At 39.2% G+C, this 127,560-nt stretch overlaps 7 protein-coding genes across 8 annotated transcripts; 2 read left to right on the top strand and 5 right to left on the bottom strand.

The window, feature by feature from the left end:
• The first annotated feature begins 11,064 nt into the window (after nucleotides 1-11,064).
• Nucleotides 11,065-47,686, top strand: lrp2b (low density lipoprotein receptor-related protein 2b). The gene is made up of 78 exons (XM_062443232.1): nucleotides 11,065-11,139; nucleotides 12,090-12,200; nucleotides 12,418-12,540; nucleotides 12,931-13,047; nucleotides 13,216-13,326; nucleotides 13,927-14,043; nucleotides 14,331-14,447; nucleotides 14,813-14,956; nucleotides 15,401-15,517; nucleotides 15,773-15,901; nucleotides 16,227-16,396; nucleotides 16,643-16,866; nucleotides 17,216-17,422; nucleotides 17,565-17,767; nucleotides 17,885-18,025; nucleotides 18,347-18,556; nucleotides 18,759-18,951; nucleotides 19,126-19,251; nucleotides 19,409-19,539; nucleotides 19,975-20,112; nucleotides 20,356-20,634; nucleotides 20,735-20,974; nucleotides 21,080-21,202; nucleotides 21,387-21,503; nucleotides 21,798-22,175; nucleotides 22,454-22,702; nucleotides 22,851-23,059; nucleotides 23,217-23,401; nucleotides 23,557-23,785; nucleotides 24,226-24,403; nucleotides 24,822-24,950; nucleotides 25,056-25,222; nucleotides 25,409-25,552; nucleotides 25,881-25,990; nucleotides 26,488-26,665; nucleotides 26,855-27,068; nucleotides 27,697-27,933; nucleotides 28,063-28,254; nucleotides 28,504-28,976; nucleotides 29,642-30,089; nucleotides 30,245-30,410; nucleotides 30,561-30,719; nucleotides 30,814-31,103; nucleotides 31,186-31,389; nucleotides 31,582-31,824; nucleotides 32,075-32,200; nucleotides 32,327-32,446; nucleotides 33,080-33,211; nucleotides 33,498-33,699; nucleotides 33,781-34,076; nucleotides 34,661-35,177; nucleotides 35,410-35,565; nucleotides 35,860-36,030; nucleotides 36,161-36,384; nucleotides 36,467-36,644; nucleotides 37,011-37,207; nucleotides 37,591-37,836; nucleotides 38,371-38,499; nucleotides 38,854-38,973; nucleotides 39,263-39,379; nucleotides 39,486-39,602; nucleotides 40,052-40,189; nucleotides 40,570-40,692; nucleotides 41,563-41,691; nucleotides 42,535-42,666; nucleotides 43,135-43,260; nucleotides 43,447-43,590; nucleotides 43,695-43,860; nucleotides 44,095-44,223; nucleotides 44,556-44,776; nucleotides 44,958-45,140; nucleotides 45,558-45,677; nucleotides 45,974-46,061; nucleotides 46,251-46,315; nucleotides 46,431-46,648; nucleotides 46,994-47,125; nucleotides 47,350-47,439; nucleotides 47,576-47,686. The coding sequence occupies exons 1-78, from the start codon at nucleotides 11,079-11,081 to the stop codon at nucleotides 47,684-47,686; spliced, it is 13,794 nt and encodes a 4,597-aa protein (XP_062299216.1). The 5' UTR covers nucleotides 11,065-11,078.
• Nucleotides 47,687-50,394: 2,708 nt separating this feature from the next.
• LOC134003255 (MAGUK p55 subfamily member 3-like) lies at nucleotides 50,395-68,863 on the top strand. The gene is made up of 19 exons (XM_062442393.1): nucleotides 50,395-50,563; nucleotides 58,059-58,243; nucleotides 58,772-58,890; nucleotides 59,289-59,366; nucleotides 59,519-59,599; nucleotides 60,131-60,268; nucleotides 61,001-61,082; nucleotides 61,551-61,636; nucleotides 61,733-61,807; nucleotides 62,221-62,417; nucleotides 62,734-62,798; nucleotides 63,489-63,506; nucleotides 63,772-63,813; nucleotides 65,555-65,707; nucleotides 65,836-65,916; nucleotides 66,356-66,449; nucleotides 66,642-66,750; nucleotides 67,956-68,075; nucleotides 68,239-68,863. The coding sequence occupies exons 2-19, from the start codon at nucleotides 58,207-58,209 to the stop codon at nucleotides 68,416-68,418; spliced, it is 1,755 nt and encodes a 584-aa protein (XP_062298377.1). The 5' UTR covers nucleotides 50,395-50,563; nucleotides 58,059-58,206; the 3' UTR covers nucleotides 68,419-68,863.
• Nucleotides 68,864-68,987: 124 nt separating this feature from the next.
• On the bottom strand, nucleotides 68,988-73,575 carry psmc5 (proteasome 26S subunit, ATPase 5). Its single transcript, XM_062442112.1, has 12 exons — nucleotides 73,533-73,575; nucleotides 71,934-72,005; nucleotides 71,786-71,855; nucleotides 71,598-71,695; nucleotides 71,457-71,513; nucleotides 70,956-71,186; nucleotides 70,451-70,577; nucleotides 70,166-70,356; nucleotides 69,754-69,852; nucleotides 69,540-69,650; nucleotides 69,356-69,442; nucleotides 68,988-69,161 (listed from the first exon to the last, which is right to left on the bottom strand). The coding sequence occupies exons 1-12, from the start codon at nucleotides 73,554-73,556 to the stop codon at nucleotides 69,108-69,110; spliced, it is 1,221 nt and encodes a 406-aa protein (XP_062298096.1). The 5' UTR covers nucleotides 73,557-73,575; the 3' UTR covers nucleotides 68,988-69,107.
• Nucleotides 73,576-74,217: 642 nt separating this feature from the next.
• smarcd2 (SWI/SNF related, matrix associated, actin dependent regulator of chromatin, subfamily d, member 2) lies at nucleotides 74,218-83,622 on the bottom strand. The gene is made up of 13 exons (XM_062442111.1): nucleotides 83,104-83,622; nucleotides 81,833-82,035; nucleotides 80,034-80,076; nucleotides 79,825-79,947; nucleotides 79,440-79,559; nucleotides 78,667-78,762; nucleotides 77,948-78,049; nucleotides 77,681-77,842; nucleotides 77,411-77,508; nucleotides 76,770-76,905; nucleotides 76,539-76,661; nucleotides 75,711-75,812; nucleotides 74,218-75,589 (listed from the first exon to the last, which is right to left on the bottom strand). The coding sequence occupies exons 1-13, from the start codon at nucleotides 83,257-83,259 to the stop codon at nucleotides 75,536-75,538; spliced, it is 1,518 nt and encodes a 505-aa protein (XP_062298095.1). The 5' UTR covers nucleotides 83,260-83,622; the 3' UTR covers nucleotides 74,218-75,535.
• Nucleotides 83,623-85,038: 1,416 nt separating this feature from the next.
• Nucleotides 85,039-90,616, bottom strand: atxn7l3b (ataxin 7 like 3b). 2 transcript variants are annotated; one of them, XM_062442110.1, is made up of 9 exons: nucleotides 90,600-90,616; nucleotides 89,341-89,387; nucleotides 89,118-89,233; nucleotides 88,246-88,378; nucleotides 87,776-87,947; nucleotides 87,464-87,564; nucleotides 87,307-87,329; nucleotides 87,058-87,103; nucleotides 85,039-86,156 (listed from the first exon to the last, which is right to left on the bottom strand). In XM_062442110.1, exons 3-9 carry the CDS (start codon nucleotides 89,166-89,168, stop codon nucleotides 86,077-86,079), a joined length of 606 nt encoding a protein of 201 aa, XP_062298094.1. In that variant the 5' UTR covers nucleotides 89,169-89,233; nucleotides 89,341-89,387; nucleotides 90,600-90,616; the 3' UTR covers nucleotides 85,039-86,076. The 2 variants fall into 2 exon arrangements, with proteins under 2 accessions (XP_062298094.1, XP_062298093.1); XM_062442109.1 differs by lacking the exon at nucleotides 90,600-90,616 and adding an exon at nucleotides 90,414-90,554.
• Nucleotides 90,617-90,871: 255 nt separating this feature from the next.
• On the bottom strand, nucleotides 90,872-98,239 carry LOC134003564 (upstream-binding factor 1-like protein 1). The gene is made up of 12 exons (XM_062442801.1): nucleotides 97,970-98,239; nucleotides 97,695-97,870; nucleotides 95,967-96,044; nucleotides 95,679-95,834; nucleotides 95,508-95,572; nucleotides 95,361-95,427; nucleotides 92,810-92,871; nucleotides 92,498-92,687; nucleotides 92,219-92,266; nucleotides 92,062-92,124; nucleotides 91,689-91,745; nucleotides 90,872-91,566 (listed from the first exon to the last, which is right to left on the bottom strand). Exons 1-12 carry the CDS (start codon nucleotides 97,986-97,988, stop codon nucleotides 91,498-91,500), a joined length of 1,050 nt encoding a protein of 349 aa, XP_062298785.1. The 5' UTR covers nucleotides 97,989-98,239; the 3' UTR covers nucleotides 90,872-91,497.
• Nucleotides 98,240-102,176: 3,937 nt separating this feature from the next.
• slc4a1b (solute carrier family 4 member 1b (Diego blood group)) lies at nucleotides 102,177-108,956 on the bottom strand. Its single transcript, XM_062442150.1, has 16 exons — nucleotides 108,782-108,956; nucleotides 108,331-108,466; nucleotides 107,235-107,307; nucleotides 106,682-106,724; nucleotides 106,365-106,549; nucleotides 105,788-105,998; nucleotides 105,452-105,655; nucleotides 105,228-105,376; nucleotides 104,846-105,040; nucleotides 104,461-104,709; nucleotides 104,265-104,354; nucleotides 103,518-103,684; nucleotides 103,183-103,424; nucleotides 102,867-103,036; nucleotides 102,394-102,567; nucleotides 102,177-102,257 (listed from the first exon to the last, which is right to left on the bottom strand). The coding sequence occupies exons 1-16, from the start codon at nucleotides 108,936-108,938 to the stop codon at nucleotides 102,177-102,179; spliced, it is 2,526 nt and encodes an 841-aa protein (XP_062298134.1). The 5' UTR covers nucleotides 108,939-108,956.
• Between the last annotated feature and the right edge of the window lie 18,604 nt (nucleotides 108,957-127,560).

Genomic DNA, 127,560 nt, shown 5'->3' with positions numbered 1-127,560 from the left:
TGTTGAGATGATTCTTATATTTCATTTGTTTTACATCAGTTCTGTTTCTAAAACCACCTTTTATCCAACTACTGAGAAACCAACAGACCTTCAAGATTGTTCTTACAAGCACTTTTTTTTAACCTCAGACCTGGTTTGGTGAACACACAAGCAATAGTAAATGTTTGACTAGTGCGTTGATGCAGACAATCTGACCTTACCTTATGGCCCTGTTGTTTCCCTACCTTCTTTTGGAGGGCTGTAATGGTCTGTTTGTTGCCCTCAGATCATCTTGACTGGTTAATGCTTTACATGCTTGAAACTTAAACAACCTAATTAAGAGAAGGACACAATTGGACACTTTTTTCAATGAAACATCATGCTCAATAGTCCTTTATCGTTAGTTTGGATGTGATTAAACAACATGATTTGTCACAGGATTGTTTCATAACAGAATTCACAGAATTAATTCTGAGAGCCTTAATTTCTTCTGAATCCCCATTCATACTGCAGCACAGATGTGTCTAGGATACTTTTTCCAGACTGTAATGTACTTGCTTTAAATAATGTAGCCGCCCTGTTTAATATTAAGATTGTTCTTTAATCCATCATCGCAGCTAATGAAAGCTGTGTTTACTTGAAAAAGCCATGCTTAAATTAATGCCATCTTTAACTAAAAAAGCCATTCCACTACCACGGTTTAGTCGTCTCTGGTCGCTGACTGGAATAAGCTTGGACTGTATGTGTGTATGGAGTACATAAGCAGCCCAGAAGAGTCATTGGTCAAAAAAGATGGTACTATGTGGCAAAAAGAAGGGAATACTAGAGCAGTGTTCTTCTCAGCAGCAGAAAAAAACCATGCTGATGAGATATTTAAAGGAGTCGTCACCAAAAAGGGCAAAACTGTTGCAATTAACAAGTTCCTTCTTTTCCCTTGCAACAGAACAGGCGACGACATCCAGTAATCATTTCATCATTATTATTATTATTATTCAGTTCTTTCATTGTAACATCATAACAAAAGTGTTACAAGCAAGAAAGGACACTTGGTGGAACCGTCTATTAGGAGTCTGTTTCCGCCTGTCGGACATTCTTTGACTCACAGCTGAATTAAGCTTTACAGTTAGCCTGCCATTGAGCATTTCTGCGGTAAAAGTTGCCATGGTTACTGAGCTGGGAATCATATAGCCTGAGCCACAGTAATGAAACAGAGCTCTCACTTAAATTAACAAGGCTTATCAAAATTAATCAAGTTAATAATTTATCCAGTCTGATAGAATACCCTCCTGGTAATTCTGGTGTAATTTTGATAATTGTTTTGAATCTAGTCTAATATAATAATTATTTAGTTTAATTAATTATTAATTATAATAATAATGATAATTAAAGCCGCAAGCGGCGATGGCGGGCCCTCGCTCACCCATGCCACCGCGGGGCCTGAGGCATGGCGGGGCTGTGGCGTGATGCAGAAAGTGAGAAAAAACCTGGAAGGAGGCCAAAAATGCAATGTTTCGTTCATCCAGTAGGGGGCAGTCACAGGTAGTTACACATATGGTCTGGTGTGGTCTGGTGTGTTCAGGGCGGCCACTCATCAGTCATGTGAAGTTTGGAGTGAATTGGACAAAGCATGAAGGAGTTATGAGAGGTTGATGGTTCATCCACCAGGGGGCAGTAGAGTGTAACAAAACACAAGCGGTTGCGTACAGGGTGAGACAGTGACATTTTCATGGCGAGGAATTGATGGTTGCCGCGTCGCCACACGGACGCCATTACTCGTAGCTTCACAGTCTTCATAATGTAGCTTCACCAACTGGTTCTGAATGAAGTTGATGGGGCAAAGTATGTAATTTTAATGAATCTTAGTTAACTTCCTGTTACCATCGGGGGGCGCTATGAGTTACGTGGGAAGTTAATATATCGGGACGTTCAGGGCGGAGCCATCATCATGTCCAGCAAGTTTGAAGCCGATTGGACGAAGTATGTGGGCGTGAGAGCCACTCGTATGTACATGGCGAGCACGCCAAAGTTAGTTGAGCCCTGGCAGACACGCCCTTTGACCTACGGATGCGCAGAGCACAACTTAAGCTCAGCTAGGTCTGGAGATGTTGCGTACCTAATTTGAACTTGATCGGGCGAACGCTGTGGGAGGAGTTAATTTTAGGCAGGAAAAATCAAAACCAAAATGGCCGACTTCCTGTTGGGTTGAGGTCATGAGGTCAAGAGGCTTTTTTGCATATGTGGGTATAATACAAATGTCTACCGAATTTTGTGAGCATAGGACAAAGTTAGCAAAATTCCCTATGGGCATTTTTGGACTTTGTAGGGGGCGCTATTCCGCCATTCTGCGTCGACCATGTGCGACCACTCAAAAATATCGAATTTCGGATGAGGCCGGACGTCCGTGCAAAAGTATAAGCATTTTCGCAAAGGGGCGAAATTGGGGCACGAAATGTCGGAAGAATAATAATAATAATAATAAACATTACAATTTCAATAGGGCTTTCGCCAGGCGACTTGCAGTCGCCGCTCGGGCCCTAATTACAACAGATAAACCAGTGGGGTAGTTGTTCTTTTGTTTTGGGCTGCTACAAAATTGAGTATCCAATATGATAACCACAACACTCTGCCTTTTATACCTTTAAACAGCTGGACTTTTCTCACGTTATCAGTATAAGATATGATATGACCTTGCCTACTTCACCACCTACCCTGTACATTGATCTTCTCATTGCTACATAGCTTCTTTTTTTTTTTTTTTTTTTTTTTAATCTTCAGTTAAATAAACTTCTGTTAATAATTTGATAAAGTGTGTTATGAGGCTAGAGCTTTATTATCAGGCCATGTGAATAAATATGTCATATGTCATATGATCATATACTATCTTGCCAGATCTAGAGTAATTTTTTTAATAGATTGTTATGGTAGAGTTAATTTTCTTTGTTGTATAATTTGTTGTTATGATCAAGTTGTAGCTGAACACTGTGGCTATCACTAGGTTGTTATTTACTAACTACAATATTGGGCTGCTTAAACCACAACAGCTACAGCTACTCCAACAGCAACAGAACCTACAACTATTACATCTCCAACATCCACTGCATCATCAGCAACAACAGATGTGACAAAGACATCTGCTGCAACAACAACAGGAGCAGCCACATCTATTACATCTCCTCCAACATCCACTGCATCATCAGCAACAACAGATGTGACGAAGACATCTGCTGCAACAACAACAGGAGCAGCCACATTTATTACATCTCCTCCAACATCCACTGCATCATCAGCAACAACAGATGTGACAAAGACATCTGCTGCAACAACAACAGGAGCAGCCACATCTATTACATCTCCTCCAACATCCACTGCATCATCAGCAACAACAGATGTGACAAAGACATCTGCTGCAACAACAACAGGAGCAGCCACAGCTACTACATCTCCTCCAACATCCACTGCACCAGCAACAACAGCAGGTCCAGGTACTTCTATCAGTATTCAGAAACTGTAATACCCTCTGTACCCAAGAGTTCATTGGATTTGGGTGCTCACATAATGCTTGAAATGCCCATATTGATATTGTGTGTGTGTGTGTGTGTGTGTATTATTCCTTTTCCTTTAAAGATCCTTGTATTTCAAACCCATGTGGACGTGGGAGCACCTGTGAGGGTCGTGCTAATGGGACCTATGTATGCTTGTGTTTGCCTGGTGATTCCTACAATTCAGGCAGTTGTGAGAGAGGTAAGAATTTTTTTTGTGCGCTACCACTACGAAGCTGTTACTCACTGAATAAGCATTTTAATGAACATGAATTATGAGTAAACCTGTCTGTTTCTTTAGTCTTCTGTGGCATATTGCAAGACCAAATTACACAGGAGTAGTATTACCTAAAGATACTGTAGTTGATTTTTTTGGTAATTAAATGAGTTCAGTTTCAAGTCTTAATTGAGTCAAATCTATAGGCAACTTTAGAGGACCAGTGTGACATTATTTATTACATTAAATGTTTAAAGTTACAGATTTTTAACATTTTGGAAAGAGATAGATGAAAAAGTTAACACTTCTCCCATGTCTGTCAAGTTAATATGAAACTACAGGCAGGAGACATATAGCATGATCTCATCTCAGCATCTTAGCATACAGATTGGAAAAGGGGAAACAGCTAGCCTGGCTCTGTCCAAAGATAAAAAAAAATAATTTAAAAAATATCAGTGAAAAATAGCAAAATAAAGCAAAAGGTTTCGACTGTTGTTGGTATCACAGTCACGTAGCCAGGTACCCAGCCGAGACTTTCTGGTTAATGTTAGTTGTTTTCCACTGTTTCTAGTCTTTATGCTAAGTTATACTAACTAACTGCTGGCTGTGCTGCCTTAGATTTAAGGGGAAAACACAAGTGAATATGAGTGATGTTCATCTTTGAATCACAGCAAGAAAGCAAATAAACTTATTTCCCAAAATGTTGATCAACTCTTACAAATAAATTGTATGGCAGGAGTGCATATAAGACTTTCTTAAAATGAGATTTTCCTGTTTTAGCCAAAGTATTCCCTGGAACACTAAAGCTGACAGAAAAATATGTTCCCGAGATGGCTGACAAGACATCTCTAAAGTTCCAAAGTACCTCAAAAGAAATTTTTGATGCGGTAAGAAATCTATGTTCTCTTCTTTTGCAATGTGACCTTTTTAGCATATTTGTGAATGCTAGGCTTAGATTTAAGACCACTCAAGTAATTCACATAATTGCTTTCATGTTTTTTTTTTAAACATCCCTCATCTACTTGTCTATTTATCCACAATTTGCACGCATTCATTTTTCCAGTAAATATTCAGACCAACAGCTAGCCTACTGTGGCTTTTGTGAATATTTGGTGCAACCAGATGCCAGCTCTTTCACAATTACCAAACCTGCGCTATAGCCTTCTTGAGTATTAAACTTGATGCATGTGTTGATTAATGGTCTATGTAACAAGACAATATCTATCAAAGCAAAATGATTTTAACAACTGAAGTTTATCTGAAGGTGCAGTTCATACCCACTGAGTTGATGTCCTAAACAAAATGGCATTTTTCTTCCAAAACACAGCTGAATGAAATATTCCACACTGAAGGTGGTATTCCCACAGTGGTGAAACTCTGGTAAGTTGTAGTGATGGTGGTGGTCTTTCTAGAACCATACTTCCTATAGTAAACTTACAGCTCATTGCGATTAATAATGATATAATTGTCATTAAGTGTGATTTTTGTCCATACAGGCCCATACCGGGCAAAGTGAGGTCAAGGTCAAACTCAGTTGTAGGTGCAACTGTAGAGATATTCTTCCAAGCAAATTCTGCCATCAAAAAAAAAGAAGTTACAAAGCTGATTGAGCAGGCCAACGGGTGTGTGAACTGTATCCTGGCAGGTGCAGGTTATACAGGTACGTTTATTACACCTATATGTATTTTAGATTTTTGTCTGGTTCGATATATGGATTTTTTTGAACAGAAAATAGTTTAAAAGTCATGTCTGAAATTCATTAATAGCTTTCAAATATAGCAGAATTATTTGCAGTACATACTCGTTTTATTTTGTGCTATCAAACATTTGTCGATAGCTGTCATTAGACATTTTTTTAGGGGCTGTTAGATGCAGGACCTTCTATTGCCATTAAGGATGTATGTATACAATTTAAATAAATTACTAGTGGTCAGTTTTGCTAAAATGAAGCTGTGCCTGTACTCATAATATCTAATGTATTCATTTTTTACTATGTAGACAGTCTGATCCATGATGCCTACAGTGTGCAAAGTGTTTGTGTTAATCTAAATGACTTCTGATAATAGGAAATTATCTATTAAACTCTCCCTCTGCACAAGTATTTACATGGATTTTTTTCAGTAGTTTTTCTTATATCCAATCTTGTCTTTTGTTTTTAAAGATGCTACACAGTATGGGATTTTCCATCCCATCGAGATAATCATTGTGGCTATTATTACTTTAAACTTTGATTAGCATGCAGACTATAGCTGTATACAGAGACCAAAGGGGCCAAAGAGACTAGTGCAGTGTTTTATGATACTTCTGCCCTGATGGTCAAATTTGATTACTCATTTATTTCTAGGCCCCTTATCATTGCAGTAATAGTGATCTTTGTACAGTGAAATGTATCAGTCAGCTGAGGAGGAATGGAATTTTTCAACTACTAAGAGCATATTGTACATTTCACTATTTGTATCACGTTGTTATTTTAGCATTTTGACATGATTTAGTGTTTATATGTTATCTTACTCATCTGAGATTGATGTGCTGATACTATATTGTTTTTTTTCTTCATTTAAAGCATCAGATCTGTGTGCCCAACATCCCGATCTCTGTGATAAGGAAACTGCAAACTGTACAGCAGAAGATGGAACGTTTTACTGTACCTGTCTCGATGGCTACATTCACAGTAACTTCAGTGACAGAATGTGCCAAGGTAAGTGCAATAAATGAGTTGGAGAGGGAAAATATATATGTGTGTGTGTGTGTGTGTGTGTGTGTGTGTGTGTGTGCGTGCGTGTGTGTGTGTGTGTGTGTGTGTGTGTGTGTGTGTGTGTGTGTGTGTGTGTGTGTGTGTGTGTGTGTGTGTGTGTGTGTGTGCAAAAATATAATTATCTTTAACTAAACTGCCTCAACTTTTCCTGCTTCTGCAGCTTGTCTCAGTGGTCAGCAAGCAAATGGAAATGACTCTTGTATCGAGTATGTGCTTAAATGTAGATAATAATAATAATCTAATAATTAGAATCTAAAGACAAGTAATTTGTCTAAGGTGAGGAGGCAAAAGCTGAAAACCATGCAATTCTTCTTCTCTTTCAGTTGTTCATATGGTTATTCGGGTTTCAACTGCAATGAATGTGAGTAAACAGTTTGTGAGTTTTGTTTTTTTAACAATAGTGATACACAATTTCTGAAAACATAAAAAGTCATCTCTATGTGTCAGGTATCTGTGTGAAACATAATGCTGCCAGAATTAAAAAATAAATAAATCAATAAATCAATACATTAGTCAGTAAGATAATATTCCCTCAATATCAGTGCAAGTAAAATGTGGTAGAACTAGAGGCTCCTGGGTTGCAGTGGTCTTTGATACCTGCCTAATTAAAAATGTCTATCCATGTATATACACAGTCTTGTGTGCATTTCATGTGTTGTTCTTTACTTCGTATGTAGGTTACATGATATCAGTGTTAGAATACCTAAATAGAGGGCAGTAAATTTGTTTGCACGTTTTCTTTGATACTTTAAAATGCAATTAAATATCCTAGAATGCTAGGACTTTGGTTTGCCGGTACTATGAATTGTATTCTAAACTGTTTCTTAAACTTTCTGTTTCAGAAAATAGTGTCACAGGGAAGTTGTTATTAAATCCATTCACTAGCTTTCTTATTCACGTCACTATCTGTGTTTTGTTAGCATGGCAGCTGGTGCTGGTAATAGTTGGCTCTGTGCTCGGGGGGCTCCTGCTCATCACAATCATCCTTCTGCCTATAATTGCAACCAAGTGAGTTTGTCAGCCATTTTTTTTTCTCCATTTGTAATCATTCATTATTGCCTCTGCCATATCTCTGCCATCTCTCACACAAGGTACAAATTAAACTTTATGTAACCAGGCATGTTAATTATGAACCTTTTTTACTGTCACAAGGTAGCCTGGTAGTTTTAATCTGTATTCTTATTTTAGGCACAAATGCTACAAATACATACAGACAGTAATATAGGTATTATATTTTGTTTTGTCTTGTTAGAGGCTCAAAGAAGATCTCCAAGAAGAAGAAAAATAAAGACACTGGGAATGACTATGTCAACACCTCTCCTGCCAAGGCACCCCTGGTTAACAGTTTAGCCATTAGTCATGCACCTTCAGTTAATGGTGGTTCAGGTAATGGCCTGACAAACTTTGCAAATGCTGGGGTGCCCAGGATCCCACGTGCTACCTCCAACAACAGCTGGGACAACAGGACCAACCTGGAGATGACTCCAAGCAACAGTCGGCAGAACCTGGTGCCTGTGGGGAGGAACCAGGTGAGCATTCCTCTGTGTGTGTTAGATGTACAGAGAGGAGCAATGTGGTAGGGTGGAATTGGTTAATTGAAGAAATATAAAACCCTGAAAAGGTTTTAGTTTATGGAACAGAAAGTGCTTACATATGCAGAGTGGAAAAGAAATGAAAATATTCAGAAGGGTCAAAAGAGACAATATGAGGAATACACATGCTTTGTTTTGCAATTTAATCATGAAAAAACGTTTTTTTCTTTGTAGCATCTCTACGAGAACCGGGATGACACGAACAGCAGCCCATATGCTCAGCGTCGACCCCAGGACAACCCATATGCTCAAAGTCGAACCCAGGACAGCCCATATGCTCAGAGTCGACCCCAGAGCAACTTGTATGCTCAGAATCGACCCCAGAACAACCCGTATGCTCCGAATCGACCACAGAGCAACCCATATGCTCAGAATCGACCACAGAGCAACCCATACGCTTCAAGCCAAGGGATGACCAACTCTTACTATGTGCATGATGATGGAAAACGATTCAATTAACGTGGAACCACAAAGGTTTATCCTAGGCAAGGCAAGGCAAGGCAGTTTTATTTATATAGCGCATTTCATACACAATGGCAACTCAATGTGCTTTATCCTACAGTGACATTTACCCTAAAATTTTATGAGGTGCGCCACTGACCTCAGAATTCAGTTTTCTTACTTTCTTTTTTTTTTTTCAAATAACGTATAACATTAATATCCCATTTTGATAAGAGAAGGATAAACAGGAGCACTATGGGGCTGTTGTGTAATTTCATTACATTGACACATATACTGTGAACTCCATTCTGACCAATTATAAGCCTTTCATTAATGATTCCTGCCTCTCCTTGGCTACTTCATGTGAAAGTTTGTGATTTGAAAAACTTTGTGGTTCCATTCAAAGGTGTTGTCACACTCCATTTCAAAATAGTATTTACTTAAGAATGTCTGATTGTTTAATGGCAATGAGTATATAAATATAGATATTGAAGCTCTAAGATCTGGCTGAGACCCAGAAATGTTGTTTGTCTTGCTCATCTATGAATTTACATATTTTCAAAGTGTATGATTTGTGAATTTACAATCCTTTTACTTGTTAAATGTTTGATGTTTATGATGAGGCATAATTTTATGTTGAAGTTAGTTGTTTGTAAATAAGATGAGTTTTTTTTGTTGGAATAAAACTTAATGAGTTCTCCTTCAAATCATGTTGATTCCCTCTATATATTCCAGGGTTATTTGTGTAAAATATCACCACATTGAAATTGTTCAGTGTTCTTTTTTGTATAACAAGTATATTTTGTTTATTTCTAACCACTTTCATGACTGATTGATACCAAACTATTATTCATCATGAATTAAATAAAATAACATCTGCAACTATCTTAATACTTACACGCACTTTGTATTCATTTTCTTTCACATAAAATGTCAAACAAGTGACCAATTTGAGGACATTGGACTTCACCACAGTGAGTGAGATCACTTTCACACAGCAGGAAAAAAAGGTTCATTCACTGGTTCCGTTTTTCATTTTACATGTTTAACTGGATAACATTAAAGATCAAACTATTTTATTAGCCTGGATATATTTAATTTACACATATGGCATACATTAAAGCAAATGCAATTATTAGAGCTTTTACTGTTTAAGCAACAGCCTAGAACTGAGTTTCAGCTGTTTAAATTCAGCATGGACATACTTCTAAAGGTGCAATTTTGTTTTATTAGTATTATTATTAACTGTCTCAAGTCACACTTAGTGACTACTATTTAGTGCAACAATTCAAATAATAAAGTCTTATATAGAGTTTGTATGTTTTGGGGCGGTTTGTTGCTGTCGATACACCACAGTGTCATTTGTGATACTACCACTGGAGGGCGCCAAACGTTAATGTATTGTGGTTTGTGTTTGATAACTTTCAAATTAACATCTTGTCTAAAATATGTGGAAATGCTTTAAAGAAATGCACATTCCGTGTGTCCCACTTGACTCCAAATACATTTTGATTTACAAAATACTTTGATTATTCACAAAAACCCAATAATAGACTTTGGGTTTTGGTGAATAATCTCCTGTGGGTTACTATTCTTTCAAGGACAAATATATTCTTGAATTTTTTCATCCTTTCATATAGATGTAAACTTTTATGACACAAAAAGTATTTACGGTACTTACACTTTAACGAACTGCATCAAGGGTGAGTCATATAAAGCTGAGAGCAAATAAAAATAATTAGTTTTAAAATAGCCGTAACAAATTTCCTCACTAACAGTGACTCCATGCAAAGCAATTTGAAGCCTTGGTGACACATGGTTTAAAGGGAACAGAGAATCTGTTTAGCAGGAAGTTAACATTTCATTTCCATAGCCAGAGCAGGGTTGGTAAAAAGATTATTTAGCTCTTAGCTTCACTCCAGCATTTTTGCCACTACACAACATTATATTTACTAACTTACTTACTACTAACTACTACTACTAACTTACTATTCACTATCACACTTAGTACTATGAAACATTCTGATTTAAAAATCTTTTGTGATCACATTGGAATCACAGCTGAAATGAATTTTTAGCCACAGACATGTTTTTCTTCAGTTTGTCAGGTAAATAACACATGTCAATTGCACTGTAGTGTGTAGGTACTTTTCATGTGAATGTAAAAAAAAAAAAAAAGCATGTTCAGGCATCATGTAGTCTATACTGATGCTGGTTTCAGCTGCAGACAGTGTTAAATTCTGGCTGCAGTGTTACACAAAAATGACTAGTTACTTTTTTATGCTGATGTAGACAACATACCAACAGGTAAAAGTTAATCTTAGATGAAGTTTTATGTAAAGGAGTGAGCCATAAAAAGCTGTATCACTCCATGTCACATTGTTGGTCAGCTGGTTGCTGAGTTATACGTCTCAATCCCAAAGGTGTTGTCTTCTCCATGCTCATTTGGGGAAAAAAACGGGTTTGGGTGCAGTTCTAGCATGACTGCACACTTGCACTAAAAACCTGAGCAGTGAAACAAAAGAGCATCAAGGGGCAAGTGTGAGGACTACATTATGGGCCTTAGAGGTCTTCTATCTCTTCTACTGCTGTCCCAAGGAATTCAGCTTGCTCAGGGTATGTTTATACTTTTTAAAAATTGTTTTAATTTTTACAACAATACATTTTCTTGTAACCAATATGCTGAAGTTAATGCTATAAATTAGGAAATAGTGAAAGTACTAGGTAATGGTCAATAATAACTAGCTGGAGTTTTACATACTGATGCAATTGCATCATCACAGTGAGATGTTTTAGAGATATTGGGGTTTTTTTTCCATTACTGTAGGAACCTTTTTTTTTTTTAAAGAAAGCGAGAGATTCATTGAGATTAAATGAGTAGTCTGACACCCTTTCTGACAACAACAAAAAACATTTAAATGAGTGAAAACCATGCAAGTATTAGTAGTTTGGAAATTAATAAAACTTGATGATTTAACTTTTAAAGGATGCAGGTGATTTTAAACTACTGTGCAATAAATTAACAAATAAACATTTACCTCTAAAGAGCATTAGCATTTTGATGGAAATGCTACATCCATGCCCTTGTCATTTAATGCTGTTTGATAGTGCGTGCAAGATTTTTTTCTTGTCATAAATTTACGTACAAAATGAAATTTCTTTTGACATACTGGATGGTTACTTCACCCATCAAAATATGAAAGCTTAAGTGATACAAAATACACATATTGAGTTATGTCTCTGCTGATTCAGACATGGATTATCTTACATACTCCAAGGTCATAAGATGGGCAGTTAATTCATGGTGAAGAATTAACTATACTTTAAATGCTGAATCACATGTTTAGAGGTTGAAATGCTGCACATAGAGGAAGTAACGGTAACTACTGCTGTCATAAACATGGTAACTCATTTGTGAAGGAAACCATATCTTTTCACTTAAGTGTTATTGATATCAAACATTAAAGTTAGTATTGAATGCACAAGTGACCTGTGTCCACACAATGATAAATGATGATGATAAATGTTTTAAACCTATCATTCTGTCTCTGTGTGTTTTCTTGCAGGAAGTTGTGGCAGTGGGGAGTTTCAGTGCACCAGTGGACAATGTATTAACATCGCCTGGAGGTGTGATGGAACTAAAGACTGCACAGATGATTCAGATGAGCAAAACTGCCGTGAGTAGAACAAACAAATCACTGGAAACGCAGTCAGTACTGAGCAAAACCATTTTAAAAATCCAGTGTTTCCACACCCTTTAATCGTGTAAATTCTGTAATCTATTAAATAGGAAGGTGAAATTTGGCAGTAAAAAAGAGAAAAACTGTACAGGAAACAGAAAACCTTAATATTATTTATGTGAAAACTCTTCTATTGTGTTATTCTTTGTGGCAGCGCCTCCTTCATGCAGCTCACAGGAATTTAAGTGTGTAACAAGTGGTGAATGCATCTCGCTGGGATTTGTCTGCGATGGGGAGGAAGATTGCATCGATGGCTCAGATGAACAAAGATCATGTGGTATGCATAGTCCTCGTTTGTGTGCCGTTGTTAAGGAAGAGTGACTGAAATGCTGTGGCTATTTTCTGTGGGAAGGTTTTGATTATTATTACACCTTGAACAAAAAATGTTTTGGCCTGAAGATTGGATCAGATGAAATCATGTAAGAGAACATTGTCAAAGATCAAAAAGTTGCGTTTTCATGCACAGTCATAAGGAGTTAAACCACCAGGTGGCCACATCACATCACATCACCAACAACACAAAGTTGATTTTCAGTAACATCGACTAACAACACAATAAAATGACCTGCATTTCTTAACGGAAGCTGACAATTTTCTTTTTAAGGAAGTGCAAGTTTAATTCCTGTACAGCACATTTTGCATTTTGAAATAAAATTCCTTGGTTCAGGTGGACGGACCTGCAGCCCAGATCAGTTCACCTGCCGAGAGGGCCAGTGTATCCCCAAAAAATACAGATGTGACCATGTGAAGGATTGCGTGGACAACTCTGATGAGAACAATTGCGGTAAGAACTTAAGATGAACCATGAACTTTGATATAATATAATACTGATCAGTAGTAGGCTGAGAGGTATTTGTGTTCAATGTTATAAACTCGAAGAGGTTTTTGTTTTATAGGCATTACACATAATATGAAAAGTCCCTGTCATAGAGTAAGTTTGTGTTTTTTGCAGACTTTCCACGATGCACTGAGAAGACGTGCGCTAATGGGGCCTGTTACAACCACTCTCAGCATTGCAATGGGCTACAGGACTGCAGAGACGGCTCTGATGAATTCAACTGCAGTGAGTAGACACGACTCAACACATCTTCACAAATGTTCTTCAGCTCAGGCTTACAGACCAATTTAAATCAATCAATGTTGTGAAAACTGAAATAATCTTTTCACACAGGAGGAGTGTGTAAACAACAAATTTAACATTTTCACCCTCTTATACTTGCAGTGTAGTCATGGCTTGTTCGTACAGATGAATATGCTAGTATAATATGCTAAACTATCCTGTTTTAGACATCTCCAGATACCCCAGAGACTGTTGTATCCAGCTGCGATGAATTATGTCAGATGCACTATACAGATGTTAATGTAAATTTTCATTCCAGTGGGATAGAACAATGTTTCAGGAATCTGTGAATGTCTCAAAAACAGTAAAATGTTGTGCAATGATTTATATTTGGCTTGTATATTTGAAATTGCCATACTGTATGCTTAATGATGCACCTTTGGTTCTTTATACATTTTGTTTCCCTGTAATTTTTGTGAAGTGTTGAAACTTACCCTGTCATTGCGCAAGTTTAACTAATTAAGGTTGTTTTATTACCACTGGGTTTCAATAATTAACACATTGTTTGACCTATTGTAAATTCAATCTTTCTTTTTATTCTAGCGACTCAGCACTGTCCAATCCACCAGTATCAGTGTACCAATGGCTACTGCATTCCACATTCATTTGTGTGCGACCACTGGGATGACTGTGGGGACAACAGTGATGAGCAAGGCTGTGGTGAGGACTGAATAGAGTTTAATAAGAGGTTCAACTCACATTCAATTGTGACACAAAAGGCATGTAAAAGTAGTTGAGCTGATAAAATAACCCTAAAAGAAGGCCATCGTAGCATCCAAACTGTGAAAATACTACATGTTTGTGCCTGAAGCTTGAAAGGGATATTCAAAAAGAGTGATAATTGTGACACTGATGTAAAATAAGTCCATATTTTTTGTTGCACTGTATAGAAAGATGGGCAACACTTCAACCTGAATTAATGTGAGCTCTCCTTATTTATTCTTCAGTGTACCAGAGCTGTAATGGCAATGAGTTTACATGCTCAAGTGGCCGTTGCATTCCTCAGCGCTGGGTCTGTGACAAGTTCAACGACTGTGGGGACTACAGTGATGAGAGAGGATGTGGTGAGAAAATGTGCTTTTAGAAGTGGATTATTTGGAAAAAAATCCAAAATAAAATGGAAATCCAGGGTAGACCTGAAGACTACACTGTAATATTAAATATGTGCCATTGGCACAGTTGAAGATACATGGCTATGATTAGTAGGAGAATGAAATTAATTTAAAAGTAAAAGAGTTTAATTCCAAAAAAATTCTATTAGAAACTTTGTAAAATGATTGTTTAAAGTGAGGTAATAACTCATTTTGGAAAATAATCTAGCTAAAGACTTGTAAGAGTTATCATAAATGTAAAGACTTTAGTCTAAAAAATGCCTTTATAAAATCTCTCTAATTCATAATATACACTGGTGTGTTCATGTGGTTTTTAGATAGCAACTCTCGAGACTGTTACCCTGGTGAATGGGGATGCCCGGGCTCGGTAGTATGTATACCAGTGGGAAAAGTGTGTGATGACAAACCTGACTGTCCTGGAGGAACAGATGAGACCAACTCCACAGCTCAGAAAACCTGTGGTAAGGCTGACAGATATCTACATGAGTCCCCAACTAAACCAGATAAACCTTGTAATAGTACTGCTAGAGCTTTTTTTTTTTTTTTAGAAGAAACAAAGAGAATCACGTTAGCAAGATTGTCAGTCGTAAAATGTCCCTCATTTGCAGCATAGGGCTGTAAATTTAGGTGCAACGGTTTTAAACATCATACTGTGGTGTACTCATAAATGTTTCTCAGAAGTCAGCTGTTCAGGATGTAATAGGATCACAGCTTTCAACTTTATTGCTGCCTTTGCACTTGCTTGGTTTTAAGATTAACTTTTTTCAGGTAATTTTCCCATGGAAAGCCTCCAAATTCAGTTGATGATGGCTTTAATGGCCACAATAATGATTACAGTTGTGATGATGCAATGGTTAAACCTAAGATTTGTCAATGATCTTGATCTTTATGTCTTATACTCATAGGCCTGGACCAGTGCTCAACCTTGAGCTGCGAGTATCTCTGCCATCCGTCTCCTGAAGGTGGTGCTTGCTACTGCCCTGATGGTTTCATTGTAGCCAATGACAGCCGTTCCTGTGTGGGTGGGTGCCAAATATATTTGTTTTTGTGAATGCAGCTATATTTGTGGCTTCATTGATAGAAGTGGGTTCTGAGCTACCAACTGCATATGTTTTGATTAAGCTTCTTTAACATTTATTCTTGTTTTAGCCTGTAACCTGAGCATTCTCCAAAAGATACAATTACCAGGTTAATGTCACAGCACTGTGGTTAAAACACTGGTATAAATTCTCACCTTTATACCTACATAAAAAAAGGTTATTTGTATTATTCCACAGACTATAATGACTGTCAAATCTGGGGAATCTGTGACCAGGTGTGTGAAGATCGGCCTGGGACGCATCACTGTAGCTGTGCTGATGGATACTTCTTGGAGCAGGGTCACATCTGCAAAGCAAATGTGTCAGGTACAGGGGGTGACGCATTACAGAGTCGCTTTAGATGATCTGCTGCTACAAGATCTGTGGGGCGTTTGAAAGCTCAACATGACACAGTTAGGCAGACAAGACTTTAAAGATGGGTTCTCATAAGAGACCATGAGTCAAAACATGCACACATGCACACATGAATGCAAATAGTATTGATTTTGGAAACTAGAGTATCTGACCCTTAAAGACCTTTCTTTCAACACATTTTCTAAAAGTTTGTTTTTCTAATGTTTGAGGGTTTTAAATGTATCTCAAATGCCCAAGATAAATACAACAAAATGAAATACTGGCATTTGTTTTCCAGGTGGAATTCCACAGCTAATTTTCACCAACGGCGGCGATGTGATGATGGCTGATATACACGGACGCTTTGCCAGAACTCTGGTGCCTTCCCAGGGTAAAGGTTATGCTGTAGGCGTTGCATACCACCAGAATAGTGAAACAGTCTTCTGGAGTGACACATACACCAAAAAGGTCAGTCTGGATTATTTTGATGTCAGATCTGTTTTCTATCTACCTTCTTCATTGCTTCTTTACATGGTTGCCAAACAGAAGGTGTATTTGCTTTTAATAGATCGTTCAGCAGTAATCATTTCTTTTGGCAACTGCACAACTCTACTGGAACAGTTGTGCATTAAATACCTTGCTCAAGGGTGATAGGCAGTAGTTGAGTTTGGAATGGAAATGCATTCATCCCAAACCCTTTCATTCTGTTGCCAGGTATATTCTGCTAACTATAATGGCGGTGACATTAAGGAGATTATGACTGCTGCAGTCCGCAATGTCCAGAACCTCGCCGTGGACTGGATCAACTTCAAACTCTATGTATTAGAGGCCACTGTGGAGCGCATCGACATGTGCGACTTTGATGGAGGGAATCGGGTCACCCTGGTGGCTGAAAATCTGGAATCTCCTCATGGCCTCGCCCTGGACCCGACAGTTGGGTGTGTTTAAATGCTTTAGTCTTTCAAAGCTTCCAAACTTATGTCACATATTACACATGACATGTCACATAATTATTCCATGTCATCACTATTGGTATTAAAATGATCATTGGTAGAAGTGATTTTTTTTTAAGAATCTTTACTAGCATTGTTTTTTTTCTGCACAAAGACACTTTTTTTTTTTAAATGAAACTTGAGAGAATGATATGTTGTGGTCAAGTCCATATCATTTGTGGGAGATTACATGTTTACGTGTTGTCACTATCATTAAGCTTATCAGCAATTTGTGCATCATATAACCAACTTACTGTAGGATACCTTTAAGTCTTTATTTTTTATTTGTTTGCAGCTACATGTTCTTCACAGACATGGGTTATTCTGGTGAGAAGATGAAGCTGGAACGCGCCTATATGGATGGCAGTAACCGTCTAGAGTTGGTGAAGATCAGGCTCGGCACTCCAACAGGAATTACCGTAGATATTGTTAACCAGAGGGTCTACTGGTCTGACAGCCACTTTGACACGGTGGAAACCGTCACGTACAGTGGTTTGGACAGGTAAAAGTTGTACTGAAAATGCTGTTGTATACTCATTAAAAAAGATGTTTCTGTATGTAGAGACTAACTTTGCGTTTAAATGTAATGATGTAGCTGCAGTATATTGAGCTGCACTTGAATCTAAGGTGTTGCTGTTCCCCAGGAAAATAGTCCTCAATGGTGTAACCCAGGCCCCACATCCTTTTGGAATTGCTGTGTTTGAGAACCACGTGTTCTTCACTGATTGGACCAAGATGGGTGTGGTGAGAGCTAACAGGTTCAACGGCAGCAATCCAACACTCCTTTATCGTACAACAATGCGACCGGGCCATGTTGTTGTCTCACACCCTGTTCTGCAACCTTTTGGTAAGGAGGTGCAAGAAAAGTGAAACCCAGACTTCTAATACACCAAGTCTAATCTGTTATATTTGAAAACTAATAATACACCATTGCCATCATCAAATGATCCGTCTTGTCTCACAGTGATGAACCCTTGTGGCAGACACAATGGTGGCTGTCAGCAAATCTGTGTCTTGAGCCACCGCTCTGACAATGATGGTCTGGGCTTCCGCTGCAAGTGTCGCCATGGTTACGACCTGCAGCCTGACCGGCGGACATGCTTCAGTAAGTTTCTTTGACATAGAGGGCTAAATGACCTGATATTTAGAGTTAGTCTCTTACTCAGTTCACATTATTTTTCATGCTTTCTGCTAGATTTACATGTTATTGTATTAGTCATAATAAAACTTCAAATGTTTCTAAATTGGAATAATTTTATTACTATTATTATTGATCAAAGGCAGGTACAAATAAATGTATTCATATCTAGTAATTACTATTTAAAAAACTACTTTTCAAATCTTTACTTGCAAGAACATACAATTAAACATGTCAGGGATTTAGGATTTAAGTGACAGTAACCACCGTCACTGACTCTTTAAACAGAGGTGAAGGACTTCTTGTTGTTGGCCACCTCTCTGGCGGTGCGGGGAATCCCACTGAACGTATCCCTCCAGGAGGACATCACCCTTCCCCTCACAGGGCCCGGGACTTCTTTCTCTGGCTCTGCTGTGGAGTTTGACAGCAAAGAGGAATACATTTTTTACAACGACAGGTCCAGAGGTCTTGTCTATAAGTCAAACCTCAATGGCACCAGTGAGTTTTTACAACATTTGTGTAATAAGCACTGTTACAACTGCACTGTATTAGAAAACATAATGCTATGTAAAATAAATGTAAGTTGATTTGTTACTGATACTGTAGGGACCCATAATGATGTTAGATTTTGTGTTTCGTAGCTCCATTCCCAACCCTGTGTGTCACATTGATGACTATAATTTTCTGTTTGCATCGTTAGTTCATCAGATTTTGACAGGCTACAGAGTGGGAATTGTAGATGCCATGGCCTACGACTGGACCTCCCAGGTTTTGTTTTGGACCACAAGCACCTATAGGTCAGTGGTGGCCTTCAGAGTCACAGACAAGTCCAGACGAGACATTGTGATTGGACTGAGGAACCCTAAAGGAATTGCAGTGCATCCCAGTGCTGGGTGAGTGTTAAAATGTATCAGTTTCAGTGTCATTTGGACTTAGATATCACATAAAGTCTAGTACTGCCACCACAGAGACTCTTCAACAGTTATACTCATTAACATGTTCTATATGCATTTACTGGAAACATTGATGATGAATCTGGACATATGTGTCTTATTGTTTTTCCGCAGCTACTTATTTTGGTCTGACTGGTATCGTCCAGCAGTCATCATGAGAGGCTTCACTGATGGCAGCAATGCTGTTCCTCTGGTCAACACAACACTGGGATGGCCGTATGGACTCGCTGTTGACTATGTGTAAGCACAGTGATGATTACAGTGATGACAGTGAGGATTATGGTGTGATCTCAGTGAAAAATTCCAAGAATCAAGGAATAAATGATTGTATGTGATGTGGATTACAGTGGATTCCTATATATTCACTGATTAATTCCCTGTGCTCTGCCTTCAACAGGATGGACCGGCTGTACTGGGTGGATTCCCTCTTGGACCAGATTGGTCACATCAGCATTGAAGGATTTAACAGGCAGACGTTCAGCAATATCGGCCAGATCACTCAACCATATTCTCTAACAGTTTATTCAGGTGGATTTCTTGGTCTCACCGCATAACTCTCCTTGATTCCAGTTCACCTATTGCATATTACACATGCTGAGTAATATTAAAATTGTGCAGTGTATTATGTTATTCAGGTTTATCTACAGCCTCGACTCAATAAAGCCCAAACTTTATTTGTTACTTAATTTAAGAAAATTATTTTGATTGAGACCAAAACAGTTACATTTTAAATGATTGTTAGGATTTTCTGTACATTATTCTGTGCCTTCAACAGTTACACATATTCAAATTTAATGAGCCACTTTGAGCTTCTTTCTAACTGGGCAACTTCTTGTGTCCCTTCTGAAATCATTGCAATACAGATGCTCATTAATCATTATACTGTATTTAGTAAATGTGCATTTGTTTTTTTATGTCTTCTGCCTATATTACAACACTGAACCATGTGTTTTTATCTTCTAGACTACTTGTATGTGTCTGATACAAGGACCAGAGCAATATTTGAGATGAGGAAGCGGGATGGAGGAGGAAACAAAATGATCAGACAAGGAGTTACTGGAATTATGAATGTCAAGGCCTACACAACTGACCTCCAAAACAGTAAGTTCACACACAGGGAGGCATTGGAGTCTGTAAATAGTTTAGCACTCCAGTCCTGCAGTAACTGATTCAGAATGGTGAGTAAGCTTCGATACTGTGTACAAGACGGGGATTGAATTTCATCGCAAGAAGCAGAGACAAAATGGAGCGAAAAAAAGAGATTAACATAGCCCTTTCTCAAACTAATTCAGGTATAATAATCCAGAAATCCACTGACTACTTCTAACACCATCCTACCCGCAGCATTCACCAGCCGGTGCAATATGGTGCTAAACGGGCGCTGCAGCCACTTCTGTTTCCCGACCCCCTCCTTCAGTCGAGTGTGCGGCTGTCCATACAGCATGAAACTTCAACCCAATCAGAGGGACTGCATCAAGGATGATTCGGTTCCCCCACCTGACAACAACTGTGGTGACTACGCCTTTGAGTGTGATGAAGGACGCTGTAGGCCCAATTCCTACCGCTGTGATGGGGTTTTTGATTGTGTAGATAAAACAGATGAAGCCAACTGCACTGATACAGGTAAATGTGTGAAAAAAATGTGTGAAGTAAATTATAGAGCGATCAATTATACTAATCCAACTGCCTGCCTCATATATTTTTACCACTACCTAATTGCCAGGAGCGACCTGCTCTCCGTATGCGTTCACCTGCAACAACAAACGCTGCATCCTGTCCAGTTGGCGCTGCGATGGCATGGACGACTGTGGTGACGGCTCTGATGAAATGAACTGTCCCACTCGTCTCCCTACCACCTGTGCTGCTCAGTACTTTACCTGCAATAACAACAGATGTATCTCTAAAGCATGGGTGTGTGACGGTGATAATGACTGTGGTGATGGCTCTGATGAACACAACTGCAGTAAGTATAAAGGGACCGTCCCTTTTTATCTCTGTTGACACTTAATGAAATAGGTGCATGCAAATATATCTTGCAAATGTACTGAAACTAAAGTGTGATTGGCAGATTCAACCATCACTACATGCCCTCCTAACTACTTCCTGTGTCCTGACCACCGCTGCATATCCAACTCCTATGTATGTGATGGGGACCAGGACTGCTTGGATGGCTCTGATGAGAAAAACTGTGGTAGGAACAACTATATTTTTTGTTGATTAATATTTTAGGCATGTTGGTTAAGTTTTTAAGACAGAGTGCCTTCCTATAAGCAAAATCCTTGCATTAAGTGCATTCATTTAGTTGCACTGTGATAAGTTTCACATATCTTCTTTTCACTTTTCTTTCTGTTCTTATGTGTTTTTTTTATTTGAAGAGTTTACCTGTTCCTCTTATGAGTTTGCCTGTGCCAGTGGGGACCAGTGCATCAGTCTAAGTTATCGCTGTGATGGAGTGTTTGACTGCAGGGACCATTCTGATGAGCGAAACTGCCGTAAGTAAAGTACACAGACTAATGCTGTATAGAAAAAACATATAAATTAATTAATTATGTAATGAAAACCAATTGCAGCACTCAAAAAATGTGCCACCTTTATTGTTCATACAATTTATTCACTATCTTTGACATGAAACAATTTACAGTACCAGTCTAAAATTCGGACACACCTTCCCATTCACTTGAATGAGTGTGTCCAATTAAAAACAGGACAATACATAGTACACCTCTTGATGTTCAGTTTTCTGCTGTTGACTTACCGACATTTTTAAATATCTGTGGTGCCTCCAGCCACTCGAGGTCCAGGCCTGTGCCACGACGATGAGTTCCAGTGCCAGACAGACGGCTTCTGTATTCCAGATGAGTGGGAATGTGACGGGCATCCAGACTGTGAGGATGGATCTGATGAACACAACACCTGCCCAGAGATCACCTGCAGACCCAACTACTTCCAGTGTTCCAACAAGGTGTGCATTCCACCAAGCTGGTTGTGTGACGGTGACAACGACTGCCGGGACATGAGCGATGAACAGAACTGCCCCACCCCTCCATTTACTTGTCCCTCCAGTCAATGGCAGTGCCCCACTGACCAGGTGTGCATCGACCTAGACAAGGTGTGCAATGGCCAGAGGGACTGCCCTAATGGAGCAGATGAGTCACCTATTTGCAGTGAGTTTAAAATAAATCACATTATTTACTGTATTATACATTATATTTAACCTTTAGCCAAGATTATAATAATTTCACAGAAATGGTTCTCTTTTATATGATTTAAAACATATTCGGGGTCTAATTCTGGGTATAAATAATCAAAATGTAACAGTATAAGCCAAATTTAGAAAAAAATTCTTAAAACCTTACAGAATTATGTGAAGATTGATGTTAGAAAAACAAATACAGCAAGATGCTTAATAAATACTTATTCAATGTCATATCATTTCATGAAGACCAAGATGACTGTGCACTGAACAACGGGGGCTGCAGTTACCGTTGTGTCCAAGGACCATTTGGGGCTCAGTGCATCTGTTCAGAAGGATTTCAGCTGCTCAATGACTCAAAGACCTGTGAGGACATCAACGAGTGTCTGATCCCAGGTTTCTGCAGCCAGCAGTGCTACAATGAAAGAGGAAGCTTCAGGTGCTACTGCTCAGATGGTTACCTCCTGGAGCCTGATGGACGCACCTGTAAAGCTACAAGTGAGAAAAAAAACCATGATATTACTCACTTAATTATGATATGGTAGATGGAAATGATCATTTTAACATGTGCAGTTCCCTTCTCTGCGGGGAATGGCACTTGAAATAATTAGTTGGTATGAATCATAATGTTTTTTTCTGCTTTTAGACCCTATAGCAGCTGTACTTCTGGTTGCCAAGCGCAGTCAGATCATTGCAAACCGGATCAACATGAGACCACCCCAGTTGCATCCAGTGATAAGCGGTTCAGGCATTGTGACTGTAGACTTTGATCTTGCTACCTCCAAAATCTACTGGGCTGATGCCACACAGAAAAAGATATGGAGCGCCTTCCAGAACGGCACCAACAGACGGGAAGTAAGAGACATGATTACACACCTGCATTAAAGCATGATTTCACAATAGACAGTTTATTCTTCTTCTTCTTCTTCTTCTTCTTCTCCTTCTTCTGCTGAACTGTGCAAGATTCTCATTGCTCACATTGTTCAATGTGTTGTGGTGTCTGTTATTGTAGGTTTTCTCCACTGGTCTGATGGTACCCGAGAGTATAGCTGTGGACTGGGTGGCAAGGAACCTTTATTGGACCGACTCCGTCATGGAGAACATTGAGGTGTCCACTCTGGATGGTCGCTTCCGGAAAGTCCTCCTGACCAAAAATGTTACCAGCCCCCGAGGATTGGTTATAGACCCCCGTAATTAGTAAGTAAAGACTCTTTGGTTGAAATACACATTTAGTTAGTCTTCAGATTTGATCTTATATTGTTTTCTTTCAAAAGCTTTGAGCCTTTGAACAACTTGTTCCAAGACATAATAAGCATTTTATCAAAGTTCCTTATCACATTGCTTTTCTCCAGTACCAACCTGATGTTCTGGTCCGATTGGGGTCAGAACCCCAGGATCGAGCGAGCTGACATGGATGGAGCCATGAGAAGAGTCATCGTCAGCACAAAGCTTTATTGGCCCAACGGCCTAACCCTGGACTACACCACACGCAGGGTCTACTTTGCTGACGCCTACCTCAAATATATTGATTACTGTGACTATAACGGGAACAACCGCTATCAAGTCATAGCAAGTGACATGGTATGTTAAGTTTAATACTTCATAGAAAACACTTCATAGAAACGTTTGTTACCAAATGTTGTTTCACTTCTATTTGTGAAAAGATTTCTGACTTGATATCATTACAGCACGCAATTTAAATATCACTTTAAATATCCAAAATAGTATTGTAATTGTATATGTAGTATTGTAATGTATCAGTTTGGCCAAGAATCATAAACATTTTTACCTTGAATAACAAAAAATCCTTTTTTTAAGTGGCTGAAATGACATTAAAAATGTACAAATGACCAAAAACGTTACTATAACAGTAAAATATATTTAGTTAAACACCTTATATGAATGGGTGTAATTGAATCAGTATATATCAGGATGGTGCTGATGGTGCATCTAAGCTAAAACAGAAAACAAGGATGAATTTGAAAAGTTATCAACCCTGTACATGCCCACTTAACATCCAGGTTCTCCAGCACCCACATGGTATGACAATCTTTGAGGACCACGTCTACTGGTCGGAACGCTACACCAGCAAAGTGATGAGGACTAACAAGTTCCACGGTGGCAACATCACCACTCTAATGAGCAGCGTGTACCAGCCCATGGGTATCGTTATGGACCACCCTGTCAAACAGCCCACAGGTAATTTCTAATAAAACAGAAAATGTGACTTGAATCCCTGTAGTTTCCTTACAATGTAGCTGAATATATGTGTGTTGATGCAGTGTAGAGTTAGAATTGGTAAAAGCATCTTATGTGTCATTACAGAGTATAAATTAAGCCTTCTGGAGTTTTTATGGTCCTAAAAACGTATATAATGATAATTATGTGAATATATCAAAAATTTAACTGCTTAAGTCAATCTAACATATGATATTTGTGGTTAAAAAAAACAGGCTACTGAAATTATCATTGTTACAAATTTAGTCACAAAAATGTTCAAGTTCACAGAAAACAATACATTTTTTACCATATCAGAGGCTGCAACCAGCATTCAGAGCAAACCATACAAAAGTGGATAGATGTCTGTTTGAAGGTGACACTGTGGTTCTTTATTTAGCCATCAACCCATGCAGAGAGCACTTGTGCAGTCAGCTGTGCCTGCTGTCAGGCCTGAGACCTAGGTACTATACCTGCCACTGTCAGTCTGGCTGGAAACTGGACACTGACAAACGCACCTGTATCAAAGGTAAGCTTTTTTTCCCCAGTAGCTTTCATTTAAATTCATTTTGTAGCGTGCCTGCTCCAGTAGTGTTTGACTCCACTTATCATGTGCACTCCTATTTTATTATAGACAGCTCTCCCTTCTTGATGGTGGTGAGAGATTCGGTTATTTTTGGCATTCCTCTGGACCCTGCTGACTCCTCCAACAATGCAATGGCCCCTGTGTCTGGCATCAGCCAGGGGCGGGACATCGACTTTGATGACCTGGAGGAGCTTGTCTATTGGGTGCAGAGCACTGTGAGTGGAGATTTTTAAGTTGAGCCCTGGAGGAATGTTTAATGTTATGTAATGATAACTGTGTGTTAAGTTTATAATTTAAACAACATGTAATGGAAAATGATTATCAATATTATTACCTGAGAATCTTCAGTTTCAAAAAGGCTTCTTTTGAAACAATTTCTCTAATTTTTCTCCACCTGTCAGGGTTCTATATGGCAAGTGAAAACCAGCGGTGCTAACAGGTCAGAGTTTGCTCCATCAGCTTTCATGGGATCACCCTCTGGTCTGGCTTTTGATTGGATAAGTCGAATCATGTATTACACCAATCCCACTGTTAAATCCATAGAGGTGAGTGCCATCTGAGACAACATGTATGCTGCTTACTGTTAATTATTACTTGCAAGACAATGAGAAATGAGCCCAACTTTGCCAAAATTAGTCTTAGGTTCTGGGCTTATATAAGAACAAAAAGTAACACCTAGGAAGATTAAAGAGACGTGTTTAACCATTTAACAACACATGTACTAGTTTCCTGTTTACTATCTCAGCAAGTCAATCCTATTTAGACTCATTACTGCTGTATCTCAGATTTCCTTCTTTGTTACTTATTTATTTACCCTTTTCTCACTTCATTTCTGTTTTTGCCAAAATAAACTAAACATAACATTTCACTTAGGTTATCCGTGTAGATGGAAACGAACACTATAGGAAGACCCTCATCACCTCCACTGGCAAACCGGAGGGGGCAGGAGAGCCTGTTGGAATAGCCTTGGATCCAGTCCGAGGGTAAAGCTTCTGTTTACTGATTAATGGAAGGAGCAAATCATCAAGTTTCAGCTTCACATTTAGCTTGTCTTCTCCTCCATAATCCTCAACAATACTTATTATTTTGTACACATGTACAAGCACAGGAAAGATAGAACCAATAGACCAGGATCTCATCAGAATTAATAGAGACAATAGCTCCTTAATTTTAAATTTAAGAAGATAATTTATTCCTCGAACAGCTAGGACAGCATGTCCTTCACAATCATATTTCTTGTGATGCAAGACAAAACACCCCAAACAATGAACAGGAATACTGTAGTTAAAACATTCAAACCTGTCAAATGTGCACAGGAAATATGTATCTGTGTTTTAGCATGTCTTTACAGTGGATGAAATAATCCAGCAAAAACTATTAGAAGTTCTCTTCTTTTTAACCAAGAATATATTTTTTCACATAGATAGATTTAACATTCTGGAGATTTTATACTTTTCTTCTTTTTTTTTTACCTCCACAGGAAATTGTTTTGGACAGACAAGGGTTCAGACAATGGAGTTCCTCCGAAGGTTGGCAGTGCTGACATGGACGGAGGCAATCTCAGGAACCTCTACACAGGCAACATGGCCAACATAGGATTCATCACCGCTGACATTTCTACCAGGAAACTGTACTGGGGTTTGGCAGGCTCAGGGGTGGTACGTACAGTGTACATGATTAATCTGACTAAGAACAAAACTACTCAGTTATTGTACATATGATTTCAAGCTGCAGTTTAGGGATTAACTCAGTTAATTACCTAAATAAAAAAAACCCAACAACAACAGAAAAAAAGAAAAAGGAAAAAAAAAATGGATTCATTTAGTTTACCTTCTGTGTTTACCCAGATCGAGAGTGGTACCATGGATGGTGTAACCCGGGTGACAGTGGTCAGTGGCCTATCCCACCCATGGGGGTTGACAATTTACCAGAACCACCTCTACTACACCGATCTGGACTATGAGGTCATCGAGAGGGTGGACAAGGACACCGGTGCCAATATGGTGATGATGAGGAGCGGCATGTCTGGCCTGCGTGCCCTCAAAGTACATGCCAGAGACAGTACGTGGTTTTATATTTAATCCAAGATATCTGTCCTTGAGCTATTTGGTGTTTTCATCCATTATGCAACAGGTAATTACTACAGGTGAGTGAGCGAGTTTAGTGTCTTCCTCAAGGACAGGACACTGCAGGATTGAACACTACTTATAATTCTTCTGTTAAATGTAGCTTTTGTGTTGAAAAGGCTCTTTACCAATACAGCTGCCATAGTAGCTCAGTAAATAATCACTTCTTTATGTGCCGGATTTCTCAAATGTAAGGAAAAGTCCTTAGGGTAATTAAATTTCAATTCTGCACAATTGAAAGTGTGGCATATATTTTCAGGAGCTAAATACATAAATGTGTCTATATATACACACATACACACACACACACACACACACACACACACACACACACATCTGTATATATATATATGTATGTATTCAACATTTTGTATAAAACATAACATGTTTAAGCAAATGGAAAAGAAAAAGAAAACCAGATTTTCTAAAAAATAAAAGATTTTCTTTGATATGCCTTTGACGTTTTTGGTCAGAGAGTTAGCACAGCACAATAAACAGTGGTATGGGCTCATAAGATCCAATAATGCTCACCACCACCACTGTCTTTGTCTCTCCAATCTCAGACTCAGCAGGGACATCTAATGCCTGCAGCTCCAACAATGGGGGCTGTGCTCACCTCTGTCTGCCCAAACCAGACAATCAGAAGACCTGTGCCTGTACCACAGGCTTTTACCCATCTCAGGATGGGTCCCGCTGTGAACATTATGAATCTTTTGCCATTGTCTCCACTCCCAAGTACATCCGTGGTTTCCACATAAACAGCTCAGACCACTCTGAGGCTATGGTGCCTGTTGGTGGACGTACGTTGGCTTATATTTTATAGTTTTATGTTGTTTGAGCCTGTTGTGCATATTCTGCAGCATTATCTGTGAATTGTTTTTGAATCAGTCACTACAGGCAGGATCCAAACATTGTTGTCTCTTTTGCAGCTTCCTACTCCAGTAAGGGGAAGTTGGACCTCCATATCGAATCTGGCTTTGTATACTGGACTGATAACAGCACCTCCACCTCCTACAGGGGGATCTTTAGGGCCAAAATAGATGGAGGGCATCAAAGCAGTGTCCTCAACTCAGGCGTTGGAAGAGGAGGCATCCAGGGATTTGCTGTAGACTGGATTGCTGGTATGAAGCCAGTTCTGTTTACCAAAATTTCCTTTTTTGTATTACAGGGAGCTCTATTATTCATCTTTAAAAATGGTCATAAAACAATAACGGTACAAATAAATTAACCATATATTTAAAAATTGATGAATCAACAATTTTCTGTTAATTTCATGTCACTGTTGTACCCTTACAAAAAATTATGGCTGCGCATCTTTGTGCTGACAAATTATACTCTCTTCCTTCCCATCTCTTCATTCACCTCTTCAGGTAACTTGTACTTTAGCAATGCCTTTGAGAGCGAGACCTTCCTGGAGGTGCTGGCCATCAACACCACCTACAGAAAGATTCTCCTCAAGTCCTCCCAGGACCAGCCCCGTGACCTGGCTGTCAGCCCCAAGCTTCGCTACCTCTTCTGGACTGACGGTGGCCAAACGCCTAAGATTGAACGGTCCCTGCTGGACGGCACCAACCGCACAGTGTTGGCATCAGAGAGCCTGGCGTCCCCTCGTGGCCTAACTGTCGATTTTTTCAGTGGCTTTCTTTACTGGACGGATGATGTTCTTGATATGATCTCGCGCATGGCTTCAGACGGCTCACAGAGGCAGATTATCCGGTATGGGAGCAGGTATCCATCTCCGACAGGGATGGCTATATTTGGACACAACATGCTGTGGGTGGATAAAAAGCTTGGCAAGCTCTTCCAGGCCAGTATAGACCCAGCCAACACCACCCAGCCAGAGGTGAGAGTGAAACCAGCTTAATTTACCATAGTTTTAGCTTTCAAAATAATCCTGTTTTGTGGTCTTTCATTAAAACAACTAAATCATTTGTACAGTTTATGAAGAATCACAACATATGGGCCCAAATTTTGCAAGTCCTTTTATATCCAGAATTTCTTGTGGTCAACCAGATGCAAAAAACATTTTCTCAGGCAATTAGACACAATATTTTTCATAATATTATTGCCACCTACACTTGGTATAGTGGCGCTATTCAAAGCAGTTGTTTTGTCCAATTAGAACATTGTCTTACTTTGGGCTGGACTATGAGGAAAACATCCCATTGAGTATAGGGAACAACATGGCTAATCTTGTACTAAACAGGAATGAGCTACTGAAATAAAGTAAAATGTACCAGCTGCAATAAGTTAGTACTTAACATTAATAATAGTTTAGTAGTACCATCATTTTTACGTTTTAAATTAGTACTTAGCATGAATAATAGTTTAGTAGTACCATCATTTTTACTCTGTCCAGAGAATGATTTCCTATGAGAAAATCTAAGAGATTAACTCTCAATTAGCTCTTTTTATATTAGTTAGAAATGAGGATGTTTAATTATCCCTCTGTGAATGTGCTATGCCCATGCCACTAAATAACATCATATTTTTTTCCTATGTTATCAGGTAATTCGAGACAATCTTGATGGACTGATGGATGTCACCATCTTTGACGTTCATGTCCAACCAACATCTGCCAACCAGGTGGACTTTAACCCATGTCAGGAAGACAATGGACGCTGCCAGCAGCTGTGCTTTGCCATACCAGACCAGCAGAAGCCAAAATGTGGTTGTGCACATGGGTCACTCCTTAATAATGGTGTAACATGTGGTTATGGACTAGACGAGTATCTAGTTTTCACCACAGACTACACACTGAATAGCTTGAGGTTAGATCCCACGGATCACAGCAGCCCTTATCCAACAGTGAACCTTGGCTACAATTTAATGGCACTGGATTATGACTTCAAGGAAAGGCGAATTTTCTTCACTCAGTACATGGGGATAGGCCGGAGCAGGATTGGCTACATCACCACAACATCTGTCACCAGTCCACCCATCATTATAGCTTCAAGTAAGTTTAGCATCAATTGTGACTTGTAATATGTTCTCCTACTGTTCTGTTGTTGCTTTTTATTGTCTTTGCCATTGTCTTCTTTGACCCTCTCTGTCTCACTTCCTTAATGATCTCTTTATTCAATATCCTTTCCTCTATTTGATACTGTTCAGATTTGGATGACCCAGAAGGCTTGGCGTATGATTGGGTCAACAAACGTCTCTACTTCACCGACTACTACAGCCGCAATGTACAGTCCATAGGGCTGGACGGGATGAACCGCTCAATCATTGCCCATGCCAACCGCCCCAGAGGCATTGTTGTCGACCCCTGCTATGGGTAAAAGCAAATGACTATTACTTCACTTCACATCCTTCTCTACAGATAAGACAAGATATAACAATTTCTAGGTTTTCACTGTGATATGAACATAATCAAAATATACTGATGAGCTCTCTCTCCTCCTCTCTCCCGGTTCTCTCTGCTTAGTTACATGTACTGGACTGACTGGGGCACTCCAGCGAAGATTGAGAGGGCCACACTGGGTGGTAACTTCCAGACTTCCATCATTGACAGTGGTCTGACAATGCCCAATGGTCTGTCTTTGGACTATGAGGAGAGGATGTTGTACTGGACAGATTCCTCACTGTATGTTCACTATTTTATTACAAAAGTAGCCAAGGAATATAATTTGTAGCATTTTCTCTTGACAACTTCTTTCTTACTTTACTGCTTCTCTTAGAGACAAAATTGAGCGGTCCACTTTGACGGGTGAGAACCGACAAGTGATCTTGCAGGGGGTCCAGTATCCCTTCGCCATAACTATATTCCAGCAGGACATCTTCTGGACTGACTGGACTGAGAGAGCCGTCTATCGGGCTGGGAAAGATGATGGCTCTGGCTTTGCAGTGTTGATGCAGGACATGCAGTACCGCCCAAATGGCATCCACGTTTATGCAGCGTCTAAGCAGGAGAACTGCTCCAGCTCCTGCCTGCAGTTCAATGGAGGCTGTAGTCATGTCTGTGTTTCTGGTAAGCGCAGGCTCATTCATTAATTATTTATATGTTCCCTTCAGTTCTCCAAATTCTTAAATTTCCTCAATCTCTCCTGTAGGTCCACTGGGCCCTGAGTGCCAGTGTCCTCATCAGGGGAAGTGGTACCTGGCCAATAATGGTAAAGACTGTATTCAAGACACCGGGAAACGCTGCCAACCGGAGCAGTTCACCTGTCTCAATGGTAACTGCATCTCCGCACGCTGGAAGTGTGACGGCTACGATGACTGCAGGGACAATTCAGATGAACTAGAGAGAGTGTGTGGTAAGAGATGAGGACTTTTATCATTATGTTTTCACCAATTTAATGCTTTGACCCTTTTAACTCTTTTATGCTGCTGACATAAGAATGTAAACCTAGCCTTTAGCTTGATTTTAAAATAAGAGAGAAAGCAGAAAGCCAGAAACATGAATATCATAGAGAGAAAGTAAATCTATACTCTGTTGTTCCTCACAGCCTCCCACACCTGTTCAGCCATGGACTTCACCTGTGACAATGGGCGTTGCGTGCTACTCAGCTATGTCTGTGACTACTCAAACGACTGTGGTGACAACAGTGATGAGCAGGGCTGCCCCTTCCCTACATGTAACCCTGATACTGAGTTCACCTGCGGCAACGGACGGTGCATCAGTGCGGCCTTTGTCTGTGACGGCCACAACGACTGCAGAGACAACGCTACTTCCGACGAAATCAACTGCCGTGAGTGACAGTTCACCAGATCAAAGGATTGAAAGATGGATAGGAAAGATGTTTTATAATATTTCCGACTTGACATAATTGATTTAAGTCTAAAGACTGTGGTTCTAATATATGAGTAACCATCTCCTCTTCCACAGCAACTATAGTTTATGTTTACTTGAGCAAGGCATTGCTTAAGGGATTACTTATTATTGTGGTTGTTTATCCTGTGATTGATATTTCGACTTTTGCCCTCCTTGACTCTCACCAGCTGACAGGACATGTCCTGCGGGCCAGGTCAAATGCGATGGTACCAACATCTGCATCTACCCTGAAAGCCTTTGTGATGGTTACAACAACTGTGGAGACAACAGTGACGAGAATCCTCTCTTCTGTGGTAAGTTGAATTGTCAGCGTCAGAGAGAGACCAGCTCGTCCTTAGGAGAAACTGTATCAGCCACAAATTCAGTAGAACTGTACATGGATATAGGTCTAAATCTGGATGTGTGTTACTGTGTTGCAGCGGGTCGCACATGCTCTCCGGACCAGTTCCGCTGCGATGAAGGGAAGTGTATCTCTCAGTCTTGGGTGTGCGACTCCTACAAAGACTGCAGTGATGGGACGGATGAACCTCCCTCCTGCGGTGAGTTCTCTGCATTTACATTTGATGTTTCAGGTATTTAAGCAGACAAGTCAGACTTCTTTCCACCTTGACAGCACGCAATCATTGATGGAAGAGGATCAAATCTTTAATTACATTTATGTTTTTAAAGCGTAATTATTTTTGTTTGTAAATTACATGTATGTAAAAATTATTGTAATTAGAATGGATCAAAATTGCATTTTCATTTTTTGTTTTACACCACCAAAATCATGAAAAGCAAGAAAAACTGTCTTTATTCTGTGACTTTCTGAGTTAGAGACAAAGAAAGAGAGAAAGAAAGAAACAAAGAAAGAAAGAAAGAAAGAAAGAAAGAAAGAAAGAAAGAAAGAAAGATTTTAAGCATTTAATGCCAATATATATTGATGTTTGTTCTGGATTTTAATTTTTCAGTATTTCAAAAATAGACACTCAACCCAATCTTAGTGTTTTCAGCTTCACATTTCATTTACTGCTTAATGCATGTTAATTGTTATGGTGATTTATTAATACAATTGACTTAGTGATTGCGTTGTAATATTCTGAGATTTCTGGCTCAAGAACTAGTTTTTCAGCTAACAAATAATATTTGATGCCCTTTAAAAATTGTCATTCTCTTTCTTTGTTCCTGTGCAGAGGATCAAATCCAGACATGCGGTCCCAGCCAGTTCACTTGTACCAATGGAAACTGCATCCCTCAGTCAATGGTCTGTGATGGCAACAATGACTGCTGGGACAACAGTGATGAAGCTCCCGAACTGCAGTGTGGTGAGTTGACACTATCTGTTATACAGTGGCTAAATAATACCTGGAAATTGTTCATTTTGTGTCACAATTTAGAGACTGGAAAAATACACTTAAAGCTAATTTGTGCCATTTTTTCACAGCTCTATCCATGTCTCGTCTAAATGTTGCCTCCTCATATGCTTTCCTCATGTGCGCTCTTGAAGTTTAATCAAAATCTTAACAGCTTCTTGGTATCATATATAATTTATGATATCATAGTTTATCCATCAGCAATTTATCCTTCTCGTTGTTTCTCTGTCTCGTGCAGGCCAACGTACCTGCAGTTCCAACCAGTTCACCTGCCCAACCTGGCTCCCGGGCCACCCACGCTGTATCCCTACAAGCTATGTGTGTGACGGAGAAAAAGACTGTGCCAATGCAGCTGATGAGCTCCAGAACTGCCGCAACCGGAGCTGCCACATGAATGAGTTTGCCTGTTCTAATGGTCTTTGCATCCTCATCCCCTACCAGTAAGTAGAAAGAGTGCGTAAGTGAATAAAAGTAGACATTTGTCACTGAATAGAGACAGATTAATTACTCCTCCTCCCCAGCTGTGACCGTGTGAATGACTGCGGGGATGGCAGTGACGAGTTGGGCTGTACCTACGACACGTGTGGCAGCAGCCAGTTCACCTGCAGCAATGGAGCTTGCATTCCCAACACCTTCACTTGCGATGGGGAAAGCGATTGCTTGGATGGTTCAGATGAGACAGACAGCTTGTGCATCACGCCCCAGCCCACCTGTGCTCCTCAGCAGTACATGTGCAAGTCAGGGGAGTGCATTGACCTCAACAAAGTTTGCAACGGACAGAAGGACTGCCAGGATAACAGTGATGAAAAAGGCTGCGGTGAGAAAACAAAAGTGTGAAATAACTTATGTGGATTGGTGGGAATGTAGTGAAAGAAAGATATTTCTCCCACAAGATAAACAAGAATGTACTCATTAATAGATAATTCAACATGCTAAAAATGTCCAGCAGGTATAATTTTTGTGAACCAAAATACCAACCAAATCACAATATTTTATAGAAATGTTGTGCTTTCACTCTTTTCCCTGCTATTAATGATGGATATTTTCAATGAATATCTCTTTGAGATTTTTGTCAATGCTGAATCAACTGCAAGCATGCAAGAATAGGCATGTAATTCCCCACATTTTCTGATATTCAAGGGCTGCAAACAATGATTATTATGATATAATCATTTTAAGTAATTTATCATCCTTTTATACATACTATTTATATATTTATATTTACTCATGAGATAGTGGCCTCTTTCCCCAACAGTCCAAAACCCTGAGTTATTCAACATACAATGATTTTAAAAAATGTACACAATATTTTAATCTATGAAAATTTTCTTATCTTGATTTATATATCTGTGTCATCTTGTTTACTTGTCTTCTTAAAACTTCTTTCTTCTTTCTGTCTAGGAGTCAATGAGTGCCGCAACCCTTCAGTCCACAAGTGTGCCCAGATCTGCACTGACACCCTCACTGGTTACTACTGCTCCTGCAACCCCGGCTACCAGCTCATGCCAGATGGCAAAGCCTGCGAGGATCTCAACGAGTGTCTCAGCACACCTGCTGTATGCAGTCAGATCTGTGAGAACACTGTTGGCTCATACCACTGCAAATGTGCCCCGGGATACATCCGTGAAGCGGACGGACGCACCTGTCGCCAGAACAGTGGCATTGCCCCGTACCTGTTGTACAGTAATCGCTACTACATCCGCAACTTGACTACTGACGGATCACACTTGAGCATCGTCCTGCAGGGGCTGTCCGACGTGGTGGCATTAGATTTTGATTACATAGAGAAAAGGATTTATTGGCTAGACACAAATGCTGGAAAGATTGAGCGAATGCGCTTTGATGGGAGCGACAGGGAGACACTGGCGGATTACAACATGGGAGGAGCAGAGGGCCTGGCGCTTGATTGGGTGGGCAGGTGTGTTAAATCGGAGGAGCCTCATTTAAAAATATATCTTAATTATTAAATATTTGATCATTTAGTAATGTATTAATAGATACAGTCAAATGCAATGATTCATTTGTGTGAATTTGAAGTTTTTTTCTTTGAAGTGATTTTTCATCACTTGGAGACACTGTTTTTTCTGTATTAAATTTGACCAAAATATGGTTGCAGGGATGTTAATGCAATCTTGTTGTGTCTGCTGCAGGAAGTTGTACTGGGTGGACAGTTATTATAGCTCAGTTCATGTGATGGAGCTGGATGGGCGCAACAAGAAGAAACTGCTTGATGGGGAGTTCACAGAGGGGAATGACACTTATATTATCAGCCGACCTCGTGCTGTGGCTGTCAACCCTAAATATGGGTACTAACACACACACAGTCACACTCGCACACACACATAAGTTCTTTGTAACGGGCAGAAAATAGAACCAGACTTTTACAGTTTTTCATAGCAAAGTTTCTTCTGTCAGACCTCTTTCGAAAAAATTAAGAAACGGGTCCAAAAATACACTATTAGGTGTGCTTGCTACTTGCAGTCTGACATTTGCTGGAGGTTTTTAATCTTTCAGATATACACTAGAATTTGCTCTTAAATCCTGTTTTTGGATTTTCCCCATCCTTTCTGTTCTCTTCATTCCTGTCCTCTTTTTTCCAGATGGTTATACTGGACCGACTGGGGAGACACAGCGTATATCGGCAGGGTTGGCATGGATGGAAGTAATGTCAGTGCCATTATCACAACTAAGCTGGAGTGGCCCAATGCTCTGACCATAGACTACACCACCAACAAGATCTTCTTTGCTGATTCCCACCTTAACTTTCTGGAGTGAGTTTGGACATTCAGACATGACTTCATTTAGATTTATCATCAAATAGGATTGAGTGAGGCGCTCAGTTCCTAAAGTTTCTCTCTCAACAGTACTGTAAATTTATGCTGACCCCGTTCCAACTTTCAGTTTTGCAGACATGGACGGAAAGAACCGTCACCGAGCCATTGCTGGTACACTTCCTCATGTCTTCGCTGTTACCCTGTTTGAGGACTGGATTTACTGGACAGACCAGAACATGCACACTGTGGAGAAGGCCCATAAGTACACAGGCGAAGAGCGAACCGTCATGGGCAACAATACACACCGGCCCACTGACATTCATGTCTGCCACCCCTACAGGCAACCTCGAAGTATGTTAATTTTAACTTTTTTTTGTCTTGCCAGCCTGTTGCTCAGAATTTACCAATATGTCACTTTTAATTACCTTCTCAGGTGAAAACCCCTGCTCCTCCCATGACCTGACCTGCAGTCATCTGTGTCTGATTGCACCTGGTGGGCAGCATGCTACCTGCGAGTGTCCAGATCACTTCATTGGCCTTGCTGTGGGCTTCAAGATCCAGTGTGTCGCTGACTGCTCCAGCACCCAGTTCCGCTGTGGGGACAATGAGAAGTCAGTCAGATCCATTCACTTCTTCAGCCCATTAGTTTCGCAACAACATATTTCAAAAGTTAACTATAAAGATCTCTTTACAGGATACTAATTTTCAATTGCGATGGCAGACAATTGTGCAATAAATAAGCATCGAATTTACTGACATTTTTCAATTATTAGATTTATTTTGATCATTTAGAATGAATCACTAATAAGACAATACTTCACACACTTTTTTAAGCAAGGTCTGTGGTACTAAATGATTCAGAAAATTCAGATTATAATCTACTACATCATCTTAACACCATTGTAGTGCTACCTTGCAGATTAGTTTTACATTTATATTCTCTAATCTAACCTATTTGTGCTACTCTTATTTTATAGGTGTGTTCCTATATGGTGGAAGTGTGACGGCCAATCAGATTGCGGTGATGGCTCAGATGAACCTCAGACCTGCCCGACCCGTTACTGCCCCATTGGCCAGTTCCAGTGTCAGAACGGCAACTGTACCTATCCTGGTTTCATCTGTGATGGCGACTCTGACTGCCCTGATGGTTCAGATGAGGATGCTGCTCTCTGCAGTATGTCCTTTATTAATATTTTAAACTGTATTAGTGTAGAACTTCAGATAGGAAGCATACATTAAAATGATTCACCAGTATCTTTGAGCATGGAACAAAAATGTAAAAATATTTAATAAAATAGAATAAATTGTGCTACACTCACAGAAATACAGTTGGTAATTAATTTGAATTTAAATTTACTAAGATTATTTCAAATCTGGCTTTGAATATTGCTCTTCAACTTCTGAAGTATACAACATTTTCTGGAAAAAAGTTCAAACGTTGGTCAGTCTTAATCTCAAGGGTAGCCCTAACACTTCAGATGTAGTTCAGGCAGAAAGTTTAGATTGAATTTATCTGAAACTTTCAAACAGTAGTCAAGCTGCAGTCTGTCCCTGTAGGTGACCACCGATGCCAGGAAAACCAGTTCCAGTGTAAAAACAAGAAGTGCATCCCTGTGTCCTGGCACTGCGACGGGGTAAATGACTGTTCGGATGGCAGTGATGAGGACGCCGACATTTGTTCCCAGAGGACCTGCAAACCAGGAGAATTCCAGTGTGCCAACGGACGCTGCCTGCCATCGAGCTATGTGTGTGACGCCCAGGACGACTGTGGAGATGGATCAGATGAACCATTTGAAACCTGCAGTGAGTGGCAGTATCAGTGAATTAAAGCCTTGGAGAAACAAGAAAATGATACACTGTGCATTGCAGAAGCCTCAAAGTTACACATAACATTTCATGACTCTTATCCACATTACCAACAGATGTTCTCTCTTAAAATGCTTAGAGTTTCTTGCTTTAACACTTTTCTGTGCCTGCAGCAGGAATTTAACCCTCAAATTACAGGACAGATTTAGATTTATCTGTTATTTAACTATACATAATTAGTGTTGACTCAGCCATGTCCTAAAAGGCCTCCCAGTGAGTCAATGATATCGTATTGCACATACTGCACTATGGATTGTTTTTGTTTCTCTAAGCTGGATCTGCTTCTTTCTCATCCTCTTCCTTCTGCTCATTCTCCCTGTTTGTCTCACTCTGCCTTATTTCCATCTCCCTCATTAATTCTCATATCTTATATTCTTGTCTTCTAACATTTTTTTCTTGTCATCTGTTTCTCTCACTTTGCTCCATCCATTTCACATCTCTCTCTCTCTCTCTGCTCCTCTCTCTATACAGTGGGTCCAGACTACAAGTGCGATGAGGACACTGAGTTCTCCTGCAAGACAAACTACCGCTGTATTCCTCAGTGGGCCCGATGTGACGGCACCAACGACTGCATTGACAACAGCGATGAGCAAGGCTGTGGTCAGTGCCTGTGTGTCAGCAGATGTGTTCTTGTGTAAAGGCAGGCCTGTAACAAAGACTGCACTAGTGGAGAAGAATCTGGTTCAAGGATTTAAGGAGTTATGTTAGAGTGAACAGAGATGTAGATTTTTTCTGCAGAAGGTCTGTGCTGTACTTAAACAATTAACTGGAATTACATTATTATACTGTATGTATATATTATTGTTTGAGCATAATTACAGATGGGTGACAAATTAAAGGGAAAACTGGACCAATGTGTTAGACAGTGTTCTCTACCACCACCATCAAAACACCAAATGAAGGGGGATTGAAGCAGCTTCCCTCTACTGCTTTCTGACTTTGTTTGTCAAACAGAGGCGGTGACCTGTGACCCTCTGGGTGATTTCCGTTGTGACAACCACCGCTGTGTCCCCATCCGTTGGCAATGTGACGGCGCCAATGACTGTGGTGATGGCTCAGATGAGAGGAACTGCCGTGAGTGCCATGCCCCATATTTTTCACCTCAGTCCATTTCAATATCATTACATACCAGCAAAGAATTTTAAAAAAGAATTGTTAATGCCTGCCAGAGTTACAAAATAAAATATTTTCCTCAGTTTAGCCCAGTTATTAAAAATATGAATCTGGGAGTTGCAAATAAACTTAATTTATTTCATGCCTCTTTGTTTAATTCAACCAGCGTAAGATGTGCAAACAGTAATAAATTATTCTGACCCCAAATTGAAGATGTGTGTATCTCTTTGACTGTGATTGTCATCTATAGAGCCAAGGCCTTGCTCTGAAAGTGAGTTTCGATGTGACGAGGGACAGTGCATTCCTGGAAACTGGGTGTGTGACCATGACAACGACTGTGGGGACAACTCAGACGAACGAGACTGTGGTAAGCATGTGCTGCACTCACCTCCTCAGAATATCCATGCATCTGTCATAAACAACATAAACACACACACGTACACACATCTGTTAACATCCTGGCTCTCTTCCAGAGTTGTACACGTGTCGTCCAGGTTCATTCCAGTGCGACTCGGGTCACTGTATCCCCGCTGCTCTGCAGTGTGACGGCCGGCCTGATTGTCAGGATCTGTCAGACGAGACCAGCTGTCGTAAGTAAACAACATGAAAACTAATGGCAGGCTGCCTGGCCTCTGGAGTGTTTCAGTGTGTTTGCACTTTTGTTTGTTTTTGTATGTGAGAGTGTGCGTATGAAGAATTTAATTATTCTGGTTTAAAGGCTAACTATCAGTTAGGGAAGGGCCACTTATTTGGATGTGAAATGGAAAGTGAACACACACTTGCAATGCAGTAGTTGAACCATAAAATAGCTTCTACAAGATGCAATGTACATTTACAACAAACAAGTGTAATTCTTTAACGTTTGCGTTTGTTTTCACATTCAAATATCTGGTCTAGATAGAGTTCGGTATAACTGTGGATTTGTCAAGCATGTCTGCTGGTGTGTAAAGTGCTGAGAAAAAGATAAAGAAAGAGAGAGATCCTTTTAAACCAAAAATATACAGTTGATTGATTAACTTATTTCCCCCGACCCTTTCAGCCACTCGTTACCCAGGAGGCCGTTGGTGCCCTCACGACCAGTTCCAGTGCGGGAACCGTCTGTGTGTGAGCCAGAGCTGGGTGTGTGATGCTGTGGACGACTGTGGGGACAATTCAGATGAACAGCTCAGTTTATGCTGTGAGGAACATTTTGTTTATTGCACATGGCAAAATCTGAAAACGTGTGTTCGTGTTCTGTGTCCATTTATGTCTGTGTGATCAATATAATCATAATTCCAAACTACCTAGAACTACTTGACCTAAACTTGCAAAGGCTAAGAGGATTTTCATGTTAATAATTTGTCCGATACATAGACACGTGCATGTAAACACTCTTTTCTGTCTTTGTGGATGACTATTAACAAATTTAATGAATCTAAGCTGTAGCAATATCACAATTTAGTCTTTAAAGATGCAGCCATAGATTTTTGGCACAAATGAGGAGGGAGTTAGTGTAAGAATTGTTTGTTACTGTTATGTCAGATTTATTTAATTACATTTGTGTGTGGTTTCGAACAGTGAACATCACCTGCGAGATGCCGTCCAGGTTCCGCTGTGCCAACGGCTACTGTATCTTTGCGGGCCTGATGTGCAACAATAAGGACGACTGCGGGGACGGCAGTGATGAAAAGGAAGATCTCTGTATGAGTTTCACACACACACGCACGCACACGCACGCACGCACGCACGCACAAACACAATCTATCAGGGCTCATGAACAAAAATACATGTAATAGTGCTATATTTGTAATAACTGTGTGATAAATGTGTGTCTCCATTTTAATACTGTTTTTTTAATGTTCAAATATTTGTCTTTGTTTTTAAACATAGCCTTAACCAGATAGCTATGTAATAATTTCCCATTTAGCAAATGCACCACTAATCATCAGTTTCTGGGATCGCGAAGGATTAATCCGAACACTAATGCCTCCTGAACCTTCCCCTCTAAGGCCAGTGAAATGGGAAATCCCGAAATGATATCAGTATCTGCACAGGACACAAAGCCTGAAACATTCAGGGGATAAGAAAATGGTCTCTTTTATGGAATTGTTACACAATCAGCTTAAACATCAATCAGTGCAAATTATTTTGAGAGGAGATTAAATAGTTCAGAGAGGAGGTGGACATTGGCTGGATCCAACTTAATCCATTTGTTTTAAAGAAGAAGACAGAAAAAAATAACCAGAGGGGAACCTGTGGAAAAGCCTTGAATTTAATGATTTAGTGGATATCATGTTTAAGTATGTGCCTACATACATTTGAGTTATTAACTGTGTGGGAGCATTCATATGTGCATGTGTGTATGATTGTGGGTGTTGAATGTAGTGGGCACTCCACTCACATCTTTTTTTTAGTTTTTTAGACAGTTAGGGAGTGAAGGGCGACACTGTTCAGAAAGAAATTAATTAAATCTCACACTAGTGGAGGCAGATCAGTTTCTGCTGACAAGTTGCGTATCCACTCAACCTTCTCTGGGTACTCCATGACTCACTCTGACTGTGTCCTTCCCAGGCCGCGAGCCCACACTGCCCCCCTGCACACTGGAAGAGTTTAAATGCACCAATGGACGCTGTGTGGCTCTGCCCTACGTGTGTGACCACAACGACAACTGTGGGGACCGCACTGATGAGTTAGGCTGCAGTGAGTGGCAAAACAAATACTTTTCAGATAAAGTTTATTGTCTGCTATTGAAATGTTGTAAATTCTTTTTTTGGATGACAAAAATGTGACCATAAAATAAACTGCATATTTATTTGTTTAAAAGGATGTTTAATTTGTTTTAGTTCTGTATTAAAAACTCTAATGATATTTGCAGTATGTATACAGATAATGGCAAATTTAAAACCATAGATCAAATGATCAAATGTCAAGACTACAGAGACACAGTCACTGGCCTCTTTATTAGATACACCTGTGCCATCTAATGCAATCCAATACAACACCTCTGCTTTACATTCTACATTTCTGATGTTTATACGTTTTCAGTTTTTGTTGAAGTCATAGTGGATGACCTTTAAAAAAAGTAGAATTTATAGAATAGCTGTTGCATGGGATTGAATTAGATTGCACATGGATACCTAATAAAGTGGCTGGTGACTGCACTTCAGAATGGAATGTCCCAGTTAAGCCCAAGCCCTGGTGATGAGAAACTCAAATTTATACTGCATCACAGTTTGTTTTCATTTAGCCTTTTTATAGTTTTTTTCTCAGCTGAACTGCTGTAGAGCTTAACAGGTGCTCAAACATATCCTGTTAGCTTATTTATTTATGGCTACATGAAGGTTCAATCACGTGGTGGCCCGGTAGAGGTTCAGGGAGTCATGGTGACCAGATAAATGGATTATAGTCAAAAGCTAAATTCTGCCCATGTAAACTAAACCATTGTTTGAGTGCATCAAAAGTAAGTAGCTTTTGAATTTGGCTGGAGATTAAAAGCTTGTTTGGATTATGTCAGAGAAAGTGATACGTGTTATCTGGCTCCAGATTTTGGCCATGACCGCAACTGTGAGGAGAAACTGTGCCAGCATGAATGCACCAACCTGAACGGCACCGGCTTCATCTGCTCCTGTAGACCCGGATACATGGTGGACCCTGAGAGCACCTACACCTGCCTGGGTACACACACACACACACACACACACGCACACACACACACACACACACACACACACACACACACACACACACACACACACACACTCACACTCACACTCACACTCACACAAACATACTCTCTCCCTTGGGGGCCTCTGAACATGTTAACACAAATTGTACTAATAGCACTCAAAAACCCCAAATTGATATATAATAAAATGTCATTACTCCAGTTAACTCTCCTGATCTGCTTCATCTTCAACTTTAACTTTATTGTCCCGAAGGAAAAATTTGGGACTTAGTTTGTTTAACCATCACTACTCAATCCTCTTATAAAAGGGTTAAAAAACATCTTCACCACCTCCAAATAATAACATGGTAAATTAATCACAAACTGAGTTTTCATTAATATTTAACAGTTTGGTGGCCGGAGAGATTAATTATTATTCAACCTGAAATCTTCTTCACTGTGTCTCCTTGCTCTTTCAGACATCGACGAGTGCGAGGTGTACAGCACCTGCCCTCAGGTGTGTAAGAACACCAAGGGCGGCTACGACTGTGAGTGTGCCCCCGGCTACCGGAAAGTTGGAAATGGCAACATGTGCGAGGCTGAGGGTGAGAGGAATATTTTTATAAACAATAGCGTGTAGACAATAGAGGTATACAAACATGAGGTATACATACTCTGAACAGTAACACCACATTTCAGTTTTCTCATGGATTATCAGATGCTGCTGTTAAAAGAAGCAGTTAAATGCCAAAAGTGAAAAGGGAAAGTATGAATGCCTGTGTTTCCCTCAGGGCCGACTCCTCTGCTGCTTCTACCGGAGAACATTCGTATCCGGAGGTTCAACATGCAGACAGAGGCCTACCACGACTTCCTCAAAGAGCAGGAGCACATCATGGCTCTGGACTACGACTGGGACCACAACAACACCGGATTAAGTAAGACAACATAGATAAATGCTAGATAGTGCTAGAAAGACATAGACAGCTGGCTCAGTGTTAATCAGAGGAATGTATTTGATGATGTCTCTGTGTTTTATCAGGTATGGTGTACTTCACTGTGGCCGGTAAGGACTCCATACCAGGTGCCATTAAGAGAGCGTACATACCTTCAGTGGATGATGGCAGTAACAACATTGGTGCTGCTGTAGATCTTGGCATTAAATACATCACAACACCAGACGGCATTGCTGTGGACTGGGTGGGCAGGTGAGGCTAACCAACATTACTGGCTTGCAGTCTGGTGTTTTTTTCTACATTTATCAGATTACATTCCTCTATTATTCTGATGCCTTGAGCTTTACTATTTCACTATTCATCTATGTTAATTTGACACAATTACTGACACTATTTTGTCTGTGCTTGTTTAGATAAAACATTTTTACAGACTACGCCCCAATGTGCATATTTTGTGATTTATTTTTGTCTTTCTTTTCCTTCTAGGAACCTGTACTGGGCAGACTCCAAGTTGAAAAGGTTAGAGGTGGCCATGTTGGATGGACGCTACAGGAAGCACCTCGTCAAGACTGAGCTTGGTTACCCGTCTGCTGTGGCAATCAACCCGCGACTGGGGTGAGAGAGACACCGAGATTAGCATTAGACTTTGAGACAGTATTTTGCAGATTAGAGTAATTTAGGAACTTGTTGAATACATCTTGTGTCACTTTCATTTTGTACATTTTCAACTAAATTTATTTTCTTTTCGTTATATTTACAGGTAATCCTTTGCTCTTCCCATGTTAACTCTCAAGAAATTCATGATCAAGTTCTAATTTACAGCAGAAATAAAGGAGCATTTAGTTGCTATGACTTTGTATCTATTTGCCATGGGAAACCAAAAAGGAGGAATCTTTTACTCACCACATCTCAGAACCCAGAACTCTAACCCCCCCGTGTTCCTGCAGGATGTTGTACTGGTCAGATCGAGGGGAAGCAGCCAAAATCGAGTGTTCCTGGCTGGACGGTCAAGAGAGGAAAATCCTGGTGGCTGACGGTTTGGGTTGGCCCACCGGCCTGTCCATCGACTACACCAACAGTGACAGAATCTACTGGTCTGACTCCAAGGAAAGCCGCATAGAGTCTATTCTGCCTTCAGGAGAAGATCGCAGAACTGCCGTCTACATAGGTGAGGATTAGGAATGACAGTCATTAAAGAATCCTGACACGAGAGACTGAAAATTATATTATTCAGAAAATATTCATACGTGATCGTTGATACTTAATCTATAGAAAATGGATGAATGATTGTGGTTCATTTCACCTCTTCATTTGTGATTTGGTTGTACATGTTGTTGCACCTTGTCTAGATGTGAGAAACCCCTTCAGCGTGAGTGTGTTTGAGGACCACGTTTATTGGAGCACTCAGGAGAAAGGGGAGGTGTTCCGGCAGGATAAGTTTGGTCATGGTGTAAAAACCAAACTGCTGACTGCTGGACCCTGGCTGACCCAGGTCTCTGTGTACCAGCAACAGAGATACAACTCCATAGCCAGTAAGATGCACACTCAGCCAACACATACTTCAACACATACTCCACCATATTAAGTCCATCTTTTTGTTCACCCTAATAGAATAGTTTCTGTGAATCATCTTTTAATTGCAGATTATTTTTTCTTTTACTGCTCTTTAATTGCCGACTGTTCAGCAGTATTCCATTTGCTATTATGAACATTCAAAGCTTCAGTGCACGTAAAGTATTACACTTTTCATGCATTAGCAATAATTAGCATGGAAGTAAAAACTTTCTACAGAAAATCAGCAAAAATAATCACTGAAAAAGTCATCACAGTGCTGGCCATACTGATAAATAAAAAGACAATTTTAATCTGTCAATTTAAAACTTCATAAACAATAAACTATATAAGTTTAATTTAGTAAAATGATAAAACCCCTTCCTTTGTCTCTGCAGTGAAGAATCCATGTAAGGGAATCTGCAGCCATCTGTGTTTGCTCCGACCACAAGGTTACACCTGTGCCTGCCCCGAGGGTACCAGCTTTGTCCCTGGTAGCAACACTGAATGTGATGCTGGTAAGAATTTACTTTCATCAGTATGTGTCATATATACGTTGAGCATCATGTAGTGGAGTTGCATTAATTAATGTCACAGCTTTATTGCAGGAACACTGATAGAACTTGCACTTTTTTTTAGCTTGTTTCTTTGCATAATGTTGACCTGTAATAGACTTTAAAACCCAGCTTTGACACAACACCAGGGAGGATAGCAGAGGAGGGCAGATACTGTAACAATTCTTGCTACATTTTTGTTTGACAAGGAGAAAGATTACTTTCACTGTCATAATTGTTCATGTAATAAATTATTTCAGGTTTTGACCCACCACCCACCATGCCGCCACCATGCCAGTGTCAGAATGGAGGCACTTGCTACTTTGATGACAACAAGGCTCTCTGCAAGTAAGACATTTTTTCATATAGGAAAGTTAAAAGAAAACATAATATTCTTGCCAGAGGCAACCAATTGATAAATTACCTGCGATGTGTTGGTATGTAAATAAATTATCCTATTAATGATGGAAGGGGAGATGCAAATGAGAAGCAGAGACTAAAATGCTACAACTGTAACGTCTGTGTTTTGTTTCACAGGTGTCCACCAGAGTGGTACGGTGACAGCTGTGAGATGAGTGTATTCGACGTGGTCGCATCTTCAAGTATATTTGATTTTATCTCCAGAAATGTAATAAAATTCTAGGTCATTTGTTGATAGAAAACCTTTTTCATCATTATTAATCTGCCTCTGCCCCCTCTTGTGTCCTCCTCTCTTAGTTGGGATAGCCATCGGGGTGACATTAGGGATCGTGATTTTGCTACTTGTTCTGGTTTATGCTACCAGGCAGAAAACCAACCTGATGGAGAGGATACGCAACAGTATGCCCTCCATGCCCTCCATGCCGTCTATGCCCTCCATGCCATCTATGCCCAACCTGCCAGGCTTCAGGTTAGATGGACCAAGAAGAGAAGCAATACAATTAAAAAAAAATCCTGTCAGAATTTTAATATCTAAAAGTTTTGTTTCTAAATTAGTTGTGCACCATAAAACTCCTAGTTCACAATTTCTTTTTCAATATACTGTAGCATGTTAGACTCAATTTTAGGTTTTCTGTTTGGCTTTCTGCATCATGTTATTGCTGAATTGCAAATGTGTCTTGATGTTTTTCAGGAATAGTTCATCTCCAGATGCATCGAAAACAGAAGACACTGCAACAACGTTAAATTCAGTAGAGGTCAGTATAAAATCAAAAACAAACATTTTATATTTCCAATTACTTCCTTTAGTACATTTTGACTAACTCTTACCGAATACCAATACTTTCCTGTATCTTCATTAGGTACCCTCTATGTCTGTGTCCATGGTTGAGACGGATGGGAAGAATTTTGAGAATCCAGCATATGAAGCTGGAGAAGAGCCTGTTGCTAACGGCCTGGCAACGGCCACCTCAGCTCCTGTTGGAACAAATGAGGTCAATAAACATCAATAAATGCTCCCCAGTAGAGTGCATTGATTTCTCGCATAGTTCCTGTATATGACATACTACATGGCCTTTTCCCTTGCAGATTTTTCCTTGTCCCTTGCTGCTTGGTCCAAATTCACTTTGATATACATGTTGGGTTTTTTTCACACAAATGATATGTATACTTTGATTCACTCCTTGTCATCATCCTTTGTTTCCATTCTGGTTTGCAGGAGAACATTAATAATCCCTTATATGTGGAAGAGGTTCAAGTTGTGGACGAAGCCACAGTACATGTAACCAAACCTGTCAGTGACGACCAGGTGGGTTTAAACATTCATTACCAATTTAAAGTCTCAAAAAAAGTTCTTTTCATTATTAACAAATGAGCCATTTAACTGTAACATACCACATTGCAGAAAATGACAGTTTAACTTCAATGGTTTGTCGCCATTTTAGGAAGCCTTTGTGAACCCAGCATACAACTCACAGGTAGAAGATGCTGACGTCACTTCTGCACAACCAGCTGTTCCGAGCACAGAGGTAGTCATGGAGACACATGTTACTTGATGCGCAGTAGAGGAAAACACAAATAATGACATGCTCTGAATGTTTTAAAAAATTGCAAGCAAAGTATCTAACGATGTCAGGAATGTACACTAGTGGATTGTTTTGTCATTAGTGGATGTCATGGCTGTGAATTTGGGTTTGTACTCCATTTTTGAAGGCTTTCCATTTTCTTCTTTCCTTTCCCAGCTGTCTGAACCCGTTGGAGATGATAGTATTGTGACTTTCAAAAACCCAATATACACGGTGAGTCCAGAATGAGAGCAAACTCAGTAGCTCCAATCAGTCCATTGTTTACGATTGAATAGAACTTCAAAGATTTCATTTTGACATGCAGGTTCTGTATAGCATGTTACCCATTAAGTCTCAATAATATATGTCTATTTTGATTTTGATATGAAAACTTGCTTCACTTGTTGAAAATACAACGTTTGAATATGGTAAATGAACTATAGGAACAATGCTATATATTTCTTACACAATTTTTTCAAATTGTTGTGATTTTCTGACAGGAACAGACACCCACGTCCGCTCCGGATTCTGACATCTGATGTGACCTCTATATGAGAGATCAGCCTGGACCACGTTTCAGGATTGAAACTTTCATTCTCATCGGACAATACATCGCTGCTGAAGTAACTGCACAGTCCAAGAAGCAGAACATTTCTGACACTGATACCATCAGAGCTGCTAGACTCAGAATATTTACAAAGCTGGAACAAATCAACCAAGACAACCAAGAGAAAAAGTATATGTATATATATTTTGTGTGTGTCACCCACAGAGTTGACTTTATTTGCAATTTAACTGCAAGACATGATTGATGATAATATAACTAATATAAGACTTATTGAATAATATTAATAGTGATTAAAACTTGTAAATGCTGTGTTCATTCATTTATTTTGTGTCTTTATTTAAAATTTGATTGGTGTGTTTTTGGTTCCATAATAGTCTGCAGACTATCAGGCCCTGATACTAAATATTTCATTTGATTAAACAAAGATCCTTTCTCTCTTTCATTAACACCACTTTGTATCACTTTCTTCCCCATATTGACACAAACACTGCTCACCGCTGGTGTTATCATCAGCCATCATCACAGCTCCCCAGCTACTGTATCTGACCCAGTGAACTAAGATGAAATGCTTTGTCACCACCCATTTAGTCACACAGAAATCCACAATTTGAGACTGTGATCACAGGGCAGCAACAATGCCTCCTCTCCTCTCTTCTTCCTCACCCACTGTCACAAACGTCTGAATACATCAAGGTCAACTCTTATTAAGCTTGAAACAACTAGGGCAGCAAAGGGACAAGAGACAAGTGAAAAAGGCAGATAAGAGGAGAGAGCATAGAGGGAGTAAAGAAGACTGGAATCACAGCAGGGAGGGATGTTAAGGAAGCTGTGGCCAGTGTTTCTGGGTTGTGGTCCATGATGATTCATAGTCCGTGTATTCATACCACTGGTCCCCCACAACGTGTCTCTGACCATCAGCCAAAACGAGCACTGTACAGCTCACAGAGAGACAGACATGGAGGGAGGGAATGAATAGTAATGGATGGATTTAAGAGGGGCGGACCAAAGAGGCATGCAGCTTGAAACATGTGTGCACCCTGTGCTGCCTTCAGGGACTGTAAGAAATAGTCAAAACGGTCAGTTACAATACAATAATAAATAATACAATAATTACAATTTTTCTGAAAAGCTGAGAATTTGTTGGTAGTGTTTTGAATTACATTACACTTAAACAGCCATATATGCGCATTTTTTGTGAATACAAAGAGGTAGGGAAATTATATATATAAAATATAAAATATATATATACAATTCTGAATACAGCATATTATGTCATACCGCTTCGTTTAAATTGAATTGTTTTTCTTTCAACGTGTCAGTTTAGAGCAGGTGTCAAAATATGACCAGAACGAAGTGGTCTGTTCAGTTCAGAAAGATGATTTTATATGAGGATCTGAGTGTAGAAGCCAACTGATTCCACATACACAGAAAATGATCAAACTAAAGAAATATTTTTTCGAATAAAAGATTCAGTCACATTTACAAAAAACACTCATGTACATGGATTTATAGTAAACAAATGTGAGAGGTTGCTAAAAGTTCATACACAGACTTCGCTTTATATTTTATATTCATATTAATTTATATCTTCAATGGACCCCTATTTTATAAGTAATTAATATAATAACTTCTAACAGCTAACTTACTGACTATGAACCTGATGTTTTTGGGGCCTATGTGGAAGAACATATGCCTCATTTGGCTTTTTGCATTACTGTAAGGGCACACAGAGAGCTATTTTCACTCATTGTGTACATAGTTGTATGAAAATAATTTACAACACAAAACCCTTTAATAATAATAATATCGTGTGTGGCAACGCATATTTTCTCTTCCTCGTTGTCATGAATGCCACATGAATGCACTTACTGAACACCTGGAGTTTACGAGGAGCACATGAAGGCAACATGGGGAGAGAGAGAGAGAGAGAGAGAGAGAGAGAGAGAGAGAGAGAGAGAGAGAGAGAGAGAGAGAGAGAGAGAGAGAGAGAGAGAGAGAGAGAGAGAGAGAGAGAGAGAGAGAGAGAGAGAGAGAGAGAGAAGAGAGAGAGAGGAGAGAGAGAGAGAGAGAGAGAGAGAGAGAGCTGACTGACAGACAGAGGGGCAGGAGAGGCTCAATGAGCGAAGAAGATTGGATAGAGCGGAGAAATAAACCCTAATGTGTGCTAGTCAGCTAGACGTAGAGTGAATAGAGAGACAGAGGAGAGGAAGAAGAAAGAGAAAACACTCGTGTGAAAGGAGGAGCGGTCGGGTCGAGACAACAGAAACACGCACGCTGAAGCTGAGAGGAACCTCAACAAGGTAAAGATGCTTTTAATGTACACGGACCTAACTCTGCACAGTGTGTATGTATGTGTGTGAGAGAGAGACACTGTCAATTATTCTTAAATTACACAAATAATAATGCAAACCTTATTGTCATTTACGTACATATTTCCAATCACATGTCTGTGAGGATTCATGACTGTGCTGCATGTTATCTGGGGTTGTGTATCACCTGTAAACTCAAACATTAGATTAAGTGGAGGAGATTATTGCATGTGGTCATGCATCTAGGGCTGCATATGTGTCAGGTAAATGTCTGAAAAAGATCATTCTCCTTCCTTTAAATAAAAAGGGAAAAGCTGATCAATATTATCACAGACAGGATGAGCCTCAGGCTATGACTTGCTGCAAGGCAGGACAGGTTTATGGTTTTATTGGTTTTCAGGAGAGGCTGGAGAGCCATATTGGTATTCAGTAAAGGTCAAGGCCATGGATAATAGTAAACAAATATTTAAGGAAGAAATGTGCACCAGAGAGTCAGAGAAAAAGGCGATATCATAGGTCTCGAAACTTGTCTGATTTTTATGACTATTTTCCAAATTTAGGTAAATGATGCTGTTTTTAATGTAAGTGAAACATGAATTGACTGGTAAGAGGACATTGTTTGTTTGTAGGCACACATTTTGCAGTCCGTGACCCCCTTTTTACAGCCTGTTCTTCAGCGCATTTATACACATCATTATGAGCTCAGTGGTGGCCTCACATCGGCCACCAGTCAAAAGCTTCTAAAGTTTGGCTCCCCACAGACAGACTGGCACTTTGTCAACCATCATGTCAAGGTCCTCAGCTGTGAAAATCCTGAAATTGTGAAAGAGACACTGGCCTGTTTGCCTGCACACACACACACACACACACACACACACACACACACACACACACACACACACACACACACACACACACACACACGCACACATACACACACACACACACACATACACACACACGCACACACACATAAATGTGGGTTTCCTTCCCCAGACACCAAATTCAATCTCCCGACACTAGAGGTGCAGGACAGCCTGACTCTTTATCCTGTTGTGTCTCAGAGTGGGCGTGTTGAAGGTGTTTTAGAAGTGATGTTCTTCTTATAAGCCTCTTAAGAGCCATCTGGCTACTGACCTCTGCTGGGCTACATTTTCTTTTCTTTCCAGCATTTTCAACGATGCACAATTAAAATCTAAATCTCAAGGACACTGTATGGCGATTGAGTTATGATGTTTGTTTACAGTATGATCTGTACAAGCATTGTTCTGTTGTGCCAACTTTGGGATTCAGGCATTATATCCCATCTGTTTTTCCACTAAAGAATGTGTCATTTATGAATGAGAAACACCGTATAAATCTTATATCTATGTGAAAGGTACATCAGACATCTGTTTTTATTTTAATGGATATTGGAATGAAATCTGTCATATCCAAATATTTCAGCTCAGCCATGTGGGTGGTATCAAAGGTGGTGGATGAAATTCTAGATAGTACCCTCCCCTTCCCCAACACACACACACACACACACACACACACACACACACACACACACACACACACACACACACACACAAACACACACATACACACAATGTTTTGGGCAGATGGCATTATCTGTGTTGGCGACCTCGCCCCTCTCTGTCTTCCTCTGGGGGCCCGTCCAACAGCAAATGAGTCTGGCAAACAGGTGGTGTGTGTGTATGTATGTGTGTGTGTGAGTAGGGAGGACAGTGACATAAGGTTAAGCACTGTGAATACAATGTTAGTGTGGTAAAGAACTACATATGCAGAATTGACTGTAGATTGTGTTGGTGCCCAGTTTAGCAATAGGATGAATTATTTTGGTCCAATCATGAAGTTTTGTAAGGAAAAAAACAATCAAAAGTGACAATGAGTGAGAGAGAGAGAAGAAAAGGCATTTGAATATGACATTCAGCAGCCAGTCTCTCTTTATCAATGGGTGAAAAAACATGACTACTAATTATAAAAACAATAATAAAACCATAGCACGAGACACATCACAGTGCTTGTGAGCCATTTAAACGTGTAGTAGTAAACAAGAGGATGCATAAACAATGCTGATTATCTCAAGGTCAAAACTCCAAACTGCCAATAGTTTTCAGTATAATATCAGATTGTAAATCTGTTGAGGTGTCTTTGAGAAACTCTGTTAATCCCTCCTTTACAGAAATGAGACACAGCAAATGAAAAGAGACAGAAGCTAAGACTGCCTGCTAAGAGACAGAGGCTGAACTGACGGGCTGCATAAAGGGCCAGTATAAGATAAATACGTGAATCATGCAAAGCTACTCTAGTCTCAGAATAAAAATATAGAGCTGGAAAGAAGCATAATAGGTCCCCTTTAATTTTAATCAGCATGAAGGGTTTTTCAATTCGTACTCGCCAGTAATACCTTACAGCATGAACACTATACACAGCAGTGGGCAGTTTACTGTTGATCTTCATTTGTTAAAATTGATTCATTGTTGCCATGCTAACATGTTCTAATAAGCACAAAACAGACAGCTGAATCTCAATAACACTGATATCTTTGTTCTCAAGTGAGAGAGTCTGTAAAAGTGCTCATCAAATTGTGTAAAAACAAGGACAAATGCTCATTGTAAATTCTTAAACGTCCTCAAATTACTTAAAGGGATTTAGTTTATAATGATATAAGATGGAGAAATCATTTAAAGTCATTTATCAATTATTAAAATGTAGTCAGTCAATTTGCTATCAATCAACTCTTCAGTTAATTAACTTATTCCAGCTTTGTTTTCATGTGTTTAGTCTTTCTGTTTGATGTTAACTAGTACAGGTATATAAAAATCTATTTCATATTGATCTGTATTAGGTAGAAAAGGTCAATCCTTATAGCTACATATTGTACATGTTGCTGTTGGGTTGCTCTTCTAATCTACCAGCCCTGTCTAATCTACGTCATTGTATTCATGGAAATCCTCAGTGATGCATACAGCCGTGACCATTGCTGTCTTAAATCAAGGAGGCCAGCTAATGCCCACCATATGGCCGGTGGGAACCTTAAGTATATAGATGATAGACTCAGAGAGGGAGAAAGAGAGAGAGATATACATAGAGAGAGTGAGAGGGAAATAGAGAGAAAGAGAGAGGGGGAGAGAGATGTTGGTTTTAAGCTCTTTCCAGCCTCTCGTAATTAGAGAGAGTTGGATGGGGTGAAGAAGAGATGGAGAGAAAGAAGGTCAGGAACAAAGGCCAAGTGTGCAGGGAGGCGAGCTGAAAACAGAGGATGATGTTGTACCGCAGAACTGTTAGCTTCATTGTTTGAAGCACGTTCTCTATGCAGTACAGGAGTGAACAAAAAACTAAATAAAATATAATGGAGTTTTATTTTGATTTAATGTGCTACTATTTGTTTACTATCAATATTTATATTGACTTTTTTTTTTTTTAATCTCATTTTGATACATGTGAATAGATGATTTAAAGGCAGCCTAACCAAACTCAATCCCACTAATTCCAGTTTCCATGACACAGACTTCATCATGCTTAAGTAGTTGAAGCTGTGTAACTCAATAAGTGTGGCGAAATGTGTGTATTTCTTTTCCTGATAATGTGCAGAATGTAATTTTTTTTAGAAGTGCTACCATGTCAACATCCTGCTGAGTGAGTGAATGAAGGGACAGATATTGACGCAGCATTAGACTGGATCAATCTGGGAGTATTATTGATGCCTGGTGGAGGGTCACTCAAGTGAAAAGATCAAGCTCCTGTCATGGACACTGACAACATGTAATTACAGGACACTCGTCACACTAGCTTGTTGATATGTGTGTATTTACTGAAGCCAAATCGAAGTTCATTGAAGGAAATTAGTTGACATTTTGGGGAAAATAGTTGTTTGCACTTGTCTCAAGAACTTTGGCTATTGTTTTGAAATGTGATGGAAAAGCACACAGACTTGTTACTGACACAAAGACAGATGTGTTTTCAGAATGAATCAAATATTTTATTGAAATAATGAAAATAATAAAATTGGCAGGGACAGAACTGCTGGGGTTAGAGAATATTAATAGCCAAGTGAAAGCTACTGATACCAATAAGGGGAATAAAGATAGTGTTTTATTGCAGTAATTGCTAAAAAGGCCTTGATTTAAAATCAAAATATTAAGTATCTCAAACTACCAGTCCAATATAAACTAAGCAAGACTGTGGAAACTGAGCTGAAGCCACTTGTGGAGAGACAGACTTTACACTGAGGTATGCCCAGAGGTGCTTACTCATCTCAAGTGCAACACAGCAGTCCTCACAGCAAAATGGTGCAATCGTCATTCGTGTCCCAGTGCTCACATTACTCACATGCATAAAGTGCAGGGACCTCACCATAGGTGCCCAGCCTCCAAACAATATGGCATATGCTTAGCTGAAAGAAAGATAACTAATATGAAAAGAATCACAAACAACTCAGGCACAAGAATGACAATCAAGCAAAACCCACCAGAAGGCTAAGCAAAACAATAAGGAGCAAAACTGCACCTGAACCTACAAAATGAGAACAGGAATTAACAGAGCTCACTGTGCTGCATACTAAAATGATACATTTTGATGTCATGATCCTACACCTGGTATGAGATCCTCTGGTATGAGACATTAACACACAGGATCACTCAAAAAGGTGGGCAGGACCACAGTGGAGTTCCAATACACAATACACTCAGCCATCACGTCAGATCAAAGCTAGAACAGAAGGCAGTCAATTAAGTATGCAGTATAAAAAAGGCTACCTTGTGCATATTAAGTGATCACTTTAACTACATGCTTGTATCACCAAATACAACCAGCCACAACAGAGACAGAGGACTGGACCCAAAAGAGTGAGGATAGGCTAACAGGTGCTTTATATAATCTGGGAGTTTGTAGGAGAAAGAAAAAACTACTATAATATGAAACGTGATTTCATTCTCCAGTTAGCTGTATGGAGTAAGTGAATTTGATTTTGATTCATGTGTATTTTTCGCTTTCCTGCTGTTGTGCTGTGCTGCTCTGTCTTGTCTGTCCATGCGCTGTCAGTATCCTTTTTTCATGCTCCAGCGTTATCAGTAATGAATTGGTTTTTCACTGAAGAAAATGGATTTTTGGCTTGTGAGCACGTGGAGAGTGTGAGCGCGTGAGTCTCACTGTCAATGCCTGAGTTAGCAGCCCTGACTATAAATATGGCATGTGATGTGGCTAATGTGGAATAGCACATTGCAGAGCGGTTCATAGGTTGCTTTGGCAACACTGCTCAGCAATCTAAGGCGCAATTACAGTTATTTGTCTTAAACATTTTATATGGCAGCATCCTGGGCTTTATGAACACAAGTTACCATCTCAACAAAGATGTTCAATTCAGTGCCTTTATTGTCATTGCACAGCAGTACAACGGAATTGTGTGATTCTGTGGCTAATAAACATAAAAATAGCACAGACAATAAACATAAACATAAACCAGCAAACGATGAAACAGATAAAATACACTATGGGTAAAAAATAGAGAGTATAATAATGGCAGTAATAAATAAATAAATATAAATACAGATGCACTTATATATTTGTGCTTTTGTTTATTCTAATTGTCAATTTGGAAGGATGCCAGCTTGTCTTTTGTGTTTTTCTTTGGCAGTCAGTAAACATTATCAGCCCACTAGGGGAAAGTTTAGTTTTTAATTACCATGAGACAAAAGTAACTCATTGTTTTGATGAAAGTGACAGAAGTTTATAAAAAAACAGCGAAGTAGGAATTGTTTTCAACAACTCTGGGATACAAAAGGAGGAATTCTGCTGAGACAAACCATTTTCGGTATGATTGAATTCTGTATAAATAACAAGCAAGAACAAGGAAAATTCATAAAGTTGATGGATGTCTTCAATCATTTGTCTCGTAAATACATTTGACGAGGGCTTGTCAGCTTGCTGTTTGCCAATATGCTGAACAGGTGCTGTTTATGGCTGTCAAGTGTGTGTTTGCAGTGGATGTCTAACAATGAGCTGAGCTGATTTGCCTGCTTTGGAAATTGTCACAAAAAAGCTGCAGTATTGTTTTGTAGTTTGTAATTCAAATGAAATGCTGCTTCCACAGTAAAACTTTTATTTTTCATACATTATACTCCTGATGGACTGTCACACCAGTGACAAAAAAGGGTAAACATAATGTTTGTAATTTTTTTGTTTTTGTTTGCCCAGCTACTTCAAAATAGTCTTTTTAATTAGTAGTTTATGTTTTGCATGGAGTAGCCTTTCCAGCTGCTGAGAATATAAACTGCCATTTAGCATATTTTGCCTAAATACAGGCCCATAAAGATGCAACAGCTGTCTGCAGCAGGAAAAAGGTGGCTGCATTGAATCCTGGCCCACTGTAGTGTCTTGGTCTCTTTGCTGCTCTTATCAACCAACACAAAAATGTTTCACCTTTGAAGAGTTGTCTGAAAGCTTTATTCTGTCAAACGGTGCTGGAAATGTCTGGATGCAGGCGTCATGTCTCGGAATAAAAAAAAATGTCACTAAGATATAAAGAAGGTACCCAAGAAATACAAACTAAAAGAGCCTTTTGTTTTCATTTTACCTTTGCTAACTTTTGGTTTTTGGGTAGATTTTACTTAAAGATTCCCTCCAGAAATCTTGTATGCTGTAACTATAAAACTCTACTTTGGATAATAAGAGTTCATTCTCAGTGATCGTGCACCGGATGCACATTTGTGTAAATTGAATAGTGGACCATGACTGGCTCCAAACTACTTGTGATGTCACAAATCATACTTGTAGTTATACGGTCTAAACTGAGCAGATAAATGTGAAAACAGCCTCCTAATGTTAAATTCTGCACGTACAGCACCAGCCAAAAGTTTAGACACACTTCATCTTCCCTCGGAGACAATGCTGAATTAGTGAAGTTACCAATATGGAACAAATCAAATAGCATTTAATTAATCTGCACACAGAGCGAATCATTGCCACTATAGCGTTGCCATGGGAACAAAAAAGATGAGGGGCCTTATTAGACAAAAGGGGTCAGTATTATCTGACCTTACTTTTCTCCGTGTCACGCAGTTTACAATCAAACTGGTGCTTTTTGCCTGCGTAATGAGAGCAGCTTTTAATTAATTAGAAACTCTGGCACAGTAATGGTTCATTCATCACTGTCAAAGCAAAGCTGGTCAATGGACATTTCAAAATGTATTTTCATATTCAATTTAGATGAGAAAATATACTTTACTAAGCTTTACTAAGTGTCCATCAACAGCACTAAGAGGACAAACTCTTGTTTTTATTGTTATTTTTACACAGTTTTAAAATATTACTTCCAAATCTTCTACTGCAAATGAAGAGGCACTTTTTTCAAGCGTGAATAATTTTAGACTAATCTCATGATTTTGAATTTTGTGAGGAAATCCTGGATTAGGCAGTCTATGTCTCCTCCCTTATATGGAGTCACCATCTGTTTTGTCTTCTTGTTTTAATTTTGCAGTTGTGACTTTGATTTTACACCTTGGCCATACGTGAGGAGCCAGAACAGAGGAGGCCAGCGGAGAACACCCACCGCCTTTGTTTTTCCCTCCTTCCCTCTTTCTCTCCCCACACCCCCCACCCCTTCTGCACCCTCCTGCCTCCTGTGGATGATTGAAGCCATGCCCATCGTGTCTGCAAACACAGGTACAGCCAAACATATGTTCAAGCTGCTTGCTCATGCTCTCTGATGCATTTTATATCCCTATAAATAATGCATGTATTTTAATACCCATATACATAACAGATGTTCAGAATCTTCCTGTAAATTACAGAGTTTGTAAATGCAAGGCAGGCAGGTAATAAACATAACCATATAATGTATACTGCAAATAGGAAATGTGTTGGATTTCAGGCCTTTTATTTGGTGGCAACAGTTGGACTTTTCAAATGTCAGATCCAAATTTCAGATCTTTTATCCCCTTTTGTTCAATTCAGATCAAAATGTAATGCCATTAGTGTTAGTTAAAAGAAACAAAGGCCAATCCATAGATCTAAGTTTATTTGGTTGTTGATTGTCCTTTTTTATAATCCCCAAACAAGCTAGAAAGCACATATTTCATGTTCAAGTAAATATGAAAAAGGGATGTTTTGTTTTCCAGTCATTACCTGTGGATTTCTTTTAGTTTGTGATAGACAGTGGGTGGTGAATCTTGGTCTGTATGATCCATATAGGGCTGCATGAGACCCTGGCCCTGCTCACCTCTCAGCTCCACCCTGATGCCAACTATAAGGACGACCTAGTCTTCCTCAAAGATGTCTTTAGTGAAAAAAGCCTTGGTTACCTCATGAAGGTACAGTAAATGCAGAGAGTGTCTCAGTAGCTGCAAAAAAAAATCATGTTTATAAAGGAACATCTAGTCTAGTGTTTTTTTTTGCATTAGCTATTCATTAAATAAACAAGATGGCACTCAGTGGGCAGAGTGGAAATATCTATCAATATCAAACAAGCTGCTGCAAAGTGGATTTTTATGTGCAAATTGCTCATGAATGCAACATCATCCGACTGTCTCACCAGAAGTTGATATAAGCATAATACATGTCTGTATATATTCATTGATAAAGTTCCCAATATTTTCTACAAGAAGTAAAACTGTTTTTTGGAAAACCGGCTTTCTGGCTGCTCGGTTTCATGTAAATTAATAATTTTTTTGTGTGTGCCTGTGTGTTAATTAAACCTGTAACATTGCAGATTCACGAGAAATTGAAGCAGTACGAGAAACAGAGCCCAAATCCAGTTCTGCACAGCGCCTCCTGTCTGGCAGAGGATGTAGGTGCAATCTGTCTTCAATATTCCAATACCTAGTTTTAATCAGAATATTGGATTAATAATATTGTAATAACTTCCAAGTACCAGTAAACGTTTATCATGATCCAACAAAGACATTTTAATTAGTTAGTTTAATTTTCTGAAATTGTCAGCTGGCAGAAGAGCTTCAGAATGGACCACTGGAGGATGATGAGAGAGAACTGCTTCTCCTGCTGAGCACCCCTCACCTCAAGGTACACACACACATTTACAGAAATTGATGAGTGCTCATCAGCGCCTCTTTTCTGTCAGCCTAGACAGTCTCCCCTTCCCTCTGAGGCCTGATCTCTTTAATTTTGCTGCCTCTGACTGCTTTCACCCTGAGCTGCTCTGATTTTCCCTCTAAGTTGAACATGTATTACATAACACCAGTGTCAGAGCTGTCTGTCTTTGCCCCTTTCCTCGGCCCTCAGACACAGACAAGACTCTGTAATTACTCTTATCAAATGATTTTGGTCAATTTATTGGCTTTCTGGGGAGTGGGAAGAGATGACGGAAGCGGGAACAGTCATTAGCAAAAGCAGTCAGCTGTGTTTTCCCTCGGTCTCTCTCTCTCTCTCTCTCTCTCTCTCTCTCTCTCTCTCTCTCTCTCTCTCTCTCTCTCTCTCTCTCTCTCTCTCTCTCTCTCTCTCTCTCTCTCTCTCTCTCTCTCTCTCTCTATGGTGTTCTGATGTTGTCTTATCTATGTGAGTGTGTTTGTATCTTTATTCAAATTGCTCATGCAGGCTGTGCTGTCAGCCCACGATACAGTGGCCCAAAAGAACTTCGACCCCGTGCTGCCGCCGCTGCCGGAGGATCTGGACTACGACATGGATGAGGAGTCAGTGAAGATTGTCCGCCTGGTAAAGAACAAAGAGCCCCTGGTGAGAGCCGCCAGACAAAAATAAGGGCATCAACTACAATTTTCACCTCGCCCTCAAGTGAGGCTTTAAAACTCATTTAGTGTGAGCAACAGTGAGAGCTGATTTAGAGAGCTCTCGGGTAGAAGTGTGCGTCTCTGTGTGGAAAAAAAACAAAATCCATGCTCCAGGATATGTCTAATGTCTAAACTCAGAAGTACTGTGTTTGAGTGTGCTGAAGAACAAAAGAGAAATGTAAGCTGTTAATGATTTTTTTAGATGACTGCTAATTAGCGGAGTACTTCATACAACCCCATTTCAAAAAATACAAACTATCTCTTTAAACAGCAGAAGCGCTCTCCAATGATCAATCATCACTCCTCTCACACAAGGGTAGAGCTGTAACCATTTCTCAATCAACAGAAAATGAATTGCCAACTATTCTGTGCAAAATGCCAAATATTTGCTGGTTGAAGCTTCTGAAATGTGAGAATGTTAACGTTTTCTGTGTTGTACATGATAGATGACATGATTGATTATAGATGAAAAAAGTGAAGAAAATGATCAGCAGATTGATTGGTCATGAAAATAATCGTTAGTCACAGCCCTACACAAGAGTTCTGTCAACTGATAGTAATTTTTCCAGCAAAAGCCATTAACCTGCACACAGGGAGAAGCTATTATCTGTTAACCAGAGTATTCTATCAGGTCAGCTAAGAGTAGACATTTGCTTTATTGATTGGTCTCTTCCACCAGGGTGCAACTATTCGGAGAGACGAGGCGACAGGAGCTGTTATCGTGGCCAGAATCATGAGGGGAGGGGCAGCTGACCGCAGTGGTGAGAGCAACAGAGTTCACACATTATGATGCACATGTGCTCAAACTCTATTATCACTATGATAAACCCATCTGCAGTAAAGTGACATATGAAATGAATCTGACAGCTCTTCTTCCTCTTAGATGTTCAGTGTGAACTTTCTGTCAACAGGACTTTCTTATCACTACTAATACACTGACAGAGAAGTGAGGAGATTATGTTGTGTAACCCCATGAACTGTCACCAGAGATCAAATCCTTCAGATTAGTGCCACAAGATTGCATATTTTGAGATTACAAACAAGGGTCGTTCCTGGCTGTTGCCATGGTGATGTTATCGACTTTATGCCAACGGAAAGTCGTGTTGTGTTTTTTTTGTGTTGTTGTTAACAGTTGAGTCTCGCACTTTGAAAACACATACCGCAATATTCCTATGCTTTATTTTCCTTGGCTAGTAGACTTGATTTCAATAGACTGTTTGTGTTTCCAGGTCTGGTGCATGTTGGAGATGAGCTTCGGGAGGTTAATGGAAACCTGATAACCCACAAAAGGCCAGATGAAATTAGTCAGATTCTGGTAACAGACGTATTTAATGTACAATCATATAAGTTCAGTTACTGTTGTTGTTAAATGATGAATACTGGAGATAATAGTTCTGCTGTTTTTGATCAGTCCCAGTCACAAGGCTCCATCACTCTGAAAATCATCCCAGCTGTTGTAGAAGACGACAAACTGAAGGAAAGCAGGGTGAGGACGCATTTCTTCATTTCTTTTAACTTTCTGCCTCAAAGTCTGATGCAATACCCACTTAATACTTCCACAAAGGCTGTGACGATGCCTATTTAATTAGTTGATGTTTTTAATAATTTTCTAAATAAAAACTTTGACACTCATGGATAATATTATTGGGAACAGAATCATTTATATTTTGATACGTTTAAATAATGAATTGTTTGATATTTGTGAAAATACGCTTTTTTTGGTGAGGATTTAAATGAGAAGATTGATAACACCTCCATATGTCTACATTGAGGAAGCTACACCCAATTTAGCTTGGCTTAGCATAAATACTGCAAATGGAGGAAACAGCTAAGTGGCTGCTGGCTTTAATTAATGAATGGATTAATTCCGCGCTAACATAATATTCCTTCTCCTTCCAGGTCTACCTTAGAGCTTTGTTTGACTACACACCTTTTGAAGATAAGGCCACTCCATGTCAAGAGGCAGGACTTCCTTTCAAAAGGGGGGACATTCTTCAGGTGGTAAGCCAGGAAGACGCCACCTGGTGGCAGGCCAAGAGGGTGGCCGATTGCAACCTGCGTGCTGCCCTCGTCCCCTCCATACAGTTTCAGGAGAGGTACTGCATCATTTCTGCTGTAACATTTGAGGAGAATTAAAGTATTTCAGCATTTCTGTCATTGTAAGACATGGTTGCAGACACCAAACATGCAAAACTTTGAGGTAAATGATAACATATAGATAATAATTACTTAAAGTTTAGTTTAGAATTATAATTTATTGATTTAACAAGTTTTAAAAAAGGTATTTAAAATTGTTTTTATCACTTTAGAGTGTATCACTTGTTACTACAACTCCATCTTTTTGGTAATGGTTGCCCTTTTCAAATCAAAAATAAACCTTTGTCTTTTTTCTTTCATTTTTTTCTTTCTCAGGCGGTTGAGATACAGGATGAAAATGGGTTCCTACCCTGTTCCTGTGTCCCCCAAAGTCGATACATGTAAGCCTTGTTTTACCTCGGTAATCAAAAATTGCCTCCCATATATAACCATAAATGTACAAGAGGCTTAGAGGGCCAAATAATGCTTATATTGCAGGTCAAATCCAATCTAGCCAAGGAGATACAGAAAAAGAGATTATGAAAACAAAACAGGGGATCTAAGGTTAAATCTCTATACAAAATATGTAATCCGGTGTGCCCTGCTAGCCTACTGGATAAGGGGCAGGCCACATGCAGCGTCCGTGGTTTGATTCTGGCAGCAGATCTTCGTTGTATGTCACCACACCGTCTCTCTCTCCTCTTTATTTTCCATAATCCATAGTTTAATTTCCTAATCTAATTCCTAAAAGTGAAATGCAGCAAAAAGGTTCGAAAAAAAGCAGATGGTGCTGAAGTCGGTTGTTTTCATGTATCTATCTGTATAAATACTAAACTCCCAAACACTGTGAATCCATGTAGAAGTTAATTATGCAAATATATATAAAAGAGAGGAGAGAAAGAGAAACTAATACATTATATGTATTTCTAAAACTAGATACAATTTAAGATGTGGAATTTACAAAACTAGTTGAAAGTCCTGAACAGTTTCTATGGTGAATCTGAAAAACGGTACATTAGAAGAACAGTGGTTGTAATATTCTCCGTCTCTACAGTGATACTGTATGTCATTCCTTGCATTGCCAACCTCAGATGATCGGACTGAGAGAGGTATGTGGATAAACCCTCATATTAGAAATCATCTCTCATTCCTGTCCTTCATAAAGCATGCTTTCATTGATAGCATCCAACCTGAAACACAAAAACACAGATTCTGGCGCACCTTTCACCCCTGCAATTAACCCCTTTTCCCCTTTACAGTTGCATATATACCCACAAAAACCTCCCTTCTCGCCCTGATAGTTACTGTATCCTCAACTTCAACCTCACCTCCCTCCTCTTACCCTGTCTTCTCTTCCTGCTTGCCACCCTACAGAAGACTGTGACAGTGAGGGTGCTCTGAATGGAAAGGACATAGGTGAGGAGGCCCGATCGATGCGTTTACATTAATCGCCGCTACATCACATTTCTGCTAAATCTGTGTGCTAATCCATCCCTTCTTCCAGAATCTGCAAACTGTTCATCTTAGAGGTTGTAGTAGTAGATTGCTTTGGTTTTGATAGGAGGATGAGAGCAGGTTTCAGCTGGTTTCTTCTTTGATCTCAACACCAGATGTAACATCTCGCCTCAGGACTCTTTACCTATTTGAAAACAGATTTAAAACCACAAAGAGAAAGTTGGCAATGTGTTCAGTGTGTCCATCAGGCTTCCTGGCTTCTCTTATTTACTTCATGTGACTGTGCTTCTGTGGGGTTTTTTGTGCTTGAAAGCAGTATCTTAGTCCATCATGCAGCTTGCACTTAACCAAACTCTTACACACAGCCTCACTCAAGTCCATTCACAGTATTGGTTCCCAGTCCAATATGAGATGTGTTTAAAATTATGAGTAAATTCTACATATTTTAAGTGGGTGCTTCATTACTTTCTTTATCTTTTATGCATGCTTAGTGCAAAGTAAATTAATGAATTAGTAAAAGGAAGACTAGCAACATGATAAGCAGTATAGCCTGAGTGACCAATACTGGATTTAATATTGATATTTGAGAAAAAGTTTTTAAAATTTGATAATGATTGACTGATATTTTTTATTTATTTATTCATTGATTACATACAATATCAATAATAAATTCTCCTTTAAATATGGTTATTAAAGAATTGACCCTGATATGATATGGTCAGTGCTCTCTGGTGGACAAACTATGTAATGGCGACACTGTTTCTAACCTCTAACATCTTTGGCATTTTTAGATTACAGTTTCTAAATGCTAACATATACACTACCAATGCAGATGAACAGTTTCCGTGTTAAGCCAATGTTTGCTAATATAGCAGTCGAGCTTTTAAAAGCAGCATTGTTCTTATAGGTGAATAAGAAGCAAGTAGCTCTACAGTGAAGCAGTTGTGATAATTTTGTTTTATTCAATTGGTATAATGGGAAATTATGAGAATATTATGGAGGTTAAAAAGAGCTTAAGTTCTGCTGAAACAGTAACATGTTTTTTCAGTATCTTTCAGAAATTAATGAGGGGCATTGTGTTTGTTTTGGGTGTATCTTCATGCTCCCATTTTGTATTAAAAGAAGCTCAGTGTTCTACACTTCATCTGTACGTGCGTGCTTGTGACTCTTGCGGGCTTTTTGTGCCGTTTGCTATAGACACTGAGCTTCTCACACAGGCTTTGTGGTCTCTTGTTTATTTCACATTGTGCTTTACAAATGGCCTCTTGTCACGCTTACATGATTACAGTGCTTTGTTTGTGTCTGGTGAAAAGGTAGATGCAGCATGCATGGCTTCCAAGCTTCTGTTCTGTTGGTGCGATTTAAGCTGGTTGAATAAATGGTCTAATATGAGCTGTAGTTTCTCCCAAGAGTAAGGCAGCTCCTGCCTTCTGTGGCCATGCTTTCTCATGGGATTTTTACTCAGGTACTCTTACTGATTTATACTGGTGTTGTTCAGTGTGTCTGTGTTGTTTGATGTGTGGATGATTTCAGTCAGGGAGTCAGACAAATCCTGGAATGAAAATAGTGTGATTTTCAGGTTGCTTTTTACCTCATTTTCAGTTCCAGTATCAAGCTGGCCGTGTAATCTGCACAAAAAATGTTCTTCAGTATATGGATCATGGTCCATTTTACATTTCTACCTACATGTCTTTGACCACAGCGAGCCTGCGCAGAAGTTTCAGGCACAAGAAAGATCGCCAGGCAGGAGAACCTCATAATCCAGATGCAAATCACACAGATTTCCTGATTTACGAGGAAGTCACACAATATCTTCCCCGTCCTGGTGAGAGGCCCCGCCTCATAGTAATGATAGGTAGGTCAACCGTGGTTTTTGTTGACATCTTAAATTAAAAAAACTAAACATTAATTCTCAACAATGAAACACTTTGTGACACTAGGTGTGAGATTGAAATTAAGGATTGATGATTGTCTATGTCACAGGTTCTCTGGGAGCTCGGATCAGTGAGCTCAAACAGAAGGTGATCACTGAGAATCCCCGACATAGTGGCTTGGCTGTGCCTCGTGAGTTCAATTTTCTGTGTATTGTTTTTTTTTTTTTACTGCCACTATGCAGTCACTATAAAGCTGCAGATTTGTTCTGGGTCTGTAGTTAAAATGCTGTGGGTTTCACCTGAGTACCTTTTAGCTGCTGTAATGCCTTTGATCTAGGATTTTAAAAATTAATCTACTTTTGGAAGATCATTGTTATCCACCAATGGAGATTTCCTCACACAAAACTACTGTGGCAACATTTTCATCGTCTGTGGCGTATTTTTGTATTTGAGCAGGGTCAAGTGTTTTAAACACCAAAAAAAATGTGATATTTTGCTTTAGAGGACAATGTTTTATCCATGCCATTACATACCGCACAGGCTCTTACTGACATATTCAAAGGCATGCAAGCAGTCGGTGACTAATTTCACCATCTTCCCCTAATTGTGTTTTAACATGTGGCCTGAAGACACCACTAGAGCCAGAAAGTGTCATGAGAGAGAAGGAGTGGAGTACCATTTCATCACTAAAGCAGCTTTCGAGGCAGACATCCAGAATGGCAAGTGAGTATTGGATACAGGATATTATCCAAGACATGATTTACTACATATTGTAATGTTTCAGACACTTGTATTCATTTTATATACAAGTTTGTTTTACTTTAAAATTTGTTAGCACTGAAGTGCCCAATCTGTTCGGCTCGATTTACAATTTTTTGCGTGAGTAAATCATTGATGGTCCTGTTTTTTTTGCAGACTTATTGAATATGGGGAGTATAAAGACAATCTGTATGGCACCAGTTTGGAGTCCATCCACAGAATTTTGGATCAAAACAAGGTTTGTCTGGTGGATGTGCAACCAGAGGTTAGTATCTACACTGACAATCAAATACATTTTTATTATAATAAATATATAAGGAATAAAAAGCATGTAGACATACATTAATGAAGCAGGGGAAATTTTAGTTAGTGCTAATTAGAAACTGTATTTTCCCACTTTTAAATTAGTTAGTCTATCTTTAAACAACAGCCATGTGTTCATATGAAGACTGAGAGGTTTTTCTCATTGTAATCATTCCTCTTGTTTATACTGACTATTAAAATATCCCATTCAAATGCACTTTCAGTCTAAGTGATGGGGGGCAAAATCCACAGTGTCTATAGTCATAGTTTATATAAGGCTTGAGCAGACTGAGTTAGTCATATAAAGTGGTTGTCTGCCACATGTACAGTTTTTTTGGCATCAAATTTCCTCTTTGTCTTTCATCAGTGTTTCCCTGTTAAGCTGTGGTGGAACTATAGTAACAAAAAGATGGAGTTAAAGGCACTTAAGACTACAGCTGAAAGATATTTACTTGATTTGACTACTTAGGATGAAAGCCTCACATGAGCTTCAGATAAACATTAAAATACATTTTGGATTGGATTTTGATGCCCTTCACTTGTATTTTGTGTGTTATCTTGTAATGCTCAGAATGGACAGCAGAAATTATTATATTTCAATATTAATGTGGACACCTGACCAAAATTGTGAACCAGTCCTTTTAAGATTTTACTCATCATATTTTAAAGCACGGCCAAATCTGGATTCAGTCTACATTGCCTATGTCAGAGAGCTGATTTATTTAAAGTAAAGAACTTTTATTTAAGCTCGAGCAACTGAACTCATATAGTCTGCACACAGGTCACTTGCTATCAATTCTAAGAGGAGACTAGTCTGAACGTACTGTATACAGAAAAGCACATCATATCTCCATCTGACCTCGGCTACCATGGGAGACAGCCAGCCTATCAAGGCAGCTGTATATCCCAGCCAACCTCAGTAGAGATGAACCACTCTGAAACAGACACATCATGACCCACTGTTACCAGAATAAAAAAAATGATCTGAGGAACACAAATATTTCCCCCCCAGCAAAACTGCTTTAGTATATTTAATGTTTATGTACTTAAAACTTTTTAAAAGGCCCGTGGAGGACTGTACACCATCTACACTATTCATAAAAATTTCCTATATATTTGTAACGCTGCTGTTTGTAGTTGGTACAATTAAGTTTTTCTTCCATTCAGGCAGTGAAGACTCTACGTACCGCTGAGTTCAAACCATATGTCATCTTTGTGAGACCTTGCATCTTTGACAGTCAAAGGAAACGTCTCGGATCCTCTTCCTCACTCAGCACAGGAATCACGGTGAGTCACATGAGAGCCCTGCTGTGGCCGGCTGACTGTTTCTTCACAGAAGCTGTTTGAAGCAAACCTTTTTCTGAACTCAGCACTGTAACAATTTGTGCCTGTGTGCCGACTGAGCCATGTATTAACAACTTAACACTATTCCTCTCCCCTCACTGCACAGGATGACGACCTAGAAGAAATGAAGCAGTCGGCGGAGCGCATGGACGAGTGCTACGGGCATTGGGTAGACTATGTCTTGGTGAAGGAGGACCCAGCCAGTGCCTTAGCAGAGCTCCAGGTCGTACTGGAGAGGGTGCAGACGGAGCCTCAGTGGGTGCCTGTCTCCTGGGTGAGGACCTAAGTGGCTAACCTGAGCTTGACTAGATCAAGTAGGGACAGTGGACCACTGAGTGTGGAGGACAAATAAAACTGTTGATGTGATCCAGTGTTTACTGCCAGACTAACCGTTCCACAAATTAAGGTTTGTGATAGTTGATCATGTAAGAACATCTGCAACAGACTAAAAGCTGCTTTTTCATCAGTCTGAGTATCAAATGAGCCTTTCTGTTTTAGATTGTTCAGTGTGAAATGACTGAGATTGTAATACAGATACAGTGCTGATGTCCATACTGTATATCTAAACTGTACAATGGCCGTGTAACAGCTGACAGGAATGTAGTAGTACATGCATGTAGGACAAAGTCCCAAAAGCAAGATCTGTACTTAGTATGATCAATTATGTATGACATCTACGATATGATAGCAGCTATAATGTGAAGTGCCATATCTAAAACTTACCACTGTACAGTGAAAAAATAAATGTGCAGACTATCTGCTCATGCTGGAAATTGTGTTTGTTACCGTTACCTGACTTTAAGTGATTGTTATAGCTGATAATATCTATTTGACTGAGAAGTGAGCCAGCCAGTATTAATTGGGGAAAACCATTTATTTTAGAAGGACTTATGTAACAATTATAAACCAAACCATAAACAAAAGCAGGAAAATATACATATGTGGTTGCGCTGTGTGCAAGAAACAGAAGGCCTTTTACTTCCACAGTTTCTTGATCGACATGTTCTTCTCGCTGTCTTTCTGCATCACCTGGTGAAGAGAACGGGAAACAGTCTTAATAGGCAGGTAATGGTAGAAACTGTCATTATGTAAGTATAATAATGAAACGTATCAAAAATATGAGTCTTAGGTGGGGATTAGCTTAATGGTTAAATATTTTCTCAGATATAAGTAGAAAAAACAACATTCAGACCCAGAAAACACTGGGTTTAGTTATTACGTACCTTTGCCACAGCCATCTCAAAGTCCTCCTGGGTGACATGAACTCTCCTTTCTCTCAGAGCGTACATCCCTGCCTCTGTACAAACACCCTGAACATACGAGCACAAGGAAATTAAATAAAAAAGGTCAGCGGTGTACAATTGCATTCACCACCGAGGGGCTATCATTCAGTGAGACATTTCTCACCTTAACCTCAGCACCAGAGGCTCCAGGCATCAGCTCTGCGATCTTCCTAAGGTTAATGCCACGTGTCAGGTTCATCTTTCTGGAGTGGATCTTCAGGATGTCAAGACGGGCCTGGTGAAACACAATTACAACGCATGTATGTGAACTGATTGTTTTCCTGCAAATGTGTATAACTAACATTTCAACCAACATGCTTAGCATAGCAAGTACCTACCTCCTCATTTGGAGGGGGAAACTCAATTTTCCTGTCGATCCTGCCTGGCCTGAGGAGAGCTGAGTCCAAGATGTCAATACGGTTGGTGGCCATGATAACCTTGCATGGACAGAAAGCCAATTAGTCAAATTATTATGAAGAACAGATAATATTCTAATGGAAAAGAGAACTTAAATAATTCAAGGTGTACAAATAAACCCTGTTGGTGATTATTCATACGTTGAGAACACATTTAATGATTAATGAAGAGCTGTCCTGTTCATACTATAAAACCACACTAAAATTACACAATGATATGTGGGTTAACTATACAAAACATTGAAAAGCACATCATGTTTGAGTTTCCTTGATAATAAAAAGTGTGAAAAGTCCTGGTGATCAGAAGAAAAAGCAATCCTTCCACTGTGCATACCTTGATGTTCTTGGTTGCCTCAAATCCATCCAGCTGATTAAGCAGCTCCAACATAGTCCTCTGCACCTCGCTGTCACCACCTGAGCCCCCCTCCAGGCGAGACGAGCCAATGGAGTCAATTTCATCCATGAAGATGATGGAGGGAGCGTGCTCTCTAGCCATGACGAACAGCTCGCGCACCATACGAGCACCTGCGGGAGAGAGAAGGAGGAATCGCATATTTGAATTAAAAATGAAAACAAAAATAGGGAATGGACTACAGCTCCAAAAGACAGAAAAGCTCACCCTCTCCTATGAACTTCTGCACCAGCTCGGAGCCAGACACCCTGATGAAGGTACAGTCGGTGTGGTGGGCCACAGCTCTGGCCAGCAAGGTCTTCCCTGTGCCTGGGGGGCCGTACAGCAGCACACCCTGCAAACACACACAGAAAAATCAGTCATCAGTATCTCACTGATGGAAAAAACAAGTTGTCAAATGAGAACTTTGTTTCTCCAGAATCTTTAAAAACTCAATCTACAGCCTAATTTTATCTTTACACAGTTTATATTACAAGTTCAGAAAGGGCTTCATGGACCTAATTTATTGGAAAATATTACCAGCTTACCTCATATTGCAAATAAACAAAAATCCAGGTTGAACATACAGATATATCCCAGCCCAAATGTCTCCCTATCAGCTTAAGGATCACACTTTTGTATTTGAACCTGAACCTATTCTGTCAATAGTATTATTACACCAGTCAGTGAAAACAGATTTTGTCCACTATTGGCTCTCCTGTCAATCACCCACCTTGGGCTGTGCGATGCCTAAGGCCTCAAACAGCTCTGGGTGCTTGACAGGCAGCTCGATCACTTCCTTGATCTCCTTGATCTGCTTATCCAGGCCACCAATCATTTCATAGGTGGAGTCCGGCACCTTTTCCACCATCATGAGGGACACCAGAGGGTCCACCTTGTTGGGCAGGATCTTGTGCAGGGTGTAGCTGTCGTTGCGAAGAGCCACACGGCAATTTGGAGTCACCTGTGCAGGAGTGACACATTTAATAAACCTGTTCCAAACTTTTAAAGAATCATTCCCTTCATAGCGTCCATCCTGATGTTAAGGAATGTATTTCTGTTGTTTATTCAGTCTGTTGTTGTTGTGAAACTGTAATGTGTTTGTTAGTCATGTTTGCTTTGTAATTGTTCAGTGTTCTTCTGTAAAAAAAAAATGGTAACATAACAATGAAAAAACAATTTAAGCACCCTGATTTGCAACCATGTTTGAGTTTACAAAAGCTATAATATTTACATCATTGATGTCAATGTTTTTGTCCACATCCACGACAAATTTTCCTTCTGGATGCACCTGAAAATCATAGGGAGAGTTGTTAATGTAAGCTAAAAATCAGTGATCAAAATATAGTTTCAAAGTCCTTAAAAAACAGCATACCTTGACCAGCACTTTCTTTTTGTCCATGACCCTAACCACTTCTCCTACATAGGATCCCTGCTCCTGTAGTAGCTGCAGCTCCTCACGAAGGAGACGCACTGACAGAAAAACAAGATGTTTGGTAATTCCACAAATTCTGTACAGCTTAATTTGATGTGATGATGTTACCGTAATAAAGATGTGTATACCTTTAGCATTGAGCTCATTCCTTTGTGCCTGCAGACGTCTGAGATTCTGGCTCTTCTCATTCACTGTCAGCTATTAAGGAAACAATTGTATAGGTTTGACAGGCATCAGATCATTGGCTGAAAGTTTATATATTAATTATTTTCTTACCTGTAACTCTTCTATCTTTGACAAGTAGTACTGTCGGAGACCTGAACCACCTTTACTCTCCCCCATCTCCATCTGCCAAAGGAAGCATTAACAAGCTTTAAGGACAGTCATCAGGAGCATTTAATGACTTCTAATTCTTTCAAGAGAGTGATATAATATTAGCACAGAGTAGAGCTTCAACTTGTGATTATTATCATTATAATATTCTTCAATTAGTTTTATGTGGTTTAAAAATGCCAGAAAATTAGATGGCCTCTGTAAGGCCCCAGACAACAAAGTGTGTTCAGATTTCACGTGTTATCCAAACAATGACATAATATAAAGAAAAGACCCAAACGATTTATCGATGAAAATAATTGTCTTCTGTGAATACTCAAAAATCGGGTGAACATTCCTATGGAAACCTTGTATTAATGTTAAATGAGCCATCATTAGGCCCTACAGTATCAGTTGCCTTTATAAATCTGACAGTCGACATCATTTCCATCCCACTCACATCCAAGCAAAGAACAGATATTCTTCAACTCTTAGACCATATCGATATGTTTCCCCATCACTTAACCTGTACCCAACCGTATCCCTGACCTAGGGATGTGCTGCTAACCAATTTTCATGTGATTATCATAGGTAAAAAATATCATGGTAAACGGTATTATCATGATAAGAGTGTTTCCTAAAATCCTACGATTATTGCTAGACCAATGGTGTCAAACTATTTTTGGTTCAAGGGCCACATACAACCTTATTCGATCTCAAGTGGGCTGGACCAGTAAAACCATTGTATAATAACCTATAAATAATATATAATATATATAACTTTACTATAATGAGCCATCTATTTTTAAAACAGCTGATCAGCCTGAGATGTCTTGAGAAAAATGAGTGCAATTTCAACAATTGTATGTCTCAACCAGCACCTTAGAAGGTACTGGTTGGGGTTAGGGATAAGGTTAGGTGCAGGTTAAGGTAAGGGGAAACAGACTTTGACCACCGGTTTAATAGGCAGTGCGATCTGAATACCATTGTCGGCTTAAATAGCTTCACTCACACGGTCAGAAAATGTTAATTTATATAATACTAATCTAAATGTTTTCAAACTAATGCTTAACATGAAGTTATATTCAATGTCAGACATATATTGTTATCCAGTAGACGTTTGAGCAACAATGTAATTACAATTTAACATTAACGTCACCTGTCTATCTCTCGTATTTAACGATCTTTGTAACATTAACCAGTCATAACGCTTATTGTGGATGGTAATCCTCAAACCAAACTATAACTTATATTTAGTTGTATTTAGCTAACGCGTAGTGTGTAAACACATTAGATAAATAGATAAGACTGCTTCCAATCATTCGAAGTTGCTAACTCGGGTTAGCTCTAGCTAGGTTTTAGCTACAATGAGACAGCAAACCGGCAGCATCCACACAGTCATTGTTATGAATGAAGTGACACTTAAATATTAGCAGCACGATCGCACAGCCATTTCATCTCACAACTACTTTGCATAAAATATTCGCCTAAAAGGCACAGATGCGACGTTTAACTGCTATTCTATCAATAAAGTCGACAAAACGGTAGAAAAAAGCCACCTACATGATCAATCCCGTCCACCTCCATCTTGAATTTTCTGCATCCGCTTGAGAATACGCTTATTTCCGGCAGACTTCTTCTTCGTGGATTTGTTTTAATGATATGAACGCTCACATCGCCACCTACTGTGCTTCTTATGAATTACACATTATTTTTTGCTCGGACTACTTTTCAACCTTTCTACTGTCAATTTATCTAACTGAGCATCAAACCTTTAAGACACATTTTCAGCGAATTTACTTCAGTGTCAATCTTTGGACAGAAGTTTGCTTTGAGCCAGTGTCATCTTACAACCTGAGCCAGTCTGTGAAGAGTGTAGTTTACGTTAGGATGTCATTTGGCTTGGCTGCGGTTATTTGAGGAGTGGTAAACACGCCTCAACTGTTTGAGACAAGTAAAACCAGCCACCTGTTGAAACTCCTCAGGAGCACCTGAGCTCTTCAACCAGCCCAAACATGTACACTCATGGCATAACCTCAGTTTACTGTTGCCACACAGCTGCTCTACCTTCTATCTAAATAAGAAAAGATTAGCTGAGAAAACACAGTATAATTTAATTTTAGTAGTGTTTCCATCATATGATAGAAATAGGAAGATGGTTTATATCCTGATTTTATTTTGGATTGAAGTATGTATCTATAGTTGTAATTGGGTGCAGATAAATAAATACAGTATAACACACATTTGTAAGTATGTTTATTGTGAAAAATACTCCAAATGTATAAAAGATAAAGGCCTTTGATTGATGATACACAACATGCAGATATTTTACAAAGTGGCTGTACAAAAAAAGACAGCAACATTTATCAAATTCTAAGTGCCTTCTTCACAAAACAGATTTGGCACAGTGATATATGTTAACATGGAATGTTTTAAGAAAGTCATTACAAAATAGCATTTTTGAAAAAAAGTTAACTCATGAAATGATAAACTATACACAACAATTTGGTGCACTGTTTAGTGACACACTACATTTGCATTCCTATTTTATCAACACCAGTTAACCTTCTTGGGAGGTGTGGATCGACTGTGTTCTTCCAGGAAGAACTCTTCAACCCAAAGATCCCGCCATAATCCCCATTCTTGGCATCAAAACAATAAAGCACATCATATAACAAATGAAAACAGCATGTAAACATTCAAGAAGTACAAAAAAAAGCTGGTGAATTACAACTGGACAAATTGGACTAATGTCCTTGTACAAAACAAAGAGCTCAATTTTTCCCAAACCAGAGCTTTCCAGGAAATCCTGGTTCAACACAGTAAAGACATGTTTCATTTCAACTGATATATACAATTAGAAAAACAACAGCACCCAAACTTGTAAAATTATTGGTGGCACAAAGCTCCTTATCAGTTCCACGTCATAAAACAACTGAAAAATTACTTTCCTTTTTTTGAGGATACAATCCAAACTTTCGACATGTATTTTTGAAAATTAAAGATATATTCCTGGTGTAAAATGTTTTTAGTATGGATATACAATTTGGATTGATATACTGAATCCTACCATGCCTCCGAATTCTTGCTTGCTGAGACATTACCACACATCCGGTATAGTTCCTATCTTGAGGGTATGGCTTTTAAACGTGGAGGTAAACAGACACCTTTTCTAATTAGCATACAAACTGTACAAACTGATGGTGAAAAATACAAGACAGCACCGATGCTTAAAACGCTTTAAGCAAATTGTACCAAGAAACATTTTGAAAAACAAGGCAATGATTATTTGAACAGGCTCAAAATAAAAGAAAATGCAAGGCAAACATATTATTAAGACCATATAAATCATCACTTTGGTCCCATACACTGTGTTGACATTAGAATAATTATCTATGGGACCACAGAGATATGCATTTCACTTAGAAGCTGGTATCTCATACCATACCGGTGAGGATGGCTTTGTAAACATCTGAGCTGCAACGTTAGCTTGTTTTCTTCAAGCTATTTCCAATTTCAATAAAGAAGACATGAACATGTGAAGAGTAAACCTCTGAGAATTATTTTTAGGTGAGTCGGATACCCAAAACCTGCTCCAACTCTTGTCTTCTCTGCTGCACCTGAAGCAAAGACAGGATGGTGTCAGTGCATATTATAGCAGTAACACCTTGTGATGAGTATGCACTATTAAAAATGTACTGAAAATTGTTTAAGAGTACATTACGCTCTGTATTTACTTACTTTGGAGTAAACATATCTGCCCACTGCCTCTGGCACCCAGGGCGCCTGGTAGAACTCAGTCCTCCTCTCCTCCTCTGGGTTCCCAGTCACATCTGTCATCAACTGATGAAAAAGAAATGCAACATTGGAAACATGATAAACAACAATTCAAAACGGCCACATGAAAAGATCAAATAATCATTTTTTTTTATAGCCTTATAATTTCTCATATATTGTCAACTTACTTTGGCAGCACTGAGGTCTTTACAACTTATCAATTCATTTAGCAGACAGGAGACTCAGCTAATTGAATCTAGTTTGAGCAAACAAGGCTGTAAAATAAATTATTCCATCTAATTGCTGAAGTTGCAATTAATATGTCCATTCACTCAGTTTGTGTTAGCTCCGACTCTCCAGGAGCTTAGGTGTATCATATATGCAAGGAATATGGCCACATATTACTAACCACATTAAGTATAATATAGTTGTATTTAAGAGTTTGTATTACTAAATATAGTTAAGTCAAAATCATAGCATTTAAAAAATAATTTACTCTTCAAATTTGGGAAACCAAAAAACTTTAACACATATGTAAGCAAACATAAAGGGATTTGTTAGGATTGTGATGATGATACAGAAGACATTTTGGCTTTAAGTGGAGGAAAAGACTGATATGATACCTGTGATCCAACTGAATCATTTTGTAATACTTGAATAAATCATTCTCAACTAGAGCATCTACATATCAATACAATGTGTAAAAGAAGGAGCAGATTATGACATACTATAAGAACTTGTTATGGGATGTCATTAAAAGGCACATTGTTAGTAGTCAGAGGTGATGTTTACCTTCAGATCCCTGCTCTGAGACTTCAGCCAGTCCTGGATGAAGTCCTGTGGATTATTGCTGAAGCTCAGCATAAAGTCTCTCTCTGTCTTCAGCTGATTAATGTACTCAATTGTCTCATGTATCTGTAAATACAAACAATATATGAATAGGCTTTTGCTAACTTTTTTTTCTTTTGTAACTATTCTCCTAAAACTCAGTGAGTTGCAGGCATCACTGATCAACTGCCTTACCTTCATCTCCAGCGCAGCAATTTCCTGCTGGTTGGTTGTAGAGGACAAGAAACTGTTCATTTGGCCCTTCAGGGGGTCATCCACCTCCACATCAATGTCATAGCAGGCTGTCTTCTTCTGATCTGTGGGGTCCACACTGCTCAAAAAGGACACAAAGACAGCATGACAGAGATTGGATTGAACTAAAAGAGGAAGACATGATGTTGACTGCAAACTGAGTAACAGCTCCTACAAATGCACTGTATTTGAAAATCAAAGCTCTAAGGCAAAAACTTAAATCTTTGAAAATACATAGGTATACACAGATTGTACAATTGCATTTTATTTGAGGTCCTAACAATACTGACCAGCATGCAGGCACAACACACACACACGCGCGCGCGCGCACACACACGCACGCACGCACGCACGCACGCACGCACGCACGCACGCACGCACGCACGCACGCACGCACGCACGCACGCACGCACGCACGCACGCACGCACGCACGCACGCACGCACGCACGCACGCACGCACACACACACACACACACACACACACACACACACACACACACACACACACACACACACACACACACACACACACACACACACACACACACACACACACACACAGAAGAATCCACACACCCCTTACCTAATCATGTGATTGATAATGATGGGGTCAGGGTGTTGGAGCAGCCCGGCCAGTTTCATGGGAATCTCAGAGAACCTCATGCGAGAGCAGCCAAAGATCTGTTCAACATTTTGTTAGAAAGCAGAACATGTTTGATATATTACAGGCAAACTTTTGCAACACTTTGTCTCTCCACTAGTAAAAAAATGTTCAAAAACGCAATATAATGTATGTCTATCTGCTGCACATCTCAAGTTAGTATATGGACACAATGTTCAGTAGGTATCATACCTGTCTGAAGTAGCGGTTGCAGTTGATGAACTCTTTCTCATGACTATCTTGAAGCTTGTTGTTCTTGATATAGAGCCAAAGAGCTTGCATGATGCTGGCCCGTGTCTGTGTGTGCACACCCAGCAGACGAGCCAGACGTGGATCCAGTTTGTACTGAGGGGGCTGCAACAGTGTGGGTGGAAAGATGCTTGAGCAAGTCCTACCATACAGACATAACATTTTTTTCAACATGATAACCGAGCAAAGGGTGTGTGCATGCGTGCATACCTGGTGGTCGAGCATGAGCAGTAGGGTGCATTTGACATTCACATCGCCGGGCCTTTTGACCTGGAAACCATCTGTCTCCTGAGTGGTGGGCATTCTGTGCCACTGATGAAAAATATGTAAAAAAATTGGTCCAATTAGAATTAAAACTCTCTTACCTGAAACGTGGTGATGAAATTAAGCGTTATGACCCCTCACATCCCACCCTATATTGCTTCCTCGATTGTGACAGATCAAAAGTTAACAGATAGAGATAGTGTATTTTAGTGTATATCAAACACAAGCACATGAACTGATTCACTGCCAGTATTACATTGTGCAATAGCTACAGATCTACACTGCTGTTTTTGTGCGTGAGATACTCAGTTATTTGAATTGGACTCTTGAGATTGATGAAAAATACGAAGGAGCATAAAATAGGGCTAGTTGAGCCTTAACTGTGAGATTAATTCAAACATAGTCACACAAGTTTGTTGGACGAAACGTGGTCCAAGATCTCTCAACAACCCCCCCCCCCCCCCCCCCCCCCCCGCACTGTCAAACACACTCAGAGAGGATCGCTTCCAAAGCTTGAATGATTCCAGCTGAACTCCACTTTGTGACCACAGCTGGAAAACGGACTGGGGGTGGTGAACTAAAAGCAATCTCACGACATTTTAGTGTCTGTGTGCCTGACGTATCCCAAGGTGGTTGCATCAAATGCCTTTAAAATGATGTCATACCTCGACTAAGTGGTTGTCAGGTCCATAGAGCTCCTTATCAAGCTCGATCACCAGGCTCTTGAAAAAAGATGAGAACTTCCTCTTCTGCTTGCCGGGCTAGGAATACAAAGAGCATAAAGGAGTGTGAAAAGGCAGAACAACAACATTGCCATCTATCTATGTCTTCTTTTTGTGCTGTGTCAGCCTGTGCAGCTGCATTGTTTAGCTCTGACCACATCGGGGGTGGCGAAGCACAAAACTGTAGAAAACTAGAAAAAGCTGTTGCACCCCCGCCCTCTCCCCAGCCCTGTCAAAACGTGTTTGCACAACATGACCCCTTTCACTCCTTCCTTCAAATCCCCTTCTTTTTCTGTTCCTCTGCGTAAAAGACTCCTACACATGCCTGAACCAACACGGCAAAGGAGAAAAAATGAACAGGGAAGAAAGGGGAAAAAATCCTCCTTCATGTGGCCCAGATGACACAATGAGTTGATGGAGGGAAGGGAGGCATGTCAGCTCATGGTATGTAACGGCCAGTGGTTTCAATTCCCTGTTTCAAAAGAGAGCCTGAGCTTGTGTGTGAGTGTGTTGGGAGTTGTGGGGTGGAGTGGGGGAGAGCTGTAAACACACATCTGGTTGCGTGGTCAGAGCCAAGGACACAAGCCAACCAGAGCTGAGTGGCTGTGAAGAAACACAATAACAGAGCCTGAAATACTTTGGAGTCAGACCACACTGGGGTGATAGTGGAACAAAGCAAGAACATTCAAATGTAATGACTGTGTTTGCTCGCTTACTTCCTCCAGAAGTTTGCCCTCCACTCGCAGTTCCCAGGAGGACACCTTCTCCGCCTCCTCACCATCAGGCTTGCTTGGGGTGTACGTGTTAGAAATGTAAATCCTGAGCTTGCGCTTTTGCTGTGTCATACAGAGGAACAAGCAGACATATCAGGAATCCCAGTGAAAACTGTTTTTCAAACAACAGCGAACCGTGAAAGATTTGAATCAGATTTATTCAGTGAGTAGCCTTTTTGATGATTGCTGGCGACAGCTCTTCAACAAAACACTGAAATCATAAATTAGTCATCCAAATTTGAGTAGGCAACATTTCACAAAGCCTGAAAGCTCTCACAAAATATTCTTTCTCCTTTAAAACTGATGATGCATTATCATGAAGACATACCATAATGGGCTTCTTGATGGCCTCCTGTATCTCCATGCGCTTACGGGCGATGGTCTGATCCAGTTTCCTCTCAAAAGCTAAGAGGTCCATGTAGGCTTGGGACTCTGGGACCAGGTCTCGGATCTAAAGGGACAACAGCAGGATGTGGGATTTAAGGAATAACAGCCAACTATAATTATTTATGATTCAGTGGGTTAAAACCCTCTTACCCTCTGAGGGAGAACCTTGTCAGCCATCTTGCGTCTTTTTGCCCTAAAATACAAGGAAAAGATCATGTATTAGAAGATTTCCAAATAACTAACCATACACCTTATCTAAGATATATAGAGTATTCAATCTAAATCCTAAACATCTTAGTCAAGAACATGCTATGTTGCTAACGACTCATATAGCATTAGCCCTTTTTAAAGCAGGACCTTCAATAACCAAATCACAAGGAACTGACCACGCAATGGCACATTAACTTCATTTGATCATCAATTATTTGTGAAAACTTAGTAGCATGATTGCAAAATCCTATCTGCTGCTCTTCATTAGTTCCCCGAAATGAGCACCTCAGGCTGCCAATTATCACTGCTACTGACTTTCATAAAGGTCGATTTGTTTGGTTAATTGAATTATACAGTTCCCCCTCATCATGACTAAATTTAATTCCCGAGTACTTAAATAAGAATTTAGGATGTTGCTTCTAGCGCTGTGGCTCACTAATCCTTCTGTACAGAGCATTTCGTAAACGTTAAAGACACAAGAGATTCATTGTGGAAGAAACCGTAAAATCTGCCTCACATCATGGCTAGGCACATTTATGAATGTGGCGTCACAGAGCAGTCTGAAGTCAAAAATACCCGCTAGTGTCTGCTGCTTTGAAAGCAAAGGCCAGTCATGAGATACTCTTATCCTCGTGTCTGTGTGATCTGAGCTTTTTAACAGTGCTGCAATTTGACAAACAGACAGGGGAGGGAAAACTCTTTCTAAATGCAGTGTTTTTCTGTTAATGAGCCACAACATGCAAAACTTAACCAACTGAAATTCCATGATTACATGATGATATAACCCCAGTGTTATGTATAAAAATATGATTTCATAATTCAAAGTCAAATTAGCTTTTATGGTTCAACTTTTCCCTCTGGACGTTATAATTATGTTCATTTAAAATCTTTAAATTACACAAACTAAAACAATTAAATTGACTTCCAATTAGTTAAGTCCTCAAAGTCCTCCTGCTTGCTAGAATCTTGTGTATAAGACAGGAAAAGCACACAGTTTAAAAGGGACTTTTCTCCTGTAAACAGGAGCCTGTTTTAGACCATGATCCTTGTGAACCCTTTGATGATGCCGTTACATCACAATTAACAACATGCTGTAAAGACATCTTACTGACTCTGACATGGCTTTACACAAGTAATTGGTTTCTATGAGATCTTGTTAGCCAAATCCCAGGTTTGGTACATTTAAGTCGTGAAAAAAGTTGCAGGAAGAGTGACATGCACCAAAAATTTAACATTTTGAGAAAATATTCAGTTGCATTACTGTTAATGTATTGTTAGTGTTAAAATTTGCTTAGTAAATACTTTTACTGCAGCTGTAGAGCTGAAAGGGTTACTTGTTTAAACAATTAATCAATTGACAAGAAATGAATCAGCAACAATTCAAATACTTCATTGTTTAAGTAATTTTTAAGCAAGCAATTTCTAGCTTTTCTAATTTTCCTCCGTTTTATAGATTAAATATCTTTGGGTTTTGACAAGTAATGTGAAGATGTCACCTCCACCTCTGGAAAACTGTGTCAGGCGTTTGTCACAGTTGTCTGAACAACTAATTAACCAAGAAAGTAATTGAGGGATTAATCAATAATTAAAATGATCAGTAGAAACCATAGGCCTACTCAGATGGCAATAAAGTAAGGACGAATATGTTAAAATCTCTGGAACTGCCATTCTCTGATTTAGGACTAGCTCTGCCTCCCCTCCCTCTCTTATCCTCTCATACAAAAACTTGTGCAGTTTACCCTCGTCTTAGGCCTCCCAGCGCCTCTTGCTGCTGCTGCTGTTGTTGATGATGATGAAGGAACCGCTTCCTTGAGGCGTCCATGGATGGAGGCCCCATGCCTGGCCGCATGGACATGTTCCCACCACCATAGGAGGGACCAGGGAGTTGACCCCCCATTGACCCCATGGGGCCCCCTACTCTGCTGGATGGCATCCCTGGGCGCTGGAAAAAAGGAGAGAAGATGAAGCTATGACTTTGAATTATGACATCATTACGAACTAAATGAAAATCATTAATTCATTTACCAAAGTGAAATGAAATTTCTGGTAGAGATCGGATCGTGATAGCATATTTCTCTGTACATGCACAATAAAACGGTTATTAATCACATTAGCGGACCAATCAATAGAAAAATGGAGATTTTAAAAAATAATTCTGTATGCAGATGATTTTGTTATGTCTTCTTCTTGCCGTACTGGTCTACAACAGAAAACTGATGTTGTCTTTGATAAATGGTTTAATGCCAAAAAAAAAGTGATTGGGAGGATAGAGAGTAGGATAGAGCCTTGGTTACCATTTTACTTATGAATTAATGTACGACTGTATATTATCAAACTTTAACAGTGACAGAAGCTACTTCTCACATGTGGAAATGTAATATTATTATTATTATTGTTATTATTATTATTATGATTATTAACACCAATAAATATTGCTGCTAACTTTATGTTGTCTATCCACTGACAGAAAAAGCAAATATATGAACCCATATGTCACTAACTGACACACATGGGACCACATGATGCTACAGATGGGGGTTAAACCAGGATAATATATGACAGATGGTGTTGATGACAAACTTACTTTTGTTTTCAAGCTAACTGACAGCAGGCTAAAGGCAACCACGTGATATTTCTTTCAGACACATGCTTTGCTCTGTGATAGTAATTTCGGTTTAGACATCAAATTAATGAAAATACACCACCAACAACCATTTCAAAGCTGTCCTATAATTGGTTAATTACATGTATTAGTGCAAGTAATTATTGCCCTTTTTTCAAATGCGGAAGTACGGTCCACACCTTCTTTGAAGTGAAGTTTTTCTTACTTGATTTTCTCTACCAGGCAACTTACTTCAACTATACATTTCATATCTAAAAACCCAAATTTAGGGCTTAATTTACTATTAAAAGAAACAACCAATTTAAACTGTAAACCTAAAGCAGAATTTACTTGTGTTAACCTTTCGCGCACTTAACTTAGTAAAGACAGATACAGCAGAAAACCAACCTGGGGGTACTGGGGTACATTGGTCATGGTCCGGGAGTATCCCGCCGGAGCTTGCGGCATTCCTGGCATCCTCATGCCCGCAGAATGACCAACATTCATGGGATTCACAGCTGGATTCATCGTAAGACCCGTAAAGCCGCCTCCTCTTGATGCCATCTTCCAGATCCACAAGTGGTTTAAAAAGTGACCTCTAAGCTACCAAATGTCGCCCGAAAATACAAGTCTAGCTAAGTGATAAATGACCGTCTCTGCCACAAGTCAGAAAGTGACTAAGTTATCCAACTACAGAAAGTTTAACTGAGCTCAGGCTCCAGTTTGACAGCAAGCACACTGTCAACAAAAAGCTAGCTTATGTTAGCTCGCTTTCCTACCGTTTCAAGTTCCGGGATTTGCCTCCACCTACAACCGCTTGTTTTCTGTGGTTTGTCATCTCCTCCAACGCCCCATATGTCTTAACATCTGTCACTAGCAAATAAAGTTAGCTCTTACGCTGTGATGTTAATGCATGACTTAAGACAAACCGTGCGTCTAAAGAGATACCAAGTATTCTTTAAACTGCCTACATACACAATGCCTTATGACGCCTTCACGAATATCGGACATTTCGACATTTACAGTTACTTTCGTCTAAAACACGTTGATCCTCTTAGTGTTGATCCTCTTAGTGTGAACCCTATGCAGTCTATGGTGAGGATATAAAGGACAGGACGGTTAGTCTGAAATAACCCTTTTCAATTATAAATGTCATTACAACAGCCATAGTTGAACTATCAAGGTGCAAATACTTTTTTTAAGGGAAAAAACTGAGCTCATAGCATGGCTGGATTGAACTGTTAGGGGACCTGGAGCAAAAAGTGCTTTATATAGGCTATATAGACATTGTTACCTTCAAGTTCACAATAAGGATGACTACTGTATATGGCAGCTTAAATATTTGCTCAGAATCCCAAAGGCCATCCAGTACCCCTATGCTAAAATAATTCATTTGTGGTCATTGAAATTATTTAAGAATATGTACCCTGTGAGCACAATGTAAAGCAGAGCTCAACTCAATACAAGGCCACAAGATAATAATGCTGGAACTGCCTTGATATTGCACTTGGTTGGTGTGGATAGCTATTTTAAAAAGAATCGAATGACAAAACTAGTTGACATGTAGTAAACCCCTGAGGGTCTGGGGGGCCTTAAGACAGTTGCCTGCTTTTCCAGTCTTGTTTGGCCACATAGACTGTAGAGTCCAGTTTTTCATTCAAACAGATCTGTGCTGAAACTGGCCTAGGTAGGCAGTATACAAACTTGGCAACCAAACTCAGTACTATGTCAAAATCTGTTTCCTCTTTAAACAATATTTCCCATAGCAGTGTCATCAGTTTACATCACAGAGACTACTGGTTTTAGTTTAAGGGTTACGGTTGCACAAAACTAATTACTTGTATCACAACACAGACACTGATGCACATTGCATTTGAACTGATGAGGGCAGAGATGCATCAATATTTGTTGAAAGATATCAATATTTATTGTGGTTACACCACTCATACCTGCTCGACTGATGACTTTTGCTATCAGATGTACAGACAAATCTCACTTTCTCTGCTGTATTCAGCAACACCAACTTAAGGATTTAATAGTCAAGCCCGACCACCCAACTTTTTTATCTACACTTAATTAAGCTTAGAGCTTAAAAGTTTGAGTTTAGGAAGGGCACATGAAGGCAGCATAATTGACTCCTCCAGGCAGTTGTCAGTTATGAACCCAACTGAACACTTTACTTTGAAGAGACAGGATCTGTGTCAACCTCATGTTTACGGTTACAGTTTCAGAAGATAAGATATACCTCCTTATGCTGAAAAAACCTTTACACAGCAACGTTTCTTGCATCTCCCTCATCCAATGAATGTATTATTGCCCTCATTTGATCAACAGCATCCCCTGTTGGTTAAATGATCATGATTGGTAAGCACTGGAGCAAGGTTACTGAGGTTTTTGTTGCTTTTTTCCATTCATCAAAATCCATACGCAGCGCCTGCTCAGAGTTCAAGTCAATGCCTAAGGACAGGTAACAATTCAAATGCTAGACAAATGAAACAAACTGAGCCATGATAGCAGCAATTCAACTATTTGAATATTTACACTATCACATCACACCAAGGATATATGTAACCCTTTACAATGTAAACACATGATACAAAGACATTTTTTGAAAGCTAGAAAACAAGCTGATCTATCCAACAAAAAATGAAACAAAAAAACCTGCTTTCTGCAGCAAATACCTGCTTGTACAATTAAGGGTTCACTCACTGAACAGTTTCAAAACAGGTTTCCACAGGTGAATGTGAATGTGAGTTGCTTCTCTCTCATACACACACATACACACATAAACTGTATTGTAATTCAGCTGGAGAACTATGAGCCTGACAGTGAATGTGGAAACAAAAGACAAACCATTAGTAATGATTGTCCAAAACACAATGTGACATTATTTTTCAAAAATTATATTTTCAAAAGGTGAGGAAATATTAAGTACACCTAATGCTTAATCATGTCTGTATTTTAAGAAACAACATAATGTATGTGCACACAGTCAATGTCACGCAGCTGCCTCTGCTTGGCCACTGAATGAATTACACCAGAATCTATCTCTGTGCAGTGAAATCGTAAATGGTGATATTCATTATTATGGACTCCAGCAAATACTTCCAACATAGAGTTAACTAAAAAAAAAAAAACAAAGAAGAAGAAATGAGTGTTGGTACAATGATTTTGCGAAGAGAAAAAAATCTGTCAAGTATACAGTGGGAGGTCTGGACTGCTTCTCCAGAGCAGTTAATACCATAAATGTCACTTTTAAAATCAATGTCCATTGATTTCACAACAAAAAGGGGTGAAGTGTTATTGGTCTTCCCGTGTGTGCGCGTTTGTGTGTAAGTACACACACTATGGTAAAAGAATGTGTGTTTGTGGCTGAGGGTGTTATTGAGGGAATGCCTCATCTTTCATCAGCATGCGCGGGCTTTCCTGGTTGTCCATTCGACGTCTAGGACCCATCATGCCTATGGGAATGAACAGTAGGCAGTGTGTCATTCAAACCCTCCAATTACATGTTATTTAAATGAATGTTTCATTCATTTCATCATTGATCACATCAATATAAGACATAGCAAAGAGACAAATATTGATAACTATATTTACAGTAATGATCTAAGCATGAATTTGTATGTTAAAATACACTAGCAAAACACTGAAAACAAAACAGTGGAATTGTTACTGTGAAGGCTGACCGATCCCTTTAACTGAAATGACGAAAATGATTTGCCATGCTCAAAAAACCTGGCAGGGTAGGAGGTAATTTTAGTCAGGAGAAACAAATTAAACAGTGACAAATCTGCTATAATCTCTCTTTGATGCAATAAAGCATATGAGCTCATGGGTACAGAAATGGGTATTAACTTACCAATGTCACAAGTTTAATCAATTTGATCATACTGTTGTAAGTAAACTGATTTGAAGTATATTCAAATTCAGACTCTATAAAATGTCCCTGTGCCTTTCACTGCAATTTGCTTCCAAATGTGCAAAATGAATCCAAATAACATTTTAACTCGCAAGAGTGACATCAGATGGGCCTCACAGCATCAGATCATTTAGCAGATTAGATAACCTATCAAGCAGAGGCTGTTGTGTTTTGATCATTATTAATAATATAAGTACTGTATCCTAAATAGTCTATTAAATATGTTGCTCTATTGTCTTAATACTGTATGTTCTTTACTTTCTTCACCCCAAAGATAAAACTGAGACAAGCAAGAAATGATCTACTATTTGACCCAGAATGTTCTTTTACTGGGACATTTAAATAATATTCCCACAAAAGTTATAATATGTTTTACCAGGCACAGTTCCCTTCAAATGATGACAGACGATCACCAACATCAAGCACTCCTTTCAACTTACTGCTCTTATGCTTGAATGATTTGGATCTTCTGGGTGAGTTTGGATTCTGAAGTGGAAAAAGAAAATATATTTTGTTTTAGTGTATTCCAATAGGTCCAGGAAGTCAGGAATAATCAATTATATTCTCCATTTGTTAATATACATGTTTCAGTGAAGGGGATATTAAAAATGCTATAATATTCACAACTGAATTTTTTTTTTTTATAATAAAACCACAAAAAAATAGTAGGCTTTTTACAATAAACATACCTTATCAGATTTCCTTTTCTTGGCTGTAAAAAAACCACATACAATTTTAGATTTAGAAAGCATTTGAGTATTTTTATACATGTCAAATGTCATTAAAGTATTAGCAATCAAATCATTCCACAGCCAAACACAGGTCAAAAGCAGTAGAGTTCCTCACCTTTCTTTTCTGCCCCATAAGACCAGTCATTATCATTTACGTCGTCATTATCCTCTTGGTCACTCTCTGACTTGTTGTTGGTGTTATTACCGGTGACTATTCTGTAAAAAAGGGAAGAACATGACAATGACTCAGCATTACTCTCTGCAAATAGCAGTTTGAATATAAAAAAAACATCATCTGAAGGACATGTGCTGAAAAGGAAGCATCCCAACAACAAATTTCTAGTGCATATGTGCACTAGAAATTCACCTAAACTCATGTAGGATAGTTGTAGGAAAAGGCTGAGTAGTTATCTGCTTACTCTCGTACCTGCGATTGGCTATGCGGCTGCTGTTGCGTCCCATGCCCAGGCATTTCTCAAGGTGTGGGGCAAAACGTGAGGCAGCAATGCTCCTGCTGCAGTTGGGACATACACACTCTTTGTTTTTCCACTGGTTGTACACCTGGCCAAACACATCCAATCCCGGCTGGTCCACAATTTCTGGAAATTTGACGTGAGATTTAATAAACATTTTTGTTTTATAATGTAGTAGCATGAGTGGTTATGGATTTCATACTAGACAAACCAAGGGTAGTAAATTTGTTGTATTCCAGCCAACCTCAGTGCACAGGAAACGATTATGTTTTCTGGCTTTGCAGTATCTATAATCATTGATATAAACAACTAACTGTAAAATCACACATTTTTTCACCACCCTGAGGTAATAATGAGACTGTTGGTGGTTTGAGAAGAAATTCCCAATATTTCCCTGTGGTAGACAGAGCGACTTTTTGCTTACCGAAGTCCCTCATACTTTCTTGGTCCGTATCATCCAGGAAAAAATAGCCCTGCTTGACGGCCCGGTGGACCTCGAAGCAAAGTCCAAGGCATGCATCCTCCACCAGGTCAGACAGGATGTCCTGAGCTAGGCCCTGGCAGGGAGGGGCCAGGGAAACAGAAATATGTTATTCATACTATCCATGGGTAGGCTCGCCATTTTTCAAATCTGTCTTAAAACAACAGTCAGGTGCCCAAATGAACATTGAAACATGTTACGCTTGCTGTAATTATCCTCCTGTTCTTACTCACCATTAGGAAATCCCCATCTTATGCAGTTACAATGTAAGAGATGGGGGACAAAATCCACAGCCCTCCTTTTGCACGAACATTTATTTATAGGTTTACCTGAAGATAATATGAGGCTTCAGTTGTCCAAATTTGTGAAATCAATTGGATATCTTTGAAAGTTACTGTCATGTTGGTGCTAAGTACCCTTTTTTTTGTTACTATCCCTCCACTGCAGATGAACAGGAAAACACTGTCCAAGGAAACTCGAAGAAAGAAATGTCTAACTCAGACAGATGAAGCCTCATGTCGACTTCAGATGAACTTTTAAATACATTTTTGCACAAAAAAACATTGTACAAACATTGTAATCATGTAAAGACGGGATCTTTAAATGTGCAGTTCATTCAGGAGGAACGATTACAGCTAGCAAAACCTCTTTCAACGTTCATATGGGCACATGATCTTTGTTTAAAGACACACTTGAAAAATAGTAAACCTATCCTTTAAGCCAAGTTGTTTCATTCAAAAGGCTGATGTTATCTGCAGTGTGTCAGCAGATGTAATGTCCAGCAATTATTATACAGTGGCGTGGCTCCATCGTACCTCCAGCTTGCTGTTGTCCAGGCTGGACATTGAAACCTCCTCCATTTTCATTTGCCAGAACTAACAGATGAGCCGACGCTGCTGTGGTCATGCTGCAAGCATTGGCCAAAACAAGGCTGCAGTAGGAGGGAAACACAGTTAGCAACACAGTGGTACTGAATCATGTCTAACTAATGAATGTGAAATCAGTGTGTGACGCCTTGAATGGGATGCGGCTACTTACAACTGCACGTTGAACACTGCCAGGGATGTACTTCCCACGTTTACAACCTGCGAATATCACAAAACTGATTAAGGTTGGGGCTGAAGCACTGCAACATCTCAATAAAGAGACACAAAAGGAGCCACGAGTGGAATGCTGGCTTAATGTTCACCCTGCTGGCCCGAGCGTTACTGTCTAATGAGAGTAGCTTAGCCAAAACCTTGCTGAACAAAACAAAGAGCGTGGCTATGAATAGGCTGGAGGAATTGAAAATGCCAAGAGGTTACAAGAGAGGCGGTGTTGCGGTTTAACGAGCGACCGTGTTAAGTGGTGACTTTGGGCCGAATGTGTCCGTGGTTGTCGTGGTGACGACAGCTGTTGAAAACACGAACAGAATATATAGGTGCCCTCCTAAAAGCCTTGAATTATCTCACAATATACATGCCCATTCTGTTTTACCTTACCTTATATACGTTAAACCGCGTCGCTAACAAAAGGCGTTCACGTTCATTCACATTGAAAGCAACCCCCAAACAAGGTTTGAGGGAGAAACGCTGGATGTAGTTGACCGGTTGAACGAGGTGAACAATGTCCAAATAGTTTTAAAACACTATCTAGCCACACATTGTGAAGAAGCAGGTTAACTGGATGAATATGGGCTGCTTACCAGTTGATGATAACGGTGTAAAATCCCAAAATAGAGTACTGGCAATTTATCCGCAATGGTTTGGTTCACACATTATTAGAAACGTTACGGGGTGAATGCGTCTTCCTGAGCTGAATTCAACTTCTGTAAATGGTTAGCAGAGTAGTATTTATTGGTTAAAGTAGCCTATAATTAACACGGCTTTTAAGAGGACACCTATGTAATCTGTTGCCGTCACTAAGAGCAACCACGACACATTCGGCTGAGAGTCACCAGTTAACACGGTCACTCCTTACACCGATACACCGGTATCCGTCTCACAAAAACCACAGGGTCAACAGGGGCTGCAGCTACACATATACAATGTATCAGACCGAAAGGTTCAAATAAAAGACAATGTAACATATAGTAGCCGGCTGAATGGTTTTGTTGTTAATTAATGACGTACATTTGACTACAGCGAGGCTTGTCCCCAGACCCCAGCACTGTTACTGCTGCACTGCGGCGATCGCCTCTCCACTGGCCGCACAAACCGCGAATGAGGAAAAAACAACACTTGCTTCCTAACATAAATCCCAATAATGAAGAATACTGCAATCACAGCACCGCAAATGTCCTAATTGTGTTTATTTACCTATTTCGGCAGGCATCCATCTTTACATCAGAGATCAGACGGGAGCAATCGATCACAGCACGAGTTTCCACCAAGTGCTTCCTCTACTGCACTGCCGGGTCTTTTCTCATACATTCACCATCCAGGCTAGCATGTGACTGTGCTTTACCCCGCGCAATGCAGGGTTAAACTGGCCTTTTGTTTGCTATATTAAAATCATTGTGAACCATCGTATTGTTAAAAAAAAAAAAAAAAAAAAAAAAAAACCCTGGTCAGGTTTATCTGGTTAATTTTACTATAACAAAAAATCTCAAAGATGAATCATTGTTTAAAAAATACTTTGTTAGAAATATATGTGTCTGAAAACAGTATTTATTAACATTGAAGAAAAAGTATTACTTTTCAAATAGCTATGTTAAAAATACTTATATTTTTAGGCCTACCATGACTTTTTTTTGAAAGGCTAATCAAAAGTTTCAAAGAAAACAAAACAAAACAACAACCCTGGCACAGTCTTCTTGTATCCTTTATCCACAAGTAACATCTGATTTGCTTGAGGGCCCCCAGTAATCCAGCATATAACCACACAACTATGCTCAGCTTGGTTGTGTGGTTAGGAACATGCACAGTGTAGGCATAATATTAGCAGAATAATGGTTTTACAACATGAATTTTGCACAGGGACCCTATTTTCAAGACAGGGCTTCTAGAGTAGGTAATAAAGCAGGACCCACCTTAAATGCCCTGAAAAACCTTTTTTCTCCTCAAATGGCTTCTCGCTATTTAATCAATCTGAAGCTCGATCACCTACAATTTTTAAGTGTTAAACTCTTTAAATCCCTAAAAGTGTTTTCTCCTGAACTCACTCATCTCACATTTAGACTCGAGTTCTGAGGTTCTCCTGCTGTGGTTCTACCTCTTAATAGATTTCAAACATTATAATATCATCATCATCATCATCATCACCATCTTCTTCTTCCTCCTCCCCCTGTGGATTAGCAAATGTTTTTTTTATTATCATTTTATTTTATTTTTCAAATAAAATCTCAATGGACAGATGCAAAATGAAATGAACAAAAGCATGAATAAATCATGTTTTAGTATTCTAACCTCTTCATCTTCTCCTTCATCACTGCTGCTGTACTCGATGTCTTCATCTTCTGAATCCTGTGTGAGATACAATAAATTCTTTAATGCAACAAACTTTTTAATGCCGGTTGTGTTTTATTTTCAAGCATTCTATGATTTATATCCTAACACTCTTTCATGACATATATTACACATAAATGAGTTCACTGACTTTTCAAGATACCTTTTACTATATGCTAATTTGCATAAATCTAATAATTTTTAAAGAGAAGCTGTATGATTCAACGATAAACCTCATGAGTATTTCTGTGAAGACACATTTATTTTAAACCTCAGTAATGCAAGCTGTATTATCAGAGCTTGTGTTGTTGTTTCATATTGAATCAAAACTTACTGATATTGTGTTCATATCTGTATTGTTAGTTTTGAAGTGTTTGTCATCGAGGTATTTACATTTCTGCAAAGACAAGAACATTATGAATTTCAGATAACAATCAGAAGAATAAAACATCAAAGCAACATTTTTCAGACAGAAAATTACTGATTCTTACACTGGGGTTACAGATCCGATAGCCTTCCTGTTCTGCTGTTGTCAACGTCTGAGGAATGTAGAAGGTGACACATTTAAAAGGGACCTTCCAGTGGAAAGTTTAAAAGAAATCCACCTTTTCTTAAAAGAGAGAGAGAGAGAGAGAGAGAGAGAGAGAGAGAGAGAGAGAGAGAGAGAGAGAGAGAGCGAGAGAGAGAGAGAGAGAGAGAGAGAGAGAGAGAGAGAGAGAGAGAGAGAGAGAGAGAGCGAGAGAGAGAGAGAGAGAGAGATTTCTTTATACCTTAAACCAATTCTGCAGCTTCTTTGAGTATTTTCTGAAGAGGTCATCGCATTGCTCCTTGTAGCGTTCCTTCTCCCTGTTAGGGAGGTCCTTCCACATGTGATGGATATTGCTGTCGTATTCACTTGTTCTTGCTATACTGTTGTTTGTTTTTTTCAACCTTTCTTTGTAGAAGATTAGATTGGCAGCCCTGTGAGAGTCAAGAGTAACTCAATCACACGTTTGTCCTCTGATGGACAACTGAGGATTCATTTTGCTGAAATTTTTAATGAATGCTGGTTATCTTGAAGGAATGAATGTTGTTTGACTCACCGAGGGGGCATCTTTGGCTCACCAGGAAATGTCTTTCCAGACTTGGCCTGTCTTTTATTGCCCTGCATGTTATGGACAAACGTTTATTTTTAAAAGAGGAAATTAATCCACCATCAGTTTACATCAAAATACTCAACATATGCTTTGTCAAAGAGGTCACACATTCATTTGAAGATAATTACGATTATAACTTTGCAAGCAGTAGTGTGTAATTGTAATAATAATAATAATTAAAGCCGCAAGCGGCGATGGCGGGCCCTCGCTCACCCATGCCACCGCGGGGCCTGAGGCATGGCGGGGCTGTGGCGTGAAGCGGAAAGTGAGAAAAAACCTGGAAGGAGGCCAAAAATGCAATGTTTCGTTCATCCAGTAGGGGGCAGTCACAGGTAGTTACACATATGGTCTGGTGTGGTCTGGTGTGTTCAGGGCGGCCACTCATCAGTCATGTGAAGTTTGGAGTGAATTGGACAAAGCATGAAGGAGTTATGAGAGGTTGATGGTTCATCCACCAGGGGGCAGTAGAGTGTAACAAAACACAAGCGGTTGCGTTCAGGGTGGGACAGTGATTACACATGTTAAGTTTTGTGGCAATCGCACAATGATGATGTAAAATATGGCACTTCCTGTTTCCACTAGGGGGCGACACGAGTGAGATCGCCTATGAGCGGATGGAGACGTTTAGGTCGGCACCCTGGACCTGTGTACCAATTTTCATGATGATACGAGTTCAATAAAGCCATCAAAAAGCCAAACGTATTTTCATGGCGAGGAATTGATGGTCGCCGCGTCGCCACACGGACGCCATTACTCGTAGCTTCACAGTCTTCATAATGTAGCTTCACCAACTGGTTCTGAATGAAGTTGATGGGGCAAAGTATGTAATTTTAATGAATCTTAGTTAACTTCCTGTTACCACTGGGGGGCGCTATGAGTTACGTGGGAAGTTAATATATCGAGCGTTCAGGGCGGAGCCATCATCATGTCCAGCAAGTTTGAAGCTGATTGGATGAAGTATGTGGGCGTGAGAGCCACTCGTATGTACATGGCGAGCACGCCAAAGTTAGTTGAGCCCTGGCAGACACGCCCTTTGACCTACGGATGCGCAGAGCACAACTTAAGCTCAGCTAGGTCTGGAGATGTTGCGTACCTAATTTGAACTTGATCGGGCGAACGCTGTGGGAGGAGTTAATTTTAGGCGGGAAAAATCAAAACCAAAATGGCCGACTTCCTGTTGGGTTGAGGTCATGAGGTCAAGAGGCTTTTTTGCATATGTGGGTATAATACATATGTGTATCGAATTTTGTCAGCATAGGACAAAGTTAGAAAAATTCCCTATGGGCATTTTTGGACTTTGCAGGGGGCGCTATTCCGCCATTCTGCGTCGACCATGTGCGACCACCCAAAAATATCGAATTTCGGATGAGGCCGGACGTCCGTGCAAAAGTATAAGCATTTTCGCATTTGGGAAAGGGGCGAAATTGGGGCACGAAATGTCGGAAGAATAATAATAATAATAATAATAATAATAATAAACATTACAATTTCAATAGGGCTTTCGCCAGGCGACTTGCAGTCGCCGCTCGGGCCCTAATAATAAACATTACAATTTCAATAGGGCTTTCGCCAGGCGACTTGCAGTCGCCGCTCGGGCCCTAATAATAAACATTACAATTTCAATAGGGCTTTCGCCAGGCGACTTGCAGTCGCCGCTCGGGCCCTAATAATAAACATTACAATTTCAATAGGGCTTTCGCCAGGCGACTTGCAGTCGCCGCCCGGGCCCTAATAATAATAAACATTACAATTTCAATAGGGCTTTCGCCAGGCGACTTGCAGTCGCCGCTCGGGCCCTAATAATGATAATAACAACAACAACATAGAATTAAAAAGGTGGAACCATGTGAGCTTCATTTTATCAGATATGGTATTCTATTTTATTAATAAACCATTATTATATCAACTCTTTTAAAAATCATACGAATATCAAATTAACAGGTATCTGGGGGAAAAGAAAAAGCTCAGCTACGCATGAAAATGTGTGTCATGGTCACAGGTCTGAGCTGTGACTTGTCATTTTGATCGGTCGCCAGTCTCAAGAAGCCTTGTGTAAAATTAATATGGATGTTGAGACCATGACTAACAGTTAATGTTAACCCTAATCCCAGATGTATTTTACTTACGTTTTTGACTGTCCCTATTTTGTTAAGGGGGACATAGCATGCATTTATTATTTTTATATTGTCATGATGTTGTCGTTAAATGGGCAAGGGTCTGAAACTTGAGGTTAATGTATGAAAAATGCTCCCTGAACATCAAACTAAATCTAACTTCTGAAAGCTGGCCAGAACAGAGTGAGCTCATAAAGTGGACCCTATAAGGGGTGCATATAGGGCCAGTATAAGATAAATGTGGAGTTTTTCAACTGTAAGTCATGCAAAGATATATCAGTATGTAGACCTGAAAATGTACATGATACATCCCCTTTAGTCTTTATGAACCAATGGCAGATGTTCATCATACACGGTTGGCATAGTGAGAAGAGGACCCTTACATTTTGGATGTGTTCAGAAACATTTTTCCTCTTCTCCCCATGAACAGGAGCATCTTCATACTGTTCCCTGTAAGACAAAGAATTTGCTTGACACTGTACTTACATGAGCTGACCTTTGGTCCAAATGTAATGTTTACATGAAGCTACCTGAACTTCTCCATGCTTTTCTCATATTCTTCTTTTGTAAGCTGGTATTTCTTCACATATTTAGCCTGTGTTTAGCGGGGGGAAAAGTTAGTAATTCATCATCTGAGGCCTTAGGCAACTCCGAATGGGAGGAAACACTGTTCTCACAAAAGCCTCTCTCTCCGACTGTACCTTCTCTTCACGTGGGAGTGCCTTGTACTCTTTCAGTACCAACGTCATTAGTTCCCTTTGTTTCAGTTTTGGTTTCTTCTCATGAAACTTGGCGACGTTCTCCTTATAAAACATGGCAGAGGGTGTCAATGGTGTTTTCGGGAGTTCTGGATGGATCTGCAGGAAAGATTACCCATTATAAAGTCACCAAATCAAGCATGTGGTATTATCGAACAGCCTTGGCTTTGACCCTCCCAATTTCACATTTACAACACAAAGTCATCAAAATATTGATTGTGCTATGCTTACCTTTTGGTTCTGGCTAGGATCAGAAATGACATCTTCAGCTTCAACGATGAGCTCTGTGAGGGTCCGAAATTTGCGCATCTAAAAAATAACAACAAGAATTACATTTATCGTAACTAACAACATTTGTAAGACTGTATTAATAAAAGATTTTGAAATTTTAAGTAGTTATTTGTTGTTGTTTCTTCACCACAGAAAGAAAATATTTCAATTAGCTTCTCAACTTGAAAAACCTGACAGATGTCCCTATCTACCCAGGGTGTCCTGTTGGAGAAAGGGTGAATAATGAACATCATGGTGATATTATGAAAAGTTTATTAAGATGAGTAAGATCAAATCAGTTTAAGATATGTTTTGATCTGACTATGGAGGAGAGCAACTGAAAAAAACCCTACTTAATATCGTAATACCCTTTAACTGTAGCAACCATTCTAACAGTAACACCAATCCAGCGAGAGGTAAGTTAAAGGGGTATGTTATGTTCTGCGTTTGCTCAGGAGCTTGTTTTCTGGTCCTTTATTGAGTAAATAATGTTTTAGCTGTATGTGACTGGTCATTGCAGCAGAGTTTTGTTGTGAAATGTGCTGTCATTGACGGCAGCAGTGTCGTGGGAACTATATCTATACCATGTCCTGCTCATGCCAAAGATGACAATTCAAAGCCTTGTGACTTATGGAAAAAGAGTTATTTAATTCTGTACAGAAAAATAGAGTCTGACTTGCACACACCCAAGCGACCATTATATACAAAGATAGGCAGAGCTACAGAAGTCAAAACGCATACCAATGTCTCTCGTTATTTTCCACAACCCCAGCTTGCCTGTCACCTCACTCTCCCTTATCATACTCTGCTCCCAAACTGGCCTTGATCATTCTCACACCACATTCCCGTTCTTTAGTTGAATCTCTGCACATACACTCTGCCTCTAACTCTTTCACAGAAAATTACCTCTGCAATAGCAGCTAGCCATCTCATTGGCTCTAGAGCTAATATCTGTTTTAGTGTTTTAGTCTTATGGCACCGTTTTTGTTGTGTTGTGTCATTATGCCGTTTGTGACATTGGTGGGAGTATGCAAAAAAGTCACATCCTTTGAATTGAGTTTCTGGCCTGGGACGCTCTGATGAAAATCAGTCTACAGGCTGATATACATCAACAAATGTTGATATCTAATTTAAGTTATGTTAATACCCATTCGCTCATTAACAATAAAAAAAACGATTGATAAATGCAAATAGCTTTGTAACATTAACATGAAATTTGGTATCAAGTACTAAAATGGCAATATATGCCATACTGGGGTTAAAATACTGTGGTGATAACATAGATTGAGGGCAGGGGTCTTATCGGCCTAACATTTATTCTAGAGCAAAGCAATGGCCCCAAACAGAGTCATAAAGACCCATCATCATTGACAAGAAGACCAGAGTCCTGCAACAGATGGGATGGCCCCAACACAGCCCTGATCTCATCATCATGGATTCAGTCTGGGATTACATGAAGAAAAGAAGAAACTGAGATGCTGAAATTCACAGAATAACTGTGGCAACTTCTCTGAGATGATGAATAACTGACTTGACTGCCAAAAATGTACTGAATCTTAAAACAGTTGCCATTAATATTGACATGGATTGTGAAGTGGGCATCTGTTGGGATTTGGTCGAAAGCCCCAGCTAAGAGATTGGTGAGATTGTTTTTGTGGGTTGAAACATGTATAATTAAGTGGGACCCACCTTCCGAGACATTTCATCCCACTTTTTTTGACATGCTTCAGGTGAGAAAGGGGGGAAAGCCACTTCATCCCAGTCTATACTCTTTATTCCTTGGTAAAATACTCTCATTCTGTCGTTGCCTGAGATATTGGTTTTAATTGTAGCAAGAAGCCTTTGAAGGTTTGCCTTGGTCCACTCTATAGTCATGACACAGGGACAGAAAAAGGGGATTAAAACTGCAATATCAGATGGCCAAAAACGAATATTGCACTGTTTATTGAACTGTCTGTACCAACCAGATTGTTTGGTCTTCATTTCAGCTTCACTAGATTCTCCAAAAACAAAACGTATCCTGCAGATTTCTTCAGTGCATTGGCTGGATATGCAGATGTTGAGTCAGTCCTGTGACTCCAGCAAACCAAACAAACTTAGCTGAATGAACGATATGAACGATATCCTGGAGATATACAGCCTACCATCAATCTACTGATAACTTCTTGTTACCGCTACCTTCGTTGGAAGAACTAAAACACCACGCAAAATAATACGGAAACAAGTCCTGTATCTTCTCAGCCGACATGTGTGGGGCTGGTCTTTCCTTCTTCTATTCATTTTTATTGGCGGTTGGCAACCGGCTTTCAGGTGCATTTACCGCCACCTACTGGACTTGAGTGTGGAACAAGCGATGGTCAGAACTATACTAAAAAAGAAGGGGAAAAAATCCTATTTCCTATACCCGTGTCCTTTACATATTTAAACACCCCAATATAATATAATATAATATAATATAATATAATATAATATAATATAATATAATATAATATAATATTTGATTGAATGGAGTAAGGCTAGTCCTTTCTGAGAGAGAAACCAATCAAGTGCGAGTAAAGAGTAACATTTTATCAGCCAATGAGCATTCTTTTTTAAATGTTTTTTTATGGGGGTTTTTTGTCTTTAAACTTTATTTCACATTTCAATTTACAAAACTCCTACATTTAACTTGCATATGAAACATTACAAGTCTACAACCAATAAAAGTATATGTATACATATACATTTCCATTTAAGCTTGTAGACTCATTGTATACATCTAGACAAACAACATTTGCAATTAGTAACAGGGCAAGATAACATGACCAAAAAAAATAAAAATAATAAACAAAATAAAAGTACATAATCATAGGGGTTGACAATTTAACAAAAGTGCTTTAAGCGTATTAAAACAAAACAGGATACCAATGAGCATTCTTCTCCTGCGTGTGTGAAGCCGGATCCTAAAACATTCAACATTATAATAGTGCCACCTACTGTACAGAAGTGTGTACAGTCGTCACAAAATCATTAAATAGGTGTTTTTCCACAGAAGACAATTTGACGTGTCACAGCAGGAAAACCAAAGGTGTTAAAAGATAGCTGGTGCCCAAATTAACACTGCAATAGGTTTTCCTCAGTGTAATCATTCGTCCTTTTCATACTGGCTATTTAAAAAATCCCCTCAAATGCACTTTCAATGATATAGGAAAACTGTAATATTGTGTTATTTTGTGCAAAAATGCATTTAAAAGTTGATCTGCAGCTTATATTAGGCTTATATGAGGCTTCAGCAGTCATATCCATAAAGCGGAGGGTTGGCCTGACGTTTGGGAAGGCTGCCTGACCAACTTGTATACGCAGTGCAAGGATGAAACTGCCATCGACATTATTGTAACGCTGGGTGTAAGTTAGCGTCACCTTACTAAAGTCTATTGTTGGGGTCGTGGGTAAGAACAGCACGGGGACAGCTTCTTCAGAGCAACTTGTATATGTTTTATTCTCCGCTCAAGAAAACAGACAAGAGGCACCCTTGTCGCCGGTAACAAACTTAAACTAGACTCTTGTGTGCGGCGTATCACTCCGCCCAATCTAACTACAGTAAAACCCTATGGACAAACTACATAGAAAGAAGTAGTTCCCCAATCTAAACAATATAAAGAATATATTTATCAAATCATTAACTATCATAGAAATCATATTTTCTTTAACACAATTATTAACAAAATGAATCTCCTCTTACATTATAATGAATGGGCTATAGGCTTAATATTAGTTTGCATCCAGCGTGCTGCGTGGACTTCATTACATCTGCTGCACCGCTGCTACCACAATTATGAAATAGTAGGTTTATTGTCTGTGACTGTGACTGGCCCTCATAAAAGTAATATTTTACAAATCTGCGTTATATTAACCAACGAAATTCGTTAAAGTAAGTCATTTGGCGACTTCATAGTCATTAAACTAAGTTTGGAGTTTACTGGAGTAAAGGGTTGAATCAGTACGTCTGCTTTTACTAGTCTTTTTTACACAAGTATCTGTAGTACTGCATACTAAACAGGCATGACTCACAAGAACAAGCTTGCACTTTTTAATCATAGTGTGTTAATTGATCGGCTGTGTTGTGTTTTACCGGCGCACAGCACGCAACACATACCTGTGCATGTTTTATGACAGTAAACTGTCTGTATGTTTTTGCGCAACGTATGTGTTGGAAGCAACCGTGCTTGAGTACACTTGGGTTTGGGGTAATGTGAGTCGCCGGGGTCATATCAAATGCACATCTGCCACATTTACAGTCAAATTCCCTATGTGTGTGTCCCTGATGAGCTGCAGTGTAGTCCATAGTAGTAGTAGTAACAAAAAAGATTTGACTTTGGTACTAAAAAGACTATAAAAGACGATAACATTAAAAGACATCTACTTCATTTGACTAATTTTGATGACTGAAGCTTCACATTGGCTTCAAGTGAACTTTTAAATACATTTTTTGCACAGAAGGAGCACTGTGGATTTTGTCCTCCATACATCGTAAGTGCATTATGAAGGGATCTTCTAAAGGTCAGTATGAACTGGAAGAATGATTATGGCAAGAAAAACCTATTTCACTAGCACTAGAATATCCCAATGTTGGGTGATTCCATTAATCTATACATTATTACTAGATAAAAGTGGCACACACAGCTGTACTGCTGATGTTTGACCTTATGTGTGATTTTTATTGTTTTTTATTGTGTTGTTGTTTTTAATGGTGAGAAAAGACATGTACCTGCCGTAGTGGGATGGTAAAATTTAGTGCTACGTCAATCCTGCATCCCTACCAAAAGTGTACCAATTACAACTCAAACATTTAGCTAAAAGGAGACATTATGAAAAAAACAGTAATCTCTTCTCAATACATTAGTATTGATATATTGACAGGTGAAATTATGAATGTGATCACCAAAAGACATATGAGACAACTTTGTACATGCAGGGATTACAATTTTGTGGAGGATTGTTTTTGGAGGTAGTTTTTTATTATTTATGGAGAGATGTAAAGATCACAGCAACTTTACACACAAAATCAGTTTTAACAACACACAAAAATTCAACATTTTCTGTTTCTTTGTATTGCTGCAGAGTGGTGTTGTTCTTCTGCTCTCCAGTGTTACCAGTTTGATCAACTTTGCTACACTTTGCTTGCATCATTGTCTTATAAATCATGTATTACTTAATTCAGAGTTTGGCCTTTCCTTAACCAAGTAAATACAACAATAAATGGGGCGTTACAGCATTACATTCAATCATTGGTTGCTTGGTTTTTAATACAACAATGTGTCCTTTGTTGTGTTTGCATGACTGTAATTGTTTCTATCTTAAATGCATGCGCAATGCATGCAAAATGTTATTTTCAAGCATGAGTGCCTCTTCTAAATGCTTTCAAACTTGCGTTTTTTTTCTTTCATTCTTGTTTCTATAAACATGTGTTTTGTCAACATCAGTAAATATTTCCAGCTGCAGTAGTATGTGACACCAAAAAAAAGAAAACATAATGCAAAGAATTTACTTGAACCACAGTTAAAAAATTCTTCTAAAAAGTTTGACCAGGACAGCTGTTTCTGTTTTGTTTCATTATCCACATTTAAAATACATTTGCAACAGTAAAGTAAAATATCCATATATATCTAAAAATCTATATCTGTAGTTTCATGAAAAAAACTCATATGTTTTTTGTGCTCATAGGTAGATGAAACATTCATTTGAGCCGCATATACATTTAAAAAAAAAAATCCTTTGTTAAAATTAAATATAGTTGGTAGCTGTCACTGAAGATATCTAAGATTAAGATTAAGATTTCTTTATTGGCATTTCTCAGTACTCACATTCATTAATTTGAAATTAATCCTCTGTATTTGACCCATCCTATAAACACACACACACACACACACACACATACACACTAGTGGGCAGCCACAGTGCAGCACCCACCTCCAGTTCTTTTGGCCAGGGGCTCTAACAGGTGAATTAACCGTAATATAGATGTCTTTGATGGTGGGAGGAAACCAGAGCGCTTGCCGGAAACCAACGCAAACACGGAGAGAACATGCAAACTCGACACAGAAAGGACCTGGGACAGCCGGGGTGTTAGAACCCGGGACCCTCTTGCTGTGAGGTAACAGTGTTGCCACTGTGCTGCCCTTCAAATGCCATTTACAATGGCATCTGAGATTCAAAATATACATCCTGCCCCGGCTCCTCTTCGAATTTTATCTTGGCATCATCAGCATCCAACTAAAACACAATAGATATAAAGGAATGAGCATTTAATATCCATACACAGTCACATGCCACATCCGATTTCGGGCTCAGCTACCTTTGTCTTACCAGGAGCTCAAGTCTGAATATCCACAAATGAAAGGTCACTTACACATTTCATTTCCAGTTCAGTGAAGAGGCGTCCAGTCATAAACATCCGAAGGGGGATGGTAAGGATGAGTATGAAGGGAAGTGCAAGGGACACCGGACTAGATTTCACAATCCATAGAGCTGCAAGGCACGATACCTGGATGGCTGTGAACAAGTGCATTCTTCCTGTGCTCACCTGTGTGCAAAATGTAACATTAAACAGATGTAGCTGTACTTTTGAAGCAGGGAGTTCATGTAAGCTCTGTTGTTCTCAAGCACATTGCTCTCAGCACCTAAAGTGGCATAACAACAATGCTTCATAATTATTGAATATAATTGGATTTTATGACATTAAATTACTAACAAATGAACTGATGTGAAATGTCAAGACAAAAGATGAACAGTTGTGATGGCTCAGCCTTGGTGGAAACCAAACCCTGAAATCTTTCCACCATGCTCAATATGTTAGCCATCATGTCATTGGGGGACTCTTACTCTGGTGGCGTACGGCTCATCGGGGTGGTATTTCTTGGGAACGAACAGAAGCAGTATACGGTCCCACAGCTGGATGCCATTCAGTGAAGTAACTCCCATGTAGAGGAAAATCCCAAACAGGGCCGCCATGGGAATCATCTTGAGGATTGGCTCCATCAGGATAGAGAGACCTTGACACAAACAGACGCTCAGATGAAAGATTGTTTTAATGACGATTGATGTAAGTCTAATACTCAAGCAATAATAGAACAGCCAAGTAAACATAAAATGAACTATGTGTAGAAGTCCAGACGTGTGATGATTAGACAACACCTACCAACCAACAGTGCCACCACAATGCCACTGATCCTCTGCTCCAACACCTTCTCGATCACAGGTTTGGGTCCTTTGCTCATGACAGTAAGGGCATTGGCATGAGTGACAGAACGCACTGTGGCAGCACTGAGCCATGGCACACCAAATATTGCACCAAGTCCTCCCATGCCCACTAACACAAGTAAATCATAGTGGAACCCGGAGCCTTTGACCATCTTCCTCTCGGGTTTACTCACAATCAGGCTGGTGAGACATCAAAGAAATCAGATTAGATTTTGGTCCCAGACTTGATATATAAAGTGTTGAGGGTTTTGCTGTTGAGATATAATGACTCACGTTGTGATCTGAGACTCCAGGAAGATGAGGATGAAGACGAGTAAACCCGGGACACAGCATGCAAACATCATCCACACAGGGAATGTCTGGTGCTCTCCGAAGGGGTTAATAAGCCAGCCTCTTTTGGCGGGGTTGGACACCATCAGACCTTTGGGAACCACTAGTTTCTGTATTGAAAAAAGTTACTTATTGTGTTAGAGTTATTGTGCATGTATTAAGCACAGAAACAAGACATAAAAGGACATGTTCAATTTCTTTCAAGTCTGTCCTAAAACAATAGTCAGATGTCTTCACAGTCTTTCTGTAATCATTCCTCCTGTCCATCCTGACCATTAGAAGATCCCCACATTACACACTTATAATGTAAGTGATGGGAGACAAAATCCTTTTAGTGCAAATAATGTATTTAAAAGTGAACTTGAAGCTAATATTAGGCTTTAGCAATCCAAATTCTCTTTTTGTTACTATACTTCCACTGCAGTAGACCAAGAAGACAGTATACTGTGGAATATATCCAATGTGACTTTACTTACTCAGATGGCTGGAGCCTCAAATTAGCTTCAGATAAACTTAAAAAGAAAATGTTTTGCTTAAAGTGAGGAATAGGTATTTTGTCTATCATCACTAACATTTGGAGGGGATCTATAATGGCCAGTATAAACAGGAAGTATGATGACAGCTAGCAAATTAATGATAGATTTGAAAAATTGTGAATCTATCCTTTAAAGCTAAGAAGAATGGACCAACCTGAGTGTAGGTGTCGTCAATGTTGTAGTCAATGACAATCATGAGGAAAATGGCAATGGGCACTCCAAAGTCACCCATCAAGCGCCTGACCTGTAAGAATTTTATATTTTATTGAATTGTTGATTAAATTGTTAGCAAAATATGTCCACTAAAACAAACTGGGTATAGCCTTAATATATAATTATAGCCAACTCACCTTTCCAGGAAGAAAGGTACCATTCTTGAACTGTCGCAGGAAGTAGGCAATAAAGAAACAGCCGAACATGAGGCACATGGAGAGCAGGGCAGTGTTGGGGTATGAAGGATTAATAGTGTTGATGATAACAGTTGTGTTGCCAGTAGAATTGTCATAGATGGATGTCTGCTCCACTTTTGAATGCCAGGGATTTTCCACAGTTGCATTCAGGTGGTCGTAGTTTAGAATCAGTGGATGGGCCTTGAAGATCTGGAGAGGTGTGAAGTCAGAAGAGTGTAGATGAGGAGTGATTATATTCTGATAAACTGCTTTGCAATGGAATAAAACAGATTTCAATCAGACAGATGAAATTCAGGAATGTGTAAAATGGGTAAAGATGGTTTACCCGCCCCAATTTGGCAAAGGTTTCATAAATGAAGATGATGGAGATGAGGATGGAGAAGATTTCCTGGGTGAAGCGGGAGATGAAGCGCACCAGGAAGCTGCCCTCACAGGCCACGATGATTACCACAATGATGACCAGCCACACTCCAACCCACACTCGCCCAACAATGTACTCAATGTCCTGAGACTTGCAGAACTGAAAGGGGGAATGCCAATGAAACCTAGGTTAAGTACAATTTGTGTCTGGCCATGAGCGTCATCAAATTGGCAGCCAGTAAGTTAAAGAAGTTTTTTTTTTAAAATGGATGGAATTGGCTGAATCATATGGTTTAACGACTAGACCGATGGCCTAGATGTGTATATGATTCATTGTTATAACTTACAGCAAAGAAAGCTTCCTCAAACACTAACAGAGGACCAGAGAAACCAATGACAAGGACAGGCTGGGCAGCAACGAAGCAGAAGATTATCCCCTGGATGCTGGTGGAGATGAGGAGCTCTGGAACGCCCATCATATTTTCCACCTTATCAGCTGAATAAACAAAGACATGATTATAGGATCTATTGCATAAAACAGAAATACCACATGTCGTTCAAATACACATACCAAGCAGTCCTCCAAAGGTGATGGCAGGAGAAAGAGCAGCAAAGTAGATGAAGATGATAGCAGCAAGAACCTGGGCATTGAGAGCGTCTGTGATGTCGCTCTTGTAGTACTGGAAGCGTCTCTTTACGTCTCGAATCATCCCCCCAAAGGGTCGACCTGTTCGGGCCAGGGGGTCTTCAGGCGGAGGCCCAGTAGAGATGGAAACTGGGGGAAACAATTTAAATATAAGATGAATATGCTATGAAAGATTACAAAAACTTGTTAAAATGAAGTTGACCGGGAAGAATCTCTACTGATACTGTAGTTATGAGCGTATGGTGGCAGAATAGGTCCTACCTTTGCGAGGTTTGCTGTCTAGGCGGAGCTTGGTATCGGAGGACTGGAGCCGGTCCTGCAGTAACTTCTTCTGAAAGCTGATGATGGAGCCGAGCATCGCCTCACTCTGGATCTCGGTGGGTGGGATGACAATGCTGCAGTCCATGAAGTCGGAGACAGCGTCTGTCAGCTCACGAGCACTTTTTGCCTTAATAGCTGCCTGATTGAACACCTGGTGGGTTGAGATGGAGAGAGTGGAGCAGGATGTGAAGGCTGATGATAGCAGGGTGAGAGTATTTTAAAAGTGTTACAGCCCAGTTTTGATAACATTGGTTCAGAGTTTCTGTACATTTCCATGTTTTAAATACTTATTTTTCCTGAACAATTTGTGTTTCTTTCTTTGGAGTGTTAAAATACATAATACACAAAATACAGCAATACGTATGCGTGTGATTAATCCTCTTCAGGAAGCAGCTGAACCATTAAAATAAAGAAAAAAAGTGTATGTTTGTGGGAGATCATGTCTCTCATAAAACATCAGCGTTCACATGTTGTAATTTACACTGGTTTAGAAAAAGTGTCAGCTACAGTAACTCACTTTATCAGCCATTAAGGCCGCCATTGCACGGCCAGTCTCGTGGTAGTCCATATCAGTTATGCTGGGGCCAATCAGAACAAAGACAAAGCGTACGGGCACCGGCGCCTCCAAGGCAGAGTCCAGCACCACGGCTTCCTTCAGACGCACAAACACAACTGTGGGATTTTCAAGGAAGTCCAAGGCTCCTGATTCAAAGAGACAGAAATATTATTTTCACAGACACATAAATTGAAAGAAAAATGTGCATCCAAACACTCATTCACACTAAACACACATACTCCAGGTCCAGAATGAAAGTATTGCAAACTGTGGCTCACCTACTAGCACCATGGAGGCCTCAACGCGGTCTGATTCCTCCCTCTACAGGATAACAGAAAAATTCATGAGCAAATTTACTTGACTTCCCCACAGGATTCCTATTTTAAAAATGTTAAATGAAAATAATGTCAAGATATTCTGTGTTACCTGAAAATAACTGTACATACTGTAGGTTTTTATATTTTATTTGAATGCAACATCAAATCTATGAATTTCTTTGAAGTGTCTCTTTTCTTAGAGCATCACAGCTGTGTGTGAATACTTACCTGTGCATTGTGTTTGCAATAACAGCCTAAAAAAATTATCCTGATATTTCCAAGATCAATTCATTCAGAAAAACAGAGTAAGGGACATCGGAACAAAAGAAGATGAATATTTCCATCTAAAGAGACTTCCAAAAACAGACATCTCTAAATCCTTTAATCCCATGAATTACTTTCCAAGTGCTCTGATGCCAGACGTCACTTTCACCTTGAAGTCTCACTATTGTCACAATATCCTTATCAGCAATGATACAGTCACATGGGTGATTTCATCAGTGCAAGAACTCACCCTTTCTTTGACTGAGAACCTATGCAGGTCCATCCTATCAGTCAGGGCTTGGCTTTCCGGATCAGCTGATTGGCTGGAGAGAGAAAATGTGTCACTGGCTGCCATAGTAGACAAACTATTCACTGGTATTCCCCTGTATAGACAAAGGGAGTGTGTGCATGCACACATCAACAACATATAGACTTCTATATTTTAATTTCTAGCCAGATAATGATGAGTCCCACTTGAAATGTTTTAGCTGATATATGTATATTTGATAGCTCTTTTAATAATTAAATAACCCTACAGTTTATGGTGGAAGTAAATAAAAGGCAATTTTTTGTTAGAGTGTCTCTCTGCAAGAGGAAAATAATTTAGGAAAGTTGAGGGGTAAGTGAGAGAAAAGTTGTAGACAGTATTGAAGATACTGAGGTAAAATTTCTGGTTGGCGTCAAAAGGAGTTTACACTCCACTATTACATACTTAATACATATTTGTTTTTTTAAAGGTATATTCCAATATATTTAGATGCAAATATCTTCAAATTTGACTTATGTCAGGCAACAAAAATCATAATAAGGGTGAGTTTTTTTTAAGTAGGTCTACTCAGGACATATTCAAGACTTTTTTGTGGCTGAAAATATCCAAAGTGGGAGGGATTGTTGGACATTGGTTTTTTGAAACGTCTGGCTTTAGCTCTGCGCAAAAAGAAAACATCTTCAAGTTTGCAGGATGAACTCGGTGAACTCAAATGCCCTGCGATCTTTAATTCAAATTTTCATGTGGCTTTGTCAGATTATTACAAACTTTTGATAAAACAGTAACAGATTCTGTCCTTTTTGACGTTTTAAATGTGACCTGTCCTGATCCTATCTTTTCAAGGTAACTATAGTTCATTGTTCACCTTTAATAAAGACTGCAGCAGACGAGGTGCTTTGGTTGTCAGACACAATGGCCCATAATTACAGGTTTGGCCCCCACAATAGCTCTGTTTTCTTTGTGCAATATACTGAAACGTCCCCCTCTTTCTTGCAGCACTGGATAACAGCAACAACTAAATACATAAATGTAGGTCATTTGTGTTTGAGTCACTGTTGGGTGATGTTGTGGAGGATACCTGCGGTTTTGTATCAGAGCTTTCAGCACACCTTCCTGATCTCCGGGCTTGATCTGCTTCTTGTTAACCAACTCGCTGACCATCTTCTCAGCGATGCTGGCCAGTGTCTGCTCCTCACAGTCAAAGATCGTCACACCTTGGCAAAGAAACAAGTTGGAGAGGAACGTTCAGAGATTATCATAAATGGGAGAGCAGTGGATTAAGTGAGAGATGAGGTGAGACAGGTTCCAGGATTACATTGTGAAACATATTGGCAGAGAAAACAAAGGGAAGCAGATGAGTGAGCAATTTTTTTGCACCAAAAAAGCAATAATTAGCCAGTTGGAATAACAATTGGAGGAAAGAGTGTGATTTGAAGCAAATTATACATAAAAATGTATGTAAAATGCATCACTGTGTCAGCTTCACATTAATTAACATAAACAGATTCATATTCATTTTCCTCACTAACCTGTGTTCATGGTGCGTCGGAGCTGGATGAGGCTCTTGAAGGTGAGGTAGGAGACGTGCGAGGACCCCCACACCCCAGTCTGTGGGTCATAGCTCTCCTCTAAGCCCTGCCATCGGCCTGTCTCCTGCCAGTAGGCCTCCTGCTTCTCGTCCTTCATTATCTCGTTCAGCTCCACGTACACCTGCAGGCACAGAGGAGCACAGGGAACCCAGGTAAAAACGGTTGATGTGGACCTGAACTTGGGACACAGGCACAACCATGCTTGTGTCTATGAGACAGAGAGGATGATCTAGACAGGGCAGGTGAATGAATAAAACTGGAACCTCCCACGAGGCACTCCTAAAAGGACCTACTCTAGAGCAAGTGTGTGGTTTCACTGGCCACTTCCTGATTGTTAGTGTGTGTCACTGTCAGTGAAGCTGTGAATAACCTCATTTAGAGTATACAAGGCTCCTGTCACTCCATTATCAAAACAAATTGAAATTCTTAATTCAGACGTCTTAATATTAAGTAAATTTGAGTTATACGGTTTTAGTTAAGTAGCTTATATTGACTTGGTTTTGACTGATGCTTAACATTAATCATGCCTAATTTTGACTGAGATCTGTGACTTTCCAAAAAGAAATGTTATTAATAATGTAATCTCTTATCAAGGGTAACTTGCTGGGAGTGTAATACTAGAAAATCACCCTTCTGTTGTTTGTGATTTCCTATATTTTCTAGACGTACTTTCAGCAAACCTAACTGGATGTTCCTGAGCTTGCTGCATTTGTCTTAGGTCTTTCTTGCATGGTCTAAGCAGGATCAGATAAAAACGACATTCATGCTTCACTAGATTACAAAAACAATGATGATATTTTGGGTGTTGATGTCCTGGGCTAGCTACCTGGAGTATCACATGAAGCTAATGTCAACTCTATAATTTCTTGGCAGCACCATTGTGCAAGTAGATCAGGCTAATGTGGAAAGGCGACGTCGAGGTGACACTTTTTGTCTATAAGGTAAACACAGAGGTGTCCTGGCTTAACAACCAGCAGGCTCCAGGCTCTGGGCCACTGCTAGTTTCCGGTGTGGACATGACTGATGGCTCGCCCTGGACATGTTTGGACTGTCAATACATGTCGTGTGCCAAGAGACTGTGTGTGTGTATATGTGTGTGCGCACACACGCATGTGTGTGCCCCTTACCTGATACTCTGCACTGGGGTTGGCGTTGGTGTTGATGTTCCAGGCAGCTGGAGCAGACACAATGGGTTGAGTTAAAACACTGCTTTTCAACACAAAGACATTTTCCAATAACATAGCAAATCATTTTAACTAAGAATACGTTTCCCATGGTGTTTGTTAGTCTACCTAGACACAATTTTTAAAGTTTGAATAAGACTTGACATATAATGTATGTCATTTGTGTGCTTGGATCGATGGGAAGTATAAATTTGGATCAAAGTTGATGGGATTATGTAAGATATCTCCAGAGTGTCTATTTTCTGTCAGATTGGAGAGGAGCACTGAAGTTGTCTGTGACAACATAATAATTTATTTCCAAAACACAGCTGAGCAAAGGTGTGGAAGATTCAGATTAGACTGATGAGCCACTGTCTACAGTGTGTGTATGTGTGTGTGTGTGTGTGAGTGTTTGTGTGTGTGCGTGTGTGTGCATGCGTGTGTGTGTGTTCAAATGTGAAACAGTGAAAAATGTGCATTCATATATACAGACCTACTCATATGTATGATGTATATATATATATATATATGTATATATGTGTGTGTTTGTGTGTGTGTGTACGTGCAGTGTGCACACAGGTTAATGTGTCTGCAGATGTATCTTTGTAGGTTTCTGTGTGTCAAGTGTTTCAAATTGCCTCAAAATGACAATATATTGATAACTTAATCAGTTGGTTTTTACATATGAATAAAGACACAAAGAAAAAAAGAAAGAAAGAAAATGAAGAGAACGTGCAAAGAAAGTGTGTGTCCAGTTGGCACAAAATGGAACATTGTTCATCATATGTCAATATCAATATGTATGTGGGAAGAGAAGATGGCATATACATATACATATTCCTCTGCAAGTTCAGACATTTTTTGTCACATAATTTGTGTGAATTTTTCTTTATTCAAATGTAAGATCCTTTGAGTCCTTTGTAGTTGCAGAAGTATATTTGAGCTACACACTGGTAATTTTATGGTAAACTTAAGTGTGGTGTCTTAAAGAAATTGTGCCTCTTTGGCTCAATCTGTTCTTCTGACTTGTGTGTCACCCTGTGACTTGGATGACTGATAACATCTTTACACACACAGACATACTGCTATGCATTTAGCAATGAATGTTAAATATCCTCCACAGTTGAACCCATATTATCAAGACAATGAAGATGAAAGCTTCAATGATCTGCCAGGTCACACTTTCTGGAAAACTGCTGCAAAGCTTTGTGATTTACACATAGAGTAATTTTTGTATGATTAACAAACAGAATATCTTGCATTAACCATAAGACAATAATGCTATGCGTGCAGTTTCCAAGAACTATTCAAACTACAAAGTTACAACTTTACTTGTAAAACTGCACAAAAGCCATTCATAACTGAAGCAGAAAAGGTGACACTTACCTCCTGCAGGCACTCGCCCAGCTGACAGCAGTGACAAGTGACTGACCCCTGAATGGCAAAAAAGCGTGACTTTATAAACACCACCTCTTTAAAGCTGTATGTGTGGGTGCATGCTGCTTGATAATGGGTGGGACTAACACTTACATGCACACACAGACACACGTGTACACTCTAATTCGCCGTCTTCCTGGCACACACATCCAACAGAGCAATGTGTTCTGGTCTCACCCATAATATTGATAGTAAATACAGTGACTTGGTATGTGCAGAAAACCAGTCGCACTGTGTCATTATCCAACCCGCATCTTATCACATTTAATGTCTGTGTTTGGAGAACAACAAAGGCTTGGATTTCACTGCCGCGCCTTCCTGCTCACCTTCAGTATCACCAGGGTAGAGAAGCAAACTTTGGAGAAAGTTGTTTTTCATTTTTTCTTCTTCCTCTCCCTTTAAGATGGTGCACATGTCATATCTGTCCATTGCCTGGAACTGAGGTCTGTGACGTGACAAGAAAAGAAGGAGCCAGTTTAATTAGTTACCTAAAGATTGCCATGACGTTCCTGACAGAAAAAACATAAGTTGAAGTGACCTACTGTCTGAAAGGGACATAAGTGGAGCCCTCCTGGTCATTTGTGTTCTGTTAGAAAGAATTAAACAAATGAAATCACATTTAATCATATTAAACCTCTTTTTAACCTCTGGTGTCATTTACTGTAGATGTTCTATTCATTTAGGTGGTATTCCCGTATTGTATTATGTCATAAAGTTAAATATTTCAAATTTGATGAATCATTATCAAAATTGACGCAGGCAACAGTCAAGGGATACCCTGACTGCTGGTCCGTAGAGTTGGTCAAATTCCAAAAATGCTGGACCCTATCTTACTCTACTCTATAGAGCTACCAAAGGCATTTTAAAACTGTCACAGGCTACAACATACTATAAACTAAACTGCAAGTGTAAAATCTGTGGAATTCTCTTTTAAATGTCAAAATCATAAAAAATCTCTCTCTCTCTTTAGTCTAATGTTCTTAATTGAGTGTGTGTGTGTGTGTGTGTGTGTGTGTGTGTGTGTGTGTTTGTGTGTGATTTCACTTACAGTCCTGAGCAGGTTAGAGGCCATTATATCCCTATTTCGTTACTCAGCCTCCTGTTGATAAGTCAGCAAAAAAGGCAATTACCATAAACACAGACAGTAGCAGTATGCCATTCAACTTTGACGACCATCAACAATAAGATGAAGTCATAGGTTAGTCTTTATTCTTTGAGTTTGTGAAATGGTGAAACACACTGTAGGACTACTTTAACACTCTATACATCCATGTGTTCTTATAGCAAGCTACACACTGTATTGCATGTTGCCTCTGTCAGAGATTTTATCTGATAAAAATCGCATACACATATGCTGCATGCATGCACTGACACATGCATGACTGCACAAATGCATACATATACTGTGCATAATCCCACACACATTTTTTCATCTGTCTGATAAGAAATGATACACTAAATGACAGACAGGAATTATTCAATAGAAGGTCAAATCGGGTCTTTATATTATTTTCTTATATTATTTGCATGTGCCTGCAGACAACCTGTTTGTACAATCTACAACACGGATAACAACTTCGTCTTTACATATTCAAGATTTCGTTGATCTTTCAGCAGTGGTCTGTGCTGAGTTCACACATTTAAGTAAGTATATATCGTAGTTTTGTATTTGAGATATCAGTATGCTGTAATTGTCAGTACTAATGCTCAGTAAATGACACCCTTCAAATGTTTATTGGTATTCTGATTAATACTTATACTGATTTTGAAATGTTCCCTTTCTTACAACAAGATTTCCCATGTTAAGTGGTGAAAGTTGCAACACTGCAATATAAAATACTCCTTTACAAATAGTTTTATTATCAAAATATACTTATAGCAGCAAAAGTAACACTCATGAATGTTATAGTCTTATATTCTAGTGGGTTATTATTACTTATGCATCCATGTGTAAGTTGCACATTTAGTGCTGTAGATGGTGGAAATGGAGCTAATTTTAACTGTACTTTATAGACTATATAATAATTATATACAGCACATTTCTATGATTTATATTTTAACGTGTAAAGTAATTAAAGCTGTCAAATAAATGTAGTGAAAGTAAAAGCATATTACGTTTCCTTCTGAATTGTTGTGGAGTACAAATGTAATGATAATGGCATAAATGGAAATACTTAAATACATCTAGACAATATCAAATTTAGACAAATATTCCAGACAATTTGACCTGACTTTGGCCATACATGCAGTTCAACACATTCAACAGCCTAATATCTCTTCCATTTAAGTGTGTAACATACAGGTATTGAAACTGTAAACTGTAAATATGGCAGAGCACACACACATCAGCAGCTTATAATAAATCATTATGAAAAGCCAAATTGTATTAAAACGTATGATTATGTTCAACGTTAAGTTTTGTGGGTTGTGATCAACTATATTGGAAGTCATTGCTTATAGATATAATGTTTAAATGCATGCATAGTCATTACCTTTAATGGATAGTTCATGTAGTTTAATATTAATCAAATTCAAGGATCAGTACGTAATGTGACACAAAAGAAACCCTTCTTTTCATGATAATAACAGTAGAACTCGAAATAGTTTTTCATGCCGTTTGGATTGAAGATAATTTGGCAAATTGAGAAATAAATAAATCAAGTCTTACCTGTGGAGACTTTTTCCAAATAATGTTGAGACAGTTTTCTGGGTTCTCACATGCACAACAGTAGAAACCGCCCACCCTGAGGTGCCCCTTGTCAAAACTCACTGTGACCCACTGATTAGCAATCAGGATGTTCAGAAGTTAACTAACTCCAACACAGTCAAGGACCAGAACTAAGAGGCTCCAACACCAGTGACCCACCCCTCCCTGACTCGGACAGCTGTGAGATAAAAGCTGTCCAGGGGCACAAGGATGCTATCGGTCATCAACATCTGGCTCACACAAGGGGCTATCCTGCTGAAGATGACCCCTCCCTGACCCACCACCACACCCAACGAGGGGCCACAGGTAGATGCTCTTGCCTGCCAGACAGTAGGATGGACAATGAGGTTTTACCATAGATTCTATAGTTCCTGATCAATGAGACAATGGTGAAATTATCCAACAATGGAAGGGACTTGGTACTGAGATTTGACACAGATGAGCTAAAACTGGCCCCACCACAGTTGCTCTGTGTGCATGGTTCTGATATGACAACTCACAGGCTTATTTTAAGAATACCTTAACAACACCACAGTGGGAGAGACTTAATCTACTCAGAGAATGGTAGTGTGTCAAAAATGAGAGTGCTACATCTAGATTAATTTAGTTTTTAAAATAACTAATTGTGGAGTTAATTGAATTCCTTCCATTTATATCTCTGCCTCCCTCATATGCAGCTTTATACCTCTGATGCACAACATCTACCTGTAGTAGTTACAACTTACTTTCTATCAGTGTAGAAAATGTAATTTATACATTTAACAAACAGTGTGTAAAGTTGTTATATAAAAGTTGTTGATTAGCAGAAGCAAAAGTTAGTACTTTTATTCAAGTAAAACTTCGAAGGTAGGGTTTTTACTTGTATTTTAACAGTGTGGAACCGCTGCTTTTTCTTAAGGGTCGAGTGATAAACAAACATAACAATAACATAGACATAGCATTAACCTTGAGTTTTAATATAGAAATGCAGAGTTGAAATCTTTCGCTGCTGCATTCTTTAAAATGTGACAGACTTGATCCAAATGCAGCTCATACTAAAACTATTGTATAATATATATCACAATCAGTGGTCATAGAGTATCAGTGGTGTCCAACTGTGGCTCCCCTCATAGACCATTATCTTGGTCTTAACAGAAAAGTTCTGATGAACACACTTGACATGACAGAAAGGGTTAAAAGGAAGTTTACTTGGTTAGAGTTAGGCTTAAATATAGTCACGGGTAGGCAGGCAGGATCTGCCAAACAACAACAGAGGTAGGACATCAGCAACAGGTAGTCAGAGGAAGAAATAGTTAGAGATGGCTGGTAGCCAGGTGACAATCTGGCAAAGAGCATCTGTAAAACCTGTCCTCTTGTAAAGTTCTCTGGCAGGTTTGAAACCAAAAGCATGACATGGAGACAGACAAAGTTGCAAGGAAAGCTCAGTTTAATCAGTCAACATGCAAGGTCAAAACCAGGAGATCAGTCACTCAGGCAAACAAATCTGATATCAGAAGATGATCTGACATCACAGGATGGTCCAAAGAGAAGTGGGACCAGTGGTGGCAAAGAACTAGAAGGGGATGAAGAAGGCCAGAGGGAGCTTTTTGAGTGCTCTTATGTGCTGCTCTTAAGTGCTGCCCTTAGGTCTAAGTGCAGCATTTGATATGATTGACCATGATATCATAATCAATTGTCTTAAAAAGTTGGTTGGTCTTTTTGAGTGCGTGTTAAACTGGTTCAAAACATACATCAAAGGGAGAAAGTTTTAACTTAGTCATGGGAATCATGTGTCTGAGGAAAAATGACAACTGCTTTGAGGTTCCACAAGGGAGTTGCCTTGGTCCTTTATTATTATCACTGTACATGCTGCCACTTGGTGACATCATAAGAGAACAAAATGTATGTTTCCATAGTTACACAGATGAGGCACAACGGTAAATCTCCGCTGAACCAAATGATGATACAGCCATAAACTCCATTGCTACCTGTCTTATAGCAATAAATAAATGGATGGGCAATGATTTCTTAAAGTTAAATGAGGACAAAACTGAGATCCTTCTTCAAGTTTTGGTGTTATCTTAGATTCAGATCTAAGTTTCAGGTCACCATGATGGTGAGCACCCTGCTGCAGCTCAGTCTATGTGTGGGTTACGTCTACTAAGTTAGGGGTACCCTAAGATGATTGTGTTGCATGGATAAGGTAAAAGGTGAGTATTTCAATGTGGTTACCTGACTTGCCAACTTGGAGTCAATGGATAGGTGACACAGTAAAGAGTCAGCCGTCAAGTGCAGTGTCGTGAATGGGCCACACCAGAGCCCCCCAACCAATCCGAAGTTGAGAGGAAAGAGCCATGTCAAACAGGTTGGCGTTGGCTCCAGAGTCAGCAAGGACCCTGACCTTATGTTTCTCTCTCCAGAGCAGCGAAGTTGAGAATGAAGCAGAAGTCGAGAGGGTGTTTCAAAGTTCATGGTTCCATATCCTTTACCAGGCACAGAAAGGCAAAGTGGCCATCATAGCCACAGTATATGCACATCTTCTCCCACAGGTGGCACTGTTGTTCTGCTGTGGAGAGACTTGTCTGACTGAGCTTTATGAGCTCTGGGAAGTTACCGGGGGGTGCCAGACACAGGATCAGGAGAGAACCCTGGAGAATGGGAAGTGAAGCCTGTGAAACAGCTAACAGGACTCTTTCCTATGTTCCACATAGTCGGCTGTCAATGTGGATGGTGAGAGCGTCAAGTGCATCAAGGTTCCAGGAAATCCAGGGTTACCATATTGTCCTTTATGTGGTTGGATAGTCCATTGTAGAAGGCTTCAAAAAGATAAGAAGCAGATCAGGAAAAAACAGGAATGAAGGATGCTGGAAAGCTTGGTGAAAAACACAAGACAGTGTAGTGGAGAACAAAAGGAAATAGACTGTTATTTATATAGAGGAAGTTATGAACTAATGAGGGAATGAGCTGCAGACAAGGAGATGTGAGGGAAAAACCAGGTGAAGGTAATGAAGTGATTGTATGGCAAGAGCGAGTGTCAGGTTCTGGAATGACATGAGAGTTAATGACATGACATGAGAAGAAAAACCAGAGTGACACTTCTACTGTTTATATAATCAGGAGGTTCAGAGTAGATAAGGAGGCAGAAGGGAGATGACAAGAGATGTCAGATGATCAACAGAGAAGTGAAATGTACTGAGGGTGCCTAGTGGGAAGGTGAGGCATGACAGGGTAATAGTACAGGATATGTAACACATCCATAGGAGGGATGTTATAATCACAGTTGTTTTGTGCTCTGCTGTTTATAAGTGGCCCGAAAAACTATAACTTGATCAGCCTCTAAACTGTTGCAATCTCTTACAGCAGGGGTTTTCAAAGCCTGAGTCTGTGGACCTCCCTTCAGACAAAGCTTGGAAAAGGTGTCCCATCATCCCCCTTAGCTTACTTGCTTAGTTTTGTTCAATTCTTGGATGCCTATGGGATAATTATGTTATTTTATCCAATAGACGCTCCACAATTGAGCCAAGATAGCCTAATATTGCTTATTAATAACCTCAGACTACACCAAATATATTAAATAAAAGTCTGTCCGAAAGCATTTATTCGTTTCTGACTCTGTAAAATTCGACAAAACTACTGTATCTCTGAACTAAATTCCATACGTTTAGGCTATTCTACATGATCTCCTTTTGATAACTAATGTAGCTTAATATTTTTTTCACTTCCATTCACTGAGACCACTGTGACTATTTTGAGGACCTGTGTTTTGCAGGATGATAGTCTTCAGTGCAGCAGGGGGCAGCATTGTATCAGCCAGGCCAGCATCAACAAAAGTGTGAAAGAGGTGAAATTTAAACCCATGGAATTGTGTCTTTGATTTGTCATTTTCGTTTACAACCACTTGTGATTTTAAAAGCTTGAGTTTTCTTGATCATAATCAAAACTAATATTATAAAAGATGAATGATATTACTGGCAACAAAGTGCAGACTTTTGAAAACGGTTGTTTGTATGTTTTTTGGATGTCTAGCCATCCAACATTCTCTTCAGAGCGTGTCTAGAGACAATTTGATCACCAGGACATAAAATCCCTCTGGCAGGTGATAAAGGACAATTCAGTCAAACACAACGAGACTGAAAAACAGCTTCTTCCCCCAAGCTGTTAAACTAATGAAAACGGCCTGATCCCACTCACCCACGCACACTCACTGGAGTGTGGCCAACTGTTACAACAAGCATTGCTACTGTTTGCTGTGTTTGCACCTTTTAATATTGCATATTGCACTTTATTGCTCTTATCGACTGTCAATGTTTTATTTATGTCTTAAGTTGTCTTTGATTGTCTTAAATGTTCTTATGGCTCAAGGAGTGCTATCTAAATTTCATTATATTGTTGTCTGACCCTCAATATAATGACAATAAAGCTACTAAACTTAAACTTTAAACCATAATAAATAAAAACTGCATTTTTGAAGAAACTATATTGTATACACTGAAAAGTGAACGACATACTGGACATACAGTATCTGTATGACATGCTAGATTTCATAGAAATTATCCAAGAAATGATTTTGCAGAGAAACATGACAACATAATAGAGTCTCCTGCAAAAAAAAAAGTTTCACCAAATCCCTTCAACTCTGTTGCATATTTATAAGAAACAGGGTTAATTTTATACAAAAGAATACAGTTGTTCTCCAAGATTAAACATGAAGGCATCATTTAACAAGTTTAATAATATTCAGATATATTGCTGTAACATGTAGACAGAACAACTTACACAATACACACAGTTTATGTTTGTGTGTTTTTACCATGAAATCTATGAAACCAACAAAAGCTCAAAAACAATGTATTTTATTGTAATCTGCCAAACAGTTTCACTGGGTCAGCTTTTTGAAGTGATATGGTATCCTGTGCATCTGAGATGTCTGTGCCTTCAGTAGGTTACTATTGTGTCTGTGAGTGCATACATTTGCTGCATACCAACCATATCTCTAAGTCTTTGAATGCATAATGGGCCGCATTGATAGTCAACAGCCCCATATTTGTTAAAAACTGAACTGTATCTGCCCAAATCTGATCAATACAAAGGCCTGTTCACTCCCCCAAAAAAGGCCCTTCAGTGTCTGCTCTCTTTAGTGCATCAACAGAGAACTTTGAAATCAATACTTTCATTATTGATCCAGTTTAGATGAGTCTGTATAGACAAAGAGAATACAAACATATCTTTATCATGACATCGACATTGCAGAATTTTTGTTGTGGGTTCAAGTCAGGTCACAGTTTAAAGGGTTACAGGAGAAGAAACTCAGTATTTAATTCATTTAGTCATTCATTCATTCAGACTTATCTCTACTGTCTCTACTCATTTTGTCAAAGACTTGATTGATTTTGGCGCTTTAGCTTTTATCTTGAAAGAATGAAGTGTACACCTTGTAAGCATCAGTGATTTATGTAGTCCATATAGGGACTGAGGGCAGTGGGGGGCGTTGAGTGAGGAAAGAGAGGAAGCTGGGTTACTATGGGCACATAAATAATGCATAAATGCAAAGAGAGAGAGAAACAGACCAAGAGAAAGAAAATCCATTTCAGTCAGTTACAGTTATCAGCCAAAATATATTAAACTCATTTTTGGCGTTTCTGATGTATGTCAATAAATTGAATCACATGAAACAGACTTTTAAAATGCATTGAAGGTTACTCATATTAAAAGCACAATCAGAACAAGAATGCATTAAACAACCACTCCACCAGGAACAGATTAATGTCTTCTCATGACTATAAAATACATTTTATAATCCTGTTATAATCAATTCAGTATGAGACTTTAAATAGCTAATAGTGACATAAATGGTTACATGACTTTTGGTCTTAATCCAATTTTTTCTGTATTTTTTTCCCCAATGAACATTAAATGTTAATGTCACCTTTTATGCTTTTAATCTTTGGAATAGCACATGGCTCAGTGCAAAAATTAATAACATAACAGCAAACAGCATTTTGTAAAAATGAGTAAGTATTATAAGAAAAACAGGAATTGAAATAGCAAACAAAGCTAAAAGTTGGAGATTCACTTCTTTTTCCTGGTAAAGCTTTTCTGCACTGAAAAAGGAGAACAAAGCTCAAGTCAATTGATATCATGTATACTGAATAGACTAACATAGCAAAAGTACTGTAAACATGATGACAAAATTAATTACATTTGAGAAGATACATTAAACAATCGTTTTTGTGAAAACAAAACTCATCCAGTTTGTTGCATGCATCAAGATGGAGACACATGGACACAAAGAAGACACAGATACATGAACACACACCCCCACCCACTTTTCCGCAGTACAGGCCACCTGGAACCAAATCCTTTCTTGGAAACTGAGATGGGACCGTTAACATCTCCTGGACCACCCATCCTCTGTCCACTCGTTGATGGCAGATGGTCAGTGTCTGTGTGTGTGTGTGTGTGTGTGTGTGTGTGTGTGTGTGTGTGTGTGTGTGTGTGTGTCAGTCTATAGGCTCTTCATGGTTGCAGGTTATGATTATACTGTATATTCCATGTACATGTACCTTCTACACTGTTTTTCTTCTGAGCTGGGAAAAAGGACCACCTGTCACTCATTCAACAGCAGAAACAGAGCAGCACAAACAGTGGCAACGTGATTCACAGTCTTCCAGCGAGCTTTCCTTCTAATACTGTAATAGATGAAGAGGCATCATATGACAAGCCAAGGAAGCCCATAAATTACTCTAAGAGCACTCCAATAACTGGCTTGAGAGTGATATCATGTTGTGTTTGGCAAAAAACTTTAGAGCTCTGCCGTGCCAGTGGTGTATTCTTGATGTATGTGTATTTGGCAAAACAACAGAGTGTCTGAATAAGAGGGAAGTTCAACATCATTATGTACAATAAAGGTGTGGGTTGGTGAGCTGGTGCAGATATCCATAAATTCCTTTCACCTTAAATCAAGTCAAAATGTATTATAGCCCAACATCACAAAGTATGCCTCAAAGGGCTGTACATATAATAAAACAGTAATGAAATATCAAATATAAACCAAATATTTGAAATATTTAAAAAATATATAAAAGATGCAAATGAAAACAGACATATAAAAACGATTTATTTTTTTATACACAATGTATACAAAAGTATGCACATATAACTGAATATAAGCTAAATAACTGTAGTTTAGTAATTAGGGAAGACTAAAGGAGGTTGAAGGCTGATGCAAATAGATGTGTTTTGAGTTTACTTATGAATGAGTCAATTGATCTAACCTCTTGAATTTGGATAGGAAGAGGGGCTTGGTAAGAAAACGCCCTGCCACCTACTGATGTTTATTCATTTTTGGAATAGTCAAGAGACTATTCCAAAATGACAGTGAAGCCCTAGCAGGTATATTAGTAGTGACTACAGGTGGTAAGTAGGATGGTGCAAGTCCATGAAATATTTTAGTTAGTTAAAAGTAGAATCTTGAAGTCAGATCTAGCATATAGAGGGAGCCAGTGTAATGAAATAAGAACTGGGGTCTTGTTTAATATCATAACAATAGTATTTTGTTTTTCAGCATCAGCCATGGAAAGAATATGAATAATCTTGGTAATATTTCATGAATTGAAATATGCAGTCTTTGTAATATCATTGATTTGTTTTACAAAAGAGAGATTAGGATCAAATAGGACATCGAGATTTCTAATACAAGAGCTTTGTGAAATTATTGAAACAGTTCAGAGTGAGATCATTGAAAAGTTAGATGACATCCATCATATAATGTATAATAGGCATTCTTCCAGCTTCACCAGCTGCGTGCTTAATGGTGATGTAAAAATGAATATCGTCCACAAAGAAATGGAAACCTAGTTTGTAATTATTGATTAATGTATATCAAGGGACAACAAGTAAATGGAGAAAGGCCTAGGACGCAGCACAGATCCCTGTGGCACACCAAAACCTTAATGTAGTCTGATGATAAGTTGTGTAAAACAAAATAGGATCTTTCAGATAAATATTATCTAAATCAGGTGAGAGCAAGTAAGACTAATACAATGTTAGAGATCTAGAATGTGGTGATTAGTTGTGTCAAATGCTGCACGGAGGTCTAGGAGCACCAATATTGAAATTGAGTCAGAGTCTGATAAGTAGTAAATCATTTACCACGTGTGTGTTGGTGAACACCAACTCACTCATTTCATCATTTTGTCAAAATGAATCTTGAACAACACAGATGGCAGCAGGCCCTGCCTCTTCCCACGGGACACTCTCATCTGTGCGTTATTGATCTGATCTGTCTATCCCCTTTTTTGTCTCTCTTTACTGTACATCTTCCCCTCCACCCTCTCCCACTTCTGTGAGACAATATTAAGAATATGTTTGCCTCAAGTGATTTAAAGCTTCTGTAACAGACATTAGAATATAACTTTGATTGATTTAGAAATAAAAATTGATTGATTCATAATTAATAATACAGATTAAGATCCTCTCTTGCCACATGGTCATTCTCTGGTAGTGGTTATGACACTTGATCTTTCAGTTTTTAACTCAGTATCATAGTAAATGTAAGGATCAGCCCATCTTTCAAGTGTACATTTTGACTTTTAATTTGGCTGTACTGATTAGGCTAGTGAGATTTGGACTTAAAATATCAGATCTGGAAAAACTTTTTCCTTTATTACAAGATTTATATCCCAAAATTCAAACTCTGTTGCTCTCCTGATATAAACCCCAATTATGAAACTTTAAAAATAACACAGTGTAAACACATCAACTTAAGCGGTGGGAAGTTGGAAACTCATGTTTGGCTTGTTTAACATTTTTCTTATCCACATCATCTAGACAACAAGTGAAGTGTATCTAAGGGAAAAACATAAAATATTATCTACGACATACAGAGGTAATAGATAATAATCTCTGTAATGTTTCATAATGAGGTTTATTATTTGTCAACTGAACCACCCAGTTCAGTGCCCTCTAGCATGCCATGTGTGAAAACAATAACCACAAAGGAGATAAAAGATAATCATTTTGCTTTTGGGAAACTCAGTTTTGTGAAGACTGTGCACAAACATAACACATTGTAACACATTCACCCGTCCTTTCAAATCAATTTGTTCTTCTATGCACAACATATTGAACAGAGTGGCATGTATAGTCATGATCTGAACCCGAGTAGCATTGTGTGCTTTTGCCTCAGGTATTATCCAACAGTGGATTGCCGCTTCTTACACATAAAGACAACAGTGTCTCCCATGACAGCAACCCTGTAATTCCACTCAGTCCTTAAAACACTTTATTTGTAATTTTCTGTTAACATATAAAACAATCATATTCTCTGTATTACAAATAACTATAACAAACAGTCCCGACAATAGACAGAGACATTTCAAACCCAAAATCAACGTGACAAACTAATCATAGACAATAGACAGGCAAAGACAAGAAAAAAAAAAACAAACAAAAAAAACAAAAACAAAAAACAACAACAACAAGTGCACTTAATACTTCTTATTACAGAATTTGTTCAAGGGCAGATGTAAAGATTCAGAGTTCCAGTTCCAGACCAGGTAAATTGTTCACATAAGTTATTAGAGAGTCCCAGGTTTTGTGGAATCTGTTGATGGAACCATTGAGAGTACATCTGATCTTTTCCAGTTTAAGGTTCTGCATAACGTCCCGAATCCAGTGGTGATGAGATGGAGGAGTAGCAGCCTTCCATTTGAATAAAATCAAGCGTTTAGCTAATAAGGAGGAAAAGGCAATGACCCTCTGTAAATGAGCAGGGGGAACAGATCCCGTTGGGTCAGAAAACAAACCAAAAACAGCAACCAACGGAGAAGGTGAGATGTGATAAGCATAAGCGTTAGAAATTACTTCAAAAAAGGATGACCAGAAGGGGACAAGTTTTGGACAAGACCAGAACATATGATAAGAAGTAGCTGGGGTCTGTTTACATCTGTCACATAGTGGGTCTACATTCGGAAATATTCTTGCTAATTTAGCTTTTGAGAAGTGTAACCTATGCAAAACTTTAAACTGTATTAAAGCATGTCTAGAGCAGATGGAAGAAGAGTGTACCCTAGTAAGGGCCATATCCCATTCCTCGTTGGACATCTGAGCCCCCAAGTCATTTTCCCATTGCTCTCGTATATGTGAAATAGGGTGGTTGCAGCAATCCATAATATGGGAATAAATAAATGATATTCTGCTTTTGTTCAGCATGTTAACCCTTAATAGGGAATCCAAACAGGAAGAAGGGGGAAGAGTAGGAAAATTAGTAAACTTTTTACGAGTAAAATCTCTAATCTGCAAGTATCGCCAAAAATGATTATTGGTCAGACCAAATTTTCTGGATAGCTGTTCAAAGCTAGCAAAAGTGCTGTTAACATACAAGTCTTCAATACTATGAATACCCTTATTATACCAAATTTTGAAGCCATTGTCCAATAAAGATGGCTGAAAAAGGTGATTATGTATTATTGGAGAGTGAATAGAAATACTCTGAATACCCAGACATCTTTTGAACTGGTTCACGATACGTAAGGATTGAGTTACAATTATATTATCTTTAATATTGTTAACTAGTGGTGGTAAGGGAGCACAAAGTAAGGCAGGGAGTGAATGTGGGCTGCTTGTGATCTTTTCAATCTGGAGCCATGCGGGGATCTTATCATTCCAATCTTTTAACCACAGAGAAATGGCATTAAGATTTGCAGCCCAATAATACGTACGCAGATTTGGAAGTGAAAGCCCACCTACACCTTTTGGTCTTTCCATAAATTCTTTTCTTATGCGAGCTGGTTTATTATTCCATATAAAGGAAGAAATAATTTGATTAAATGCCTTGAAAAAAGATTGTGGTATGAAAACAGGCAACGCCTGAAACAAATATAAAAACTTTGGCACAATAGTCATCTTTACAGAATTTGTTCTCCCGATGAGAGAAAGAGGCAAAATAGACCATCTTTTAATATCTTGTTTACACTGTTCCAGTAGAGGAGTGAAGTTACTTTTAAATAGACTGTAATAGGATTTGGTGACCTTTACACCTAGATATGTGAAGGACTCGGCGGACAACTTAAATGGCAGGTTAGGATATTCTCCAGCATTATCACTAATGGGGAAGTATTCGCTTTTATTAAAATTTAGTTTATATCCAGATATATTTCCAAATTCCTGCAAGATTCTAAGGATTTCAGGGGTAGATGTAATAGGGTTGGTAACATATAGTAATAAATCGTCTGCATAAAGCGAGACAGTGTGAGTTAGGTCACCACGTGAAATACCTTGTATAATATCATTGCATCTGAGAGCTATAGCGAGTGGTTCTATAGCTAGAACGAAAAGCAACGGACTCACTGGATCCCCTTGTTTCGTCCCTCTGTGAAGAGGAAAGTACTCTGATGAGATACCATTGGTATAAACTGAGGCAGTAGGATCAGTGTAAATGAGCTTGATAAGTTGAATGAAACTAGGGCCAAAACCAAATCTGCTAAGTGTATAAAAAAGATAATTCCACTCGACCCGATCAAACGCCTTTTCGGCATCAAGCGATATTACTGCTTCTGGAGATGGAGTGTTAGATTCAGTGTAAATGATATTAAACAATCGTCTCAGGTTAAAATATGATTGTCTGCCCTGGACAAATCCAGTCTGGTCCTCCGAGATGATATGAGGAAGAATTGTCTCAAGCCGGAGTGCAATGACCTTTGAGAACACTTTACCATCACAGTTTGTCAAGTTAATCGGTCTGTAAGAAGAGCAGTCACAAGGGTCCTTATTCTTCTTTAATAACAGTGTAATAGATGCCTGGCGAAGAGTAGGCGGAAGAATATTATTCTCCAGTGCTTCTACATAAACTGAGAGAAGAAGAGGGGCAAGTTTATCTTTGAATTTTTTATAAAAATCAGTTGGAAACCCATCCGGGCCAGGGGCTTTTCCACTCTGAAGGGACATTATAGCATTATTAATTTCCACCAGCGTCAGATTTTCTTCCAATCTCTCTTTAGAGTCAGAGTCAATTGTAGGAATATTCAGATTAGAAAAAAAAAAGTCAAATTGGCTGTGATCCGATGTTGAGTCTGAAGAATATAATTTAGAGTAGAACTCTTTAAAGCAGTTGTTAATAGCCTGATGATCTTCTGTTGAGGAGCCATCAGGTAGCATAATTTGCGAAATATTACGGGATGCTGCTTTTTGACGAAGTTGACTGGCTAATAATTTGGATGGTTTATCCCCCTCTTCATAAAATCTGCTACGGGATTTAAGAATGAGCCTCTCTGCTTGAGTGGTAGTTAAGAGATCAATTTCAGTTTGTATGCCTACTCTCCTCTTAATCAAATCAGGGGTCGGAGAACCAGCTATGAGTCCGTCCAGAGCCTTAACTTCTGAAGATAACTCCTCAATTTTCTTATATTTCATTTTCCTAATATGAGCAGAACGAGAAATAATCTGCCCTCTGAGATATGCTTTGAGTGTCTCCCAGAGAGTCGAGGCTGAAATGTTATCAGTTCTGTTTACCTGCAGAAAGAAATCTATCTGTTCTGCAATGAACTTTACAAAATCTGAATCGGCCAGCAGGAGTGTATCAAGTTGCCATGTCCGTTTTGTCCTCTGAATTGGAAGAGTTACTTTAATACTCACTGGGGCATGGTCAGAAATAATAATTGGGTCATATTTACAATCTGTAATAACATTCAACAAGTAGGGGTCAACCAAAAAAAAATCTATCCTGGAAAATGACTTATGTACATTAGAGTAATACGAATACTCCCGTTTAGTGGGATGCTTAAATCTCCATGGATCTATTAATTTATGTATATCTATGAACGATTTAATTGTTTGCACCGATTTAGATGGTCTTGGTACAGATTGAGAAGAGCGATCCCAAGTGGAATCCATCACCAGGTTGTAATCCCCAGACATAATTAAATGATGACTATCCAGATTAGGGATGGAGTTTAGCATCTTTTTAAAAAAATGGTCATCATCAAAATTCGGGCCGTAGATATTAACCAATACTAGGCGAAGTTGAAACAGCTCTCCTACAACCATCACATATCTGCCATTTGGGTCCAAGATAGTGTTTGATACAATGAAGGGAATCTTTTTGTGAATGAGTATAGCTACTCCTCTACCTTTACAGTTAAATTGTGAATGAAACATTTGCCCTACCCATTCTTTATGAATTTTTGACTGGTCTTGATTTGGAAGGTGGGTTTCCTGTAGAAAGGCAATACCAACCCCAAGGTGTTGCAAATGAGAGAGGACCCTTTTTCTTTTAACTGCCTGATTTAGACCCTTAACATTCCAGCTTATAATTTTCATGTCACCTTTACCTGGGACAAAATATGAATTACTCTGTGCCATTAGAACTACTCGTTTCAAAAATAGCAGTGTCTACCCCTTTTAGATGATAAAAAACCCAAGTAAGTGCACAAACT

This window comes from Scomber scombrus, chromosome 21 (genome assembly GCF_963691925.1).
Source record: "Scomber scombrus chromosome 21, fScoSco1.1, whole genome shotgun sequence".
NCBI lineage: Eukaryota > Metazoa > Chordata > Actinopteri > Scombriformes > Scombridae > Scomber > Scomber scombrus.
Note: the sequence above shows the minus strand (reverse complement) of the source record. Positions and strands in the feature narration are given on the sequence as shown.

Coding starts and splice junctions, on each gene's coding strand:
- LOC134003564 (XM_062442801.1), bottom strand. Junction 92,872..95,360: donor TTTCTGAACACATCCAAAAT/GTAAGGGTCCTC, acceptor CATAACATGCAG/GGCAATAAAAGACAGGCCAA. Junction 91,746..92,061: donor CAGATATGAACACAATATCA/GTAAGTTTTGAT, acceptor TATCTCACACAG/GATTCAGAAGATGAAGACAT.
- psmc5 (XM_062442112.1), bottom strand. CDS start 73,556: ATGGAGGTGGACGGGATTGATCAT. Junction 71,696..71,785: donor GAATGAGCTCAATGCTAAAG/GTATACACATCT, acceptor TTTTTCTGTCAG/TGCGTCTCCTTCGTGAGGAG. Junction 70,578..70,955: donor TAGGCATCGCACAGCCCAAG/GTGGGTGATTGA, acceptor GTGTGTTTGCAG/GGTGTGCTGCTGTACGGCCC.
- atxn7l3b (XM_062442110.1), bottom strand. CDS start 89,168: ATGAAAATGGAGGAGGTTTCAATGTCCAGCCTGGACAACAGCAAGCTG. Junction 87,948..88,245: donor AGAAAGTATGAGGGACTTCG/GTAAGCAAAAAG, acceptor TCAAATTTCCAG/AAATTGTGGACCAGCCGGGA. Junction 87,330..87,463: donor TTATGGGGCAGAAAAGAAAG/GTGAGGAACTCT, acceptor GTTTTTTTACAG/CCAAGAAAAGGAAATCTGAT.
- LOC134003255 (XM_062442393.1), top strand. CDS start 58,207: ATGATTGAAGCCATGCCCATCGTGTCTGCAAACACAG. Junction 58,244..58,771: donor CATCGTGTCTGCAAACACAG/GTACAGCCAAAC, acceptor TGATCCATATAG/GGCTGCATGAGACCCTGGCC. Junction 66,751..67,955: donor TGGTGGATGTGCAACCAGAG/GTTAGTATCTAC, acceptor TCTTCCATTCAG/GCAGTGAAGACTCTACGTAC.
- smarcd2 (XM_062442111.1), bottom strand. CDS start 83,259: ATGGCATCAAGAGGAGGCGGCTTTACGGGTCTTACGATGAATCCAGCT. Junction 77,843..77,947: donor TGCTCATGCTCGACCACCAG/GTATGCACGCAT, acceptor ACACTGTTGCAG/CCCCCTCAGTACAAACTGGA. Junction 76,662..76,769: donor TTGCTGCGCTGGAGATGAAG/GTAAGGCAGTTG, acceptor TTGTATTTACAG/ATACATGAGACAATTGAGTA.
- slc4a1b (XM_062442150.1), bottom strand. CDS start 108,938: ATGAAGGACGAGAAGCAGGAGGCCTACTGGCAGGAGACAGGCCGATGG. Junction 107,308..108,330: donor GCTCTGATACAAAACCGCAG/GTATCCTCCACA, acceptor TTCTCTCTCCAG/CCAATCAGCTGATCCGGAAA. Junction 102,258..102,393: donor CTGAACTGGAAATGAAATGT/GTAAGTGACCTT, acceptor ATTGTGTTTTAG/TTGGATGCTGATGATGCCAA.
- lrp2b (XM_062443232.1), top strand. CDS start 11,079: ATGGGCCTTAGAGGTCTTCTATCTCTTCTACTGCTGTCCCAAGGAATT. Junction 24,951..25,055: donor CAAACGCACCTGTATCAAAG/GTAAGCTTTTTT, acceptor ATTTTATTATAG/ACAGCTCTCCCTTCTTGATG. Junction 42,667..43,134: donor GAGCACCTACACCTGCCTGG/GTACACACACAC, acceptor TTGCTCTTTCAG/ACATCGACGAGTGCGAGGTG.